This window comes from Amblyomma mixtum, chromosome 4 (genome assembly GCF_055824585.1).
Source record: "Amblyomma mixtum isolate Tamu chromosome 4, ASM5582458v1, whole genome shotgun sequence".
Lineage (NCBI taxonomy): Eukaryota > Metazoa > Arthropoda > Arachnida > Ixodida > Ixodidae > Amblyomma > Amblyomma mixtum.
The window spans coordinates 93,446,720-93,555,594 of NC_143015.1; the positions used below are offsets into that span (position 1 = coordinate 93,446,720).

The 108,875-nt window shown below is 47.8% G+C and overlaps 2 protein-coding genes and 1 pseudogene across 2 annotated transcripts; 1 reads left to right on the forward strand and 2 right to left on the reverse strand.

Annotated features, from left to right (window-relative positions):
• Window positions 1–40,311: 40,311 nt before the first annotated feature.
• LOC149347451 (protein GVQW3-like) lies at window positions 40,312–45,534 on the reverse strand (annotated as a pseudogene).
• A 1,489-nt stretch (window positions 45,535–47,023) lies between these two features.
• Window positions 47,024–60,005, forward strand: LOC149347452 (uncharacterized). The gene is made up of 5 exons (XM_089585583.1): window positions 47,024–47,075; window positions 51,681–51,767; window positions 55,168–55,251; window positions 57,281–57,322; window positions 59,866–60,005. Exons 1-5 carry the CDS (start codon window positions 47,024–47,026, stop codon window positions 60,003–60,005), a joined length of 405 nt encoding a protein of 134 aa, XP_089441709.1.
• A 16,888-nt stretch (window positions 60,006–76,893) lies between these two features.
• LOC149347453 (solute carrier family 28 member 3-like) lies at window positions 76,894–82,975 on the reverse strand. The gene is made up of 4 exons (XM_089585584.1): window positions 82,844–82,975; window positions 82,154–82,312; window positions 80,724–80,904; window positions 76,894–76,964 (listed from the first exon to the last, which is right to left on the reverse strand). The coding sequence occupies exons 1-4, from the start codon at window positions 82,973–82,975 to the stop codon at window positions 76,894–76,896; spliced, it is 543 nt and encodes a 180-aa protein (XP_089441710.1).
• Between the last annotated feature and the right edge of the window lie 25,900 nt (window positions 82,976–108,875).

The following is a 108,875-nucleotide window of genomic DNA, read 5'->3' on the forward strand; positions in this document are numbered from 1 at the left end:
ACTGCTGTACTTTCTATAGTACACTGGGTCTTCCTGTGTGCACAACGGCACCTATTTATTCCAGTTCATAGATCTTATGGTTCCTTCCAAATTTCCGAAAAATATCACTTTGTCTGCTCAGCAAGGCCTCGGAGGCTGCTGTACTTGCTGCTAGCGGTCTTGAGTATGATGATGGTATGATTTTAATTGGTTGTAATAAAGTTTGGTCATAAGAACTGAAGGTTCTGCAGAGCAGACAGTTACTGTTATGCCATTCACACCGTCTGCGGAAAGTACTTGAGTTCAGAAATGAACCTTTTGGAAGCGCGTGTTGTCCTGTCGTCACCTGAGGTGATTTCAACGCTTAGTGACCATTTCATCTTTTTTTGGTAATTTTGTTACCTCTCAAGACATTCTTGTAACGCTCCACTGGGAGGAAATTAGGGCTAGAGGAACTGTTCGCCAAAACGGGTTTAGGAAGTGTCCACTTGGGCCAAAGAAAGCGATGGAATAGAAGCAGGCATGAAACATCGATTCTTGCTTCAGTAGTATAGGTTACATGCTATTATTGAAGTCTACGATCAACAGTATAGTAACTATGGCTTGCAACTATAACAGCAGTGAGCCTACGTGTTTTGTAGAGTGCTGGTTGCCTATAGCACAAGAAAAACAGATTTTTTTTAAAGCTAAAACTCCTTTCCTTTTACAACAGTGGTATGGCAGGTGTTGACCTCTCGCATCAAGCCATCTACTGCCACTATATCAGCATCAGGGACAAAAAGTGACAGTGGTTCCTGACAACAAAGCTCAACTTTACAATTGTGAAAGCCTGAACAATCTGCCAAATTGCTAGAGACGAGCCTGCTGACTATTTTTGCTTTGGTAAGAACGTTACTCATTATTATCTACACCTTGACATGCAGTAACCAGCGGTTCGCAGACACTCTGGCTCAATCGTATCTGATGCTTGTTTTAAACGGAGAAAGCTTTCCGTGCAAAGTAGGATACCTGCGGTGCCAGTATAGCCAGAAAATATTCATGAGGGCCTGCAAGAAGTGTTATATCACCCTGCGTAAAAATCGCAGACATAATAACAAAATTCACGCCACCAATAGGAATGCAGTGAAGTAGCCACATGTGCTATGGGGAAGACCCAATGTACTATAAAAAGTACACCTGTGTAACCTCTGGAAGGAATAGAGCAATCGTGACGAAATGTCAGCAATCTCTTTTTCTTTATATGAGAGTATTATGTGCTAAAAATGTAGAAAATCCCTCTGTTAGCTTTTTCTTCGTCCCTAATGGGTTAACGCATAATGCCTTCCGCGCGCTGTTTAAGAGTTTTACGCTGAAGGCCACACGCTACCCCGGTTGTAATTCGAGCCCCCGCGACGACGCACTTATGCAGGTCTTCCTGCCTTACCGGATCCTCGTGTACCTTTGCCTCCTGGCTAGGATCCACCTCTGTCGTCCGCCCCGATGAAGCCTGTTTTACCATAGCCTGAATTATTTTGTTGCCTTAAATAAAATACATTTCCCAACATTCCCTGAGTGTGCGAATTTATAAGCGTTGCCAAATGGTGAAAACCACTCATGAGACGTTTCGCTCTTAAAGGCAGCTAAATAACAATAGTTGCACATACCAAAAATGTCTGTGTCGGAAGATCTAGGTGTAGTGTTCGGGCTGCTTTGTGTGGCGGGCCCGGGATAGCGCCGCAGAGGGTCAGGAGGCTGCTGTAGTCTCAGACAAACTGTCCTTTAATAACAGTCACAAAAGCATTTTATACACAGGACACTGGCGCCACGGTACGGACAAAGTGAAAGCGAAATCGAAACTCAGACGATACAACATATTCCCTCCCTTAGAAAAACATGTCATGCGTTAGTCAGTGGGTAGCTTATTATTTACGATAATTGAACATGGAGTTGATATAATGCACACTTAAGGAAACGAGAAATAGAAACATAGTTCACAACCACAGTATGACAGTCACACAGGTAAAATGAAGAGTAGTCGTTCACAACCACAGTATGACAGTCACACAGGTGAAATGAAGAGTAGTCGAAAGTCACATGAAGTCAACAGAGAAATAGCGCACACACATCACACACACTGGAACACTGAAGCACCTAGTTGCCTTGGTATTTTCGGACACAGAACGACTTCTATGAAGGATAGCCGTAGCGATCCGGTGGCTGTCTAGCTCTTGTAGGCTGAATGCGTCGGTTCTGAACATCGACAGCTGGAGGATTGGGCATGTTTGGCGGTGATGCGCCATGGCACGCTTGTTCCTGCGTAGGAGTCAATGGTGGATCAGCCAAGGTGGGTGGCGGTTTAACACTGCCGTAAGTGGACGATGACGAGGACACCTTGGTGAGTCTCGATGCGTTCCATATCTTCCCGTCGTCGAGCAGAAATGACGATGGTCCCTTCCTCGCGATCACTTTACGCGGCTGACTGTAGGAGGGGTCACCTTTGAATGCCATGTAGGCTTCTTTACACGGACGAAGTCATCTACTGTCACCGTTGTCTGTCTTGCCGCCCGGCGAGCATCCACGTATTCCTTGCTCTTTTGTTGCATCTCCACCACGCGTTGGCGCATCCGACGAAGTTCTGTTGCCGGATCAGTAAAGAAGGACGGTGATGGATGTCCAACGATGTCAAGCCGTGTTCTAGGCAATCTTCCGTGCAGTAGCAGAGCGGGAGCTATCCCTGTAGTAGCATGAGGCGTGCACCGGTAGATGCCGAGGTAGTCAACGGCTGCTTGACGAATGGGACGATATTCGAGCAAAGCTAGCTGAACGAACTTCTTGAAGACGCGGTTAAACCACTCGACTAGCCCATTTGCCTGTGGATAATAGAAAGACGAGTGCTTGAGACGAATGGCGCGCTCGTTCAAGAACTGTGTGAATTCTTGCGACGAAAACTGAGGTCCATTGTCGCTAACAATTTCGTCGGGGTAGCCTTCGCGGGTGAAGATGAACACTAAGAAATTAGTCACCGTACTTGTTGAAACTTCGCTACAGAAGTGTACTTCGGGCCATTTTGAGAAGTAGTCCACTAATGTGACAGCGAACCTACAGTCTTGCGGGGCTCTTTCCATGGGGCCGACGATGTCGATGGCCAGCTTTTGCCATGGACGCTCAGGCAGCGGTACCGGCTGAAGAAGAGAAACCGCAGTCTTGGCGCTTTTGTCGGCTGTGTGACAGACGCTGCAGTTATGGACGGCAAGCTCGACTTGCTTGTCCATGCCTGGCCACCCGAAACGTTCCCGTAGTCGCGCCTTGGTACGAACTATTCCTGGGTGCGCCTCATGAGTCGTAGCTATTAGCTGAGGTGTCAGCGAGAGACGAACAACCACTCGTTCTCCACGCATTATCAAGTCGCTGACCACGGAAAGTTCTTCGCGCACACTGAAGTAGGGCTGCAGTTTGCTTGAAATGAACTTACGGAAAGGCCAAGTCGACCCAACATAGGCCTTGACGTCTTTCAAAGTAGGGTCCTCGCTAAGAGCCTTCTTGAACTGCTCTTTTGTGAGGCAGAGGGGTGTAATGAGATTTAATATAATCTCCTCTCAACGGAAACATCTTCATGTGAAACAGAGGCAGGTAGACGCGAAAGGGAATCCACAACTGCGTTTTCTGATCCCTTACGGTACTCTACTGTGTAATTGTAGCGGAGAAGGCGTTCGGACCACCGTGGAATGCGAAGAGGCCGCCTGCCCGTTCCCTGAGAGGACAGGAGGGAAAATAAGGCTTGATGGTCCGTGCGGAGTGTGAAAGGACGACCCCACAAGTACGTATGCCAGTGCTCGCAGGCCCAAATTCATGCAAGTGCCTCGCGCTCTCCAACCGCATACTTCCTTTCCGCCGGGCACAGCGTACGAGACGCAAATGCAATTGTATGTAGCTTGTGCCCGTCCAGTTGCTCGAGAACAGCGCCAAGTCCGCAGTCAGATGCATCCGTGGAAATAATGACAGGAAGAGTCTCGTCAAACATTTGAAGTGCCCGGCTGTACTGAAGCAAGGACTTGATACTTCGGAAACTAGCGTCTGCAGCGGCAGTCCAACTGAAAGGCTGGTTCTTGCGAAGGAGGACTCGCATTGGTGCAACAATGTCCGCGAGACTCGGGAGAAACTTCGCGTAGTATTCGACTAAGCCAAGGAAAGAGCGGAGTGCAGTTGCATCATTAGGGGCAGGAGTGTTAATTATTCAATTCACTTTTTCCGCCATTGGCGAGATACCCTGGGCGGTGACCCTGTGACCCAAGAAGGACAGCTCTTGTACGCAAAAAGTGCATTTGTCATTTAATTTGAATCCTGCATTCTTGATGCGCTGAAGAACAGCCGTCAGGTTGGTCAGGTGCTCCCGCTCATTCCTGCCGAACACGATGATGTCATCGATATAGAAAAGAACACCTGAACACCCCTGAAGAATTCGCGACATCATTTGCTGAAAAACGGCAGGGGCCGACGCCAATCCAAAGCAGACTCGTTTGAAGCGGAAAAGCCCTTCATGGGTTATGAAGGCGGTTAAGTCACGGCTGTTGGGGTGAAGCGGTACCTGATGGTAGGCTGATTCCAAGTCCAACTTCGAGAAGTGGGTTGCTCCTACGAGACTGTGCAGGAGCTCTTCTGTGCGGGGAAGGGGAAAGCTCTCCGTGACGACAGCTTTGTTGGGTTCTCTCAGATCCACACATAATCGAATGGTACCGTCTTTTTTTCGTACCACAACAATTGGAGGTACCCACTCAGAACCGTTGATACGCTCGATAACGTCAAGTTGTTCCAAAAGGCGCAGTTCCTCCCTTACCTGAGGTCTAAGTGTGAACGGAAGTCGACGGAGCTTCGATGTTACAGGTGGAATGTTGGATCTAACTTTGACGCGATGAATGAAGCCTTTGGCCATGCCAAGGCCTTTGTCAAACATGGTTCCAAACTCTGCAGACAGACATTCCGGAAGGTGTTTATTCTGCTCATTTCCTCCGATGGCAGAAGTTGTTGAAGTCTGAAGACAATTCAGAGAGGAACCGTCAATGTGCAGGTCCAAAGCTTTTATGGCATCAACACCAAGGAGAGACGTGCCTCGTAATACAACATAGAAAAGAATAGAGGCGGAGCGGTCCTTGTATTTGACTTCTGAGTAAAAGCAACCAAGCATTGGAATGGTTTGGTTTATTGGTTTATTGGGGTTTAACGTCCCAAAGCAACTGAGGCTATGAGGAACGCCGTAGTGAAGGGCTCCGGAAATTTCGACCACCTGGGGTTCTTTAACGTGCACTGACATCGCACAGCACACGGGCCTCTAGAATTTCGCCTTCATAGAAATTCAGCCGCCGCGGCCGGGATCGAACCCGCGTCTTTCGGGCCAGCAGCCGAGTGCCGTAGCCACTGAGCCACCGCGTCGGGGCGCATTGGAATGGGTTGTTGCGAATAATCGAGCAACTTCACCTAAGGAGAGTAAAGCGTTGACGTTAGTTCCAAATGTTATTTAGACATACTGTCGGCTAATATAGACACAGAGGAGCCAGAGTCAACGAGCAGCTTCAAAGGTGTCTGAGCAACAGAAACATCAACAAGAACACCGGCCTGACGGGGGCTACCCACGGAAAGAATGTGCAAGACTTAAGCCTCGTGGGAAGAATTACTGCATGCGACCTCCTGAACAGCTACGGGGCTGCGTTTTCGCCGATTACCGACAGAGCGAAAGTGCCCCAGGCGGCCGCAATGTAAACAACGCTCGTCTTTTGCTGGGCAGCGCGGGTACGAAGCCAGATGCTGCAGAGAACCACAGCGAAAACAAAACGACGTGGAGCCACGCGAAACTTGAGTACCTTTCGGGGGCCGATCAGGAGAGGCCTGGCCGTCGGAACGGGAGGCACGTGAGGAAAGCGAGCCGCGTCGTTCGGGCTGGATATTGGAACGGGTCGACATTACGGAGTTCCGAGCTCCGCGTAATGTCTCTCTACTAACGTTTGCAGAAGAGAACTCGTGTAGCTGTTGCGCGGCTTGTTCAATCTGAAGCGCGAGCAGCACGGCGCGAGAGAAAAAAAGTGGGGAAATTTCGAGAAGAAGGCGTTCACGGATGTGTTGAGAGGCGACGCCTTCCAAGAATTGATCACGCAGTGAATCCTCCACATCAACAAAAGAACAAAGCGCTGCGAGCTCTCGTAATGCGGCAACAAACTCCTGGATAGACTCGCCTGGCTGTTGAACTCTGCGACGAAAACGGTGCCGCTCAACAGTTACATTGCTGGTAGAAGAGAAGTGCAACGATAAGGCTGTAATGGCTTGGTCATATACAGACGGTGAGGCTCGGGTTCGGCGGTGCTTGCGTCAGCGGCAGCATGCGCGGAAGAAACCTCTTGGGTGATTTGTGAAGGTTCGGAAAGAGGGATAGGCAGGGTGTAAAAAATACGCTGACCTTCTGGTCAGCGTATTTTGGCCGCAGCCTATAGTCCCTATAGGCCTATAGTGATTTGGCCGCAGCCTATAGTCTCGCACGTTGTATTGAATGCTACTCGAAATACAGTGTGCGAATACGCTGCTCGCACTCTCGACCATGCAAATTATACTCAACGCAAAAAATTCACACTTTTCAATCGAAAACCGTACAGACCAATCGCAAGCGCAGAGAAGAAGAAAAAAACTGTACTACAATACACGGCGATCGACATAAAAAATCATCCTAAACAAAAAAAAACAATGGTTTAGGTTTACTTAGAGGATGACTTAAAAATCTTCCTTCAGTTCGGTTGTTATGCAATACCAGATGTTTCAGGGAAGACTCAAAAGTTTTCAACAATAGGCGTTTTGAGTAAAAATGTAGTTTTTGCGGCATAGTATTACCAGTGATGATGAACACCGAAAAGCCGCAATTTGTCTTAAGTAGTAAGCTGAGTAAGCAATTTCTGATAACTTATAAGATTTGAGATCACATATAAGAAGCTGGTTACAATTAGAATTAGCCGGTCGGTAGTAATAGCCATATGAGTTTTTAAAATTTAAAAAACGCCATAACCCTTGCCCTTGTAGCTCGACAATGTTTGGCTGCATCGCGCTAAAATACATGCACATTCGAAAGCATGCAGGTAAAGCAACCCCTCCAGTGCACGTAACTAGTCGAAAAAGCCACATTTTGTCCAGCCACAGCCCCAAGGGTAGTCGCTTTTTCGAAATTCTAAAAACTGATATGGCTGTTACTAAAGACCGGCTACAAATATGTCATGGTAACTGGGTGCCAACTCTAATACTTAAAAAGGTAATTACTGAAATAAGTTCACCACCTTACTACTTAAGGCGATTCACCTGTTTTCTATTGCCTACCAAGACCAGTCATACCATGCCACCAAAGCTGTATGTTTATTCTAAAATGACTAGTTTAGAAAATTTTTTATTGTGTTGGCTGAAATACCCGGTATACGCGTTAAGGCACTAATTTTCTTCACTGTTTAGATGATGATGACGATGATGATGTCCTCAGCCTTAAAGCGCTAAGCAGTACGCGATAAAGTAACCTTCTGATTCTTTTATTACTAGTATCTGAGTGCCCGTTGCCACATCTGCAGTGCAGCGTTCAGACAGCATTGCCATCTCAGTTAGGAGGCTGTGATGAATGAATGGGCAACGATAACGTTGTGAATTCCACAGCAAATATTTTTATTTGAAACAAACTTTTACGTTCTTTTAAGATGCACAGTCTGTACAAGCAGTGGCAGAGAAAACCCATGACTTCTCATACTTCTAAAGAAATGCATTGGTTTAATATTCACTTAAATCACTTGCCATAACATTTGATATAGTTATTAAGGACCTTTCATGCTGATAGCTCAGGTTAGGTTTATTCGCCTCTAATGCGACACAGACGGGAAAGCGCGGGAAGAGAAAGAGGTGGTTCAAATCGACGCGTATGTGATTGTTTTAACACTGTCGAGTTAAAGCTCCCTTCTGAAAATAAAAATAGGGATTCGGCGTTGTCGGCGCCGGCGTTGTGAGCGAAAAATAATGGGCATGGCTGTGGCAGGTAGTCCCCAGAGAACAGCCTATAGGAGGCAGGTGGGCCACCTAGGTCACGTGATCTTGTGGCGTCATCACAACCTGACCGTCGGATAGCGAGCAAAATGCACACCATTGGAGGCGGCAGTTGAAGTAATGGTTGGTCGCTCGCAAGAGCATCTTTCGTCGCACAAGGCCCACCGCTGGAAGGATTTGCCATGGCAGGGCAGTGGCGCATCGTTTAACCGCTGCATCACTGCGCCAGAAAGACTATGACCACTCCCAGAGATCTGTGAGTGCAAAGTAGAGATGGGCCACTCTGCATATATAGGAATTAACACATTACGCCATCGCGTCGTACCTCTAAGGCGGAGGTTGTTGTTTCCTGCATTTTCTGTTATCAGGAACTTAATTGAAATTCAAGAATTATGCCTGCTACTCACATTTAACGAATGCAGAGTTAATGATAGGAGGCAACGTACGCCTCAAAGAACTCTGGAATGAATGCAATGAACTTTCCTATTGTGATATATAATCCATCAACGTTACTTATGCGATGCGTACTGCTAGACGTGCTGTCGCAAGAGCACGTCTATGCCACAATGTACGCATGATACTCCAATCTGCCATTGTAGAAATGTTTTCGAATTTCATAATTGCGAACCAATGGACGATTGGACACATTTAAAACATAAAAGAAAAAAACTCCAACTGCATTTCGAAGAAAGGCGAACTTAGCCAACGCTGCCATTAGTCAGAACAAAAGCAAATCCCTGCGCTGATTGCTGTTTCACTCTGTATTGAGCGTGTACTGGCACGGCCGCTCAATGGAGTGCGCTCTCGATTGAGCGGCCGTGGTACTGAGCTCATTTCTTTTTTGCATGTATGAATAAAACACGAAAAGTTCATTTCTCATCTAGGGAGTGGCGCGAAACATCTGGGTGTCGAAGCTAGGCGGCGCTCGGCATGTTTTTTTTTGCTGTCTTATTAATACTTCACCTTGAGTCGATTTTCGCAAATCCCGTAATATTTTCAAGGCGCATTTTGAGTTGCTTTTTTTTTCACTGATTCCCCGAGTGAAAGAGATTTTTCAAGGAACTGAATAAATTTCCTCAAGTGCTGCTGCAGTTCACACTCCTCAATAAAAATGACGAAAGCCGCAGTTTAAGTTTTGCACAATTTAAAATTTCAAGAACCTTCATGCACATATTCTCTGTTAAGCTAGACGCCTATGGCGCCAGTAGATCATTTCCCCTACCGTGTTCGTCTGGAGGGGTTAGGAATGGCGACAGCGCGTCGCGCGCTTCGGACGCTTCGGACGCTGTCCAAGGCTGCTGGAAACGGGGACCAACGGGCCGACGACCCCTTGAAAGGGTCCCTTGACGACCATTGAAAAGAGATTATCTCTCACGTGGGTGGGGGTCAGTAAGGTCGGCGACTTCTAAAACCCCCGGCTGTCTAGCTAGGCAGTGGACTTTACTGGCGCCTCTAGAGTCAGGCTCTGGCGAGCACTGGGCCCCGCCCACTTGTATGTAGAGTGCCATTGCAGCTGTATTGGTTGAACTTGGGCGAGAGCAGAGTTAATAAAGCTCCGCCCAATTGTCTAAGGTATTAAACCCCGCGGCAAACAAAGAGCGGGAGCGCGCCGAGTCCCAGTCTCGGCCGCTTTTCTAAAGCCCTTTTTTCAAACCGCCGTTTTCTAACCGCCTTTTTCTCCTTTTGCCTTTATTTTTGGTCTTGTGTTGAATAGACTAGTTTTTTATTTTATTTTTGGTCTCGTCTTGCATAAACTAGTTTGCTTCTCAAGAAGTTTGGAGTGGCTGCCCCAACCGGCAACGTGTCGCCGGACGAGCGGACGAAGACGCGAAGCGCTTCGTGCCATTGTTATTCGTCCCATCGACGAACATCCGACCCGACCAAACCGGCCATTCCGACGACGATCCGGAGGAGAAACTTAACTTTCTCTGACATATATTAGCGATGGTTTGATGCGTGCGTGAACAACAAACCTGTGCAACATTATTGGATAAAATTTTTGCATACGGGAATATTGCAACTGTAGGGGTGCGTTTATTAGGCGTCCTCGGAGAGTCCGAGCCGCTGTGCAGAGTTTGGTAGCGTAGACGCGCGTAGCTAGCACCAAAGAGAGCGGTGCAACTTCGCCGTCGCCAGGCGCAGCGTAGTGTCGACGCATGACGGTAGCGGAATCCGTCGCAGCTGGCACACTACATTTTCCGCCGGTTGAAAAGGAGCCAGCCTGGCGTCTTAAGGGGAAGGAAGAATAGAGGAGCCGTAGTAAGCCTTCAGTCGGTTAATGTGGATGGTTTCGCGGCCACGGCTACGCAAGTACTGAGACAGAACAATTGGCTCAACGGTGTAATTGACCGGAGAGGTTTTGTTGAGAACCCGGTAATGACCATGATATCACGCCAGCAGTTTCCGCGAATGCTGGGAGTTGTGTCACCCAGAGGCACACAAGGTAGTCGGCAGGATAGGAGGTAGAGGCCTCGGAAGTGTCGCGGTCATGTTTTGCTGCCACTTGGTCTGCGGCTCCCGCCCTAAGCGTGCCCACTTGCAGCTCCATATCAAACAAAAACCGTCTGTTACAACCCCAGACGTAACTGCATTGCTAAAAGATTGCGGCAGAGCTACACTGCCAGTCGATAGAGCATATCTTCCACCCCTTTATGACACTGGTAACGCTGCCGGCTCCTTCACAGCCACGCTCCTGCATAGAAACATCACTGCGATTCAACATTTCATAAACGAATCGAAAGATTACACCCTACTTGAGATAGTACCAAGGCAAAAAGGAGACACAAATCCCTTTATCCTGAATGTATGCAACCGCCCAGAAACAAAGGCAACGGACTGCCACAACTGTTGATAAATTCAGTAAAGCTGGCAGCTAGAGCTCAACTAATAGTTGTGGGAGATTCAACACTCAACACCCAGCATGGGGATATACCAAAGCAACTACGAAAGGGAACCTGTTCTGGCAAATCATACAATCACGAGGGCTCACAACGTCAAACATCCTGATCGACCACACACGCATTGGTAACAGTGTATGTGTAGACACGTCTCCAGACTGATCCCTCTCTAAAAACGTCAAGAACGCGAAGTGAGTCAACACCGGGCAAAATCTGGGTAGTGATCACTTCATCCTTAGCATCGCCTTCCCCACGACAAAACTCCAAAACAAAGCTAAAGAAGTTCGAGCCAAACATTGGGACCAGTTCCGGGAACTTCGCAAAAAAACAGCTCCAAAGGAGATCTGTAACCTCAGCGACTAGGTTATCTCTTTGAAAGTGGATGTCAGCTCCACTAGCGTTGTGGGGCCAGTTGAGAAAACGGAGCAGATTTCAAATTCAAAACTCTTGCAACTGTGGCAGGCACAAAAAGGCCACACAAACGCATGAAGAAGGAAAAAGAATTACAAAAACAGAAAGATCGCAGAAATCGGGAGACGAATCGAGGAATACACACTCACTCTGCAAACACAAGATTGGAACCAAATATGTGAAAGCATCAGCGGACAGCTCGAAAATAAGAAGACATGGCATCTTCTAAGATACCTGCTTGACCCAGAACAAACACGTCCCGTGCAACAACATCAACTGCACATACTCCTGAGGGTAACCTGAAGACCTAAACAAAGAGCTAGCAGAACGCTATCTAAACAATGATGAGGATACCCTACAACCAGACTACCAGAGGACTCCTAATACAAATTTAGACGCAGAAGTCTGGTACGCAATAGGAATACATCGGACAACTGCGGCAGGACCAGACACAATAATAAATGAGACTCTCAGGATCTTAGACACAACAACGTTCGCGGTGGTTACAGACCTTGTGAACAAATACTGGCATGCAGGCGACATACCACAAGAGTGGAACACACGAAAAGCACTTTTATTGCTAAAGCGGGCAAGAGACGCTACACTGAGAATTTAGGGCCAATTTCATTGATATCATGGTTAGGAAAACTAATGCAGCATGTCACCCTCAACGGGCTCCAAAACTATGCGGAGGACATGAACCTCCTACCTGAGAACTTAGGATTCAGGGCCCAACTACCTACCCAGGACATACTCTTGCAACATAACAAGGACATAATTGAAGCTGACGAAGGAACAGGAACAAAAGCAATATTGGGTTTAGACCTTATTAAAGCTTTCGACAACGTCACCCACAAAGCCGTTTTGACAAACGTCAGAAATCAACCCAGGAGAAAGGACATACAACTACATCCGACCCTTCCTCACTAACAGAACAGCAGTGATAACGGTCGGAACAATAGAGCCAGCCCCAATTACACTAGTAAGCAGAAGAACACCACAGGGCTCCGTACTCTCCCCTCTCCTTTTCAACCTCTCCCTCATCAAAAATCCCCCAAATTGGCACAAATTCCAGACCTGCATCACACATTCTATGCAGATGACATCACGGCTTAGGTAACCAAGGGATGTGAAGGTTACATAGAAGACACGCTTCAAGAGGGTGTGGACATCATTGAGTCATGCTCATAGGAATCCGGCTTCATTTGTTCAGAGCTAAAATCTGAACTCTTCTTGATGCGACATAAGCAAAGAGGTAGGAGATCTACGACTCCCCCAAATAAACGTCTATGTCAATGGACGACCCGTTAAAGAGGTAGAAACCATGAGAATATTGCGGTTGTATTTACAAAAAAGTGAAAAAAATAATGACACACTCACTAAGCTAATGCGCATGGCAGAAGCGACAGCATGATTAATCCGCAGCATAGCTCATCGAAGAGAAGAGGTGAGGGAAAGAAATTTATGCCGACTAGTGCGGGCCTTAGCGCTAAGCAGGATACTCTATGCCAGCCCTTATCTTAGATTTAGGAAACAGAAACGGACAAATTCTATGGCATGATACGGCAGGCCTACAAAGCTGCGTTAGGACTGCCACTAAATGCCGCAACCGAAAGGAACACAACACCTTTAATAAACTGAAAGAAGCCCCTATAATGGCTCAAACAGTAAGATTAGCCAATTCCAGAACTGGCAGGAGTATTCTTACCAGGCTTGGAATAGACTTTAAACCTGCGAATAAAGACCCTAAAGTAGACTTGCCCGGCGACTATAAGGTAGCCCTACTAATCAAACCGCTCCCCAAAAACATGCACCCCATACACCACGAGGGTAGAAGACAAGAATAAAAAAAAGCCTTACGCAATAAATACGGACAGTGCGCTGAAACACTTTATGTAGATGCGGCAGAATTAATGCAAACACACGAATGCCTTTGCGAAAGGTGACCACATAGCCTCAGCAACAATCAAAACGAATTGTTCTGAAACGGCAGAAGAGGCGGCTAGAGGCCCTCGCCCTAGCGCATACCCAAGAGAGCATCATTTTCAGCGACTCTAGAATGGCTATCGATAATTTCGCAAAAGGGCGAATTACAAACACCGCCCTTAGAATCTTTAAGGCCACCAAATTCTCACCAAATTATTCCGAACTGGTATGCGCCCCAGCCCATTCGGGGAATCCAGGGAACGAAGCAACCCACAAGAACGCCTGTGGTTTCGTCGACCAGGCAGTGGATGAGTATGGCTCCCTGAATTTCATGAAGAACTGTATGATCACATATTATGATCACACCAATCATGTTAAACTAGAGAGGAGACTTTACTCCCTCCGGACAAATGCCTGACTAAAGAACAAGAGGTTACGTGGCGTCGTCTACAGATGAGATAGATATTGCCGCGAGTCTTTGTAGCGTTTGTTTGTTGTGTTTATTTGTTCATGCTTCAAGGCTGCCGGCACGCCGCTTTATCGCTTCGTTTGTGACGCAAGACGCGCCTAGAATTATCTCGATGGATCGCATCCGGACGGAGCCGACTCTAGTTTGTGTCAGAATGTTCTAGTAACTTCTAAAGCTTTATCTCGAAGTATCGCTATCGGCTTTAAAAAGAGCACGGCCGACAGCGGCGGGCATTCTGTCCGACGACCGCCGAGCACGCTTGTTGCTACGCCGCCGCCGAGTGATTCAGTTCCTTGCGGGCGCAAGTCAGCCCGAATAAAGAGTTTCGTTTCGAAGACATCCTCGTTGTTTTCCCTGTTCGCCGGACTGCAGTCACCACTACGTGACATCTGGTGGAGGTGCTAACGGATGTCCCTGTCGCCCTCACCCCCTGGGAGCCGTCAGAGCAGCCCGAGCCGTCTCGAAGAAGATCACGCGAAAGCCGCCGGCGCCGTTCCCCCCGAAGGCGAAGGGCGAAGCAGCCGTAGTCTCCAGAAGTGTCCACCAGAATTCGGACTGCTACCGGACCGCACGCGAGCGAAAAAGGACCCATCAATTTTGACTTCAGCCATGGCTACGACACCAGCCCCCGTTATTTTACACCAGCCCCGACTGCCGCCCACGTTCCACGCTTCACCGGGCGAGGATCCCGAGGAATGGCTGGAACAATTTTAGCGTGTCGCCGTGTTCAACAGTTGGGAAGACCAGACTAAAATGAGCCATGTCTTCTTCGCCTTGGAAGGACCAGCGAGAATATGGTTCCAGAACAACGAAGATTCTCTAGCGACGTGGGAATTATTCAAACGGGAGTTCCTGAAGGCCTTCACGAGCATCATCAGGAAGGAAAGAGCTCAGCTGCTTCTCCAGTCACGCATCCAACACCCGAACGAGTCCGTGACCGCATACGTAGAAGATATGAAACGCCTTTTTCGAAGAGTCGACCCTGACATGACAGAAGATAAGAAAGTGGAGCTTCTGATGCGTGGTGCTAAAGAGGCACTTTTTGGCGGTCTCACCCGCAATCCACCGACCCCGGTTGCGGAATTCACCACTGAAGCAGCCGCCATTGAGAGAACCTTGGAAGCACGAGCCCGTCATTTTCCTCGACAGCCCCAAGTGACCTCGACTGCCCTCTCGAATGGCACAGCATTCGGAGGCAACCTGCGGGATGTTATCCGCGAAATTGTACGAGAAGAGCTGTGTCGCCTGCTACCATCTTCTAACCAGCCTCAAGTAGCGACCCTTGAGGAAATTGTATGCGAAGAAGTGAAGCATGCGCTTGGCACTCCGTCATCTTTGCCTCCAGCTGAAGCTCCAGCCTTAACCAACGCTGCTGCACTACGCAGTCCTCAGCCCCAACGCGAGAGCTGAAGTCCGCCTGTTCGACGTGAACCAGCTGTTCCCGAACGCCGTCCCCCTGCCCCCGCCCGCCCAGCCTACGACCGACGCCCAAGCCCCAGGAAGTGCGACGCCTGGAAGACTTCCAACAACCGCCCTCTGTGCTTCCATTGCGGCGAAGCCGGTCATGTACTTCGCCACTGCCCGTACAGACGCATCGGCCTGCGTGGTTTCGCCATCGACGCCCCACGACCATTCCCCGGCCAGCGACCACGGGAAATCGACGACTACCTGCACAGAGGGGAGTACGTGTCGTCAAGCCGTCCTTCCCGCTCGCCGTCTCCGTCCTCCGCATGTTTTGCATCACCGGGTCGCAGCTACGCCGCGGCTGTCCGAGGAAGGTCCCCTAGCCCGCGTGGGGGAAACTAAACAAAGCAACATGTGGAGGTCAGGTTGCTTGCCGAGGAAACGACGAAGATCCTCCAGCGACCACGCCGTATGTAGACGCCGCACCTAATACGCCGACCACGCATGCAACAACAGCCTCGACCACGACGCGAACCGCCTTCAAAACGACGCCGTCATCAGGAAAAGCTTCTACCACACTCCCCACCTACAATTCACATATCCGACGAAGCCGTGCCCCGACGCCGAAGACTACATGCAACGCCAGAGCCAGGACATCCGACTTAGAAGTCGTTATCGACGGCCGAAAAGTTACCGCTCTAGTCGACACAGGAGCCGATTATTCGGTGATGAACGGACCGTTCGCTGCGCAGCTGAGGAAAGTAACGACCGCTTGGGACGGCCCACAAATTCGCACCGCAGGGGGCCACCTCATTACGCCATCAGGACGATGCACAGCGCGAGTGACTCTCAAGGGACATACCTATCCCGCGACCTTCGTAGTGCTACGGCAATGTTCCCGCGAAATGATTTTGGGCATGGATTTCCTTAATGAGCATCAGGCCATCATCGACCTGCGATCCAAGATGATCACACTTTCTACGGACGAGGCCATCCCGTCGACGAGAACTCCGGAACATCACGTTGCGCTCAGTGTCCTGGAGGAACAAGTGAGTGTCCCACCCCGCTCAAGCGTCATCATCACCGTAGGCGCCACGGAAGCGGATAACACTGAAGCCATTATCGAGGGGAACATGCAGTTGCTTCTGGACCGAGGAATCGGCATCGCCAGAGGCATCGCACATTTCCGGAAAGGACAAGCCGAAGTACTCCTGACAAACTTCAGCGAAGGATACCGGCACGTTAACAGAGGAACGACGATTGCTTTCCTCGACGAAGTATCCGACGTACGAGACTCATTCGCTCTCTCCGATCCACTCGTAGAAGATTAACCTGACCAAGAGAACTCGCCCACTTTTCGACATAAACCCAGCCCTGCCCCGGACCAGACAAGACCAGATCCGCAATCTCCTTCGGAGCTACAGCCAGTGCTTCTCGTCGTCGCCAAAAGTCCGACAAACGCCAATTGCCAAACATCGCATTATAAGCCACCAGCACGCCCGACCTCTCCGCTAGAGCCCCTACCGAGTGTCGCCGCGAGAACGACAAGCCATACGGGACCAAGTGGAAGAAATGCTGCGCGACGACGTTATCCAGCCTTCAAAGAGCTCCAGGGCGGCACCTGTTGTTCTAGTGAGAAAGAAAGACGGCGCACTTCGATTCTGCGTTGGTTAACGGCGCTTGAACAACATCACAAAGAAAGACGTCTACCCCCTCCCTCGCATCGACGACACACTGGACCGGCTCTGCAACGCCAGGTATTTCTCATCGATGGACCTCAAGAGCGGCTACTGGCAAATTGAGGTCGATGAAAGAGATCGCGAGAAGACCGCATTCATCACTAAAGATGGCCTCTTCGAGTTCAAGGTGATGCCGTTTGGTCTCTGTTCCGCACCAGCGACATTTCAAGGAGTAATGGATATAGTGCTGACAGGCCTGAAGTGGCATATTTGTCTGGTATATTTAGATGACGTCGTTGTCTTCGCCTCAAGCTTTGAAGAGCACCTGAAAAGGCTTCAAACAGTACTAGACGCAATCAAATCGTCCGGGCTAACCTTGAAAGCAGAGAAGTGCCACTTTGCCTATGAAGAGCTGCTGTTTCTAGGCCACATTGTTAGCAAGGAGAGAGTACGCCCAGACCCGCAGAAAACAGCTGCTATCGCAGTGTTTCCGCCACCGGCCGATAAGAAAGCTGTGCGCAGATTCCTCGGACTGTGCGCGTATTACCGACGTTTCGTCAAAAACTTTTCGCGCATCGCCGAGCCACTGATCCACTTGACAAAGGCAGATGTGCCATTTAAATGGGAAGCGCCGCAAATGGAAGCCTTCAAGGAACTTCAGCGCCGTTTACAGACCCCACCGATCCTTGCGCACTTTGATGAAAAAGGCCGAGACTGAAATTCATACCGACGCAAGTAGTGTCGGCCTAGGCGCTGTCCTCGTTCAGAAAATTGACGGAGTGGAGAAGGTCATCGCGTACGCTAGCCGTTCCCTGTCCAAAGCCGAAGCTAATTATTCGACAACCGAGAAGGAGTGCCTTGCCATCATCTGGGCTACGTCAAAATTCCGCTCTTACCTGTACGGACGACCGTTCAAGGTAGTCAGCGATCACCACGCACTGTGCTGGCTCGCCAATTTGAAGGCCCCTCCGGCCGCCTTGCTCCATGGAGCCTGCGGCTCCAGGAGTTTGATGTAACCGTCGTTTACAAGTCCGGACGCAAGCACTCTAACGCCGACTGCCTGTCACGAGCCCCTGTAGATGCACCGCCGCCGGACGACGATGAGTACGCCTTCCTGGGACCCATAAGCTCCAGCTCTTTTGTACAGCGGCAACGCGCGGACCCCGACATAAAATTCCTCATCGAATACTTGGAAGGCAAGGTTTCTTCACCCCCCGCTTCGTTCAAGCGAGGATTGTCTTCGTTCTGTTTACAGAACGATGTCCTCGTGAAGAAGAACTTTACAGCGAACAAGACAGCCTACCTCCTTGTTGTACCGGTAAGTCTGCGCGGAGAAGTTCTTCAAGCCTCACACGACGAGCCGACAGTTGGACATCTCGGGTTTTCACGCACCCTCCGCCGCATTCAAGAAAGGTATTGCTGGCCCCGACTGTCTGCAGATGTCGCACATTATGTGAAAACCTGGCGAGATTTTCAGCAACGAAAGACCCCTCCAACCCGACCAGCAGGATTTCTGAACCCCATTGAACCCCTTTCAAGACCCTTTCAGCAGATCGGCATGGTCTTGCTTGGGCTGTCCCGACATCAACATCTGGAAATAAGTGGATCATTATAGCGACCGACTACCTGACCCGCTACGCCGAGGCAAAAGCCCTACCGAACGCAACAGCAGCAGAAGTCGCCAAATTTTTCGTGGAGAACATTCTTCTGCGACACGGCGCCCCCGATGCGCTCATCACTGACAGAGGAACAGCATTCACGGCGAAACTGACGCAAGCCATCCTCCATTACAGCCAAACCAGGAACCGGAGAGCAACTGCATACCACCCGCAGACCAACGGACTGACCGAGCGCCTCAACTAAACCATCGGCGATATGCTCGCCATGTATGTTGATGTTGAACACAAGACCTGGGACGTCATCTTGCCTTACGTAGTCTTCGCCTACAACACTGCAGTGCAGGAGACCACCCAGATGACGCCTTTTAGGCTCGTCCATGGCAGAGAGGCCACGACCAAGCTAGACGCCATGCTGCCGAACGTTACCAAGGAAGATAACGTCGACGTCGCCGCCTACCTACAACGCGCAGAAGAAGCCCGAAGACTTGCCCGATTAAGGATCATAGACCAGCAGCGGACCGACGCCACACGCTACAACCTACGAAGACGCGACGCGGAATACAAGCCAGGAGACCGAGTCTGGGTTTGGACGCCCATTCGCCGCCGAGCGAAAAGCTTTTGCGACGCTATTTCGGCCCGTACAAGGTTCTTCGTCGGCTAGGTGCATTGGACTATGAAGTCGTCCCTGACCAAATGACGCTGCGTACGACCCGAACTAGTCCATGTCGTACGCCTAAAGCCCTATCATGCACGCTAAAGGACGCCGTGTTTCCACATTCGGTGTTTATTTTTGCACAATCCGTTTTTGATTATTAAGAGCACATTATTTTCTAAAGCATCGAGGCGATGCTTCTTTCAGAGGGGAGTAATGCCGCGAGTCTTTGTAGCGTTTGTTTGTTGTGTTTATTTGTTCATGCTTCAAGGCTGCCGGCACGCCGCTTTATCGCTTCGTTTGTGACGCAAGACGCGCCAGGAATTATCTCATGGATCGCATCCGGACGGAGCCGACTCTAGTTTGAGCCAGAATGTTCTAGTAACTTCATAAGCTTTATCTCGAAGATTCGCTATCGGCTTTAAAAAGAGCACGGCCGACAGCGGCGGGCATTCTGTCCGACGACCGCCGAGCACGCTTGTTGCTACGCCGCCGCCGAGTGATTCAGTTCCTTGCGGGCGCAAGTCAGCCCGAATAAAGAGTTTCGTTTCGAGGACATCCTCGTTGTTTTCCCTGTTCGCCGGACTGCAGTCACCACTACGTCACAATATACTTATGACATATACGACGAGTATGCATACACAGGATATATCCTTCTCTTGTACCATAGTTTTTCACTTCATTTTTGTTATAAGTGTCCTCCAATGTATTGTATACTGAACAAAATCTCTCTATAATATCCTTGCATATTATTGTGCACATCATACTGTGTTAATGTTGTGATTGTATTGGCATAATTTACCCACATTTGTTTAAATTATGTGACTTACCTTCTTGTTATGCGCAAATTGTATTGCACTTCCGTCGACTGCAGAGGGGCAGAGGCCTCGTCAGGCGGCATAGACTTTAGCCTCTGCCCCTGCAGCAGATGCTGTAACTCCCTGAATTTCACGAAGAACTCTGTGATCACATATCATGATCTCACGAATCATGTTAAACCAGAGAAGAGAAATTTCCCCCCTCTGGACAAAAGCCACTAAAGAACAAGAGGTTACGTGGCATCGTCTACAGATGAGATCGATATGCACCCCATCATTCCTCGCGCACATTTAAGCGGATCTATGCAACCAAAACTGTAAACACTGTGGTCAACGAGCCAACTACGATCACATCCTGTGGGATTGCAAAATAGACCCACCGCCGTGGTATCTAGTTACCGCTCGTTCTCTCGAGCTGTGGGAGTCCGTGCTGGCTAGCTCTGACCCCAGAACGCAAGTTTTGGCGGTGCAGTGGGTTGACAATGTCGTCGAGGGCTATGTACTATCGAGAACTTAACGCGACCTCTTACCTAGGTCTTTCCGGCGAATAAAATGTTTTACAGTCAATGGATATTAAACGAGCGAGCAAGCTGACGGCATTCTTCGGCGTACCTGGCGGCGTCAGAGAAGGGCGTGGGTTCGGAAGTGTCGTGGCGGTAGCGGAGAAGAGCATCCATCGTGAAGGGAACTCGCGACCATCCAGTGGTGGTTTTCGTCGCAGTGTTACGCGCGTAGGTGACGAAGGGAAGAACCTGGTCCCAGTTGGAGGGGTGAGCGTTCGCATACATGGCCAGTATGTCACCGAAGGTTCGGTTGAAACGCTCTGTCAAGCCTTCGGAGTGAGAGTGGTAAGACGAAGTGGTTCGATGGATAATGTGGCATTCCTTGAGGAGGGCCTCAAGCGCGTCACACAGAAATACGAGTCTACGGTCGCTGAGCAGTTCTTCAGGAGCACCATGGCGAAGAATCAGGTCCTTTAGAAGAAAGGAAGCGTTGTCACGGGCGCACACTTATGATAACGGAGGCGTTTCAGTAGAACGTGTGAGATGATCGACGGCCACGATGATCCATCGGTGACCTGCGGGAGTGGGAGGGAGGGGGCCGTAGAGGTCTATGCCAACACAGTAAAACGGGCGTGCGCGGCAGGGTAAAGGCTGCAATGATGCAGGCGAGGTGTGAGGAGGAGTTTTACGCCATTTACAGGATGGGCAAGACCGCATTAAGTGGCGAACAAGTGTACATGCCACGCCAGCAATATCGGAGACGCAGACGCGTGTAGGTTTTCAAGACGCTGCCTTGTGTACACTGGGGGTCTACATAGAAAGCAGCGCAAATGTCGGTGCGTAGATAGCGGGGGATGACGAGGAGACATTACCGTCCGTCGAACAGGTAATTGTGACGATAGAGCAGACCGTCCCGAATAGAAAAGGGACGGGCTTGACAAGGAAGGGAACGGGACAATTATCAGTCGTAGGAGATGAGAATGAAAGTCGGCCGAAAAGACTAAGATGCCATCGAGATAGCAAAGACAACTCTCCCACTTGAGTCCACTAAGGATAGTGTCCATCAGACGTTCTAAAGTTGCCGCGGCGGTGCAAAGACCAAACAGCATAACGTTGAACACATATAAGCCATCAGGTGTTATCAGGGAAGTTTTTCCACGAGCTACTGCCGCGCACGACATTTGGATTCAGAGCACGCTTATCCACCCATGATGTGCTTCTGCAACTCAAACGCGAAGTCATTGATCGGGCACACAGAAACAGTAACCGAGCGCTTCTGACCCTCGACCTCAAGGGAGCCTTTGACAATGTCAAGCACTCCACGATCCTCAACAAGCTCCACAGCACGAACTGTGGCCAGCTAGTCTAGTAGTACATCTGCAATTTCCTTCCGGACACAACCGTCAACATCAGCACCGCCACAAAACAAACAACGCAAGGGAAGATGGGCACGAGAGGCCCTCCGCAAGGGGCAGTACTATCCCCTTCCCATCGCGCTGATGATAACAATCTAGACAACCACGGAAAGCACAGCAACGATTGAAGAACAACTACAAATAGCGGCAACAGCAGTTCAGAATTCAGCACGGCTGTGTGGACCAATGAGCTCTCCCGAAAAATCTGAACTCATAGTCTTCCGTCACCACAAGAATCACGACACCATCGACATCCGCGTTGACAACTAACCCATCAAAGAAGTTCACACCCTCAAGGTTCTAGGTCTACAGATAAATAACAACGGCAACAACCTTCTCACCCTCCAGAAACTCCGACTCGTGAGCAAGCAAGTCGCCAGGATGATAGCCAGGAAAACGACGCGGAAATCAGGGATGCGGGAAGAAGATACTCTGCGACTGGTGCAGGCTTTAAGCCGCGTTGTCTACGCAGCACCCTACCTCTGCCTTAAGAAGGGTGACATCAAGTACTTCGACGTTATAATCAGAACAGCCTACAAGAAGGCCTTGGGCCTCCCTTTTGCGATATCGACGGACCGGCTCTTACGACTGGGCGTGCACAACACGATAGACAAGCTGATAGAGGCACAGCTCACGGCGCAGGTGGCGAGGCTCTCCACTACTCGGATTGGCCGACACGTCCTCAGTAATTTAAACATCAATTGCTCCCGACGAGTAGACACCAAAACCGACATCCCATCCTCATGGAGAGAACAATTCATGGCAACTCCACTACCCAGGAATATGCACTCCGATTTTCACCACTCGAGACGACGAGCACGAGCCGAAGCTATGAAAAGGCGCTACGGCGGCCGGGAGGGTGTGTTCTATGTCAATGCTGCGGGTCCCGAGCAGGGAATGACGGCCGTCGCTGTAGTGCAACAAAATAAAACAATGGACGGTCTAGTACTGGCTAGGCAGGACATACTGGCTGCGGAATAAGTGGCGATTGCTCTAGCTGCAACGCACACTAGCTCGGAATACATTATTGCAGATTCACAGACAGCGTATTGCATTTATCTCAGGGGCAGGGTTGCACCGCTAGCTGGTAAAATCCTGCAAGATAGCTACACCCGCGGCTATCAACCCACACGCGAACACTTAATATCGGTACCAGGCCACTAGGGCACCCAGCGATTAACAGCGCACATGCCACAACAAGAGCATTTCATCGCGGGCACCCAGTACGGATACCGTGAGTCCTCGTACCCCATTACTAGCTTACGCCGACATATTTCAGCACTTAAGATTCTCCCGTCGGGTCTACCCTCCGCCGGGCAAGACAAAAGACAAACGCTGTCTGGGGGGTGACAAAGGTGGGTGGGGGGCTAGGACACTAGACTACACCTCCAATAGCTACAGACCAACGCTTACAACAACCCACGAAGACTACACGGAATAGACCCGGAGTCATTTGACTCACAATGCGAATTCTGTGGGAAGAAGGCGTACCTGTACCATATCGTATGGGCCTGTCAACGAAATCAGGAGGCCAGTGTTTATAACCAGCCGACTCATCGAAAGACTCCGAACAGCAGCCTACGCCCGTGGGGTTCTGGACTGAGAGCTCCAATCACCGCTACAGCGTCCTAAACAATTTCATTACAATATTTTCACCGCCACCCGACCGTGGCGATCGAATTTCGATGGAGGGAAATTCTGAAGGTCCGTGTTCTGCGCGATGTCAGTGCACGTTAAAAAACCCAGGTGGTCAAAATTTTCGGAGCCCTTCACTACGGTGTTCCTCATCGCCTAAGTCGCGTTTGGAGGTTAAACCCCCATAGACCAAACCAAAGCAGTTCCATCAAGGTGGACACCACCACCACGAACCTGAAAGCGCGATTGTGTAAGTGGCGGTCATCTCTTTTATTATGACCAAAAACAGGGGGCCAATCCAAGGACCGGTTGCGCTGGCTTAGCGGTGGTCGGCGGGGATCCCGGGGGATGCCGCGGTCTCCACCGCGCGCTGGATGAGCCCGCGTTGATCTATTGGCTGAGAAGTACGCTGGAGAGACTCCAACGTCTCTGGGGTGCGTGAGTTGTTTGTATTGTGTGTACAAGTCCACGCCATGTGTATGAGAGTGGCCGGAGTTGAGCAGTATTTACACATGGGGTCTGTCTGTTGCAGAAAGATCTTGCTGTATAAGAGGGGATTAGAAAACTGCCTGTATGTAGATTGCGCCATTGGACGGCCTCGCGTCTTGCTAGATCACGGCGTGCGGAAGGATATAGTAGTCCACTGACCCAGCGAGCCAGCTATGCACATTTCCTTCGCTCAAAAATTGAGGCGGCACTTTGACTATCTAAGGTGCGTAGAGGCGAAAGCGTTTTCTACACCACTTTGACTGCCTCTGTGGCACCGGTGATGTCACCACTGGATGACGTCACGCATAATTAATTACTAATCACTAAGAAATGACAAAGTACTAATTAATGTCTAACTACTGATTAACGCCTAAATACTAATTGAGAGCTAATTATTCGCACTTAAGCTTCGTCTTTACACGTGGAACGCGACAGCGGGTTGTAGCGCTGCCAAAAAGTCCACGGAACACCAGCCTCTATTCTGCGCGATGCCTTGCCCTTTGAACGCAACGCTTTTTGAGGAAAGGAAATGGCCCAGTAATTTTCGCTTATCTCGGTGGACACCTGAACCGCACCGTACACGAAGGGAGGAAGTTGGAGAGTGAAAGAAGAAAGAGAAATACGGGCCGTAATTACTAAAATGAAAATTGTATTTAAGGAAAGGAAATTATGAGCAACTGTCGCACATAACTCGGTGGACACCCGTCAAAAGTGTGGCATCTCTGCTGACAACCTTCTGTCGACAACAATGAGGCATTGGAGGCTTTCGACTTAAAATCAAAGGTCTACAAAGTTTTCAACGACAACGAGCCAAAAGAACGCGGGGGCCTATTACTCTGTGCCGCCTTTCTGCTATAACGTTGTCGAAGCAAACGCAAGCAGTGCACATATATCTGTCACTACCGCCACGTGTCCACTGACCCAGGGACCCAGTTATGTACTACGTTTCCTTACCTTTCATGAGTTCTGCGCACAGATGAAATATGATGAATACGACGACGCTCCACAGCGAAGGCAGAAGAGTACGCGGCGCAATTGGCAAGGCAAAACTGGCAACAATTCAGTGACTCCCTCAACGGAACTTTGAGCACATCGAGGACGTGGCATATACTCAAGGCTCTCATAGATCCAACAAAAACCAAGGCAGAAAACAACAAAGCCATCTACCGGTTAATCCACCAGTTCAAGGGACCAGATTCAGCACTCCTGGAAAAAGTACGCGTTAAGTGCTTCGGGGACACACACCCAGCAGCTTACGCAGAGCGCTATCGAGGAAGTGAAAACGACACCTTGGACAGACCCATCACGCGAGAAGAGGTCTACGCAGCGATTCGAAACACAACCAGAAATACGGCCGCGGGTGCAGATAAGATCAATAACGCACTCATCCGCAACCTCAGTGATGAGCTAGTCGCTGAATTAACGGACTTTCTCAACAAACACTGGGAAGCGGAGACCGTCCCCGAGGAGTGGAAACATGCGGAGGTTGTCATGATTCCTAAACCAGGCAAGAAACTACAAATTGAGAACCTCAGACCGATCTCGCTCACATCGTGCCTAGGAAAACTGTACGAACGAGTGGTGACGCTGAGATTACAACAGTACATGGAGGACAACGAACTGTATCCCCACAGCATGTTCGGTTTCAGAGCAAAACTATCGACCCAAGATGTACTACTTCAAATCAAAGAAGAAGTACTTGGGAACGTCCCCAAGAGCGGAGAAAACATAATACTGGCATTGGACATCAAGGGGGCTTTTGACAATGTCAGTCACGAGGCTATCCTTACGGGCATGAACGACCTGAACTGCGGAAGGAGAATCTACGGCTACGTCAAAGCCTTCCTCTCAAATAGAACGGCAACGATTGGCCTGGGGGAGCTCAGATCAGACAAATTTCTTACTCCAAATAAAGGAACACCTCAAGGATCGGTCATCTCCCCTACGCTCTTCAACATAGCCATGATTGGCTTGGCAAAACAGTTAAAAGCAATCGACGGCATACACCATGCCATGTATGCCGACGACATCACTATCTGGGTCAACACAGGCTCGCTCGGAGAGAAAGAAGAGAAATTACAAAAGGCAGCCACCTGCGTAGAGAACTACGTCAGAGAAAGAGGGCTAGCATGCTCCACCGAGAAATCAGAGCTCCTAAGAGTTTGGAGAGGAAAACAAAATCGCACAGTCCCCACTAGCGACGACTTAAAGTTGAACGTCTACCTCGACGGGAAGTCGATACCGGAAAAAACACTCATCAGAATCTTGGGGATGTGGATACAGTCAAACCAACGCTGCACTCACACTCTCGCCCTACTCAAAGCATCCACTCTACAAGTGGCCCGCATGATCACGCGCATCTCACACAGACGTCATGGCATGCGAGAGGAGGACACACTTAAGTTGGTCAGAAGCCTGGTAGTCAGCCGAGTGACATACAGCCTCCCCTACTATAATCCCATCAAGAGTGAGGTACAACAGGCGGACGTGATTCTACGCAAAGCCTACAAAACCGCACTCCACCTTCCTCACAGCACTTCAACTGAAAAGCTCCTAGCCCTAGGACTACACAACACTTTCGATGAATTGAGAGAGGCACAACTAGTCTCCCAACTGCGCAGACTACAACAGACCCCATCTGGCAGGGAGCTCCTAAAGAAACTGGGCCGCGCCGATCAAATTCAAGAAATACAGAGGACAGAAACAATTCCGGACGAATATCGCAACACACTAAAAGTAACGCCAATACCCCGGAACATGGATCCCAACCTCCACAAAGCACGCAGAGAGGCAAGGGCTGAATACCTACCAAAGACATTAGCACCCCAAGAAACGACGGTATACGTGGACGCAGCCACATACACCAGAACAGCGGGGCAGCACAACAGCAATGCGGTAACAACGGTGATTGACTCAACCCTACGCGAGATCACCAGCGCATCACTACAAGACTGTAGGATAGTCGAGGCTGAGGAAGCGGCCGTCGCTCTAGCGGCAGCGGAGGGCTATCGGTCTAAACAGTCTCTAAAAATCCTTACAGACTCACAAACAGCATGCCGCAACTACCTACGCGGCAGAATAGGGCACAGAGCGCTCCGCATACTCCGCTCTGGGGGCCACATAACACAACGACAAACAAACGGAGAACCAATCAGGCATACGATAGTATGGACGCCGGGACATACGGGAGTAACAGGGAACCAAGAGGCGGACAGGATAGCTCGAGGGTGCACTTATTACCGAGCATCCAACGTAGGCGACCTCGAGGGGAACGAACCTGTACCCCAAGATTATTCGGCGATTCTAAATTATTACAAGGGCTGCAGAAAGCGGTATCCACCACCGGACAACTCCCTTAGCAGAGAGGACTCTGTCGCGTGGAGACAGCTACAGACGGGCTCCTACCCGAACCTACACGTACTCAACAAAATATATCCAACACAATACAATGACAAATGCCCTTGGTGCCAAGAACCCCCCACGCTGTACCACATAACGTGGGCATGCCAGAGGATAAGCGTGGTACCAGTGATAACAAACCCGAGTGCGGAGCAATGGGAGGGAGTGCTCTCCAGCGATCGTCGGGTCGACCAAGAAGGTCTGATTCGGCGAGCAAAACTGGCAGCAGCATCCAGCGGAGCCCTGGACTAAGGGCAACCGACCTTTGAGCAAGATGGACGAAGCCATCTCAAAACCGCCGAACACAATCCGAATCTAGAGCTAATAAAGTTTTCACTCACTCACTCATGCAAAGTATGACAGTTGAACGCGAAGCCTGAAAGGCTGCGGCCGTAGCATAGTGCTCTCGTGTAGTGGCCAGTGAAGGTGATATGTTCGCATCGCCTAGGATCAGAAACACAGTCCTGGCTCTATTTTATTTCTGTAGGTATCTGAGAGGCTTCAGACATACCTAGGCGTTTTCAGGACTGCTAGTGAAATAGAGCTTTCGCGATAAAAACAATTTAGCGACTTGCATCACGTCCATTCGCCTGCTTTCGTCCTTTTCAACACTCAGCGCATTCAAGCAATAGATCCATGCAATACCAATTAGCCTTTGGTGTCGCCTAGCTGGAATCAACTGCAAGCAGGTAATCATCGGCGGAAAGAAAAGCCGCAAAAGATGTCGCTCCTGAACTTGTCATTATAAACACACCCCTGGTCGTTCCTACACGAACTTGCTTGCCGAACGCTATGTGCTACATAAAATCACTGTAAGCACAGACTGAATTTCTTGCAAACAAGCAAAGCTCTCAATACCCAACTAAAGTTTTCACGGCAAAATCTTGATTAGAAGTTTCATTGGATCCACCGGTATGAGAGCACGTGAGCTTAAATAATTTGAAGGACAGCTCGCATGTATTTCCAGCGAATAAATTGGTCCTGAATGCTGTTATCCTCAGCTTTGCAAAGAAAACAGATGGTATACTGTCTCAAGCAAGCATGTTGCTACAGCGACGTGGAAGAACGCGCACATATAAAAGTTATGATTGCCTCAAACCGGCTGACGGACCAGTTGGCCTTGGTTACCCTGGCCCCCGACATCGTTGACGCTTAATATTTCATTAAAAAAAGTGGTTCCTCTCGCTTTCTCTCTGATGCAGGGAGACTTACTCCACTCTCGTGACTATGAAAGCTTGCGCTAGCATTCGAAGATTCGCTTCCTTCATTCCTGATTTCCGGTTGGCTATCCTGGGTATGAGTTCGCACTTATGGTTCGCACTCGCTACCAGGCGCGCAACCTGTTTTCATTTCTGCCGTGTGCTTCTATCGAAAGCCGGAACACTATAATGCTGTCGACCGAGAGAACCTCTTCTCCGTTGGCAAACAAATGAACGTCACCTATATCATTACCGACCTTTCGCAGCTACCCTTCTGGTTGTGAAAAGAGAACTTCATTAGCCTCTTGGGCTGTAGATACCTGTCTATTGCCCCTCTACCTTTCTGGTTAGACTGCTTTATGCGACCTTCGCGGCCATGACATGCCCACAGTGTTACGTCGTCAGGTTATAAGCTATAGTGAATTCCGTTGGCCTCCTGTAGCCGCGCCGAGAGTCCCAGCATGGCGACGTTAAGTAGCGTGGATGACAGAACGGGTGCTGGGGAATCCCTCCGCTTCCCAGCGAATGGATTCGTCCCCCATTCTTGGGGTGGCTCTCCTATCCGTGAGGAAGCCCTTCTCATACTAATAAACTTTCGTGGAGAGCCGTTGCCATGGATAAGCCAGCCATTGAGCGGCTTCGCAAACATAAGCTCAACTCGTCCGACCTTTAGGTTGTGACCTAGGAGCATGCTGTCCGGAAAGGAAGAACGATCGGTGCAAGGCCAAGAGAGCAGCTGAAACGCCTGAGAAGCGAGGAGAGCGCCTAGCCAAGAGGCGACGTCAGGACGCGGAGCGGTTGCAGCGTCGCGCTTTGGCCCAGCTGGGTCAGCCGCCTTCCGAGGACGTGAAGGCTCGCCGCATGAACGACCACGTGATCAGACTGACTGAAGGTAACCAGGGGGGAACTACAGCTCTCGCTACGTATATCCTGGCATAGCTGGGCTAAGCCACTGCCAAATATTCAACTGGCCTATGTAACGTGGTAAAGCGTTCCCCATTCCCCGCGCTGCGGGAGTTTGTTCTCACGTAATATGGGATACTTTTCTGAGCAGACTCAGACTGGGGTATGTATTTGTCAACAATTGTCTCCGCGGAACCGACTGCTCTCTACTAATGTTGCTATGGGGAGGGGGTAGACCCTCCTGAGTGTGTGGCGTTTTAAGATTGCTCCATATTGTCTCGTGGCTGTGTCCAGTTCCCCGTCGTTGTGCGCATCCTATTTGGCGTATGCTAGGACGAAGAGAACACTACTGCGCTTGCCCGTCAGCTACAAAGAATACAATACTCTAACTTGCCATGAAGTGTTTGGTCGGTCGCCATTTCTTTCCTTGGCATGAGTCACTTCCTGATTACAATATTTTATGCAGACGGATTGCAAAACCTTCCCAAAAAAAAATAACACTATAGAATTCACCTTGTTACACAGATTACTAGTGGATATGTCACACACGAACAGATGTATAGTGGCCTGTAGCTCAAAGTGTAGAGTTAGTGGAATTTGCGATATCGTCCGTAGCAAACAAAGAGTCATCTGACGAGTTGTTCGTCGTCATAGTCAGCATGGCGTCATACGCCGTGTACACAAGTCTATTGGTGCGTTCATACGAAAACGGACAGAGTCCCGGCGCGGAGTCCAGGTCGAGCGAGTAGACGGCCAGGCAAGTCGGCAACTCTGACAACAACATCGAGTGAAGCACTATTCTCATTTTACTCCATATGTGCAGCGTCCACTCGAAGCTGAAGAAGACGTTTTTCGTCCAGCCATACCCTGAACGCGCTTCCTCGTTGGTCGTTACCGAAGGCAGTCTGCAGAAGGATGACAGCTTCTCCAATGACCAGTGAGTACAAGGTGCTCCAAAAACCGCAGGATGCCCCTTGACGACGTGGAACACGAGCGCGCCAGCCATCACGGACACACACCGTGCTAGGCGAGACGGACTGGAATATCTAAGCGCGGGCTGCTCCAGGAAGGCGCGGGCGCCGCGAAAAGTCAAGGTGATGTGCTTCTGGCCGTAAACCGGCTGAAAGGCAGTCGAGAAACCCGCGGCGCACGTGTCGCCTGGAGCTGGCAGGTGCGTCTCCAGCACAAACACGCTAAGCGGCGTGACCAGCCGATCCAGAAGCCAGCTAGGAAGCAGCTTGGATGCCGTGCGGTCGTTCAGTCCCTCGAAGCTCGCACCCAAGACCAGGAACATGCCCGGGTTCACGGCGGCTAGTGTTTCCAGTACTTCGGTCAGTTCGAGAACTTCACCTACGGCGATGCGAACGTTGAGAAACGCAAGCCCGACCATTCGCAGCTGGATCAGCGTCCGGTTCAGCGATCGAGCCTGGCGTACCCTGAAGCTGCCGTTCCCCCACTCGTGCGACGGCAACAAACCCGAAAGCTTGTACTGCGTCCTGAATCGAAGAAACAACATCCATGATTCCAAGCTGGTGGGTACCAGGGTGCCGTTCTGGGCGTCGAAGCTGACGTGGCTGTAGATGATCCAGTTGCAGACGCCGTCGGGAGGGAAGGCACTGTGCTGCGTCGCGTTGCTTCCGACCGTGCAGAGCAGGAACTGCTCCGGTCGTTCGCCTGGTGTGAACTGGCGGCGCTTGAACAGCGGACGGGCGGGGTGGGTGTCGTAAGCAGACGAGTTTTGAGGCAGCTTGTTCTCGGCAGATTCGAGGAGGATGACAAATGCAAACACTGACGCGCAAGTGACGGCACTGAAAATTACCATGGCTTGGCTGCACGTTCGATCCTCGTGCTTCTTAACAAACGCCGGAGGTAGTTCGTCAAATTCTTCGTCGCTGGAGCCAAAGCTGGAAGAAGACTCTTCGTCCAGCGACACTGGGGGAGAAAAAAGCCCCGAACTCGGCTGGAACTTGTGCTGCATCCTGAACTGCGTTCTTCTGCTTTGTTGGTCTCGCGCTTGGTCTCGTGAACTGCGTAGGCTTTCTTCGCTTCGTTCACCAAAATGGTAGCGCGCCCTCTGGAAGGCGGTTAGCGCATCTTAAGAAAAATTCATAGGGGCCAAGAAAAGGAGCCGGAAAAAAAGTATTTAAGGACAGCATTAAGGCCTAGTGAATAATAGCGCTTGCTTCGGCAAGTCCCACCGATATTCCGACTAGCCAGAGTAAAGTCAAGCATGCTGATTCCACAAACGCTGACTGCACAAAGTTCTGAGTAAAACAATCGCACACTCGGTTCGAATACCTAATGCGAGCTAGCCTTAAACCTGACTAAGATTTTATATGGAGCGAAAAACGATATAACGCCACCCGCAACGGTGTGCGACGAATGGTTTCGTGGCAATTTTAATGCAAAAAGTGGTTTTGAGGACAGGGAAAGGCCCAGCAACAGTCTTATATGCCGGCGGACACCTAAACCGCGCCTTTAAAAGGTAAAGCTGATGCAGTAGAGGTCAAATAGATACAATGTCACACTACGAAAGGATGGTTTGGTTTGGTCTATAGGGATTTAACGTGCCAAAACTACCCAGGCTATGAGGAACGCTGTGGTGAAGGACTCCGGAAATATCGACCACCTGGGGATCTTTAACGTGTATTGACATCGCACGGTACACTGTCGGTTTGGTTTGGTCTACTGGGGTTTAACGTGCCAAAACTACCCACGCTATTAGGAACGCTGTTGTGAGGGGCTCCGGAAATATCGACCACCTGGGTATCTTTAACGTGCACTGACATCGCACAGCACACGGGCCTCTAGCATTTCGCCTCCATCGAAATGCGACCGCCTGGGAAAGCTGTAAGCCTGGGCAGGCTTACAGTTCAAAATGCATATGTCGTCGGTTCGCATCCCTGTCGAACTCTAGCCTCCAATTTAGCTAGAACATTTATGCTATATGGAAAAGCAATGATATGACACAAACCGGAAGAGTGTACGATGAACGGTTGTTCAAAATTTAGGTCGAAAGTAGTAGAGAATAATGGCACCACATTGAGGTTATACCGGTTGGTGATGTATAAGACGTATCAAATCTACGTTGTTTGTTTTTTGAGCCAGCGTCCGCTTCGGCGGACGCGGTTGTTGCTGCGACGCTCGTCTTTCTCCTCTATTTCTCTTTCGACTGATCTTTTAACTCTCCTCTATCTGCACGTGCCAGCGGTGGTGGCTCTGCTTGAGCCGGTAGGCAGGCCCGTGCAATTTCCTTTTCATCCTTCTCTCAGTCACAACAACAACAACATTCTTCAAAACTTCGCGCTTGGCTTGCTGTGTGCGTCCTACCGCCGCTGGAAGAGGTCATTATTTTTATTGGTTTGGTTTATGGTTTGGTTTATGGGGTTTAACGTCCCAAAGCGACTAAGGCTATGAGAGACGCCGTAGTGGAGGGCTCCGGAAATTTCGACCACCTGGGGTTCTTTAACGTGCACTGACATCGCACAGTACACGGGCCTCTAGAATTTCTCCTCCAAAGAAATTCCAGCCGCCGCGGCCGGGATCGAACCCGCGTCTTTTGGGTCAGCAGCCGAGCACCATAGCCACTGAGCCACCGCGGCGACATTTTTTGTCATCGCTGGGTTTTTCTATACAATCGGCAAGTATACTCACTAACACATGCCGACGGCTTTTCTAGTAGTGGGGCTAGTAACGCTTTCACCTTGAAAGTAACCTGTGGTAGAGCATTGGTACATTAGCAGCATGAAATTTTGCGTCACAAATTTTACTATATATAAAGCGTGGCAGGGAATGGCATTCTTCAAAAAAGACATTGTCTTCCGAATTTGGTTAACTTAGACATAGACGTAAAAGAAGCTGAGGGCTGCATGCTTTTGCGAGAAACCTAATGCACTACTGAGGCGAACGTAGTAAACATAGCAATATTATTGGAAACGGGGACCCATCGGCCCAAGCAGAAATGTTGCTGTTGTAAACGGACGGGGAGTTCACCTAGAAAGTACATCCGGAGCGTCTCCTTCACTTTCGACCTGGGCGTTTTGTGGAACTCCAAGTGTTGTTCACTGTTTATTACTCACAAAAAGATTCGGAGATGTTTCGACAACGTAAAAAATTGGCAGAGGTTTATCTTGGTTAAGCCCGGTAGGTTGCGAAAGCAAACGAGGCATTGGTCGCAAACCTTATATATACACATCCACACGTAATCTTCTATCAGAGAGAGGAAGGGAAGGAGAACGAGAGAGAGAGAGCAGCAGCGGCGTAGTTCCCCTGGGACAGCGCCGACGAGCCCAGCTGGTCTCCGGTTTTCTCACGAAGGAGCGCATGCACACATTCAGTGAGCTGACCCAGGCATACAGAGCCTCACGCCAGCTCTACCCCCCGCCCCACCCCTCCCTAGATAACAAACACGCAACACTCTGGCGCAGACTACAGACACACACTCTCCCCTCACCCCTTAACCTAGCCCACTATCATCCATCCTTTCCCACTCCCGTATGTGACCTATGCCCAGAACCCTTCGCTTCTTCCCTCCACATCCTTTCCCTCTGCCCGGCGGACCCTTCCCCGCGGGACCTAGAGAACCTCAAGACCTGGGTGGACTGGGAGACCCTGCTGCGCTCGGAGAACCCGGCCGTGCCGGCCATCGCCACCGGCCGTGCTGCCAGTATTATGGACCTCAGGAACATAAACACTTGAGTGCAGTGGGGTGGTTCGGGGACCCTGGGGCGTGCCCCGAATTCCTGTTGAAATAAAGTTTTCTCTCTCTCTCTCTCTCCGCTTGGTGTGACGTCACCACAGTGAGCGGCTCCTCGCGGCTGCGGCGCGCAGCAGGTGCGCGGCGCGCCGTGGCTACCCTGGGACCGCGTGGTTACACTCTTTCCGCGATATCACACAGTTCTACATGCTTAGTCGAAGAGAATACTCCGCACCGCACAAGAAGCTGAGCAAGAAGGAGGAAGTAGCATGGCGGCAGTTGCAGGTGGGCACTTTTCCGAATCCAGCCACGCTGAGTAGGTTCATGACCGGCTTCAATGACGGGAAATGTAGGGCCTGTGGAGAACGAGCCACCTTAGCCCATATGATGTGGGCATGCGCCCAATCCACACCTTTAGTGAATTGCAAGGAGTCATGGGAGGTTTTGGTACGCAGCCAGGACCTCCAAGAACAAAAACAGACCAACAGATATGCCTTCGAAGCCGCCCGGTCCCAGGGGATCTCGGCCGTCTGACAAGGACGGGATGGCAAGGCCGCCGTCCTGATTATCTGATATAATAAAGTTTGTCTAAGCGTAAGCCGACGAGCCAAGCAGGGGGCCCTTTTTTTCGCAGCTGGTATGACGTCACCACAGCGACCGCCTCCTCGCGGCTGCAGCGCGCCGTGGTTACCCTGGGACCGCGCCGACGAGCCGAGCTGGTCTCCAGTTTTTCCTCCGCTCGGTGTGACGTCACTAAGGGGGTCGTCTAAAGGTCAAACGTGGTTACCGCCGGAACAAAGCGTAGTATTGCTTTCGCAATAGAAGCGGTTTCATCGCCCGAAAGTGTGCTACCAGATATGTTTTTCTTTATTCCCCCTAAAAAAGATATGATAGGAAAATACTAGAGCAGCCAGATTCACAACAACGCCCGCATTTACTTTCAGGACCGGCGAGGGGCAAGGGGGGTACAGAGTCCATTCTTAGTGTAGGCTGCCGCGGTGGCTCAGTGGTTATGGTGCTTGGCTACTGACTCCAAAGACGCGGTTTCCACCCTGGCCGCGGCGGTTGCGTTCCGATGAAGGCAAAATGCTTGATGCCCCTGTATTGTGCGGTGTGGCTATCAAGCAGCGGCCTGATAACATGTCAACGCCCCTTCTTCCTTTACCTCGCTGCAGCCGCAGCTATAAATCTATGCGCAATAAAGGACCGGGCGTCTTTTCTGGCCTAGCTACTGATGTGTCGCGTCTCTGCATGAAGCGATCGATACATGGTGTCAGAAGTGACCCGGTGTGCCCAGCTGGATTATTCAAGAAGCCGAAGCAATGGACATCGTGAAACCGCCGGGACCACTTCAGTTGACTGGGAATGTCAGAAGAAACTGGCTAATATTCAAGCAGAAGCTGCAACTGTTCCTGACAGCGACGTCGACCGCCACCCCAAAGTCAGCAGCAGTCAAAGCAGCGATCCTTCTAAGCGCTGCCGGCGACGAGGCACTGGACATCTACAACAACTTCAGCTACGCGAAAGATGAGTGCAAAGATGATTACGACACGCTGCTCAAGAAATTTGACAGTTACTTCGACGGAAAAGAAAACGAAGTCTACGAGAGGCATGTATTTCGTATGCGGGTACAAGGTGAGTCCTAGCCATTTGAGCCCTTTGCACGAGACCTCAGAACGCAAGCTAAGCTCTGCAATTTTGGTGGCCTTGAAGAATCCATGGTACGAGACCAGATTGTTTTCGGCACTAATAGTACCCCGCTCAGAGAAAAAATGCTACGAGATAAGAGTCTCACATTGCAGAAAGCAGAAGAGATGTGTAAGGCAGCGGAGACTGCCGCGCAGCAAAATGCTACCTGGTCCAAAGGCGACGTCCACGTTGACTACGCCGTAAGAAACCAGCCTGGTAAAGAAAGGCGGATTCGATGCAAGCAGTGCAACCAGGCGCACGCGCCGCGACAGTGTCCAGCTTACGGGAAGCGCTGCTACACTTGCAAAAGAATGAATCATTTCTCGTTGTGCTGCAGAAGTCGCCAAGTCAACCAAGTACAGGAAGAGGTGGAAAGCGATGAAAACTTCCAAGTTTTGGACGTCAGCATATGTAGTGTCAACAGGCAAGCAGGGCTAGATTGGACAATGCACGGCCAGATTGCCGGATGCGTCATCAGTTTCAAAGTTGACACGGGCTCCCAGGCAAACCTTCTTCCCCTCAGCATCTTTCGACGCATCTGCAGTACAACGCCCCTGCGCAAGAGTACAGCGGTTCTTACTGCCTACAATGGCAGCGTTATCAAGCACGTGGGTGTCGCCACAGCATCACTGCTCCTGAACAAAGCGAAGCACGAGACGAAATTTTTTATCGTGAAAAAAGGCCGACAAGCAATCCTTGGCTTTAACACATGCCTGCAATTTGGCCTCATTCCATCAGTTGTCGATGCCGTTAACATGCAGGATGGGCATGAAACACCAGAGCAAACGGCCCCGCACCTTTTCAGTGGAACCGGCTGCGTCAAACGACACTACAAGATGGTCCTGCGGCCCGGTGCGGTTCCAGTCGTACAACCAGCTAGGAGGGTACCCTTCTCCCTAAGGGAACCACTACGTGAAGAGCTCAACCGCATGGAGAAGGCGTCCATCATCAAAAGGGTAGACGAGCCCACCGAATGGGTGAGTCCCTTGGTCATAGTTCGCAAAAAGAATGGAAGCCTCCGGGTGTGCATGGACCCAAGAGAAATTAACAAGCACATCATGCGTGAGCACTACCCTATGCCCGGACGTGAAGACATTGAGTGCGAATTGTCAGGGGCGCGACTGTTTTCCCGCCTTGACGCAAACTCCGGCTTCCACCAAATACCGTTAGATGAGGCCACGTCGCGAATATGCACGTTTGCGACTCCGTTCGGCCGCTACAGATTCCTTCGGCTCCCTTTCGGTATTTCGTCTGCTAGTGAGGTCTTCCAGAAGACGCTCGCAGAGATCTTCGACGGCCTGCCAGGGGTTCATGTATATGTTGACGACGTGCTAATCTGTGGCAACAGCAAACAGCAGCATGATGAGCGCTTGCGAGCAGCACTGAAAAGGGCAGAGGAAGCTGGTCTTACGTTCAACCGTGAGAAGTGTGCCTTCGGTGTGAAGGAAATAACATTTCTTGGAGACGTCATCAGTGAACATGGCATACTGCCGAGTTCTGATCTAATTTCAAGCATTCAAGCTATGCCACACCCGAATGACAAAAGTGCAGTACGCAGAATGCTTGGAGTCGTTAACAATTTCCGCAATTACGTGCCTCGACTGAGCGATAAAACGTCCCTACTTCGCAGCTTGGTGAAGGAGAACGTAGTTTTTGACTGGAGTTCGGCTCATGAGCGTGAGTGGAAAGAGGTCTGCGAAGCATTAACAACGCCTCCTGTGCTGGCCTTCTTCGACGCGAAGAAAGAAACCAAAATTTCGGCTGACGCATCTGGGCTAGGGTTAGGCGCAGCATTGTTGCAGAAGCATGGCAGTGAGTGGCGCCCAGTCATGGACGCTTCGCGAGCACTCACCGATAGCGAAACACGGTACTCGCAAATCGAGAAAGAAACCCTGGGCATTGTTTTCGCATGTGAAAAGTTTCACCAGCTGGTATATGGCCGCAAGATTGTCATTGAAACGGATCACAGACCTTTGCTGGCAATCGCGAAAAAGGCAATCGGAGATATGCCACCAAGGCTGCAGCGTTTCTTTATTCGTCTTCTTCGTTATGACTACGAACTCCAGTTTGTTCCGGGCAAGGACCTGCTGTTGGCGGACATGCTGTCCCGTGCTCCTGCCGTCCGTGCCGTCCTGGAGTCAACCGAAGACGTCGACGTTCATGCTGTACAGGTCCTCTCAAGCATAGTAAGCACACCAACAAAACGGCGCCTGCAAAGTGAGACTTTAGCGGATCCATACTTGAGCAAAGTCTTGGAGCAGGTGGCACAAGGAACTAAGATTGAAGGAGAGTTAAAGCCATTTGCAGCAGAACTATCGGAAATTGATGGAATACTGCTGAAAGGATGCAAAATTGTCGTACCGAAGACAATGAGAGTGGAGATGCTGCAGAAGTTGCACGCGGGACATCTTGGGCTGAATAAAAGTAAAGCCAGAGCTCGGGGCCTGATCTTCTGGCCAGGAATGGGCAGTGCCATTGAAACGCTCATTCGCAAATGCAGCGCATGCCAAAAGTACGCCTACAAGCAAGCTTCTGAGCCTTTTATTTTGTGGCCAACACCCAAGGTGCCATGGCACCGGGTGGGAATCGACCTTTTTCATTTCGCTGGTGACATGTACGTAGTGGTGTTTGATGCGCATTCAAACTTTCCAGACGTTGAGAAACTCGCCGTCACCACTGCGCGCGAAGTCGTTACAAAGGTTGCGTCTATTTTTGCGCGGTACGGAATACCTGCCCAAGTGTGTACCGACAACGGACCTCAGTTTGCTTCCCAAGAGTTCGCGGAGTTTGCACGGCGCTATGACTTTGTCCATATTACTTCGAGCCCTGAATTTCCGCGGTCGAATGGTTTGGCCGAGAAAGGAGTACAAATAGTCAAGCGCATTATGAAGAAAACTGCAGAGTCTCGTGACGACTTCTGGATGGGTCTTTTATCATATCGCGCGTCCCCATTAGAGGACGGACAATCACCGGGAGAATTGTTGCAGGGTCGTCGGCTGCGCACTACTCTGCCTGAATGCAGCGTCGAACAGGAGCGCCCGGTAGTCAAGCACCGCCAGTCGTCCAAGGGCAAACTGCTGCCTCCACTGCAGCAAGGAGACACGGTGCGGGTTCGTGACGACCGCCAATGGTCGCGCAAAGCGATGGTTCTCCAGAAGGTGGCTCCACGATCCCACATCGTGAGAATGGACAACGACCGTCTTCTAAGGCGTAATAGGCAACATCTGCTGCGAACCCAAGAGCACTACAACGTCATCGATGACAGCGACGACGACGTGGACATCCGCTCCGAGGCTCCAAGAACTTCAAGTCCTGGTACCGCCGATGAACAGGGTGAGCCACGTGATGGACTTGCCACAAGCACTCGGCTCACAGCATCAGGTGCAGCTGGTGGATCAAGCATGGACTTGCCACGTGATGGACTTGCCACAAGCACGCAGCTCACAGCATCAGGTGCAGCTGCTGGATCAACCATGCCAGCCATTCCACGCAGGACAACCCGGCCACGCATGGAACCTAAACGGCTGACTTATGATCACAAGTTTCGGCAAATTTCTTAGAGCATTGTCAAAACTGATCTTTTCACAGAGGAAAGAAGATGTATCAGATGTGGCTATCAAGCAAGCGGCCTGATAACATGTCAACGCCCCTTCTTCCTTTCCCTCGCTGCAGCCGCAGCTATAAATCTATGCGCAATAAAGGACCGGGCGTCTTTTCTGGCCTAGCTACTGATGTGTCGCGTCTCTGCATGAAGCGATCGATACAGTCCCCTGGTGGTCGATATTTCCATATAGTCCTTCACTATAGCGTCCCTCTACTGCACAATCGCAGTGAGCCTCAGCGTTAGCTCAGGAGCTTCTGCCTTTAATATTGATTTGTGGTAATTTCTTTTGATGTCAGCCGCATTTTTAGTCAGTTGTTCATTCGGTGCTCCCAATAAATTCGATGTACCCTGACCTTTATCCCCCATATATCTCTACCTATCGTGCTACGTGTCTCACACGTGACTTCGCTCGATTCGCCATCAATGAACTGAACAGCAAGCTGCTGCTCCAGCTTGCTGTTCAATGTTTTGGGGCGAAAATCTCCGTCGCTCGAATGGGAGATCCGGTCGCCAGGAACGATGCGTCGAGGTTGCTTTATCCGCCTCCATGTATTGTGGGAGGAAACACGCCGCCGCCAGTGAGAGCAAATTCCGCTTGCTTCTCGACAAATTCGCCTTAATGCGTCTCTCGCTCTCTTTCTGCCAACAGCAATAAACGCCAAAACAAATTTCACATCTGGTTTCCTTGGCTTTGCCCTGATTAATACAAGCTTTAGTACTAGAGGAATATCTGTTTCCGTACGGCGCCCACTGACCGTCGTTAGTGCTCTGACGATGGATGTGAATTGCGATTTCGTAAGGCCTCCCGCCGTTAATGAATATGCTGTGCGATCGGCATTTACGCTTGAAAACTAGAGTTTGTGTGTTTTATTGTGGTAGCAGTTTTTGAATCATTTACGGAAACAGGGGAGCGTTAATGTTGAGAATGGCCGCATCCGCCAGCGTAGAACGCGCCCTGAAACACGGTAAATATCGTGATTCAGATGTGTCCAATGCTTGTTTCGTCGTCGATCTAAGTAGCAGTAACTCTGAGAACGCAGCCTCATCATCCGACTTCAACGCAGAGGGCGAAATGGTCCAGAGAAACCAGCCTAGATCATCACTGATAGCGCCTTGTTTATTTTATTCTGGCCCGTTTTGCACGGCTCAGAATTCATTTTTCTCGTTATTTAAAAAGAACCCGCAGCGCTAACAACAATACGATGGGGGGCAAACATCTTTGAAAAAATGGCCTGGCTTAGCTTATGGTTAAGCCTAGGATGCGAAGCATACCGCCGGCGGAGGCTGCGCGTCCGCAAGCGAGCGCACGAGTTGCGCCCCAGCTTTCACAGCTGTTATGACGTCATATCACGTGGTGCGCCGATGTAGGTCAAGTGGCAGCTACGCGGCCGCGCGCCGCGCAGCAAGGAAGAGCTCGGTTGTGCGGCTAGTATACTTCGCATAAAAGTCACCCACACAGTGGTAGGGCACCACTTCAGGAACTGAACTACACTCGTCTTCTATGGTACTATCGTGGGCAAGAGTAACAGATCCCCTGCTACTTTCGATCGCTGCCACTCTGCGTGGGGGCGCCACCTGACAAAGCACTTCTGCTGTCGAGAGCGGCGCAGTGGCACTTGGGGGGGGGGGGGGGGGGGTCTGTTACTTTTGCCCGCGATTGCACGAACAACGCAAAAATTTCGCAGAACACTAGTCTTAGAGCGTAAGGTGCAACTTCACAGCTCTGATCTTTCCTAGAAGGCGGAAAATGGGCCGGGTCAAGAGTGGAAGGGCGCAAATACTCCCGTTTGATTTTGGGAAAAGAACACAAAAGTACAGGCTTAAATTTTTTAGGCAGTCACGAAGAGGCGCCCATCCAAGTTGCTTAAGACAGTTTAACTCAGAAAGCAGCCCCTGCTTTCGCATGAAAAACCTCAGCAGATATAGATTTTACTAATGTTCGTGCTCCACAATTCTGGACAAAACCACTTGAGTGCGAAACCTTTTATGAACGCCATTTTTTTATACAATGTAAGATTTAACTAACAATCAGTACATCCGCAGATCCCCCAACGGCAGTTTTGCTTTTTTATTCTATTAACGCTTTCGCTATCGTCAAAAGCCTTCCCCATTAGTTTTCAACGGAAGTAGTAACTCTTTCATCGACGCGACATCGTAATTCCCCGCTAACATGCCACCGACGGAAACTCTATAAAAGAAAGGTTTTGCTGCATATCAGAAGAACGGACCATTACCTTCAATATTTTAACTAGTGTATCTTACAGTTTTTCAATCTTCAATATTTTTGGCCGAGAATGTTGGACATTACTTGTCTCATTTGAAGAGTTGCCGCAGGATTTGCGCGGGATTTTACACCTTCCGGGCTAACGAATTATTCGATTTGACAGCCCCCACGATAACGAATTATCCTCCAGACTGTTATACACAGTTGCCCAATTATATATGTTAAGTTTATCGTTTTCTAGCTAGGAAGCTTTACTAGCTGAAACTGATTTATTTAGAAATATTTGTTTTTTGTGAGTCAAACATTTTGTAAATTCCTATCTTTATATTTATGCCTTTTTCCAAGTCCACATCTTAGTAAATTTCAATTAAAATTTTAAGCAAAAACCTTCATTTCCCAGAAGAATTTCAAGACCTAAAACACTTTTAAAGACTAACAAGAGAAAGATGCGCCATAAATGTGCGTCATTATCACGTAATGCGTTAAATTTTGAAGTTCATTGCTCCTAGAGCAAGAGAACTCATCGTAACACGAAAAAAATGCGTCATTCTTCTCACAGTAGGCAAAGAACTATGCAGAGTTAAATTCAAGATAAATCGACTAGAACGAAGCCTATGAAGCGGACAAGTTTAGTCGTCATAACATGAATGCACCAAAAGAAGCGGAACGTTGCAAAATCGTTGCTCCTAGTAGACGACTGAACCATCAAAGGAGGGCGAAGGACTTTGCTTGGCGTGGTTGACAGAACATTCCGCAGCTGGAGATGTGACGCAGTGGATTTTGCCCCGTGTAATGCCAGTTTCCTTTGTGTTTCTTCATGCCGTCGAATTGTTATGCGATGCAGTGCACTAATCGATCGATGAAGACCAGTCGAATATGTGCCTTCCGCTTTCTGAATTGCGAAAAGCAGTGAAAATTGGGTTTCGGAAGCGTGCGCATACCGAAGTGACCGACGTCAATCATCGACAGGGCCTGGGTCTTGTACTTGATTTCAAAAAAAAATTTCCGGGTCTACTCCTGTACCCACGTACTTTTTAACGCAAAGCAACACTGCGCGAGTCGCCTAGCCATCTCGCGGAGCTGAGGCAAGGCCATACTACGCTTGCGCGAGGACGGCGCACAGCTGGCGCGCCACAGCCTCTGCTGCGCGGGTGACTCAGAGGTGCCGCCGCCGCGCTCGCCAGTTGCGCATGCGCAGTAGCGGCGCATAGCTTGCGTGCCGGGGCCGCCGCCGCTGCCGCGCGCTCTCCGTCGCCTCTCTCTCTCTCCTCGTTGCTTTCGCAGTCCTCCAGGTTTAACCAGGGCTAAACCACTCCCAATTTTTTAGGTGAACAAGCAAGCACAACTAGTTTTCTTTATTGCCCTAGCAATAGCGCTAAGAGCCCTGGACAGCATTTGATCACTGGAAATACTGAAACAACGTTTTTGTTGGGCAATTAGCTTATTCTAGTGCACCACATAGGGTTTGTGAATGCAGATTCTGTGTCGAGAGACGGCAGTCAAGGGCGTGCCAACACCTTGGCCGCTGAAAGGCAGCCACGTTTCAACCCTGATTCACAAAAAAATGAGCGCTGTAATGTAGAAGTCGGAAAGTGGTTTTTCGTGCGTTATTAAGGAGCGCTTTTGTATACTAACGCACTCTGCATGAATACCACGCAGTGTTGTAGAAAACTTGCGTAATTCCCCGTTATTTACACACAGCTTGTTTTGCGCATAGTAGTTGTGCACCGCTTTTGTCCTGCATGCTATGCTTTCTAGCAATAATGTCATGTGCTTGTCAGGCAGAACGCGATCTTAACGAGATAAGGAAAAGTATCCGTAGTTGACAGAAAAATCGCATAGCCAAGCATGGCACAAGTGCCTTCTCTGCGGTCTTCGCTAGCGAGTGCACACACTTTATAGGGCTCGGTAGCCGCTTTTGATAAGGACCTTTCGAAAGCAGTAACCGGTGGCGAGGTGTGCTATAACCTCATTTTGTAACATTCCCTTCTATTGCGAAGCCCTGCACATTCCAATCGGTTGGTAGGATTTGAACTGTGCACTGCAGGGGCCAGGCTTGTTCTAGCTACGTGCACGACATTACCTCCGAACTGATCATTTGCCGGGTACTTCAGAAAAATTTTTCAGTTGCCAGTACCTAATGAGTCCTCGTACCGCAGTGCCAAGTACTTGGTAAATTGGTAAATTGGTTTTCGAGGAGCAGTATCTGTCTCGCATATCTCGGCGGACACCTGAACCGCGTCGTAAGGGAAGGGAGGAAGGTAGGAGCGAAAGAAGAAAGAGAGCCTGATCAAAATATCGTTGTTGCACAATTTTAAATCGACGGTACTCATCGTCGGAGAGCTCCGGGGCTCAGCGCTCAGCAGAGGGACCGGACAGGAAAGGGCGCTTTCGCCTGGCGAGCGTTTTCTTTCGGCGGGCCCCTTTGCCCACATGGGTTGTGAACATGACATTGTTTGCAAGCAGGGAGAGGCTTATTTGATCATCTCGCTTCTTGTGTTCTCATGTTACTAAGGTGGCAGTACCTGGCTTAGCCGTCCAAGTTCCATTCGTGTAGAAATGGAAACACGGTCTTCAAAACCACCACATTCCATCGTGCACACCCGGTGGTGGGTAATATTTAATACAAAAAGAAAGTCTGCTGTTTTATTCCAAATTTTGTTTCCACGAGGTGCAGCAAGCGAACGAACAAGAATTCGTCGTTAAGCGGGCGGCTCTGGCTCCGTTGCATGCCGCCATATTCACTGCAGTGAGCAGGACATACGAGGTCTGTTAGAAAAGTATCCGACCTTTGGCAGAAGAAAAAAAAACTGGCATAACTGGAGCGTTAAAAAGCTATTCACCTTAAAAGTAGTCTCCTTGGGACTCCACACACCTCTCTCAGCGGTGCTGCCATTGATGGAAGTATTCCGAAAAGGCCCCTTTCGGAATGGAGTTTAGCTCGGCTGTCGTTGCAGCCACAATGTCCTCTCTTGTCTGAAATCGCGCTCCTTTCAATAGCCTCTTGATTTTGGGAAACAGCCAGAAGTCGCAGGGACCATATCACGAGAGTAAGCAGTCTGTTGAACTACAGGAGTCTAGTTTTTAGCCAGAAAAGTTTGAATCAAGTGCGAGGAATGTGCAGGAGCATTGTCGTTATGGATGCGCCAATTTCCCGATGACCTCAAACTCCGGTCTCTTGCCCCGCAAAGCACCACGTAGGCGACGGAGGACATCCTTGTAGTACTCTTTGGTCATTGTTTGACCCTGAGGGGTGCGCACTCGTGGAGTCCCACACAGAGGGAGTCAAAGAAAGCAGTCAGCATCACTTTAACATTGCTGCGCACTTGGCAGGCCTTCTTTGGTCTTGGTGACATGGAATGCTTCCACTGTGACGACCGGGATTTGGTTTCCAGGTCGTACCCGTACACCCGAGACTCGTTACCAGTGATTATGGTGTCGTTGAAGTCGGCGTCACTGTTTGTGGAATCCAGCACGTCCTGCGAGACTTCAACGCGAAGCTGCTTTTGCTCCACCGCCAGCAGCTTAGGCACAAATTTTGCCGCAAATCTCTCCATGGCTAAATCTCCGGTGATAGCGGAATGTGCAGAAAAATTGCTGATGTCCACCTCTTCCGCAATTTCTCGGATAGTCACATGACGGTCCCGCATCACCACAGCGTTCACTTCGGCAATGTCCTGGTCATTTCGGCATGTTGATGGCCGACCGGAGCGTGGCTATCTCTCCACCGATGTGCGGCCGTCTTTAAACCAATTGTACCACTGCTTAATCTGTGGTCTGCTCATAGCATCATCACCGAAAGCCGTCTGAATATTTAGAATGGTTTCCACTTGGCTATCCCCAAGTTTCTGGCAAAATTTCATGCAGTAGCGCTGCTCCTGTCGCTCCGCCATTTTCCTCGCAATAAAAAACCGACGAGAGCACTGCGCACTGCCTCACTCAAACGCTCCGTACCAGCGACTCACGTTATCGGCAGGCAGGAAAAAATTCGTGCTTGCGTACGAAGGTTCAAGGTCGGCTGACGCAAGCGCACTTGTTTCATATCCTTCAGGTGTTCGCAAAAAAAAATAAAGTCGGATACTTTTCTAACAGGCCTCGTACTTCGGCAATAGCGTCGTCTTCTCCGGAGAAGCTCGCGTCTACAGGTTTAGTTGCAAAACTTGCCTTAGAGCCCTGTTTTTTATGATTGAAAAGTCGTCTGTTGCAATAAAAAAGTCAGAAAGGCTGGCTTCAAAGTCAGCATTAAGCCAACTAAGGGCATTGCAATTTACCTCATCACTTTATGACAGATGGAGGCAGAGTAAGTGGAAGATCATGATTTAATTGACTTTCTTGTGATGAAAAACAGTCAATAATGAATATTTCAGACATCAGGTAAAATAGCACATTTTTATTGGGTTAACCGGGGCCGCAGACTGCATAGCGGAGATATTGCGTTATCAACAAATACTTGTATTCCAATCTAGGCTCCTGCCATTAGTAAGGTATGGCTGCTAGAATAAGGCCATAAGGAATACCCAGCGGTAAAGAATGGACGCTTGTGAACTGTGCTCCTGGAGGTGACAGTTCAGTCTCTTGGACGGCGACGAAACCATACCAAGGTAAATACACTGACTGTTTTTCTGAATGTCAAGTCCTGAATCTAAAGCACCAGTTCATATTGGCCATATACTGAGAGGGCAGGACTGAGTAGAAACGGCCCTGGGGGTGCGAACATGGACGGCTAGAGGACACATGAATGACAGACGATCAGATGAGTTGGCACCGCCGTGGAAGCAAGCAACCAAAGTGAGCTTGAGCGAACTTCTAGAGACAGCAAAAGGCAAATAATAGTGCCGCGTTTCGATCCATGGAACGCGAAGAGGCATACACGAATGCGCGAGGCGACAACAACAGCAACAATCAAAATAAAACTGCCCAAGGAACGCAATGGAAGGAGCCGTAGCATTTGTTTGTAGACGAAGATAAACATGTGCCACTATACAGTGGCAGTTCTTTACCACAGTGCCTTTCAAGAATGCAAAAAGACAGCGTTGCACCCCTTTACCACAGCCGGTCACCGATACGCACAGGTGGGTCTTATTCTGAGAGCTGTGTGCGGGCTTTGAGTTCATTGCTCGACGAAACCGCCAGCGCTTCGCCAGTTCTGTTTAACCTGAGCCGCAAAAGCAGCTCTGACTGATGGCCCCAATGACAGTAGGCATACGGGGTTGCGGAGGTGAGGGAGGGGGGGGGGGAGACAGCAGCAAAATATGTGTGGGCGCAGCTTGCACCAATGCTCGCTGCTCTTTCGGAAAAAGCCCAAGACGAATAGAGCTAGAGTGGGTACTTAAAAGCCGACCGCCCCCGCAGAAGCAGCAAAAGAATTGTGATTCAACCAGCATGCAGTCCTTGAGTCTCCTCGTAGCTGTCTTCTACCTGTCGGCACTTCACGGTAAGTGTACATCTCTCTTCGCGTAGGCAAAACCTCGACGACTCCTACAAGCGAGCATTTAAAGCATGCCCAGAAGGTGTAGTAACATAAGTATCTCCCACCAGCCCTAACCTTGGTTCGCATGTTGATCTAGCCAATGAACTGAACTTTAGCCGGGGTAAACTTTAGCAACAGACATGTATATCCTTGGTCGAAGGTACTGAGGACAAAAACATACCTGTTGACATGCACTGTATAGTAGGTCATGTATGCTACCTACGAAAGCCAAATTTTCTGGAGGGGATGAGAATTTTTTGTCCACACCTCTTCGGACAGTTAAAGTAAGTGCCGTCGTCCTAGAAAGTTTCTAAATAGATATTATTGCCTGGGGACTGGCGAGACAAAGGTTTCCAGTGACAAAATCTCTGTACCACAACTTTAGGCGTCCTTATTTAGCTTGTTTTGCCAGAAAACTTTACTAAGGGATCCTGAAACCTGCTCACAGCTCGTGCATATCCGTGGTTGGCGCTGAGGGGTTATATTGCCGTAAGCATAACGATTCACAAGAAGACATGACGACCCCTAGGCACTTACAATATGGTTAGTATCCTTATCCACTACCAAAATGGAGAAAGTGGTCGCCTATAGTGAGTAGCCTGGAAGCCATAGATGTGGACCAGATTTCTTCCTCAGGTGCTGGAGCTCTTTACTCTTTCTAAGGATGCACGCCTCATTTGAACATCTTACTGATGCCAAATTAGGCTAAGTATTCTCGGCTCATTTGCACTATCACACACAGTGGTCGCCGATTAGAATTTCATACTATGTTAGTCTGGTGTTAAAGTTGATTTATGGGGTCATCATGAATTTGGGGATTCAGAGACACACAGGCACACAGAACACACCAGGAAACAAACGTGCGTTAATGTAGTGCTACTGAAAATAAAGAACAAGAATAGGCTTCGGAAGTGCATTTAATACGAGGACAATATAACCGATGGCCTTTAAGGGTAACAGACTGAATTCCAAGAAAAGACAAGCGTAGAAAGGGGCAGCAGAAAGTTATTTGAGTAGATGTGGTTAAGAGGTTTGGGGGGGGGGGGGGGGGTGAGGTGGTCTTGGTTGGCACAGGACAGGATTAATTGAAGACATATGGGAAGGGTCTTGGTTCTACAGTGGGCGTAGTCAGGATGATGATTATGATAATGACAGGACACATTGCTCTGTTCCTTCATCCCGATATTCAAGCTGACCCCACAAAGAAAATCACACCAACTAGCCCGGAAGAATGCCATTCTTCTGTTGGAGGTGAGACAAAAAACGAATTGACATGAATCTTGTCGATCATGGTTTGATAGCGGCTGAAACGAGTGTGGCGGTTTCATGAAGAAGCGGTATTTTAACATTTCAGAAGAAACAACGCTAGAAGTGGCGGTGGCGATTTACTGTGTTGAAACTTCATCGATTTCTAGGTGGGTCACATCGAGCGCAGTTTATTAAAGCACGTGTAAATAATGCGATATGGCTTTTTACAGAGAACACAGTAAACACTCTGGACACGTTTTATGAAATAAGCACTTAGCAGATTATCTTTCCTTGCAAAACTAGTTATGATGTTTCGTCGGCTTTCACGTACGTTCCACATCTTTTGAAATGTTTCCGAAAAAGCTGATTGCTTAACCGCCTCTGCGTTATGGCGACACTGCCATCGGTGTCGCCTTTAGGATCAATGCTGGTGGCCGCTAGCTTTTAGGCTTATTTTTACCTCCGTAGAGACTAAAAACAAAGGGTCCTTTACTAATTATCTAAGTTTCAACCACTCTGTCGCCTTCGGTCTTTGAAATAGTTCCCCGATCTCTACTGTCCTGCTTGCAGATGCCGCCTATGAAACGAAAATAAAGGTACCCACATTAAAAAATTCGTTTTAAAACGCTCTAGTGTCCCGTAGCGATACGTTCGACATACGCTTATTTTTATTACTTCGACTGCATTGCCACAAATGACATAATAAAACACAGCTGACTCACTTTTATAGCTCGATCAACGTACGTTGCATGCGGAGCAAGAAACCGTTACTACGGTACAATTACCGCAAAATTTCTGTGAAATCGTATCTCACTGCTAAAAAATTACAAATGCGGAAGGCTATGGTCAGCACTTAATTTTTTTCGCGACGCATATGACTGAAATAAGCGCCACGGTGATGGCAGTGCTACCAACCTTGCAGTGAGCCTGTATCTACTTCTGTATGTCGGTGTACCAGCTATAAATGTTTCCTGGATGATGTGTGAGGCATTCAATATTTTTTCCGACTTACTCTCCCCGCTCGTCCTTACCCTTTACAACCGTCTACTTATCTCGTCGACAAGCAGTTCTGTAAAATTCACCATGTCAACATTTCCATAAAATCATGATTAGGATGAAAAAATTCAAGCTTGGGTACCCTGAATAGGAACCATTCATGACATTTTTTATCAGTGAGCAATGTTGTGAAAATAGGATAACTAAATGTTCATTTATTCTGTACTGCACGTAAAATGTGAAGTATACAATAAGGAAAACGGCACCAGAAGCATGTCCTGGCGCACTTAACTGAGTATAACTACCTCGATGGGGAACATCTCAATCTGCAATATGGAGCAGAGTACAAGCTTACATTTGATTTAAGACGTGGATTCAAGACCTGCAACATTTTCGAGTTAATTCTGACTGCAAAGATAATCCCAATTAAGGTAGCTTGGTGCGAAACCGATACACTACAATTAGCCGATGAGCAACAAAGTAAATCAGTACTCTAGGTATTTCTCTTTAAAAAAAAAAATATTTGGCGCATGAAAAATATTACACGGTCCACTAAACTGACAGTGTTTGAGAATACATAGAAGAGTTTCCGAAGGCAAATGAACAAGGCTGCTAAAGTGCTCGCTTGACCGAATGTGTGCGAAATGGCTCAAAGGTACTGCCAAATATCATCAGCTCGTAAATGCATCACTATGGCAAGTGTGCTGGCTGTGGGGAGTAAGAACTTAAGACTAAAGGAAACGTGTCTGCATTCAAGAATTGGTTTGGTTTGGTTTATGGGGTTTAACGTCCCAAAGCGACTAAGGCTATGAGAGACGCCGTAGTGGAGGGCTCCGAAAATTTAGACCACCTGGGGTTGTTTAACGTGCACTGACATCGCACAGAACACGGGCCTCTAGAATTTCTCCTACAAATAAATTCAACCGCCGCGGCCGGGATCGAACCCGCGTCTTTCGGGTCAGCAGCCGAGCACCATAACCACTGAGCCACCGCGGCGGCTCATTCAGGAATTGAATCTTAGCTTTCTGATAAAGAACAAATTAGAAAAGAAGACAGCCTTTTGCTATTTGGGTGTCACATTCTTGAATGGAAATAAAAAAATTAAATATTGCTTTAAGTGAAAGCTGGACCTGAAAGAAAGTTAACATAAAACAATCTGTCTTTTATTTCAAAGAACGTTAAAATGAAACCAGTTTTATAGCACAAGACTCCGAGCACGATTCACACGTTCGAGCAGTTGTTTATTAAGGTTGATTTGATCGTTCTCCAGGCCTGCTTGATTGAGTAAATCGAATTGTTCCTTTTGCACAAGGTTCCCTAGTCAAATAGACCAAAGATATGCGCAAACCAGCAACACAGCAACGGTTTACCCAATAACTTCTGAGCACAGTCTCAAGTGACTTTCTTAGCTCTGACTCTAACGTTTTAGACAGATTTTGCGTAAGGAGAACCTCCTTTCAGTCAACGGAGAAACCTTTCGAATTTTATAATGTCCTGCAGGGCGTTATCTAGGGCGGCTAGATGCCAAAGCCAGCATCGACACCTGCGCAGAAATCATTTTTCAGAACACCAACGTGAAGCCTATTGGCAGCCATTAAGCGCAATATATTACTACACGAAGGAGGTTGAACGCCCGGTACTATGCTCAGTAGGATCGATGTTATCACGCCGTCCGATATTTCATGCATAGGAAACTATCCTATATTGTCATTTCTTGCAAAGCGTGGGAAGCACGTTTGAGGATACCGGCACGTGAAAAGCTTCATTGGATCATAGGTTTCTGCATTCTTTTTTAGGTTTATAGAGAATTACCGCCCCAAGGTGACTCAGACTAAGAGACACGCCGTAGAGAAGGTCTCCGGAAATTACTACCACCTGGTCGTCTTTAACGTGGTGTCAAATCGCACAGTACACGAGCCTCTACAATTTCGCTCCATCGAAATTAGATCGCCACCGCATTCTTGTATTTCTAGATGTTCAAACTTACTGATTCATCAGCTTGTCTATAGTTTTCTTGTGTAGGAAAAAACAGAGTTCGAAACGTAATAATGACATAAACAAAGGTATTACGCCTAGTTCAAGAAACAGCGCAATGGCAAATTTGGCTACATGAAACTGAGGTAATTAATGAAGGTGAAAAATGATAAGATGATAATTGATCAGATCAAAGTGAGGTCCAGCTAATGGCCGAACATTTCATCTGTCTTCGGTTACAAGCGAGAAGGAGCCCCGGGAAATAGTACCAACTAGGATTATTTGAAGGATCCGAAAATAATGGAAATGTCAGTTAAAATTTGACACTGCTTACCTGCCCACGCACTGCAGCCGCCATCTCCCTGAAGATCGTGGGCCACGCCATTGGAGGCTCGGAAACGCTGGAACGGGAGAAGTTTGACGTCTCATCGAAGGCAGGTGAGTGCCTGAATCGTCCACCCGCAGTAGCAAGCATCTCTATCTAAAATGAGTAAAAGTAACGGTTTGGTTTGGTTTGGTTTATGGGGTTTAACGTCCCAAAGCGACTAAGGCTATGAGAGACGCCGTAGTGGAGGGCTCCGGAAATTTCGACCGCCTGGGGTTCTTTAACGTGCACTGGCATCGCACAGTACACAGGCCTCTAGAATTTCTCCTCCAAAGAAATTCAACCGCCGCTCAGCTGCCAAAGCATTCATTTCGGCTAGCTCCTCGTTTGTCATTTGACCCGTTTTGACGAGCTCAAAAAGACACGAACCAACAATAGAAGGGCAAGATAGCGAATAGACATACAAGTGAAGTTTTACTACGAAGACCAACTACGTATGCCCAATGTCTTGCCCTATTGGTGCCGCCTATCAGTTGCATTCGCTTCGCCAAATAGCAATAAAAGACAACAAAATGAAAAAATAGCCAGAATGGAAGCTTGTCGAGTTGGTGACGGTTCACTTGCCACATAGTGTTAAACATACACGGGCACAAGGAGACAAACAGGACGGGCAGTTGTAAGTTAGCGCCCGTCCTGTTTCTCTCCCTGTGTCCGTGCCTGTTTAGCGCTATGTAGCAAGTGAAAAAATAGTTCGTCCCTAGAATGTAAGCGTTTTTTTAGTTTCTGCCTTTGTCTTTTTTTTCACACTAGTCAAGATACCTCAGGAAGCTAACTTATGTGTGCTGGTAAGGAAATAAAACATTATGGGGGAATCAAAGTAACTGATGCGGCCCAACGTGTTCGCATGCGTTTTTCGCTGCTCTCCTACTGTCTTTTTCTCCCAAATTCCCCTTCCTACGCAGAGTAGCATGCCAGCGATTTTTAAACGCCGGCTAAATTCTCTGCATTTCATTAAAGAGTCTCTCTCTCTCTCTCTCTCATGCGTTTTTTGGTTTGGGCTTTCCTTGTTCGTCAACGCGATCGGAAGCAGTTTCAGCAGAGGTGCGTAGAAGTATCCCTTACCCAGTAATTTGGACAAAAGCATTTTTCAACGGGAATAAAGTTTATGAACACATTTTTGTTTCATATATCGTAACATCGCATGATAAAAATCATTATATCCGCAGATGTCCCGTCGGCAGTCTGGCTGAAATTTTTTGCTATTGACGTTCTTGTTCTCAAAAACGCTCCCGAGTTCTTTTCTATGGCATTCTTAACTGCTGGATGCGAGCGGTGAAAAAACATTGAAAGAAAGATCGTGCAACGCATTGGAAGAATGCACCATTACCTACAGCATTTACATACGACTACCTTACAATAATCTAATATTCAAAATTCCTCTGCACCACTGCACCACTACATACACATATATACAAAATTTCTGCACCACTACATACACGCACCCATTCCTGCGTTTGCGAACGGTTCGATTCCCGATCGACGGCTGGCGCATGTTGCGAGGAGCAGTTATGTGCAAGGTCTCACGTATACTCGAACGCAACTGGTCCCGACTTGTGCGGCATTTTGGACTTGGTGCAACAGGACGCGTTCTCATGCACTTCGTGGTTCATGCACCACCTAGATTAATCAAGCTAATCAAGGTGGCGCTGTGAGATCAGACGCAGCTTCCACTGATCTCCGTCCAAGTGTCTGGGATCGCCGCGTACCACTCGGATCTCGTCTTTCTCCCCTATTCGGATAAAACTTCCAGTCAGTTCAACCGTTCTAGCGCTTTCCTTCTTACATTCATCACACCTACCCATCATGCATCACGCCTGAACCACGTTTGCTCAACATGGCCCCTCTATTGCTCTTCGCATTAAAACAAGGTTTACTTTAAACCTTGGACTCACATGTATTAGGCGTCCTCACCCCCCCTACCCCTTTAAACCTTGGACACACAGGCATCCGGCGTCATCACACCCACCCCCTCTCACCGGCCATTTAAGGACGCTGGCCGACGAAACCTTCGTAAGTCCAGCCGCGGTCGCCCTATTATTTACTCTCAAACCCAATGCCTCTATCTGTGCGTCTGCGGCTCTCAAAACTCGCTTTGCGCCATATCAGTGCTAGGCCATGCATTCTACTGCGCCAAGCTGCAAGATTCATTATGTAGGCCTAGCGCTTACGGGACCATACGGTCTTAGTTTCATGCAAAGCTTCTCAGAAGTTACGTGTTGGAGCATGCCTATAAAAAAAGCTCTAACTTAACTAGTCAGTTTGTGCTCGAAACGCTTAGTAGTATGACACCATCCGGAACATTCTGCGGCGAACGGTTGGCATGGTACGATTTTTTCCGACACGCGGTGCTGAGAACTACAACTACTACTACTGCGACGCCAACGCGTTTTAGACCTAACGAGCTGTATACACTGTCGCGTAAAAGGCGAACCTTTGTTAAACAATACGTTTTAGCATTACGTTTGGCAGCATCATATTTTGAATTGTTAGTCAGCCGATGCAAAAGCTAGCTGCATTTCATATTTATGGCTTCCAGGTATGAGCGCCGTGCGCATATAAGAACGCTTCCAGGATCGAAAAATTTAGACCTGCGTTTGTTGCATCGGTTTGAATAAGTGGTACGAAACGACTCATGAAAGAGCGCATTTCAGTTGTCCGTAGTTGAAAAAAAAATTATTAAAGTGACCGGTGCCACAGCGCTTTCATTCCTAAGCAGTTTAAGACTGCAAAATGAAGAGGCAAAAATTGATTTTCCAGAGAAACGCCTGCCTTTAGACTGGTTAACTAATTCATTTTTTCCTGCTCCGCGCGGGCGGCGTTGTTTCCCAATGGGGCCCCGGAATGGGGCTCCACCTAGTAGGGGAAAGGGCCAATTGGGCCCTACCACAATCACCTCTCTGTAAAGAAACTATAGAAGGTAAATGTTTGTCACCACAACCGCCACATGCTGTAATGTTAATGACAAAACCTGTAATGATTTTCGTGGCGTAAAATTTTCCTTGCAATTACCGCTGGCGTTCACTTGCGCTGCATTAAATTTAGGGCCTTTAAGTTATTGACAAAACCTGTAATCGTATTCATGGCATGAAATTTACTTGGCAATTACAGCTGACGTTGACTTAGGCTTCAGTAAATTCAGGGCCTTTAGCCAGAATTGCCTGAAGTCTATGGTTGGTTGAATGCTCATCTGCCGAGGAAAAGGCACGAGGGCACGAGAAAATTATTTGGCGAGCGTCTTTCATTTTTTTCCTTTTGCTGTCTCCTTACTCGGGACGAAGATTACTTGGAAGAACACCTTTACAGATACAGCACATCAACTCACTCCTTTGTCTGATGACTACATCCACAGTTGTCTGCTTGCAACACAAAAACAACTAGTGTTCGTTGTTCTGTAGAGAAACGAATTCCTTTAGATTCGCTCGACTACCGACTATGTTCACTCTTTTCATGCAGATCCTAACGATGGAGCGCAAGGAGACATCAGAAAGCTCACGGAAAAGCAATCCGTCGTGATGTTTCAAGTGAAACCAGTCCAAGGTAAACAGGGAATATTCTTCGTCGACAGGATTCACTTTAGCATTATGGTTCACGGTCAGTGTGTTTAAAAAGAATGTAGAACTCATATTTTCTGACCAATCGCAAGCTGTAGCGAGCTATTCTAATTACTCAACCCCACTGCTCCAAATAAGTACACTGCAATATCTGTACCTATACAGATGGGAAGGAATTTATGTAGACATCAGGAAGAACCTGTTACAGATGTTATTTTATGTCGACTACGCATCGGTCACACACGCCTCACACACAACTTCTTACTAACAAAACAAACAAACCCTTCTTGCGAAATGTGCGGCGATGAACTCACTGTATGCCATTCTATAATGCCTGCAGAAAACTTGGAAGACTGAGGTAAAATTGCTTCTGTCATTTTACTCTTAATACTTTCTTTTACAGCCCATGTTACTTTTAGGAGATCAAGCACTTGTTGATTTCTCGCGTATTTTTAAGTTTCTCAAAAAACCCAGAGTTTCAAAACCAGCTATAGATACTCACAGCTTCACCTTACCTATGAGGCACCATAACCCTGTGTTTAAGCTGGATATAACGTTAGCTTTATCCAGTTTAATATCCAGTTAGATCCAGCTCCATCTAATAGTTAGTTATAACTATCCAGATGGGAAGGTTCATGCAATAAACAGCTCGCAACATGCATATAACGCTCTTAATTATTTAAGACTGCTTCTAATACCTAGGCTTGATCCTGAAAAGTACCACGACAGAGAAGTTAAGTTTCTAGTGCTTAAAGTGTTCTATCAGCGGTGCCATGTAGTTCTGCATAAGAGCTAAAACACAAGCGTCATTCGAGAGCAAGAAAGAAATGCACCACTGTGCAGCACAGATATATTGTACGTGTTTGTGTTAGCAGAACAAAATTTGTTCAGGCCTGTTAAACATTATTCCAGCGGACCACATGTAACACCTCCATAATTTCTAGCATGCCGCGGGCAATATAAAACTGATTAACTGCTCAATTTTTTTTGTTCTGCGCAATGTGCAGGTGCCGAAATGACATTTTTCTTTCTCAAACTCATTGCTAAAAATGTTACTAGACACCTGGTGAAACAGAAACGTGCAAAAAAAATCTTTTATTTCTGGATTCCAGACCTAGACGCTGCAGCCAGTATAGTGAGTGATAAGACTCTGTTCAAACATCCAACTTAACCAACAATTTACTCATTCGCAGTATGCAGCTGGTACGGGCTACAGTGCAGAAATTACGGTACTCCACTGTTCCGTATTCAGTGATCAATCTTCATGGACTAGTTTGAATTATAGCGGCAAATCTTGCGGCACCAGGATTCAGGCAGAGTGAAATATGATGGTATCCCATCTCAGTGATGCAGAGTAAGGTGAAACGAGAGTAGCCGTTCACGTAATGCGGCGGATCTGCACTCCACATTTAGACGTCACATTGACAAAATTGCATAATCACTTCGGTATTAAACGCTGCCCATAATTTACGCTGAAAAAAAAATACCAAAATGCTCCCCGACTTTCGCACACGACATTCGACCAACTACATCGAATTATTGTTCTCAGTTCCCAGTAAAATCGAGTCTAGGGCTCTTACCAGCTTCGTTGAGGTTTTTTCTTCAGGTAAACAGGTAATACTTGCAGGACACATTTGAATAAAACACTTTTCCGCCACTCAACTCAAGCCTGTCCTCTCCCGCCTCAGTGATCCGCGTCCAGACAACTGCCTTGACGCACCGCAGCTTGCTTGCAAAACGAGCGATGATGGCGACACCTTTATTTAATTTTTCTGACCATATCCAGCTTACACAACTCCGTTTTCGATTAAACTAGCGTATTTTTTTCATTAGAACCCGCTGTCCCAACGATACAGACCAATTTAATTCGTCCTCTCTAAGAGCGCCTTAAGGTGATTTCTATAGCGAAAACAACGCCGCGAATTGGTGTTTCGACACTGCATCGCAAAGTTAGACATTACAATGTGTTCATGCTGTCGGAAACCAGCACTAAGCGCGCTCATTTTCTCTTCCAGATGACTATAATGGAGGTGATGGTGACATGAAAGCAATGCCACGTGAGTGTGCTTTAGCCCCTACGAAAATTAGTTCGTTTATTTGAGCTCTAGGCCTGTTTTCGACAAATCATGTTGTACTGTTTTCTCATTCGGAGCATAACAATTTCTTTGTCAGTACTGCAATTCATTCTCTGTTCCGCTAAATTTATAGACCATATTCATAGACCCATCCAAAAACGGTGCACCTAAAAACCTGAAAAACACAAGGAAAACGGACTGGAGCGCTCCCATCCTGTCCGTTCTTCCTGTGTTTTTCAGGTTTTCTGTGCGCCGTTTTTATATGGATCGTTACCAACTAGCCTAACTTTCTGCTTTACTGAACCATATTCGTAGAAGCAATAAGTAAGCTGAGTGCCAAATAAAGTGCGTAACCTTTGCACAGATGTTCAAATTGTAAAATTTCAGCTTACGCAACAATCCATACAATAGCTTGTAAAGCGGTAGTTACCGCCGTAAGCGCTCAATCTACTCTGTCCAAAATTTATTCCAGCGCCAGAAATCTTACCTGCCAGTCTTCCCACAATGCCCTGCTCATCCGTCACGTAGTCCCCGTAGCCGCATCACCGCAGCGCAAACTGTTTATCTGTAACAGACCGCCTTACAGACCAGCTGCTTCGATTCCTGACCACGCGACAGAACAGTTAATGCGTGGTCGAAGAAGCAGCAAATCGATGCCGCTTTTTGAACTGCGCGAGAATAACTGTGCCCAAACCAGCGATCCGGCCGTTGAGACACTCAGTAAAAAGTAAAAGTAAAAAAGTGTGCAAGGAGACGTTGAGTAAGTCGAGGTGAAAACTGCAGATCATGACATCCTACTCGCAACCAAAAGTAAATATGCATGGGCAGGGCAGCTAACGCGAAGGGAAGGTAGCCGATGGTGACATAGGGTAAAAAAAGACCTTTTCATGGGAAACCAACAGTAAATAAGGGTGGGGCGACTGAGATTAGGGCTTCTCTGGGATTTGATTACCACAGCTAGCAGAGGTTGGGTTAAATGAGGGGATGTTGCAAAGGTCTTTCTGTTGCACTGGACGGTAGTTAAACTGATCATAACAAAGTAAAAAGATTTTGAAAGCGTAAATCGCGAGGGAAAAAGCACTCAAGCTATGTCGACAGGAAAATTAGCATAATTTTGGTTTTTGTGGATATGAATGAAATACGCAGTAAATGGCTCACTTCTCTGTGGATACGTCAACTGCGCCGTGAGGGAAGGGAGAAAGGAGTTAAACAAGAAAAAGAGAAAGGGGTGCCGTATTGGAGGGCTACGGAATAGTTTCGACCCCCTGGGGATCTTTATTGCGCCCTGGCACTGCAAACTGAAAGAGCGCCTTCTACATTTTGGCTCCATCTGATCGCGCCATATGACACTGCCCGGGAGAGAGAGGTTAAGACAGGGAGGTTAATTAGGCGACAGCCAGTACGCTAACCTACACACGGGAAAGGGACCGAAGGAGGGATAAAGAAAGAGATGAGAGGACTGGAAAATCAGTTTTGCACTTGTTCGTAAGGCATAACTATGGGGCCACACTGATATCATACAAAACGCTTACAGCCTCGAGGTCAGCTGTGAGTCGTTTTCAATAACCCTTTCGCAGCTGTCCTCTGAGATGGTTTAGACCAAAGCCCCAGAATATTGCCAATAGATAACAGGTACCTAGCAATAAAGCGTGCCTCCTTTACAGCACATGACTGCATTCTTTGGGAAGCGGTAGCAAATAACTTCCAGATTCCTTGCTTGCACCGCAGAAAAGTCTAAACCACTCGTAAGTTACCGCAGGGAGCGTGCAGACATGACGCCCGCGATAACACTGTAATCTCCGCTTTCAGCGCCGCAGGGCGATATTAATGTCTCCTTATTTTCGATAACTAGGGCTGAACTTGAAATAATTCTTTTCGAACCTGTTCATTTGTTTGCTCTTCTAATATAATGCTGCTAGCAGCCACTTGTCATGTCTTAGCAGGCAGCTGAGCAAGGAATGGTAGCCGCCGGCTGTGGTATCAAAGCCACGCGCGGTGACCAAAAGCGACTAAGGAAACTAATTATTCGAGAACAAATTAGATAATATGTCATAATCATCATCACCACTATCGTTTTAACTATGCATATTGCAGGACAAGCGATTCTCCCTGTAAGCTCCACCTGAACCTGCCCTGCGCCCGCACCGGCCACTTTATTCTCTCACCCCGTGCTACGTTTCTGTTCCCTTAGACACTACTCATCGTTCTCCCTGAGAGAGGATTGCTTATCTTGCCTCCAGATTAACTCTCCAAGCTCATTTCTTAATCTTCATTTCAACTAGGATATCACTGACCCGCGTTTCTGTCCTACCTCTCTGGCCATCTCTGATGTCTTCCTCTCTCTCCGTAGTTCGCTGGGTAGTCATCAATTTGACTCCAAGCCTTTTCGCTAGCCTCCCAGAAACAATATATGACCTTGTAAATATATTCACTAATGACTCCTTTAGCTAGTGTTGTGCACTTCATCAAATCAAACATTTTTGTGCTGACCTAAGCTAAGTATTTTTTTCGTCATTGCAATGCAGTTTCTTCAGATAGTGGTGTCACTGCCGAAGAGGCCGAGCGTGGAGATCCCATCAGCGACACCTCGAAGGCCGTCCAGAAGGCTCTTGGTGAGGCTGTGGCAGAGTTCTTGCCATCGGCCATGGGCAGCAGTCAACGGTGAACAGCCGCGGCCAGCAAGAAATAAAGACTCTCTCGACTCTAAACCCTGCTTGCAGAGTATTTCGAGATCGGCAACGAACTCTCATGCATGAATGAAAAGGCAACGGAATCACTCACCTTAGGTAATTTTGTCTGAAGCAAAAATGTGGTTAAGCTCTAAATTTTAAATGCAGGCAGTGTCAACGAGAATACTTTGCCTACAGAATGGGTAACCTGCTTGGGTACCTTCAATGATCTAACTTGTTAAAACTGAATTGCCTGACTTGGCTACTTTTGGTTACAAACACTTACAGCAGTTGTGTTTTAAATTATTAGTAAACTACAATATCCCGGCCTACTAGAATGGAATATCAAACGCGATGCAAAATCTGCCAGCTGGGGCGCTAAAATTTGTTAATTCTCCCATGCATTGTTCAGCAAGAATCGTCTTCTCAGTTTAATAAGATCTTTTTTAACTAAGGGACCAAGCTTAAATAAGACCATTTTTTTCCAAAAGAAGTAAAATAACTATAAAAGACAACACGCAAGTCCAGATTGCAGTAGGAGTGTTTTGTGATGAATAACTGGCCAAGTCACTCTGCACCATCTGCACCGACGTGTAATGCGGGTGTTAGGTCTCGTCAGGAGACACTATAGTCTCCTTTAGCCTCACCCCGCGGACACCATTTATTGTTGTCCGAAATAAAGTGAAATGAAAAAAAATATATATATATAGATTAGTCAGCGAATGCTTCACGTACAGTGTTGCTAGTTACCGCTTGTCCTGTCCTCTTCTCGCTCTTCAGTCCTGTCACGTTTGCGGTTATTCCTCCTCTCCAACATGTCGGTTAAAAGTTCACAGACCATAGAGTTCACTGTTTGTCATCTCTTGGCACAGTATTTCTGGCGAATGAAGAATAGCCTCATCCCCATCCCAGAGTACATAGGTAGCTTACAGGCAAGCTAAGTTCTCGGCTGTACACGTCACACGCACACCTGGGTTTAGAATAGCTTACCAATACGGTGCATCCGTTTTCGTATGTGTATAGAATGCGAATCTGGGTAAAAATTTGAACATTTTTATACTCAATGCGCAATGGTTGAGATTTAATTGTGCACTGCGAATTCTCAGTGTGTTAATTATGTTGCAAATACGCATCCTAGACTTCATGCATGGATGATAATAGAATTAGGTGGTTAAGGCAAGAAGTGATTTAACGGGCACATTTTCGCCTGTCTTTGTCCTCAACTTTTTTTTTCCCACCAGCCCGTCCTCTGACTTTCTCACACTGCTCCACCATCCATGCCGCGTGCAGACAGAGCAGCGGTAATGAAAATAGATGCCAAGAAAAAAGCTGAAAAAAAATAGGTTCCTAGCAGCGTACAGGTCCGCCCAAACAATGTCTGCAGCAACAGCTACACTTAGGGCCCCTCTGTCATTTGGCAAGCAGGCAGTACAAACTGTTGCAAAGGACTCTTGTTCATGTAGTATTCTGCTTGCAATATGTGCGACCAGAACAAAACCATTGCTACAAAGCCTGCTCTAATTTCGTGCGCAGCAAACCACAAGGAGGAAAAGAAGTATTTTTATATAAGACACAGTACGAGATATAAATATAAAAACCGAATACCATCCAAATATTTCCTACCCTTCTGGTACCGCGCTCACCAAATATGCAAAGTCCAGGTGAATAGAAAGGTACTGCATTTCAATATTAATTTAAATCCGCAAAAAGTTATGAGGACTCCCAGCAATCTATGAACGTAAAGTCTAGAATTACCAATCCACTATATGGGCATAAAGCTGTTAACGCTGCAAGCTTGTGGTGCTCGGCTGCTGGCCCAAAAGACGCGGGTTCGATCCCGGCCGCGGCGGTTGAATTTCTTTGGAGGAGAAATTCTAGAGGCCCGTGTACTGTGCGATGTCAGTGCACGTTAAAGAACCCCAGGTGGTCGAAATTTCCGGAGCCCTCCACTACGGCGTCTCCATAGCCTTCGTCGCTTTGGGACGTTAAACCTCATAAACCAAACCAACCAAACCAATTTTCTTGATATATCTTCACGCTCAAAATAGTGATGTTTGTGCAGTTGGTACTTTCGATGTTGTCTCATTTTCTTTACATCCTTGTGATGGGTGCCTTTGTGAACATTGGATAGCACGCATTCATCCCAAATACCGCGAATTATTGGCTGAATATTGGAATTGGTTGGATTCACACTCATCCTCTGCAGGACTGACCTTCGCCAATACATTTCCAGTATTGGGCCCATTAGCTGTGCTGCTGGGGTACTTGCAGTTAGGAAATCTAGTCGGATGAGGCCCGAATTTTTTTAGGCGAAATGTCTTATATGGCCCATTAGGAACGAAAGCCAGTGGCGTTGGCGCCCGGGAAAAATGGTCCACAAATCCCCCAATGAGGTCAACAGTATAGAAACTAATTCCTCTGAAGGCACGGGGAATTGGACCAGCGACCTGCAGACTAGCAGACGAGCACGCAAGCCAGACGCCGAAAAACCGCGTTGCTATTCGGCGAAACAAGGTGAACCTTACGACTGTATGCTGTTTTGTAGGTGTGATATTAGACAGGGAGAAGAAATATAAATTAAAAATTTAATGTTTTCGCCTTTAAACGCCGTAAGTAGTTGTAAGTGCCCTTCGTAATATATTTCGCTAGAATTGTTAGTTACAAATATTTCACTATGGCATTACTAAGTCTATGCCTATGAGGCCTAATAATCTTTATCTTATTACCACGTTCGTCTTACTAATCGCTCTGAGCGTCACGCTGACGTGTGTCCGATTACACAGGTGACACGAATCCCCGATCCACCGGAATAAAATCTCGATTTGTGCTAGCTGGTTCATTTCGCAAGTTAAAGAAAAAATTGGCTGTGGTTTAGCTCTGGTTAAACCTGGAGGATTGCGAAAGAAACGAGGAGAGAGAGAGTGAGGCGATTGAAAACGCGCGGCAGCAGCGGTGGCGCGCCAGCTGTGCGTCGTGTGACGTCACTGCTCCTCGCGCATGCGCAGTATGGCCTTTCGTCAGCTCCGCGAAATGGCTCGGCGACTCGCGTAGGGTTGTTTTCGCCAAAAATAACAACTGACAGCTTCGCAATGCGCAATACAGAACAGCGCATATTGGAAGCTATTTATTATTTCCTCTGCCAGCGCAATATACACCAACAAAAGTGCACCATGAGGCTATCAGGCAGCCATAAACACTGTAAAGAAAAATGCTTCGTCTACTCACAGAAAAAAAAAAGCAAGTAACGAAAAATTCAAGAAACGGACCCTGCAGTGCGAGCTAAGAGATCGAGTCATCAAGGCAACGTGAAGCCTGGCCTGAGAAAAAGCGCTTAAGCTCAAGAACGAATGCTGACAGCAGATAATACAAAGAAAATGTGGCGTCGCGTACCTGCCAGCCTAGCACAAAGAGAAACTTTCCATGAGTCCCAACGCAGCGACGGGAAGTTGAAGGGCACAGATCAGGTGGATTACACTCCTATGCATATCTTTGTTTTTGCTTTCAATGCAAAGGTCTATTGCAGAGCTTGCGTGCCGCACTTTTACTCACTTTGCCATCCGCCATTCGCGACAACACTCTTGCGTCAGCACTACTACAGATAACCTGCAATAACACTCCACTATCCACGCCAGCTGAGTAACAGCAACGGAAACACCACTTAAACACCTTATTCTGGGTTTGTGATCAATGCAAAGGTCTATTGCAGAGCTTGCGTGCTGCACTTTTACTCACTTTGCCATCCGCCATTCGCGACAACACTCTTGCGTCAGCACTACTACAGATAACCTGCAATAACACTCCACTATCCACGCCATCTGAGTAACAGCAACGGAAACACCACTTAAACACCTTATTCTGGGTTTGTGATCAATGCAAAGGTCTATTGCAGAGTTTGCGTGCCGCACTTTTACTCACTTTGCCATCCGCCATTCGCGACAACACTCTTGCGTCAGCACTACTACAGATAACCTGCAATAACACTCCACTATCCACGCCATCTGAGTAACAGCAACATAAACACCACTTTAAACACCTTATTCTGGGTTTGTAATAGAAGCAAAGAATCACTGAAATCGAGGAAATCATAAACTAATGGTTTTCTTTTTCAATTGTGATTTTGAAAAAACGCTGTATTTACTGTCAAACGATGACGTTGAGCTTAATCTGGCTGTTTAATGAGTGCTTGCGCACTTGAACAAATTGTTCTCGTTTGCTGAAACATGAAAACGTTCACTATTAATACAAGGCTGCAGAGGCTCAGTGGCCTACAAGTGATTTAAATCTCGTTTTAATCCGATGAATTCCGGATCAGTTATTTTATTTAAACAATTATTATACTGGAGATTATTTTTCACTGAACACTCAAGAAAAGGCAGAACATTAGCGCTGAAGGCAGAATGTCTAATCTGAACATCGATTGGAAAGAGGAAAAACAATAATTCAACTCTGAGAAAAAGAAAGCCACAGTGAGGCAGAAGTCTTTTTTAAGCAGCGACTGAAGGACAGGACAGTAATATAATTTTCTTTAGAGAGAAAGAGCTGTTATAATTAGCATTAATGACAGCATCGCAAAAGAGCACAACGGACAAAGAGTGGACAAGGACAAGCGCTGAACTTGAAATATTTTTTTTGAACAATTCATATATAAGCACGCTATCCGAGCAAGTGTTATCATGTCTTTAATAACAGAACTGTTTTCTTGCGCTGCTGTGAGTATTTGTAAGCATGTACCAACACGTTCCGTTCGCCGCTTTAATATAGCTGCTATGCACTGCTTTTACCTCGCGCTGGTAGAGCGTTCGCTGTGCGCTTGGCTTTGCATGGACGCTAAGCTCAAGCCGCCCATGCGCCAGGTCTTTCCCGAGAGATGCGCCGGGTGGGGAGAGTGTTGGGCAGGAGGAAGAGTCAAAACGCGCCGGTGTAGAGAGCTAGCTCAACGCTGCAGCTGTGAGTAGGCTGCGCCATGCTTAGCGGCATCTCTTAACCGCCGTTACTCAGTCGCGGTGCGCCGGTGCGGGAGTACCTGGCCATCCCTATCGCCGTATATCGCTTGAGGAAATTCATAGGCGGTGTAGACGCTTGCTTGCCGCCGCGATAATCGGTCCGAGCACTGTGGTGATATGATTCGGCTTGCATATATTGTATATATTTGTGGGGCGGAGAGGAGCGGCAGTGGGTCGCACCGTGGGCTTCAAATACGCCGACCTAACCTGTAGCCGGAGTCTTTTTGGGCAGCCGTGATGCGTTGCTCTCGTTTGCGCTTTGCGGAGCGTGGCGCGTCGTGCCTGTGAGCTCGTTTCTTTTGGGACGGAATGCGAGAAAGACAGGAAAGCCGCAACTTGCGTTCCGGGCCGAGCTTTGGACAACCGTTAGGCGGCAGTGCCGGAGTCTTCAGCCAATCTGGACCTCTCGGCCACTCAAGTAAATCAGCTGTCCATGATTATAATGTGCTAAGCTAATGCCCTGCTGATAAATCCGGTATGAGATTTATAAAGGATGGCATATCAGTTTACTCTGAAGTGTAAAACTGCATGGAGAAGGCTGGCTCTGTGACATAGAAAACAGCCCTAGTTTCTAGAGAGAGAAGGAACACTGGAAAAAAAAAGCTCAGAACTATCAAATACCGAGGTTAAGTTTTAATAAAAGATATGCGTTGGATCAAAACCACGGGCCTTCGTAGCCTCAGCTCAGCACTTTGTCTACTAAGCCATGAACAGTATTTAGTTTGGTACTGCAGGACATCAATCCCGCTCATCTGCCAAGTTCTTTACGCATACCAGTAGAATTCCGCGACACCGACACAGATTCTCATGCCTTTTATACCTCGCTTCACCCGCAAAACAACATTTCTGGACAAACATGCCTCAAGAACCACCAACCATTCAGGAAGGTGACCCAGAGCGGCTCAAAGCCCCCATGCCAAGAAGCACTGCTCTCTAATGAGATCCGTAGATGACATATGCGATTCTAAGTGGACATCAACCATGCTGCTCTTCCACAAGCCTAAAAGTCCAATCAACCCTACCACATCGCCAGTAATCCCAAAGTCTTTGAATTCAGGCAGAGTTGATGTCCCTTTTAGGTGTCAGATAGAAGTATGTCCCAGAAAAACACTGCACCACACAAAGGAATGGTTTATTGGTTTATTCGGGTTTAACGTCCCGAAGTAAACTCAGGCTATGAGGGACGCCGTAGTGGAGGGCTCCGGAAATTTCGACCACCTGGGGTTCTTTAGCGTGCACTGACATCGCACAGCACATGAGCCTCTAGAATTTGGGCTTCATCGAAATTCAGCCGCCGCGGCCGGGATCGAACCCTCGTCTTTCGGGTCAGCAGCGGGGCGCCGTAACCACTGAGCCACCGCGGCGGGTCCACACAAAAGAATGATCTTATCGTGTCCGGCTGGTCACCAGGCGGTAGTCAGCGACCATGGCGCAAACGTCCCCTTGGCACGCATTTAGGCCTTGACGGGCAGAGTGGAAGTGGAAAGCTAAAACGAGTCCTCAAAATAAAATGGAGCTGCCCGGTTGTAATCTTCCCTGCTTCATTAAGTGCTGGATATGCCGACTCCTAAATATTTGCGAGCATTGAGTCTGCATTTATTATTGCCTGCTTGAAATTGTAGCCATTCTGCGCTCCTAAAACGAATATGCGATGTCCTAGGCCGGCATAATCATTAGTCGATTACGTCATCTTATGACTTTTAGAATCGGGGACTAATCTTAAAATTTGCCATAACAGATATAGAGTGAAGTTACTCAATGAGAAAAAAATAGATATCCATTATTTGTGCACCTTCTTTTATTCCGTGCAGGCAAAGAACGTGATCAATATCTGTTCTGTCCCGTGGTTCTGTCGGTCGGTGGCTCCGGGATTCGTGGCTGGTCCCTTTTATTCCTTCGGTTGCTCTCCAAAGCTCGCCGCTCTTTATGTCATGGCTAGTGGCTCTAGTCATGGCTGAGTTCAGTTGTGTTTTTCGGCGCGTTGTGCGCGTTTAGTCTGCTCAATATGCACAACGTGTGCGTTGTCACAGTGCCGCATGCCGTATAGCAGTGGAATCAACATTCGGTATCTGAAACCTAGTAAGCCACAGTGAACCGAAACATCAGTCGTTTGCCCATTGATTTACGAAATACACAAAAATAGCTACCATTACCGCAGTCTCTGCTTCAATGGGGTGCCTAGCGTCGGGCCGACATCAGCTGCACGCAAGGATCCTGCCCATTTAGCACAGTATTTCCAAATTCCCTGTGCCTAGAGAGCACGCGGACCTATTACGAACTGCAGCATGGTTGCTGCGAACCAGAGGCGCCTTTTCACAACAAGGGTATGTTTCCATGCTAGAGGCTCCATTACCGCGACTTCGGGAAACTGCAATGAGTGCGCTCGCGTTAGGCTAGCCTCTCAAAACAAATTTGACACGAAATCCCAGCATAGGAGAAAAATTATCTGGGCTTAATAGCTTGCTTGTTAGGGCAAGGCATTTCATATTGTCTAGTGACAAGTCCTCCAGATATGCCACGTTGAGCCACTTTGTCTTGCTGATTGTGCTTAAACCCTTGAGCCGACATAGCCCATTTTACATGTTATAGATTAAATTCTCTCTCACTCCATTTCTGCAGCATCAACAGTAGAAAAAACTAGTAAAATCCTATTATGGTCTTAATAAACTGTTTATTCATGTATTTAACTTTTCACTTTATGCTTTTCAATCCAGTCCAAACATAAGCTAGCAAACCCAAACAGTGACTAAACTCGGAAGCACAGCGGACCCCTAGCTGAAGCTTAGAGGCTAACATAAAGCTTCACATGGATTAATCACAATCAGCACCGAGATCTCAATGATGTAACCTTAGAACACAAGATGGAGCCTGGGTTGCGCCAATTTTGGACCCTTAGTCCGGCTGAGCTACTGCTTGGGCAGGCAGCGTGCGCAGGTGCTAGCTCCACAACCGGTTTAGCTGGCCACACCAAGAGGCGCTCTTTTTGCCGCCTCACCAGTGCGTCTGATACGCCAGTGGTGCGCTAGCGGCACGACTGATTCATCACCTAAGAGTCTGGTGTGCATGTCGGTGTCGCTGAGCGCTCCCGTGGTCACACCGAACAGCATGTAGGACTTGCTGAACGTGGCCTGTCCGGGGCTCTCGGCTATGGTTCCCTGCTTGTCTTGCTCTAATGAAGTGGTTCCGGCAGCAGCCGTCGCCGAGACGTGTTGCGGGCTGCTCGAAATGGAGCGCCTGGCCTGTATTGATGGCGGCGCAGGCAGCTTCACTTTGACCTTCCCATCTGGCGGGTAACAACTGGGCAGGGGATCTGACGTAGCCACCACCTCGTCCGGGATGGCAGAGGCCTGGTAAAGTTCCTGTTGGTTCGGCGTATCAGCTGCCACCTCCAGGAAGGGTGTGGTGTCGCGGCGCTCTCCACTTCCCGGAACCGACTGCACCGATTGACTCGCCGTTTGCATGAGAAGGTCCTGCGAGCGTGACGTCCAAGGGGATTTTGGCTTGAGCATTGTTGCACGCATGGATATCTTTCAGATAACCACTCTAAACACGAACAATATCAAACTTATCAAACTGGACAAAAGCTGGCCAAAGCAATACCAGGTTACGGTCCTCTATGAAGTTAAATGAGGTACATCGTCATTTTGGATCTGTGCGGTTGGCTGGTGCTTTGAACATTCGGTTCGCATGACGGAAGTCGGCTACTCGATACTCAGTGCTGCCCGCTACCCAGAGGTTTACAGTAGGCAACTCATTCGCCCTGGGCAGGTTCTCAATTTGCTTTAGTCCAAATGCTTGCGAAATTCATCTTCGACCCCACGTTGACTACAGAACCTGCTCGTCCATGGCGATCTGAGTGCTAAGCTGCCGATGCACCATTGAAATTCATAACCATTATCATCGCCATTTTTATTCTTTCTTTGTGTTGTACGTTGTTGAGTGGCACCATCCGGCCAAAATGCCCGCCTGCCACGAAGTCTAGGGCTGTCCCGTGTTAGAAAACTACATTAAAAGGGCCATGACGAAGACGTTCCATTTTGTTTCACCTCGAAACAACGGCTAGGGTTCTTAGGCATATTCATGTTATGACGGTGAAGAACGGCGATGTGCCAAGGAAGAGGATTAGTAGTAAACAATAATTTTGCGAGGCAGTGCAATAATTACTGTCGCCGGCGCATGTCTTTTTTTCTTTTAAACATTGTAGCTACAAAAAAAGAAAAATGTGTCTGTTTCTGAAAGTTCTAACTTGTTCGGCGATGGACACCGTGTTGCATCATGCCGTGTTAAGGAGTGCATTAGTAGTTTTTGTTCTCGGCTCTTTACCACGACGGCAGTCGTCGCCTCATGATAGAGGTGAGCACTTGTTAGCCGTGGTTAGTGGCGGTAAACATTAACAATTTTTCTGCGTGTGGTTGTGCAGTGCCTAGAATATATAGAAGCGTGACGGACCAGCATTTACCGCATTTTACAATGGCTTGAAGAAATTAGCAAGAAACTGCAATATATACAACAGAAAACAAAAATTTCAGAAGTTGTATTGTGGTCTACAAACAGTACGCCACTGCGCAATTTAAAGTTATTAATTTTCGTAGTCGGGAATTATTGCTCCGCAGAGAAATTACCATGCTCTACCGATTAGCCTACCACCTATTACCGATTAGTGACGCAGCCTAGGCCATTAAGTGGCACATGTTACAGTAAACAGCGCGTGCTATATGACTAAAACACGGTCGAGGTAAAAACAAAGCTGCCTGTACCCACTAGAAACGGGGTACACACATTGCGTGCGCGGCCTGCAAGCAAGGTGTCATTTGCGCGTAAAGACGCCACTGATTGAGTTTCTGAACAACCTCGGGCGAAGGCAAAGGTGTGCGACCGATATACGCTCGGCCACCGTCCTTAGGGTTATAGACTAGATGCACCCACGAAGCAGCAAGCTCCGCTCTGGCCGACTAGGCTGACTTTGCTTTACTGGATTAGCATGCATGCACTGATTTTTTGAAGAGCTATACAGTTCAATGCCATGCAGTGCAAAACTGCATATTTGAAAGCCGTAAGCGCGTTCATTGTGCACTATAGCGGAAGCTGTTTTCTACAGGACAAAACACCCTTCGAGTTTAAAATGCAACCGGCGCCAGGCATATTTCCGCGATTGCTACCAGATGCCAATCCAGTAGAGGAGCGGCGGTGACGCTACCTACAGATCGACGTCCTCGCCGATGAATGGTGGATCTTTTCATCGTTTTAGTTTGGTTTGGTTTATTGGGGTTTAACGCCCCAAAACAACTCAGGCTATGAGGGACGCCGTAGTGAAGGGCTCCGGAAATTTCGACCACCTGGGGTTCTTTAACGTGCACTGACATCGCACAGTACACGGGCCTCTAGAATTTCGCCTTTATAGAAATTGAACCGCCGCGGCCGGGATCGAAACAGCGTCTTTCGGGTCAGCAGCCGAGCGCCGTAACCACTGAGCCACCGCTGCGGATTTTCATTGTTTAATGTTGCAAGTACTCCTGAACGCGTGCAAGCAAGTAGCCCACGTCCTTGGTCTAGCGTGGTTACGGGAATATGGAGGAGGCGAAACACTCTTATTCAACGCTCCCACGGCTAGTTGACAGAACAGGCAAGAATCTGCTGCGTGCATCAGATTAACATCCTCGCATGCACTTCATACTCGAGAGGACTTCTCTGTGTGACGCTGTTGCGTCTCCTAATTTTCCACGGTAGGAACGAGAACCTAGTAGATTGCGCCTGGCAAGCCGCGATGCCAAACGTCTCTAATCAAACTGAAGCTAATCATGACCGACTAACTACACCCCAAAGTCTATAACTGCTGTTGGAAGCACGATGCAAATCGTCGTCGGCACATCCTTACAAGCTCACTGACCTCAGACAGGCACTCCGAATCCACAGTTTTCGATTATGACAACAGAAATGTGCGATCGCACGCCGCTTACGGGGCTAACGAGGACGGGAACATTGGCAGAGATGGCGGCGGAAGTCGGAGTGGCGGCGTCCGTATCCCTCCGGAGCGATGTCGAGGAGGTTGCCTCCGCGGTCGTGGCCAACTGGCTAGGCGTGGCCTCCTGGCGGTCCTTCCTCTTGCCCCGCTTCTTCCGCCCCATGCAGACGCCCGGAGGAAATATGCGTGCTTTGGACCGAGTGCAGGAGGACACCGCAGTGTACTCTGAACGTCAACGGAGAGGATGCCGAAGGCGTGTGCACCAGGCGCCGTGTTTTCTTCGTTCCTTGATCTCTTCTTCTTCTTCTTCTTCTTCTTCTTCACCTCTTTATAATGGCACATACCCACGTGGGGGGATTGGCTAAGGTATAGTGGTATAAATAAGGAAATTTCCATAGGATTACGACCAAATATCGGAGCCAAACGTGAATTTTGAAAAATGTGTTCATGAAAAACGACAGAAGAATATTTGAAGTGAAATAACAAAGAACATTTTAGCGAGAATAATAATAATAATAATAAACTCGAAGACTTTTAAAGGAGTTAGCAAATCAACCTACCAGTTGCAATTATGTAATCATGGAGATTCCCACAAATTGAACCCAATGCAAATCCTTTGGCGCTCGCTCCGAACGATAACAACACTGGCAGAGATAACGGGAGCCCTAACCTGGAGAGAGGGACCTCCAGGTAAATCTTTCTCTGAAGTGCGAACTTTCGACAGTATAGCAGGAAATGGTCCACAGATTCAATGTCCCCGCATGAGTCACATAGGTTTGTCGGAGACCACCCACATCTGCATAGATATTAGTTTAAACTGGGAATCCTGCACCGCAGTCGCGTCATTGATACCTCACACTGCCTGGTTTTACATGAACGGACGTTCCATTTATACGCTAAGTGCTGGTAATCAGTTGGGTCACATACGCCTTCTTCTTCTTCTGTTTCCTCTTCTCGCTTTTCTGAGCGAGAAGAGGAAACAGAAGAAGAAGAAGGCGTACGCGACCCGTACTCACCTGGAGATCCAGGAACGGAGCAAACACGGAGCCCGGCGCTGGATGATGATGATTATGTTGTCCTCAGGCTTAATGGTACATACCCACGTCGGGCCATTGGCCAGAGTGCATAGCGGATACAAACGCACTCATGTACAAACAATTGATTATTTTGATAATTTTGGGACGTAGAGCTAGAATTTTCACAAAACAAAAAATACGTAAAAGGAAAAGTAGGGAATTCACATTCCAGCAGAGGAATCTACCAGTTGAAATTATATAATCGTGAATATAAACGCACACTGGTTTCAGGGCATATATATCCCTTGGCGCTTGCCCCGAATGATAGCAGTATCGGAATAGATAGAGGAAGCCCGAGTCGAGCGAGGTGGATCTCAGAGTAAATTCTACGGAGAGCAGCGAACCGCCGGAAGGTGAGAAAAAGGTGTTCTATAGACTCAATTTCGCTACAAGATTCATAATGGTTGGTTATCGGAAGCCCCGATCGGCATAAATAAAGATTTAGCCGTGGTATCCTGCAGCGCAAAAGGGTCATGGACACCTCACATTGCCTCGAACTGCACATCCGCACACTCCAAGGAAATGCCAAGTGTTGAAAATCCGCTGCAGCAAGGAGAGGCTCATGGCTCAAGGAGTGGAGACGCTGGAATCGCTGAAAGGGTGCTAAAGTCAAGTAAACAGTATTTGAGACGAAAGGGAGAATAGGTCCATGAAGGGCAGGCTTTGCTCAAAAACAGCCCTCGCACTAGAAACAATGCCCCAGTGCCCAGGGACCCAGTGAAAGCGTACTTCTGTAACACGTGGAGGAATAGAAAACTGAAGGGAACGGCTCATAGGAGTGTCCCTCGAGTTTTCGAGCGCTGTCTAAGCAGAAAGGTTGTCATAGCGCATAATAACCCGAGTGATACTGCAGGGAATCTTTATTAAAGCAAACTCAATGGCCGGAAACTTAGCGACAAAAAAAAGAGTATAGTCAGGGGCCCGAAGTGAGTAGCTCTGGTAGAGAGCCCCCGAGTAAATGCCAATAGCTGCCTTTTCATTATGCTGGGAGGCATCCGTATAAACGGAAATATCGTTAGGAAATTAATCTAGGTACTCCTCTATAAGCCCATTTAACACAATGGCGGGCAGGTTCCTACCATTCCTTGGGAGGGTGTTGTCAAAGAAGACTGCCGTATCAGCCCGCCTGTGGTTGACTAGTACTAAAGATCTCATCGATACAGAAATATTTTACAGCAGGAATTAGTGAACACCACCTGAGGGAGCTTATACCTAGGCCAGGTAGTACCAAAGAAGAGAGTTGGGATCGTTGTAAATATAGGGTTAGCCAATCCAGTAACAGGCTCCAAAGACCTTAAAAATGTCCTCACAGTGATAAGCTCAAACCGCGAATTGAAATCAGTCATCCGCGCCTCCAAGTACAACACAGCATTAGCCACTGTTTTAGGCAGACCTAAGCAAAGGCGCAGAGCGGGTCGCTCCGTAACAAACAGGGGTTAACGCTTGTACTTTGGGCACCCAGAAAAGAGAACGGAGCCGTTCGGGTTGCGTACGCCTTCTTCTTATTCTTCTGTTTTCTCTTCTCGCTCAGAAGAGCGAGAAGAAGGAACAGAAGAAGGAGAAGGCGTATGCCACCCGAACGCACCTGGAGATCAAGATAGATAGATAGAGAGAGAGGGAAAGGCAGGGATGTTAACCAGAAAGGATTCCGGTTGGCTACCCTGCACAGGGGAGGCGAATGAGGGGAATTAAAGAGGAAAGAGAGAAGGAACGGTGTCAATCAAGGCAGTCTCTCTCAAAAAGCAAAAGAGTGTCTTGTAAGCCTTGATGGCAGTTGACTGTTGTGGCCACGGACCGAGGATCTTGGCCTCTCTGAAAGGGCGAGGATCCAGGCGGTCGATTGCACAGCGCAGCTTATGTCTTTCGGCCAGAAAGGCAGGGCACTCACACAAGAGATGAGTGATTGTCTCTTCACAGGCGCAGTTCACACAAGGAGGGCTGTCGGCCATCGTGATCCGGTAAGCAAACTTATTCGTGAAGGCAACACCGAGCCGTAGACGACACAGTAATGTTGCTTCACGACGCGCTCCATCACACGGAAGACGGAGGCGCAGTCCAGGGTCCTTTGTCTTGAGGCGACGGTTGCACAACTCTCCAGTGTTCCACGCTGAAAGTGTGAGCTCCAGCATCAAGGAACGAAGCCCACACGCTGGGTCAGATCGTTACGGGGATATCAACGGGGATTCCGTCGGAACGAAGAAAACAGGGCGCCTGGCGCTCTCGCCTTCCGCACCCTCTCTGTTGACGTCCTGAGCACACTGCGTTGTTCTGCTCAGAAGACCGAGAAGAATGTTCTCCTAAATTTTTATTCACAACTTGTCCACGCGCTCTAGTGTCCTTGCACTGAAGCAAAATTGTGCATATTTAGAAAAACCTATAAAAATCCGTGTATGGCCGTCGCTGCATTTCATTCCCGGACATCGTAACTATTCATCGAATATATTGTTGACCTGCTCTACACGGAGTGCTTGACAAAACAACGATTTGTGTAGTCTTAACATTAGGTCAATGAAAAGCACTGAAGCACAACTGGAGCCGCGCACTCCATGATATGAGCGAATACCAGCTGTCTGGCTATTGAGGATTACCAGGAATTCGGTGCCAGCATCACCAAAAGTATTGCTAAGCATAGCGGCCTATAGGACTTAAATGACAGCCACTCGGTCATTCACTTTCTTTCTTGTGTTATGAATGATGTCAACACACTCGATGTCAACGATAATTATTTCAACGGAATCAGTTCATTGGAATAGAGAGAGCAAGCCAAATTTGTTCATGTTTTTAAGAGGAAAAAAACAGTAGTTTTTGCACATACTGGAATTGAGATGCAAAAATATTTTTGCAATAATTTTCTATTAAAGTGCCGTTACATGCTTCCAGAAAGGAAATATTCGCGGATATTTCTGAACACCAGCGAGCCAGTCTAGCCACTCGGGTATTGCCAGGTCAACGGTATGACGACGCGTAATGGTGCATTCAGCTTGACTCGCACCGCGTATGGCGAATTAAAAGCTTTCTTTACTAAGACCTGCAGTCAGATTGCTCATTAAATTCTCGCGTCTAGTTGCCACCGCGGTCGCTCAGTGGTTATGGAGCTCGGCAGCTGATCTGAAAGGCGCGGGTTCGATCCCGGCTGAAGTTATCGCGTTTCGTTGCAGGCGAAATGCTAGAGGCCCGTGTTCTGTGCGATGTAAGAGCACGTAGAAGAGCCCCACGGAAATTATCCGGAACGCTCCGCTGCGGCCCCTCCCTTAGCTTGAATTGCTTTGGGACGTTATACCCCTAAAACTAATAAAGGGCCAAGCGGCCACTCGAATGGCTAAGCATTGGAACACCATTTATCAATTCGCGTGAAGTTGCTGCAAAGCAAAAATATCCTACAGTATAAGGAATAGTGGCGAGTGTTTCATTTACCTCAGTAATCAAGCTTGGTGATGTGCCCAAAACGTACGCTAGCAAAAGGTTGTAGAAAAAAGAGAAAACGACTTAAGTTACGACCTCCATACGGGTGCCTTGATTACAATTAAGCGAAAGACAAAGAGGAGCACTATATAGGGACGATATTTCGAAAAGAACGGATGTAAACCTCTCTCAGGTTGCCTCGCTTCCGGTTTATCTTATTTGGCCTTGACTGAATGCACAGGGACTCCTTGAGCAATCATTTTTCAAAGATTGATTGGTTGGTTGGTATCAAATAAAGACGGCACATACCCACTACGAGGGATGGCAAAGACGCAGGCGGGGGAATTCCTGAAAACAGCAGTGTTTGGGGGGGGGGGGGGGGGGGTATGTAGTATTAATCGGGTATAGACAGAGATTGGATGATGTAACGATGGAGGACCTGTCAAGATCTTTCCTCGGGTTTCGCACGTGTCGCGTCCCAGTGGATGCCATGGCATTTTTTTTTATCATGTTCAGCTAAAGCTGGGCTTGATAACAGCTTATTTTAGAACTCAACAATGAAGGCTTTTGGTGCAATTTTTGCGAAAAATGATGGGATATACCTATGTTGGACATTCCTGGCAAGGTTGGGGGAGTGGTCATTCTCAAAAGGAGGAAATTACATCGATGATATCTGGCACGAATTCAATATTGTTGCTGTTGTCCTTTCGAGACCGACAGCGCCCGTTCCACTAGTTGTTCCCGCTGCGTTTCGTCATGAAGCTCAGTTGGTGCTACATTTGATCTTTCAGAAAATTGTTTGACTTGCGGCGGTTGACACAGTAAGTGATTACCACGCCCTTACCTATGGCAGGAAATTCGCCTGAAATGAACGAAAAGTATAGGAGCTGTAGAAGAAAATAAGCAATATTACAGTAACCAGCAAACGTACTGGCCCTAAACACTCGCATTGGAGTTACACCTGAAGTACAGGCAATTGTTGACATTCTCGACATCCTGGTTATTAAACTCATGCTTAGTTATACAGCGCCAAAGCCAGAGCGACTGGTACCGACGACAGCAGCCTCACTGCACAGATACAGACAAGATGTATAGGATTTCCATAACGTTTGGCGCCATCAGGTGACTTTTCGCAACGGTCCCCAGTTCCTTACTGACGTCTTTTGAGTGCTGTCAACGAGGCATAAAGTATGCTGCGCTGACCCTTGCCTCAGCTGTCAACGAAGAAAAGCATTTGTATTTGTGTACTTGTATGAGACGAGTTATTAGATGGGTTGAAATTTATTCGATGTTGAAACTTGGCATCATGAAAAAACGTTAGTATACGTTTAAAATGCGATCTTTAAGAATAAGGTGTTCGCTATAGGTTTTGCGAACAGGCCGCAGTTCGAGTACTGTCATAGCTAGGCAGCTTGCGGCGTCACTCTGTTGCTGGCAGGGGTCATCCGTCGAGGAAATCTAGGGCGTTAAACTTGGCCACCACAGGGTTCGCCTTGTTCGTTATCATGGTCCCTGTGAAGAGGAGAAACACAGAGATTTATAGCGCAGCTCGACTTGGTGCTACTGGCCGCACATGCTATGATTTCCAACGCTCCTTCAACGTGCCACACAAAAGGCGCAGTTTGCTAAAACCACGTGCTCAGTCTCCAGTTTTAGTCACATGGTCATTCAGGAATCATTAGGCCTGCCCTTAAAATGCGTAACCGAGCAGGTACAGTACATGTCAACTTTAAATCGTCTGTGAAGTCGACAGCGATAGTCAATGTCGCTCCTACTAATTTTTGCACTGCGAATGTTCCTTAAGCATCCAGTTACACGACGTCGCTCTTTCTGAACAGGCTTAATCAATAGCTGACGGCGATGGAGCGTGCCGAGGAAATTTCGAGCACTTAAATGTCGTTCTCGGTCTAAAATGTTTTTTCTCTGGCTCTCTCTGCAACAGATCTCGAGGTCTAAAAGGCCTTACGTGATTGTTTTGTACACAGGGGAAAGTGATTTAAAAAAGATCACTCTTACTAAATATCGAGCTAGCTTCGCAGGCGTAAACAGGATTCACAGGCGCATTGTACGCAGGTTCAGCTCGTGCCTTCTGGATGTGGCGTTCACACATTAGTAGAGATTATACCACATCACCGACTAATAAAGAAACCAATCTGACACATCGGATTTTTTGCTTATCTAGTATTCGATGCCCACGAAAATGTTGTCAGTATGGATAAGGTCACACAAATATGGTCGAATGGATATCATAAATCAATTTTAGTGGCTTTTTTAAACGCGGACACTAAAGTACAAAATAGCAGGTGATACGGCGTTTTTACCCAAACTACAACATCTGGAGTCAAGTCCCTTGTAGAAGGTCAATGCTGTGTGGCTTAGCAAAAATTTGTAACCATTACGCTTCTCAGCAATGCGATTTTTGAGCGCACAGCTTGCTGTATTTCAACCACAGGCGTCCGCAGACGAAACACACAGTGAAAAACAGCGGCGGATCTGTGTATAGGCTTTGGCAGCGCCCACAGGTTACTAGCTTACAAAAGTTTTATCCGACCTGTTTTAGAATACGCCTCTGTTGTGTGGGACCCTTATACAAAAGAAAACATTAAAACACTCGAAAGTATTCAAAGAAAGTCAGTGCGATTTATTTGTAAGTCATACAGCTGGCAGACGTCCCCTACCATGCTACTTGAGAAAGCAAATTTGGAGTCTTTGCAGCTCAGGAGATACCGCGAGAGGCTTAAATATATGTTCATGATTGTTCACAACAAATTAGGAATTAACAGCAGCAAGTACATTGAGCTCGTCCCGGGTCGTTCGACACGATCCTACCATTCTTTAAAAGTGAAGGAATACTCATGCCACACTGAAACATACAAGAATTCTTTCTTCCCCCGTACTGTGCGGGAATGGAATGTCCTCAAAGCGAATATTGTAGAGGCTTCTACTGTGGAGTCGTTTACGGCGTCGCTTAGGAATTTGTAACAATTTTGCAGCATTCAACATTTCCTTTTTTTTCTTTCCCCCAGTGCTCATTTTGACGCGAGATTCGTCTAATATTGTGTAATGTTGTTTCTTTTCGTCGTTCATTTTTTTCGGTATTGTGTGCTGAGTTGCGTGTGCCTCAAGGAGGTTTTTCTTTTTGTCAAAGTGTATTTTACACCCACTCCTGCTTAAGGCTTTGCAATAAAGCCAGCAGTCTTCTGTAAATAAATAAATAAATAAAAAACAGCAATCCACCGCCGCTGAGTTTAAAGCTAAGCCTCTCATCGGCCGAATCCTCATTGAAAAAATTGCATTAAAGCATTAATTACGCGACAACGACGCAAAAAATATTGCCAACTTATGCGAATGTCATTCGTCAAAATGACACCGAATTCGACGCCTAACGGTGGGCTACCGCAGGTGCTTGGAATTCAGCGGGTTTTTCACCGCAATTCGGTGCCCTCCTCATCTGCTCTCTTCTCGCTCTGTTTTCTTTATTTTCAAAGGATTGCTCATTTTCGAAGGATCGCCATAGCGTTTCATCAGACACAATATATTACACACATTGGCTCTTACAGCACACCATTTAAAACAAGACGTCGCATATCACTGCTCTGGTACAAACGCTCTGAAACGGGTAAAGGACGATTTCGCCCATGCTAATTAAAACAGCGGGGCAAATAGCCACCGCCAAAGGCCATTATGCAAAATAACGAAAATAATAAGACACAAGCGCTAGTGCTTCGCTTGTTGTGTCCCTTCGTTGGTTCGAGCTGTGGAGCCTCGTGTGAATTAACCACTATCCCGAACCCTCAGCCTCCTGAGTTCATTTACATAGGTTGGGAAAAAAAGAGGAGAAGCGATCGCCGCACGCCGCAGCTCTGTGATTCGTATGCGCAGTCGAAATAACCAAGCACGAAATTTCTAGAAGCACGCAGCGATGCCAAGGAAGAACCAGGCGCCGTAACTCACGTGAAGCTATACGTCTCCCTCCCGCTGACTTCTGGAGAGAGCTCGAGCTTTAAGTTCATGCGCGCAACTTCTTCAAGGGGGCGGGGAGCGGAGGACCAGGGCCGTGAACTGAGACACGTTGGCGAGGGAGGAAAACGCCTCTTCTCAAACTTCCGCAATTTTGGAGCTTCGCATGTGGCGCGCGTAGCCAACTATTTTAGCTGTGAAGCTAACCCTGCCGCATAGGACTTTCGGCGAAGGTCCTACAGTTGCAAATTAAAATATACAGGGCGTTTCTCCAAACAGTTAATACAATATTTAAAAATAGGCTTTTTGACATATAAGAGCGCTTTCTTCAGCACAGCATTCTAAGCGGTGTAGTACATCAGAATACAGCTAAGGCAAGCTAACAAGCAGGATTCTTAACTACTATTGAATCGTTAAGTTTATAACTATTGTTGTTAGGCTCGTTGCTAGAGGTGTGTAGAGAACCGCTAGAAATATCCATATCAGTTTTTAGAGTTTCGAAAACGCGGTTAACCTCGACGCTGCGTCCCAACAAATTTTGGCATCATCGCGTCCAAATACATGCGCTTTCGAGAAGCTTGCAGGCAAAGCAACGTCTCCAGAGCACGAATTCGTCGAAATAGCCAACATTTCTTCAACCACAGCGCCGAGGGCAACCGTGCTTTCTAAATTCTAAAAACTGATATGGATATAACTTACGATGTCACATCTACCTCTCCATAATTGAGGAGTCAGCAGTCATAGTTATAAAATTACCTATTGAATATTAGTTAAGCGGCCTGCTAGTTCTCGGGTCTTACCTCTATTCTGACGTACTACACCGCTGACAATACTGCGCCGCAAAAAGCTGTGTTCTAACTCAATCAGCGTATTTTTGAAAATTATGTAAAATCTTAGATAAAACACCCTGTATATCACCATCGTCATCGCTGGCCCAACTGCGTTGAATGCAAGACAGGGGCCTCATCTTCAAATCTTCGATTAAACTTGAATAACACATCGCGGGCTAGTTGGTTCATCACAAGGCAGAACCGCGCAAGCTACACACGGACAAGAAAGAAGACGAACACACACAGCGTTGTGTGTGTTCGTCTTCATTCTTGTCCGTGTGTAGCTTGCGCTGTTCTGCCTTGTGTCTTAGATTAACCCTGCCCTGCGCCAGCCTGGTGCCCCCTACCCCTACAAACTTCCGCCTGACGGTCTTTTGAGAGAGTTGTATAGAGGGCAAAACATTGCCTCATTGTTACGCTGGTCCTTCGAAACGAGGCATTCCCGTTGGCTTGTATACCAAAAAGCACCGCATATCCGTACCGACAGTGCAGGCTGTGAGCAGGTTCGCGATGCATCCGGCGACCAGCGCCCTGAAGATGAGCGACGCCACGTCCCTGGACCGGCTCGGCGCAATGGCGCTCAGCCCTCCCATCGTCACGGCGGTCGAGCCTACGTTGGCAAAGCTGCACAGCGGGTACGCCAGCAGTCGCCTGGTTCGCACCTGCGGCAAGAGGCTCCATAAGCAGGCTATCTTCGTCGCGTATGCAATCAAAGTTTCGACCCTGGGATTGTTGGAATACGGACAAAACACCCGAAGTCTGGTCTTCTTTAGTGGCAACGTCGAGGTGGCAAACCTCGAAAATTGTTTCTCAGGAGGAGCCGCTACGATGGAGAATGTTTTGTAACAATACCCTGGCTCACTGGTTGTGTTTCCGATAGATGGTAAGCGGGATCTAGAATTCCCTGTTCACAACCGGAGGATAATGGTTAATAGGAAAAACGTGTCTTGAGCACAAAACAGGCTTTTAAATATTTGACTAGTTATTGCTGGCTGCAACTCAAGAATAGAAGGGAAAATGACTTTCGGAACCGGCACTCTTCCCAATTAATTCGAACAGTCGTACAGACGTCGAGGTCATTGGCGTGGCAGGTTCGGGCACGTTCATCTGCAGCTGGCGCAATGTTACAGCTTGTGTTCTGTTTTGTTATCTCTCCGGTGTCGAGTATCATTTTTCTTACGCTCGGTATTGTTTTGGATTCAGTCGTCCACATTGGCATAGCGCACCGATTCGCGTTTTTTTCTGCCACTCACTTTTTGCATGCTCGGGCTAACAGACGGACTGCTTGATTTCCCAATATGTCTTGGGTGTCCAGGAGCCGTCCGTGCCTCAGTTTGTGTGTGGCCTTATTGCGCAGCATTATGTCATATTACGCAGTCCCGCCAACAAACCAAGTTAGTGCCGAAAATAAAAACGGTTATATAAAGCAGTGGGAGGCTGCGCTGCCCAGCACAAGCCTGGAAGGTCAGCTTAAGCTGACGAACATAGCTCTCTCGACCGCCAGTACCTCTGGAACTTCAGGCTAGGGTCCGACCCACTAGGCAGCGAGACGCCCTGTTTCATATAGAGCAGTTTAAGTTTTAGTTTCTCTCTCACTCTCGGCAGAGAACGGAACATTAATTTAGAAGCAATTAATGGTTCAGACAATACGTAATTAGTACAGCAGTATCAAGAAAAGCTACATTTATTAAGGCAGTCAGAAAGAGTTATGAGGCAGAGGCGAGTCACAAGCAAGCAATAGGGCACCAATAACGGACCCCGCACCCCATGGGCAAACTGCGAAAGTATAGTATGCGTTCGAGTTCAAGTCTATGTTTTGCAGAAAGGCTAGAACTGTATCAGATACGTATACCCCATATTGCCCACTATGAAAGCCATTCGTTCACTATTGAGTGTAGTTATTTCTTGTACCGATAGACCACCGCTGGACGACTGCCGCGTGAGGTCCTGGTAGGCGACCAGGTCATTGGCGAGAACCCGCGTGGCCAACAGCCTAGCCGCGCAGTGCACCTCGGACAGCTCGATGCCCATGAGCGTCACGAGGGGCTCGAAGAGCATCGTCAGCACGGCCTGCGGCGAAAACAAACAGCGTCGATGGGTGCACTCTGAGCAGGCACGCCTTAATGACAAGTGTCACGTCTTTAATCAACAAATGCTTCTTTACTAGCAATCGTCATGAGAATCATTAGCATGGTCGAGTCCATTGAGTACATGGCCGCACCATCTTGATCTCCAGAGGCTCTTCTAAGAGAAACGGTAGCTAAGACGCTACCCTCCAGCCGCAGTGTTACATTGATGCCTGAACGCTGAGCAAGCCGTTAACTTCTTAATGTGCTTTCTGGAAGTGGGACTCCTTTCCGTATTGTCGCAATTTCACATGGCTTCCCACTGGTCCCGATCACCGTTCGCCTCCATTTCTATTCAGTCTGTCATAACTTAAGTATATATGGATTGTGTACGATGTTGACGTCACTTTTCTTACTATCATGTACAGCGTTACTAGCAAGCGTTTGTTAAATAGTAGTACAGTATATGTGCACTTCATACCAATAAGGACGACAATGTACGCCCAATAATGCATGCCTGTTAATGCATACTCACATGGGGCGTTACATCCGGAATGCGCACGAGCTTTCCGAGGTGGCTGCAAAGCTCATGCACGCATTCCTGCGCCGACAGGAATGCGATGAGGCTGCACGCTATGGCGGGAGCCATCGCTGCCACGGTCGCCATGCCGCCGACGACAGCCTCCACGGCACTTTTCTCGGGGCTGCAATGTGCGCGAACCATCGCCAAGAGGGCTCAGAAAAATTCTTTTTGCGTTGCATAGGACAGTGTTAATTGGCGAGACATAGGAGAGGCCTTAGCGCTGCAGTAGGTGTAGTCAGGCTGATCATGATGGTGACATCCCACTACTTACAGGTCCTTATGGCCATGGCGCGGAGGCACAGCCGCACTATGCCACGCTACATGGGGATGCCAACACAATCCTGCAGTGCCAGGCGTACACAATGCCACAGGGGAGCAGTAGGAGGTAACGCTGTCCAGTTGGGAAGCCTGAGACCAACTTTCAACGGGCCGCCCAAGCTGCCTCAGCCGTCTCAGGAGTACTGGACTAGGGACGCCACCCATGAAGACTCCGAGTGTTCTAGGGAGCAGTGCATAAACGTTTTGCCTATTTTTCTTCACGAATCACTGGATGTGATATATCAAAGACAGTGCCGTACAATACAGTTGCAAGTACGAGGGGGATGCTCTCAAAATGGACACACTGAATGCGCTATATCAAGGGCAGCGCCGGACGGGGATATCTTTGTAACACGCATACAATGGGTGGGCTATATCCAGAACAGCCCCGGAAACGCAACTGCGTCTATGGCGGGACACCCTGATAACGTTCCTCCGGAGGACGAGCTGTATCCATGAATGTGCTGGGCAACACATTTGCGAGAATGCGGGGATACCCTCATAACGCGCATACACTGGGTGGGTCCTATCCAGGACAGCGCCAGGTGGGGTTATCTTTCTAACGTGCAAATATACTGGGACTGCCACAGCGTTTACATAAGCCTGATGCGTTCCTTTCCACAAATCGCTATTACAAAGTTCCGTTGTTCGCCCGCTAAGTGGCTCACTTCATACGAGCGAGCTTCTGCCTATACTAGGAAGATAGTTACGTGAGTCAAAATTGACCTGGTGTGACGACGCCACACTTGGTGCTTCATCAATACGTTTTGTCCCTCTTGCTATCTTAAGCGTTTAGCGAAAACATGCACTCTTGCGCCCTACGTTCTCTCCGTATGAATTGCAGAGAAGCATATAGGCGCCCTCGTCATAGCTTGATGTTTGCGCAATCTTCCTTCGAAACAAAGCGGCGTTCTTAACAAAGCCATACTCCTGGTAAATCTCTCTTTTTGATGTCCTTCAGAGGGAAACAAACATACAGACGCTCTATAATCGGGGCTTCCGACTAACCACACCGACCGCGCCACATAGCCCGTGACGATGTGAGGCTCTGGGAGTTCGGCGGAGTAGCTGGCTGCTGCCATCCCGAACAGTTGTGTTAATGGGTTTATAGGGGTTTAATGCGCGAATGCTACTCAGGCTATGAGGAATGCCGTAGTGAAGAGCGCCATTTCGTGCACAACGACACAATACATAACCTAAAGGCCTTCTCCGTTTTCAGGACTCCTTCGCGTGAGTGGATGCCAAAGTATTTGCCATGTTTTGATGCCTTAGCCCTCCAACAGAATAAGCTGTACGGACTATACATGCGCTGCTCTAACGCTGAATTGCTTCATCCACGGGTGCATAGTAAAGTGTGCCACTTCTTGACTTAGGACGACGCTTCTGATTCTACGTTGTTTAGTGTCGAAGACCTAGTCACTTAAATGGCCAGTTTCAACACGACTATGCATAAAATATGCGAAGCGTGTACCTCTCGTATTCGTCGATGTTGTAGTGGGCCGTGATAGAGAGCGATGTCTCCGGGTAGAGCAGTTTTGAGGACGCGATGCCCGCCATCGTGGACAGCAGCGACGCCATAATGACGTCCATGGAGTTGATCTGCGTTTGACGAAAAAAGGTTAACAACAGCATTCCAAGCAATACAGGCATTGCTTGCGGAGCAAAACAGTGAATGATAGGCACGCATATCTATGGCAATGCACTATCATTCTGACGGTTGTTTCGTATATTTAGAGATCCGGTGTTAGCTTTAAATGCACGATTCCTGAACGGACGTCGATTTAAAAGGCGTATATTCAGTAGCTTCGGACCTGCGCAAACAAGGGTAGGAAAAAGAGGATTTCGCTTTGTTAAGTTCATTTTTATCCCCATAATTTCCCAACTTAGGAGCACATCTCAGGATGAGAATTATAGTGCTTGTTTCTCTTGCGCTTATCTCTGCTCCGCTCACTTATGATAGACGCTGAGAGCCCATAAACAGCTTGTAAAATGCATAGTGGCCGCTCTCTAGGCTGCCTTAACTGCGGTCGTGAAACGCTTTCTACCCTGCCGCATGAAACATTTTGAATCATGCATGGTTCACATAAAACAATTAAGACGTAGCTATCAGTCTGAATCACGCTGCTGTGTTCATGGTGTTTGTCTGCAGAGCCCGAGGCCTGCGCAGAAGTAACTAGGAGGCATTTCATGGGGGCGATGTGTTGAAAGTGAACTGGAGCCACCTGCTACGGTCCCGTTTTTTTTTGCTGTTTTTTTTTTGCTCTCTTTGCGTTCACTCCTTCCTCTCTGCACTCACGCCGTGTTTCAAGTTTCCAATGAGAATGAAGTTACTTTGTCTCTTCTTTTCGTACGTAATGTTTGTACTTGCAGTACAGAAGTACAATATTGCTCTACAGCTCATGACATTTAACGCAGGAAAAAAGCAATTGGATTTCAGTTCAAACTGCCCTTCTGACTGACAGCGTTAGCTCTGTGAAACGATTTATCAACCTCGCGATATAAAAGGAGGACGATGAGCTCAATCCCAGCTTTCTTGGACAAAATTTTAATATTGAAATGTTGCAAGGTACTGTAATGGAAATATGAAAGGTGTTGGTATTGTTCAAATGCGTAGCAATAACTTTCTTTTAAGGTTTTTCTAATCCTTGCATCAAGTGGTTAGGTCTGCCCTAGAGAACCAATATTATTGTAGGTCTGGATATCTTTGCGTGGACAGCCGCAATGGATAGGAATAAAAACCACTAACGTTTTTGAAGATGTGCCTTGCATGCACGGCCACATAGATGTAAAATAGGTTATCCACATAATCGAGGAGGTCGGTGAAGAACACAAAGATAAAAAGATGAATTAGCCGAAGTCAAGGGAGGAGAATATGGCCGGTTTATATTATAGGGGCTTCTTCGTACGGCAATATAAATTGTGCGCCTTTTGCCATGTCATTGTTTGTTTCAGTGCCCACCCACATCTGGGTCTGAGTTATGACCTATAGTATGTGCAAATAAATAAATAAATAAATAATAAATCGGAAGCAACGCATTTCTGCGACAAAAACGCCTCGCGCTGGCCGTGCACTTCTTCACTTCCTTTTCCATCTCTCGTGCTCCCCTGAGGCCAGCGTAATAATTGTTCTGAGAATTTTTCCGAGGCAGTGAAATGACGCCTGCAGGAACGCGACAACTCCGCCATTGGAAGGCGTACCCCGAGGCTGGTGTAGGCGGGCAGCACGGCGGCCGACACGGTGGAAAATCCGACGGTCATGACGCAGTGCAGCTCGGACCGGGTGAGCCGCTCCACGTACGGACGCACCAGCAGAGGCGCCTCGTTCTGCAACGAGGGAGAGGAGGAGCGATGTCTTTTATAATGGATTGCCTTGCTTTAATATCTCTCAGAGCACAGCTTATCCGCAAGCAGCGTATGAAACGCACCCAAATTCTCGATTTTACTCCCTTAAAATATTTAGCTCCTGTTTGTGACATAGTGTATGGAGTTCCTGTTTTATAATATCCTGAAGTTTCATACCGATTGGTACTTTACTGCTGTGCACGCAAATAGTTACTGTGCGAACGGGCCAAGTAAACGCAGTCGTTGCGCTTGTAGCTTAGGATCAACGATCGCTTAGCCCGCCCTGATGTTCTGAATTGTCTAGCCAATAAGAGGACAATCTGAACCGAAGGCAGTCACCATGAAAGGCCCCACTCGATGCAGTCCTGTGCCATAATTTCGCGAGTATTTCAAAGATAAGCTCACTGCAGTGCATGCAATACCGAGCTACCCGCCAAAAGCAGTGACGTGAGATCTGTACTACGGCTGCTTCAGGAAGTCTCCTTGTTCGGGGGCTCAAGAAAAAGTGATCCAATAACGGTTAGGGCGCGTTCAGGCGGATAAAAAGGCTCGCATGTGCATCAGTAAATAAAATGGCAGAATAATAGCACGAGACGGGGGCGCTCTAGGCCCTCCCATATTTCATCGAGGCTTCCAGAAGCAGGCAGTTAAGTTTGATAAACAGCTCAGAGGCTGATGTGCTCCAATGCGTCTTAAATCGATGATAAAGGACGGGAAAGTCACTTTTGGAAATTAATTAATTTAAATTACTAATCACCTTCCAAAAACTCACTCAAATGCATTGCCAAGAAGTGCTCAAAATTGCAAGGATTAAGCTGCAGTTAGTTTCGAGAAGCAATACTATCACTTTATAACTGTTTTTCGGTATTCATACACGTGAAGAAGTGAAGGAATCACAGCTCATACGAACACTCAAGATTCAGTTTATTGCACGACAGCATTAACTCAGCTTTAAAGGAAATGCCGAAAATATCGCTCTGCTTTGAGTAAAGTGTATGCCAATACTTAATGGCTTCTTAAGTTGGTTAAAGGCTTCTTAATGCCGATAAGGGCAACCCAGTGTTGTAAACGAGAAGCTTTTCCAGTATTAGGGAGCACTGAAAATACTGGAGGATACACTTAAGCTCCGCTTTAAGGGTATGACGCGATAGCATAACTGGTGAATTCTCATATATGTAGAAGGTGTTTCTGCACTTTAAATTCATACAGATATCTTGCATTCCTCATACCCCTCCTGGTGCAGTGTTACAGAGTTTAGGCGATGCGCCACTGCCCTGCGTTAGCAGGCAAAGTCGCGAGTAAAAAAGATCAGCACTAGTGACGTGCCTCAGGAGTGGCCGTTAGCAACGCTCGGCGATACGGTTACGAACACGCCGATAATAAAAGTCCCAGGAGTGTTCGCAAAGCGCGGCGCCGCGCCAGCCGCGTGGTGTGATTTCTGCCACACCGTTGGCGTCATTGCGATAATCTTATTTATTCGTGACTGCACATCTAGCCGTGGGCCTTGTGCGGCTGAGGTTTGTCTTCCCTAATGACCAATAAATAATTTAACTGCCACCTGCCACGGTGGCCAGTTCATTTGCTCACTATCATGTGGGCAAGTTGTGATGACGCAGCAAATTCACGTTACCTGGGCGCTCCACCTGCCACCTAGGTTGCTCTCTAGGGACCGCTGCCAGAGCCATGCCCGTGATTTTTCACTCACAACACCGGCAAAGGCGATCCCTACAACGCTGACACCCCATTTTATGCGTAACGGGGCGCTGGCAAGGTTAGCACTGGCTTTGCATGGCTTATGTTGACTTTCAATGGTTTTGCTTAATTTGAACTGGCTTACCTTTAATAATATATTATAAAATGTCAGTTTGCGTGATATTGCATCAAATCAGAGTTTTACTCAAGTCGAGTTATTCATTCTCTACATTCGTAGATCCCTGGGAGTCCTCATACCACTCATGACGCAGTGGTGCAGCGATTAAGCTACGCGTCATTGCTCTGAGATGGTAGGTACTGCCACAGGTGGGGCTTGTGAGACCCAGGGTTCTTCTTCCCGGGGAGTCTATCACGTCCAGTCATTAATCAGTTGACAAGGCGGGGAGCTTCCTCACAATCCGATGCGCAGGTTGTGATGCTGTCGCAAGGTCACGTGACCTAGGAACCAGAAGGACAAACAAACAAATAACGGGACAGTGCTGGGAAGACTGCCACCGGCTCACCGTGGCAGGTGGGCCACCTGCTAGAAGCAGACTTGAGACAGAAAAACTAACGACGACGTTTCGGCGAAGTGGAAGCCCTAGTGTTGGCGGACTAACAAGGTCAACTTGTTGATGGAGCTCTTTATCGTGCGGTGGCGTTAATTGTTCCTTGTGCCATGAAGTTGCGACCTGGTAATTGCCATGAACCCATCGTATGCGTCCCTTTGAGTGCTGCAAGGATTTCGTCTTCACAGTGGCAAGCCGTGGGGTGTTCTGAACTGCGACTAGTCGATAATAGCAAAATACAAACATTATTGATCCACTGGATTGAGAGCCTCACAGTTGAACTCAGTCAGTTTCAATATCTAGCTTTTAAAGAAAACAAGCGAGATTCCTAACTAGGTACATCGACATTCCCATATTTTGGTCTTCCCGCCCAAATTTGCCCCAGACAAAACGCTTCCACCTTTTTTTCGCCATTGCTCTGGCCATTAAACTGTACTCGAATACAAACAGAACAGACAGCAGAAGTGCAGTGAAATACTCCTCGCTTTCACAGCAGTCTAGAAAGAAACTAGTAGCGAGGCCAACGCCTTGCTACCCTGAGTATAGTGCATCGTCTAAAGCCTCTCGAGCAGTTTACTTATTGGTTGGGTTATATTAGAAACCCATTTCGGCAGCTTCCACTCAGGTATGTTCGCGAAATGGGCCTTCCCTGAATAGGACTATCTCTTCGCTCTTATTAGGAGAAAGCACTATTCCGGTGGCTAAACCCCGCGCAAGACCTTGCAATGGTTGTGGGCTTACGCCATGAATATAGCATAAAAACAAACAATAAATAAAATCAATATTCTCGCGAGTGAGATTCAAACCCGAGGCGCGAACAGGTAAGCTTCGCTGACCAGTGCACAAGAGCTCTATGCTATCGACATTTTTTTTTCTTTATTGCAGTATGATATCGCCGCAGCGTATAACGCCTCGTGTTAAACTCCAACACGCACTCCCGCTGTGCATTGCACATCCTCGGCTTTGTCACCTTCAATCTGCGGCACGAACAGCTCATATCGGCTAAATCTAGACCAGAGTTTAACCTGGGTATAATATCGTCTCCAGATGTGCTCTCGACCCAGCAAAACAAAACAATCAGGCTAAACACATGCTTTCATACGTCTACTCCGTTTATCGACATTAAAGCCCTACCAATTTTTGCATTATGTTTCCTAGAAGCATTTAGTCGGCATGTTTGGAAGATCTACGGTAAAATTTGATGGCTTTATATAGTTGACTTTTGTTTTCCTGATCACTTTGCCTTGGTACATACTTCTAAGGACGGCGTTTATTGCATGGTGGGATGTTTAAGCGCTTAAAGAGCTACAGAGGGCTGTAAACTAAATGCAAAGATAACTAAATTAACAGAACGCTACGCCGGCAACACCCTTGTGCCACTGGTTTTGGCCAAGATCACAGTGGCTTCCTTATTCTCAATGCATTTCCCATTCCTGTGGTGCCGTTGTGATAAGAGCAAAATTATTACCCTGCATCCTACCTCGTTCACCTCTAAACACACGGCAAACTTATGTGGAAAAAAGTGAAAACGCCGAAAAGCCATTTGTTATCTTTTTTTAACAGTTCGCTTATGAGTTTCTTCATTTAGACAAAGCTACAGATATGTTGCTCCGCTCAGTGCATTTGTGTCGTCCAGATAGTAGTACCTAAAAGGGCCGTTCAGCGCACTGGCTGCAGTAGATGAAGAGGTGACTTGCCATTCCTAGGAAGACGTTTGCCAGGGCGACGATAGCTTCGCAGCAGGTCACTCCCAACAAGTGGTGCGCCAGCCAACCCACCTTGGAGATAGCCCGCTGCGCCACGCCGTAGTGGAACAGCAGGTTTGCCAGGAAGCCGAGGAACAGCACGTTCGGCAGGATCTGCACGGGACAGCCAGGGTGGTATTACATTCATCGGTGAATTGATGATGGCCATGACTCGGGTTGGGTTTAAAAGTATACTTCGGACAATTCCAACTAATTACTGCTCCTAATAAAAGTGGATTATATGTCTTCAGCTTATGTTCGCATTTATTAGGGAGCGAACCATTATCGGTAAGAAAATTTACTTTCAAAATGTTCCAGTCCCCTCATTCATACTCATTTCGTTGATACCAAAAGGACTGGTGGCCGCCGTATGGAAGGGAAAGAAGGCGTACCCTACCCTCTGCTCTTATAAAAGTGTCTAAGGACTCGACTACTTACAGGCTCTATTGCCTTCCTATAGATATTTCTTTTTGCCTATTCATACGTTATAGAATTTCTATGCAGAAAAATCTACTGAGTGTATGGTCATAAATGTATTCATTGTACAGTGGTGAGCAGCTTTGTCTAGAGCGCTCGGGCGGTGCACTTCCTTGCAAACAAATCCAGATTTTGTGGCAGCCTCTAGGGTCCAGCTGCAACGCTTGCACGGAAGTAGCGCCAGATAGCCTCGTAAACAAAGCAGGCACGAAAACTTTGCCCTGTAATGAGGGGCTGCTCTCTAATTTCGGTTTTTGTTACCAAGTGCGCACTTCTCAAGCGCTCTAGACAAGGCGGCTCACCACTGTACAGTTACTACCTATAGGCTTAGTATTGCCTTAGGCTCATCCATACGATTTGTCTACTGAAAGTCTGTAAACTTAATAGTCAAGAATCTGCGGACAGTCTATAGACTCTCTAAAGAAATATTTTTAAATGTGTGATCCACAAGAACAAAGTTGTCGACAAACGCATTTCACTTGAAAAATCGGCTGGTACTGTGGTGACGCCGACAGCTGCATTTAGCCTATGGTTCTCTTCTGGACATACAGAACAATTTTGAACGAAAACATTTTTGAGCGAGAACCCGCTTATGAACACTTTTTTTCACGTATTGCTATAGTTCAGTATAAATAACATATCCGCAGACCTGCCCTCGGAAAAATGCATTTTTTTGCTAATAACGTATTTGCCATCGTCAAAAACGTTGTGCATTGGTTCTTATGCCAGTCTTAACTATTCAATGCAAACGACGAAAAATAAAAAATTTTGCTACGCATCAGAAGTATCGACCACAGCCTGAAGTATTTCCGTACTGTTATCTTTCAATACCTCAATATTCAAAATTTTTATCAACGAACGCTTTTTTGTCGATGAAAGAGCCAGGTGCACAGAGGAAATTAGGAAGCTTGCAGGCATAGCATGACCGTGGCTAGAACAGGACTCGGCTTAATTGGAGAAATATAGCACAGGCATGCTCCTGTCGATGCACAACACTGTTGACAAAGATGGAGTAACTGCGAGAGCTTGAGAAAAACGCTCACGGCTTTTGCGGTGGTGCACATGTTCCCGTGATAAATTGACAGGCGGCTCTTCACCTTTTCATGCTGTCTCGAAAAAATTTCCGCTCTTCACCAGACTACGCACTGCTCACTTTTTTCCAGAAATTTGGTATTAACCCTTTAACCGTCAAACCCGAGCAGTTCTCGTAATATGAAATTATGCCAATGTCGCCAGTGACGAATAACTCGTCACGCCCGATGTTGCGCTGCTCCCACCGCGAAGGACGAGTTATGGCCGGCAGCTGCGTAAAATGCCGTTTTCAACACTACAGAGTAGTACATGTCCATGAGAAAAAATATTTCGAACCTTTAGTGTTTTAAGCCTGACAACATCCTCTGCATAATGGCGCCATACAAGAATGCCGGTGGCGCTGATGTTTCGATAAAAAGATGTTCTTGTTGGAGCAGCTCTGACAGCAGCGTTCTGACAATCTATAATTGGTTCCAGACAGTGCCTCTGACTTGTGGAAGTGGTTTTAAGCGCTCTGTCCTGTCAACTTCGTTCCTTGCTGTGCTGCCTGTCTGACTAACTTGTGGAAATGTTAATTGCAGGTCGTGGAATTGGTTTCAAGTGCAGGTTAGGGAGATGGTTTTAATAAATTCCACAAGCCATAGTAAGAAAAGCAGCACGGCAAGGAACGAAGTTAACAGGACAGATCACGCATGGGGCTCTGTCCTGTCAATTTCGTTCAACTTCAACTTCGTTCCTTCCTGTGGTGTCTTTGTACGCATAAATACGGTTCCAGTAAAGCATGAACTTGCCTACAAACACTTCCTCGCAATTCTGACTTCGAATGAGAGCGGTAGACTGGTTCTGATGACGACGAGAGCGGCGGCAACCGCAACAATCGTGACAGGCTGGATACTGCACATTAACCACTAATGATTAATCCTTGTTTAGGTTAGGATGAAGCGACGTCTATGCACGGAGCAGTGTGTTACAGCGCATCGGTTCAGATAAATAGAGCAGGTTTAGTATGCTGTCACCCATTACTATTGAATACATTGATCGAAAGCTGTCCTCAACAGCATTCTCTTTTTAAATTTTGGGCAGGAAGGGAAGCGTTGCAGGGGGCGGCATAAAGTTTAATGACCGGAATAGGGGGAATAGGGAATAGGGTGGCTGCAGCTCGCAGAGTTCAGGGTTTATTTGAGAGGGTGAGTTTTTGGGCAATCTAGTACTTAGAGCGTTAGAGACCTATGGCTGCGCATCCCTGTTAGTAAGCACTTCACCAATTTTCTACATCCTGTTTATCCTGGTTGAGGGCGCTTCTTGCAACGGCTTTTTTGGTTTATGGACGGCAGTTGTGGCAGTATTACAGGAGGCCTCACGATGCGCCCGTGGCAAATTGTGAGGATCTTGCAATGTGGCGCAAGAGCGAAAATAACGAAATATAATCGTCGAGCATGCCCTGTCTGCGTAGCTACTGCCGCACATTAGGAGAAGCAAGGGAAAAGCAACCACCGCCGTTCGACACACGGCATTAATTCTACGAAAAATGAGAGGATTTGTTGCAGGCTCTGTGCGCAGTCGGTGTTTATACACGTGCACCAACTCTAAAATAATTTCGTGACGTAGAAATACGCCGTGACTTGTTTTAGTGCAAAAGCACTTATAGCCGCACTTCTCGGGTTTCAGCGGTATGTGCCTGTCTCAAGCCTTTGAGTAGCGAGTGTAATGACTCACTGGGTCAGTAGGTAACTCAATCGTGCTGTGAGTAGTCAGTGGCGACCACGTACAAATTTAGGAAGTTATATGCCTTTCCTTTTCTCAATACTGCAGCGCAAGGTTTTGACTTTGTTGATTTTTGAGGAAATAAAATGCGCATAACTGGCTCCGCAGGTACGCCTTGAGGTACGCGAAAAAAACTGCGCTTTCGAATATTATTTCATGCTTAGCAGTGCTAAAACGGCCAGCCATTTTTTTTTCCAATACTCAGTTCAATGTGCCTTTAAAAAGTGGTTCCGTCTTGAATACACGTTATGCAAAAGAAAGGTGCTCAGAAAGCGCGACGCAAAAGATGTCTCACACCGAATGTAAAAACACGGCGTCCCTCAACGGGGCGTAGTAGAATGATGTATCAAAGTATTTCCTGTGCACATCTTGTGGAAACAGTACTAAAAAAGTACTATGCCAGAGCCTTTACATGCGGTGTAGGCAGCCGGGGGCCACGCGGCATTGGATTGGTGCCTTACGGGGTCTACACACCACGCAACATGCAAAAGTACGAGAGGGTCTGAATGAAGCGAAATAGAGGCCGCTTCCTGAGTGGCTTGACTGATCCGTACAGTATCACTGCACTCAAAATTGATAGCAGATGCAGCTAAACAAAAACTTCTGGATTTCTCTAAATCAGCAGAAGTACTCTGTACATGTTTGATCTTATCGGAGCGCGGTAAGGGAGCGCTAACTGATATGGCGCAGACTTCAACAGAGATGATCGCTTATGTTTTTTTCGCTTCCTCTCGGACACCTCACCATCATAATAAAAACTTTATTAAACTGAGGAGTTTGGAGCGCACAGGCTCCCGGGCCCCGGAACGGCTCTTGCCCGCTTCTGCACAAGCAGCGTTGGTGCTCTCAGCATTTCTTCGCCTCTCGCTACCTTTGACCGGTGGCCCACCTCAACTTCTAATTTTCCTCTGGCTTTCATTCCACTCGGATCAATTGCTTCTACATCCTCCCTACCGAGGACACAAGGAGCATTGGACTAAGTTTAACGTACCGGTGCGCTACTAGCGGTTGGCTTTTTAAACAAGAGTGGTATGAAACACTGAAAGTCGCTTCGTTTTTTTCCTCGGCACTTAAGTTGGACCACGGTGGTTAAAAGGTGGCCTTGCCTAACTGCCAACATATGCGAGAGAACAGATCCCGAGGTTGGCTGTAAGCTCTGTCTCAAGTGGCGACACGACCACACTTTACCGCGAAGGCGAAGCCGGGGGTAGTGGAGATGGCTGTTTCTTGGAACTCCCCAGTGACCAGGCAGCCCAGCACGAGATGGCCGCCTTGGATCGCGAAGCTCGCCACCCTGCATGCGTTGAGGAGCCAGAGCTTGATCACCAGAGGTCAGTTCAGGCCAGGACATCAGCGTAATGAAGTACCCGAAAAAGACGATCTCGGTTGATTTAGCTTGCCCGTCACGCTGGCGAACCAGCACACAGGATCTAATGAAAATAACTAACTGAGCGATTTCCTTTCTATAGCTACCAGCTTCTAGGTTCAGGTACGACACTTTGTGTAACAGTATTCCCGAGCCACTTCTTTTTAGAGTGTCTTGCAATCCCGTTTTCCTAAATACTAACAGTAAAGTTAGGCAACTGTTGCCCGTCCTTCGAGGGAGGCCGCACCACTGGCACTTCTCACTTCTCACATCCGATAGCGTAGCCAAACAAAGGAACAACACTTATTCTCGGCCAGTGAATATGTAGCCAAAAGGGGTTGGGGAAATGGGAAGTAAGGAGGCAAGAGAGATAGGCCTATGCATCGGACGAGACAACAACAGCTGGTCGGCTTGTTTCGATAGCTCGGCTAACAATAGCAACAACAAATGCAGAGAAAGTGTAGTGGCACAGTAAATGCACTGAATGAGAAAAAAAAAAGTGCCTTTGCGCATTTTCTATGCCTCTCGCAGCTACCGCTGTGGAGCACCGCTCTTATATAGCTGTATGTTGGATTTTTTTTAAAGTTCTATGCTGCAGTATGCGTAGCCGCTACCCGCACGCTGATGACATTGGGAAAGGTGCCGCTGCCGTTTTGCAGAAAATCCGCCGTCTCATCGTCTTGAGCGAAAAATTCTCAGAGAAGCAACATAATTTGGCCACCTAGGTCATGTGACCTTGTGTCGTCACGATCTGCCACCGGTTTGTGAACGAACTTATCACCGTGGCAGATGGCAGTTAAATAAATTATTTAAATGCCAAATACATTGATGCCTTAGTGGCAATCATGCCGTCGTCACTGAAATCAGCGCTGGTGCAAACGGCGCACCAATTCCAAGACCCGAGCCAGAAGAAAAACAGGACCTTGAAATTGGCAGCGAAGAAGGCAGATGCGAGGATGATAAAAGTAGACATAAAGAGAGCTGACATTCAACGGCGTTTATTTAAACAGATGCACAGGCTGCCTCTACTTTGCACAAGCAGGCAAAGCATGAACGGGCTTCATATCCTCTACAAAGCACGACTGTCAAAAACCGTTGACAGTCTGAGTTTTTTGTTAGCTACATAAGCAAGGAGCGTTAACACAATGGCAGTGCAGCCCAGCTATTTCGGCGGCCTCGATAATTTCTCGCACCAGCTGTCGAATGTGCTTATCAAGTACTGAGCACCCGCACTGAAAAGAAACAAAGATGTAACGGAGCACACTTAATCTATGGCTTAAGGGACGAAATAGCGTTAAAGGGTTAATGCCCAACTGGTCATTCTCGGCTTTACATTCATAGATCACTTGGAGTCCTCGCACCACCCTTGGCGCAGTGGTGCAGCGGTTAAGCACTACGCCACAGCCCTGCGATGGCAGGTACTGCCACGAGTGGTGCTTGTGCGACCCAGGTTGCTCTTCCCGAGCAACCTCTCGCGAACAATCATTTATTTAACTGCCATCTGCCATGGTGGTAAGTTCGTTCACAATCCAGTGGGCAGATCGTGACGACACAAGGTCACATGACCTAGGTGGCCAAATTACGTTGCTTCTCCGAGAATTTTTCGCTCAAGACGATGAGACGGCGGATTTTCTGCAAAACAGCAGCGTCAGTGCTGTTGCATTAAAACTCCCCCTCCCGTAATCGAGAGCTGATGGCAACATGCTTCTCCTGGCGGCGAAGCGAACGCCTGCTTATCTACGGTCTTAGCTAGACGTTCGCCTCCTCCGATGGTTCTGTCACCTTCGTGAACGGCCGCATAATTCTGGCGATGACGACACAGTCGATCGATTATCTGCTCTGCCTACAAATGGCAAATTGATCTACTGCCACAAGAAGCTTCCTTACTCTCCTGTCATGAGGTTCCATTGCTCGGCTTAAGCATTTCTGACGGCGAGCTCGCTGAAATGCAGAACGACAGCACGGCGTTGGCCCCGAAGACTCTGCAAATGCCTAAATATATACGGAGCCGAACTTCTAACCGCGTTCATAGGTTTCACGTTGGCAGTGGCGTAACAGGACGAGCGGTGATATATTTGAAAAGACGTTCGCTGTCCCTGCTAACTTCGCACTAAGAGGGTGGACTTGGCTTTGCTCCCAAGACTTCTACCTCGTGGTTCGATCTGTATACATAAAGCGCTTTGTCTAGAATTCCGAAAGAATAGGTACTAATTGGCGTCGAAAGGTATGATGACAACTAAAGTGCAGTGGACAATAAAATTGCCTGAGGGAGGGGGGAATCTCTTTAGGGGTTCAATAAACACATTTCTGTGTACCTTACGTTCTCAAGAGGCCAGTCTTGCTGGGCGTAAGAATCTACTCGTTACAAACTACTAAAAACGGCCATTGCGAATGCATGTTTCACTTATGCTTTTCGAAAGACATGCGACCACGCAGTGGAAGAAAATTTTCGCCATCATGTAAACTGCGTACTTATGTAGGTAACCCCTTGCACTTGCTAGTGTCGGTTGTGGAGCCTCTTAGGAGGAACACGCACAGGTGCTGGAAAGCGTGCCGATCAGTTACGAATAATTAAAAAAATCAATTACCGAGCTTCGCGGGGACATCCGGGCACGTATAACGCGCGATGCCGCCCCTAAAGATCATAAGGCACGCGTGACGTCAGCAGTAAAGGGCTGTCTATGGCACTCAGAAAAAGCACGGGTGTTGCTACTCTGCGCAGGCGGGAGGCACGTGCATCTCTTTCACTCTCCCCTCTACTGTCTGTCCATGGCGAAGAAACAAGCGGCGAAAAGATAAGAGCGCTTAGGTGAACGTAAGAAGGGAAGGTGAAAGCGTAAGATTTGACTCTTGTCGCAGCTTCTGTTGGAACTTTTGTGCGTGTTTGCGTCAGTTTACTTGCAGTTGTCTGTTCATCAACCGCCATATTCGGACTGCTAGCTGCAGTATCAGGTACTTTTTATGCTGTGACGGTGCCGATATTCTAATATATCTTATTATTTTCGCTTCAAAATCTACGGGATCTTCAATCAAATCAAATCAAATATCTACGGGACCTTGGGCTTCAATCACAGACCGTGTAAATTTCACCTTCAGCTTAGCTGGAGGTCAAACCATGAAAACTAAAAGAAGAAACTGAACCAATATTCATGACTGGGAGTCAAACCCGCGGCTGCGGGAACAGATCTCCTTTAAGGGTCGCACAGCGAGACCACTAGGCTATCGCTGCAACCAACACGCCTCGTAATGAACTGCACAGTCTCACGCTGTGCATTAGAGAGCGTCGTCTTCATCAACTTCCACCTGCTCCGTCCCGCGGCACTGCCTGCTCACCGCCGTCTTCTATGTGGCACAAATTTATGCTTTCGCTGATTAGAATCTAGTAAACATTCTCTGTAGTTTTTTTGATTTCGCAGAAACTATTGGTAACAGTCCATTGGGTAGGTGGCAACCTCGCACGGTAGGCAGATTTGAATGGCACCACAAGGTTACGCGAAAACTACCGACGAATCGGTAATTCCTTCTCCGACATCGGTCGAGTTCTGGTGTGACGGCAATTCTAATCCTAGTGAATTAGAAAAAGTTAGTTTGTCCTGAGAGTAGCTGTACACAAACCAAAAAAATCATCTCATAAAAGTTCTCATCGAGACTTAATATCCTGTACCGACGTATTGGCAGTCTTGCCTCCCCTTCTAGACAGCAGTGTCGTCCTATGTCCCTCTGTGTGTGTGTGCGCGTCCTTCCGCTGGTTTTTTAATTTGGAATACTGTAATGTTCCATGTGATATTTATGTGCTGATGGGACTGTTCAGCCTACTGAATAGCCGAATGATAGATCACCCCGCAGAGCCGCCACATTAATCGAAGAGTCTGTTCAGACAGCAGGTGCTCTGGTGCGGGCAGTATATGCTGCACAAGTTCGACCTCCTGTCTGGCTACTTTTACATGATGCATGTGTGTGTGTGTCCAGGAATTTTGATGCGGGAACAAAGTAATAGCAGGCTGTTGATGTGGCTATGATGACAGGTGCGCGGGATGTGGCCTGGTAAAGTAAGACTAGAAGCCTGCCTGCGTTGCTGTACTTCCATGTAATTCAGAAAAGAAACCAGGGCGATGGTGTAGTCGTCAAATGCAATGAACAAGAAAGCTCATCTGTTCGTTCCGCAGCGGGTTCGTAACTCACTCGCGGTGTTGAGTATTTTATTGAAATATACCTGCGCTTAAAAGACACGGACTGAAAGATAGAGACACACACACACAGCGCTGGACCTACAACTGAATTTTTTCAGTCCGTGTCTTTTAAGCGCAGGTATATTTCAATATGGTAAACCAACTCGCCCAACAAACCACTTTGAGTATTTTAGTACAGTTTTATTTCATTTCAGGCCAAACTTAGACAGACAGTGGTTAAATCAGTGAGTGCGGGTCTTAGTGCTAGCGCGTTTAAGCATTCGACCGGGGTCTCTTTGGTTATGATTGAAATTTAACGAAGAAAGGTATGAACGCCAACACATTTCTTGCAAAAGGATGCCCGTTCGAAAGCTGCTCGGTTCCTTTATTAAGCTGAGACTGTGTGGAGTTGCATCTTGGCTCTTTGAACACAAACACGGTTCATCACAAAGTATCTCAACTCTAAACTGTGGGTGACAGTAGAGGGCATGATACGGTGGGAGCTATTAACATTCTCCCGCGTCTACTGAATGCTCAAGGAGCGGGCTTTCATTTTAATTTTTCTGCAGCACAAATAGTTCTGTCAAAATCAATCCTTCGCTCACATGCCTCCCAACTGCTGGATTTCCCAGCAGTGGGCGATTTCAAACCAGAGAGGCCTGTCAGGCCAGGAATCGGTGCTTTCAACCGCAGTGCAAAAATACTGTGGCACTGCTCTACGTGCACCACCACTCCATCGCCTCGAAAAAATTGGCTGTAACGCAGGTGTCGACGCGGTTTCCAGAAACTCATCATCATCATCATCAGCCTGACTACTCCCACTGCAAGGCAAAGGCCTTTCCAATGACTCTCCAGTTAACCCTGCCCTTAGCCAGTTGCGGCCACCGTATCCCCGCAAGCTTCTTAATCTCACCCCCCAACCTAACTTTCTGCCGCCCTACTCCGTTACCCTTAAGGACCACCGGTTATCATCCTGACTGATGAGGAATCCCACGCCTAGTTCTCGTCTGTCTACTAATACACGATAACACAGTACGTGCCCGCCCTTTAGTACTGTATACGCCTCATCTGTCCTCCTAACCTCACTAAGCCCTATGACATCCCAATTAATACCCGCTAATTCCTCCAACAGCACTGCTAAACTAGCCTCACTGGATAAGGTTCTTCCGTGAAACGTTGCTAGGTTCAGATGATGATGATGATGACACAAACTATCTCGACAGAACCGCTTTATAGAACGCTATTCAGATGTCATTATATTTCCTTCATATGTGGAAGAGAATATGTAAGGCAGGACAACCATTGAAAGTTTAAAAGACCACTAATGTAATTTCGACCAACCTGTTTAGGGAAACATGGGAGACCACTGCAGAAACCGCCCTCCCCCCCACCTACAGACACACACACAAGTATTCTGCATTGGAATTTACGCGGTGCAAAGCACCCAATAAACACAACGAGGAGTGGCTGCGCCCAGGTACTCAGGTCATCTGAAATATCTCAGCTGAGTTTTTGACTTTTTTAGAGCTCGGCCGTATCGCTAGCAAGAAAGACTAATTCAAAAGTTTATCATTTATGCTGTGCTTAGCCTGTCAGTTGTACGCCTCTATGCTGTGGTAACAGAACCCTCTTCATCTCCCCATCTCCTACGCCTTATAGAACAGAATGTGGTCACACGACATAGTTACCTGAAAAGAGTGGCCAATTTTATGATTAGATTTGCTCATCATCAGCATCAACATCAGCCTGACTACGCCCACTGCAGGGCAAAGGCCTCTCCCATGTCTCTCCAATTAATTCTGTCCTTTGCCAGTTGCGTCCATCGTATCCCCGAACATTTCTTAATCTCATCCGCCCACCTAATATTCTGCCGCCTCCTGCTACGTTTGCCTTCTCTTGGAATCCACTCAGTTACTCTTAAGGACCAGCAGCTGTCTTGCTTTCGCATTACATGCCCTGCCAAGCCCATTTCTTCCTCTCGATTTTAAATAGAATGTCATTAACTCGCGTTCGTTCCCTCACCCACTCCGCCCGCTTCCGGTCTCTTCATGTTACACCAATCATTTTTCTTTCCATAGCTCGCTGCGTTGCCCTTAACTTAAGCTCAACCCTCTTTATTAGCCTCCACGTTTCTGCCCCACAGGTGAGCACAGGTAAGATACAGCTGTTGTATACTTTTCGCTTGAGGGATAAGGGTAAACTGCCATTCATGATCTGAGAGAACCTGTCATATGCGCTTCACCCCAATCTTATTCTTCTAGTTATTTCCCTCTCATGACCCGGATCAGCGGTTACTACCTGCCCTGAGTAGACATATTCTTTTACTACTTCAAGCACCTGGCTACCAATTGCGAACTGCTGTTTTCTTGCTATACTGTTGAACATTGCTTTGGTTTTATGCATGTTAATTTTTAGACCCACCGTTCTGCTCTCCCTGTATAACTCATTGAATATGCTTTGCAGCTCAGGTCCTGAGTGGCTTAGATTTGTTATCCATCTTCTATAGTACAGTAGAGTGACCACGATGTCCTCGGCAACTGCCTAACATAATTCTTTCTTTAACTGAGGCGTTATTACTGTGAGAACTGCCTCTCGGCCTTTGTAACAAAATAACGAAAGACTATGTTTTTTTTTGTATTTTATTCCGATCGCACGCATCAGTTTCAATAGATTACACACAAAGAAAATACAACGCTCGAGTGGTGGCATATTGCAACATATTTCATTTTCTATATCACATCGTCATGACATCGATCGCGATGAAAACAGCAGCACATGGGGAAGCAAACGGCCAGTAAGAGCTTAGCCGATCTAGGCGCTGCAACGCCATCAGCCACCCTTCTGTCATCGCATCCGGTCCAACTGATTCACACGCATCACACAGCGCCGATTCGTCGCTTAGCCGACGCTCACTATGCTTGCCAAGCCTGGATGTCGTCATAAGCGCGGCTTTGTAGGTGTTATGGGCTTTCCTTCTGCCACGGCCGGCGTGACGCCTTCTAGCTTGGCCTACGCCACTGGAAGCCGCGACTGATGCCAGACAACAAAGTGGACGAAGCATAAAGCGAATCTGTCGAAAATACCGCTTCAAGGTCAATTTTCTAACGTAAATAGTTATCTTCTGTTCATAACTATGCATTACTAGTTATAATACGCTCCAGTTAATTTCTACTCCTGCCGTTCTTTAAAAATTAGACTTTGGCTTAATGCATTAGCGGCCCAAGTGCTCAGCGTGCCTTGCGACCAGGTGGGCGAGGCAGGCGAGCGGGCTGTGTCCCATGCCGTGGCGGACAAGCAGCAGCGCCAGCAGGTGGTGTGCCAGCAGTGCGCTCAGCACGGTGCCCCAGGCGATGCGCCTCGGGTGCCGGGAGTAGAGGCAGCAGAAGGCAACCAGGGTCACCTGACCCGCGGTGCAGATCGGGCCCTCCAGGGCGGCACTGCTGCGCATGATGGCCAGAGTCGCCAGCGAGCAGAAGCACGCCATCCAGAACAGGCTGCGTCACCAGAGAGGAAGCCACAACAGATTTTTAGCGACCCCCGTAGGAAACGCGAATCAAGCTTCAAGCACAGACATTGCCGAGATTATCCAGTAGTTTTCCAGCACATTTAAAACTTTCCCGCGACCAACAATATTCGGCTCGGATTCGAAGGTCTGACTCCGCCGGAAAGCGGTGGCCTTGGGGTAGAGCATCCGCCTCACATTCGGAACCTGCTAGGTTCGGTAGTGCCGCCGGGCGCCCACAAGTTTTCTAATGAGTACAAGATTTCCTCCGGCCCGTTGCTCGGACTTTCTGGAGTTAAATGGTTAGGAAAGGGGCCGTGGACCAAAACAGTTGTGTCGAGGGGCCAGTGATTCGTTCCACCGTCAAACAACTTTAAATTCCCGCGTGCGGTAAAGCCCGCTTGTAGCTCATTCTCGCCCGAAGCGATAGTCTTGTGGTAGAGCATCCGCCTAGCATTTGGGAGGAGCTAAGCTCGATTCCCAGTGCCTCTGTCTATCCACCAGTTTTCTCAAAACCGGTACAAGATATGCCCAGGCCTGGTGTTCGGTTTTTCCGGAGAGAACTCCTTGGGAAAATGGTCTTATACAAAACCGTTGCCCTGAAGGGCCATGATCTGTTCCGCCGGCGAGCAGCTCTAAATCCGCCTCATGTGGTAAAAGCCCCCTTGTGGCTCTTTTCACAAGTAATTAATTTTTCCAAGCTGTAGGTTCGCCTTCCGCCGCCAGCTGTCACCAAACATTTCCCTGTAATCGGCACCTTCTATGTTTCGTAGTGGTCCTCGGCTTCTTAGGCTGCATAGTCTGATAAAGGGGGCCTGCGCCTATAAATCCCGCCACTGTGTGCTCGAACAGGCATTACAATAACAAAAGAACCAAAATGGGCTTTACTGCACAAGGCGGATTCTGGCCACTCGAGGATGACTGAGCAATGGACCGCAAGGAACGCACTGTTTGTTTTTTCTAATAGATGCGAATTTTTATTCAGCTGGGCGCTCAGTCATCCAATGGAGTCGAGTCACGAAGAGTACCTGTAGTAGCTGTGTGCACGGTTGCCCCAGAGGTTACCGAGTAATCGTTCCCGCTCATTGATGCCATCAGCGCACAGCGTCCGCAGCGGCGATAGGAGACACCCGTCATAGGTGCCGCGTGGTACCTATCGGTAAAATGGGTGCGCGGACCCATGGGACAAACGCCAGGCTCTTCGTGTGGGTTTCAACGCTCGAAATTCCTTAAGGACTGTAACACAGGAAGAGCGCAATTCTGAAAGCACTCGGCTAGGTCTGCGAGAGTAGCCGAACTGCCACCGGAGGGTGCCTACTGGTATAAATGGGTAGATGTATCCCAAAGCCAGATGACAGAAGAGTTAGTAAGCTCCATCTACAGCCGTGCTCTATGGTGGTCCAACTACGGATAGCCTAGTGGTTGACCATCAACACATCTGTGGGAGACACTTAAGAGTCTCGGGGGGATCTGACAATAGAATGGATAGGATCGTGCTCCTGAAGTGGCGTTTACAATCATAGGACCTCAACGCTTTGGTTGATGACCCAGTTAGTTCTGTGAAACTGCCCCATTCGTAGGGAAGACCCGTTTTGCCCGAAACAGTGGCATTGTGGTTAAAGCGCCCACCCTGCATCCGGGAGGTGCTATGTTCGGTCCCCTGTGCCACCATCACCAGTGTCGTGAAGACGCTATAGCACTAGTAAGGAGGAGACCTTACTTTTATCCCAAACTTTTATCTAAAAAATTCCGCCCCTGAACTGATGAAAAAATAATCATTGTATACTCCGCGCAACGCGATGAAAACACACTAATTACCGCGCAGAGTGTCAATAATTAATCCAACTTCCATCATTTAGTATATTTGTAAAGTATCCTTCCTAGCAATTTTGAATCACAGTAAACAATGACTGGGCGACTAGTTTCGGCGCTGAGGAAATAACAGGAGATCTCATTGTTTCATCCCCTTGCCACTACCCCATAACTGCCAGAGAACTACACAAAGACGTGCGGTGCTCACGGCTTGAGAAAGGCGAGCGCCTGCAGGGCCGCTGCGCCGTGGTCCGAGGCGGCCTCCAACCCGTCCTTGGCGATCGCCCACGCTCGCGTGTCCCTCAGCAAGGTGGCGCCCGTGATGAGGCTGACTGAGCCTACCATGACGACCAGGAAGAGCACGTTGCTACAGCTGCCACCTGGCACTGGAGACACCGGCTCATGCAGCACCCAGGCACGCCATGCGATCCAGGCGGCGTAGGCATGCGCCCATAGCCACGCGCACCAGGCGAACGCCATGCGGATGCGCTGCGCAACGGCTTCGGGCACCTCTGGAGATGGCAGGCCTGTGCGGTCAGAATGGAATCATGCGTGGCGTTCATAACTACCATCTGTAGTGTTTTATATGACTTAAAACAGCAGATTTCCACAAGAGCCCATGACCCAAATAGTGCCCCATCACTTCCTCTAATTAGTTACTGCAGTAAACGCAGTACAGATTTTCATGTTTTATTGCATCATACAAGTTACAGGTGCAAAAGCGTTTTTGATTGCCAACTTTTACATGTCATACATCAGAAGAACGTGCAGCCATAAAGGAACACCTGCACAAAATTTTTGACAGAAAAAAGCTACCGCACTTAGCTCATGAGCAGCTAAGAGCAAAAAAATATCGTGTTTTCCCTTGTCGTGGAGGACGACTGTGGTAGCTCGACTGCGGGCTGAAGTTCAACCCAACTATAGTTTAGCTCTCTGGTCTCTTTGACAAGCCAAGTTCGGTATCTCCGACGATACTAGAGTGACTTTTTATATTGCTTAATACATAACAGTACTGACCAGACAAAGCCAAATATAATAAAAGCTTGAGTAAACATTTCATCTCCGTCTTATTGGTGTGACGCAATAACGTTCCTGGGTGTCTTCAGCAGCCTGGGGTAATATTTGCGTAGCACTTACCAGACAAGGACACTGTTCTTTCTTTCACCATTGCATAACACATAACCTATCTTTAAGAACACAATGCGAAAACATTTACGATTCCTCCTACGCATGGACTCATTTTCTGTCGCCTCGGTTCCGCTTACATCTCTATATACGCTGCAAGGGTCATTGTCTACATTACATTCATAGACCTCGCGGAGTTCTCATACCACCCCTGGCGCAGTGGTGCAGCGGTTAAGCTCCAGAAGAATGGCCTGAGGGGCGAGTTGGTGCATGATGAAAAGAAACGGCGGCGCAACAAGGATACTAACAAGAGAGGGGACACCACATGCGCACATTTTATACTACCAACTGTTTATTGCATGGAAAGGTTGCATATTTAAACATACAGCTCAATCATGACACTCATCATATTATCGCTCCTAACCCAACAAGTGGAAAAAAAGCAGGAACACCAGGATAACAGACAAGAAACTTTTAACCTCTGCAGAAAAAACTAAAAGATTGTGATAACAGAACTTAGAGGAGGCCATCTCGTAGCAAAAGCAGTGTCAAAAAATAGTAGCAAAAGCAGAGTCAAACATGAGAAGCAAAAGCAGTCAAAAAGAAATTACAATCGTAGCAAAGGCAGGGTCAAACGCATTAAGCAAAAGCAGTCAGAACCCGAAAAAACAACAAAACGGAAAAGACAAAAAAACAGCAACAAAATTAACAACCCGCCTAAACAAACAGACGGCCGCTAGAAATGCAGGGCTGAAAAGATTCATTGTACATGACATCACAAAAACTGTCAAGAAAGGACACTTCATTTCTACGCAGGGACACAGAGGAGTCGCTGACGCAAGTGCTTCCCTTCTTATTGATCATAAAGGCCTCAAGAATTTCACGTGCCACCTGATCGCGACTCCTGCCCAGAATCCTCATTCCGTTAAGCACTGGCTCACACTTGCAATCTTTACAATGTAGAGGCAAATTCGACCCGCCTCCGTTTTCTAACGATTTTTCATGTTCCCGCATGTGGTGTGCATATCGTGCGCGTGTGGTTTCCCCTCTCTTGTTAGTGTCCTTGTTGCGCCGCCGTTTCTTTTCATCAGCGGTTAAGGGATGGTGACTGTTGCAAACACAGCCACCGCTGGAGCTTGTAGGCCCAGGTCGCTCTCTCTGAGCAACCTCTCGCCACAAGGCAATACTTTAACTGCCAACTGTCTCGGGGGGCAGCTTACTAACAATCTGGTGTGCATGTGGCACAATGCCAATATAGCGCTCACAGCGCTGACAAAAAGGACACCGACGACGCAGGATTTTCTGCAGAACGAGAGCCTTAATGTAATCGCGTTCAAAACTAATACTGATTAGGAGCACAGACCTTTGGGCTAGTTGGTTCATAGCAGACACTTACAGTCGCCGTCAAAAGTAAATGGAAGGCGACTTTGTAAAAAAAAAATTTAATTTCTTTAAATCTAAAGCATAATGGTCCATGTTGCTTGATGCACAGTGCAATTCGCACAATCAAAATTAGCCTGCACATATGCATTCAAGGATGCATGAATTGAGCTGGCAGTGATGAAATGTTTTCGTTAATATTGCCTTCCATTTACTTTTGACGGCACCTGTACAAGCGCAAAAAACACGGACAGAGAAGAGACTTGGACAACACGATCGCTTACTTTCAACTGAAGGTTTGTTGATACACAAGCACCATTTTATACACCTTACTGCATGACATCAAACTGATAGCCCTGCCGACATCACGTGGCTGCTCCCAAAAACATTATTTCCTTTTTAGTCAGTGTGACAGATGGTGCGCTGACGCAGGATGGACCGGCTTTTCTAATCAAATCTGTCTCTATTATCTCTCTCACATCCTGACAACTATGTTTGGCCAAAATCTTGCATGCGCTGAAGACAGGTTTGCATGGTTTCTTATTCTTTTCAGCACAATCATGACAATGTTCAGAAAGATTACCGTCTCTATAATTGCCTACCTTCGTCCTCTGTTCCAGTAATCTTTCATTCAGACATCGGTCAGTTTGACCGATGTATGTACCTAGAGCCACACGATAGAGGAATTTCATAAACCACACCAGAAACGCATGCTACAAAAGGATCCCGGTGCTTGATACCGCATGGTTCTTTAGGCTTTGGAAAAGGATTAGTCAACTTGACTAGTTTTTCCAACTTCTCAGGCGCCGAGAACACTACTCTAACGTCACTGCGTTTCGTAATCTTCTTTAGGCGATGCGAGGTGTTGTGCAAATAGGGGATGACTACCGTTCTACCGGATGACAAAGCGCTCGTGTTCTCCAAGTCTCTTCTCTGTCCGTGTTTTTTGCGCTTGTACGTGTCTAATACTGATTGTCGGCATGACTTGGGATTGCATGATGATGGGGTTATTCACTGGAATGATAATGAAATAAGGTAACCTTAAAGTATAGACTGGTAACTTTTGGGTGCGTGTTTTCGTCTAACTAATGATGCGTAAGGAATCGTTTGCATGGATTCCCATGTGGCATTCTTCTACAACCGCTAAGGAAAATATATTCCAATTTCTTTCGCGCGCTCTTTCGTTTTCAGTTTCGACAGCTGAACGATGGCTGTGACATGAAAGTCAGGTTGTACGTCACGTGAGGCATAAAAAATTTGCGATATAATCGTTGCTTCTACATTTGTTGTCATTCCGGCTCTTGAGAAAGGCTGGCTTCAAGACTGCAGTGAATTAAAATGATGAAGCAGCGATTATATCACAGTTTTTTCATGCCTAACGTGACATATATCCACATTTTGGCGTCGCAGCTATCGTTCGGCTGTTGATGCTGAAACAGAACAGGATGACAAAACATTTCAATTACAAATTATTTAGCGGTCGTAGGTGAACACCACATCGTGATTCATGCATGGTAGCGTCTTCCGCATCATTGTAGAAAACAAAACATGCCACCAAAATTTAGTGTGTCTACTCCTCTAAAGCCGCCTTCCGCATTCTTTCTTTGACTAAAGCTGGACTTTCTGCTTTCGCATTAATATGATGCCAAATGAACCTGATATTTTCCTGAACACTTCGACCTCCGAATTTC

Bases quoted from the DNA above. Each gene is read 5' to 3' on its own strand.
- LOC149347452 (XM_089585583.1), top strand. From the start codon at position 47,024: ATGCAGTCCTTGAGTCTCCTCGTAGCTGTCTTCTACCTGTCGGCACTT. The intron at 51,768-55,167 runs GTGAGTGCCTGA...CTTTTCATGCAG, and splicing joins TGACGTCTCATCGAAGGCAG to ATCCTAACGATGGAGCGCAA. The intron at 55,252-57,280 runs GTAAACAGGGAA...TTTCTCTTCCAG, and splicing joins TCAAGTGAAACCAGTCCAAG to ATGACTATAATGGAGGTGAT.
- LOC149347453 (XM_089585584.1), bottom strand. From the start codon at position 82,975: ATGGCGACCGTGGCAGCGATGGCTCCCGCCATAGCGTGCAGCCTCATC. The intron at 82,313-82,843 runs GTGAGTATGCAT...TTTTCGCCGCAG, and splicing joins TTCCGGATGTAACGCCCCAT to GCCGTGCTGACGATGCTCTT. The intron at 80,905-82,153 runs GTACAAGAAATA...CTCTTGCCGCAG, and splicing joins CGTCCAGCGGTGGTCTATCG to GTGCGAACCAGGCGACTGCT.